The sequence below is a fragment of the Haliotis cracherodii genome, unplaced genomic scaffold, assembly GCF_022045235.1.
Source record: "Haliotis cracherodii isolate W230 unplaced genomic scaffold, xgHalCrac1.p SCAF_18, whole genome shotgun sequence".
Taxonomy (NCBI): domain Eukaryota; kingdom Metazoa; phylum Mollusca; class Gastropoda; order Lepetellida; family Haliotidae; genus Haliotis; species Haliotis cracherodii.
This window is the reverse complement of record NW_027266273.1, coordinates 23487695-23614731: the sequence shown is the minus strand read 5'-3', so window position 1 is coordinate 23614731 and position 127037 is coordinate 23487695. Positions and strand designations below refer to the sequence as shown.

General features: G+C 43.8%; 2 protein-coding genes and 2 long non-coding RNA genes across 4 annotated transcripts in view; 3 read left to right on the top strand and 1 right to left on the bottom strand.

The window, feature by feature from the left end:
• LOC139465925 (uncharacterized) overlaps positions 1-3999 on the top strand; it is a 6243-nt gene extending 2244 nt beyond the window's left edge. The window contains exons 2-3 of the long non-coding RNA XR_011653181.1: positions 892-1046; positions 3914-3999. This is a non-coding gene — a long non-coding RNA (uncharacterized lncRNA). The remainder of the gene's footprint in view (positions 1-891; positions 1047-3913) is intronic.
• Positions 4000-5416: 1417 nt separating this feature from the next.
• On the top strand, positions 5417-10327 carry LOC139465422 (uncharacterized). The gene is made up of 3 exons (XR_011653168.1): positions 5417-5517; positions 8109-8263; positions 10240-10327. It is a non-coding gene; the product is annotated as an uncharacterized lncRNA (long non-coding RNA).
• Positions 10328-14072: 3745 nt separating this feature from the next.
• On the bottom strand, positions 14073-105768 carry LOC139465910 (unconventional myosin-Ib-like). Its single transcript, XM_071247900.1, has 33 exons — positions 105607-105768; positions 79503-79662; positions 70498-70613; positions 52355-52449; positions 51121-51225; positions 50563-50609; positions 49433-49496; positions 48568-48581; positions 47568-47652; positions 47333-47439; positions 45808-45955; positions 44984-45102; positions 44515-44601; positions 43263-43328; positions 42923-43027; positions 41908-41970; positions 40822-41016; positions 40355-40469; positions 39977-40032; positions 38564-38629; positions 38038-38105; positions 37283-37499; positions 36360-36509; positions 33162-33230; positions 32691-32777; positions 30599-30685; positions 28126-28287; positions 27552-27683; positions 23505-23611; positions 21958-22093; positions 21150-21308; positions 20018-20157; positions 14073-19132 (listed from the first exon to the last, which is right to left on the bottom strand). The coding sequence occupies exons 2-33, from the start codon at positions 79635-79637 to the stop codon at positions 19009-19011; spliced, it is 3426 nt and encodes a 1141-aa protein (XP_071104001.1). The 5' UTR covers positions 79638-79662; positions 105607-105768; the 3' UTR covers positions 14073-19008.
• On the top strand, positions 85596-86324 carry LOC139465566 (octapeptide-repeat protein T2-like). Its single transcript, XM_071247281.1, has one exon. It carries the CDS (start codon positions 85596-85598, stop codon positions 86322-86324), a length of 729 nt encoding a protein of 242 aa, XP_071103382.1.
• Positions 105769-127037: the final 21269 nt, after the last annotated feature.

Genomic DNA, 127037 nt, shown 5'->3' with positions numbered 1-127037 from the left:
ATAACGAACCCGGTGCTGGTTTGTTTTTCGTTATTCAAAAGTACTGAATAACTAAACAGCTTTTGGATGATGATGTAAGACGAACCTGCTGTCATATATTAAATGAGTTTCAGTGTATTAGACAACATTACCGTAGTTTAATATACAGCCTTTGCATAACGAACCCGGTGCTGGCTTGTTTTTCGTTATTCGAAAAACGAATAACGAATAACGAATAACGAACCCGCTGCTAACTTCAGGCCCCTCCTGCATTGACGTAGTGCCATGAAAAGTTACCAGAGATATATATGTTATAAGGATTATACATTTTTGTATTTAACACTTGCATGTCATGGACACCAAGAAGAGACTGAAACGGCTCGACTAGGTTGATTAAAGAGGCTTTTAGGAATCGTTTTTTATAGTATTTGAACATGGAAATCTTTGACCCAAGTTGATTTTCTGAAGATTTTTTCTCTTCAAATTTAAATAACATCGGCCGTTTTCAATTATTTTTGCCATTCTTTTACATCGTTTATCATCCCAGAAGAAAGTATAGTCCATTTGTACGTTTGAGTACCACTATTTCAAAGATTTCTGTAAATAATCAAGTATGACGTTTTCAGTTGAAAAAGAGGAGACCTTATTACCTACTTGTCCTTTGCTTAGCAGGATTGTTGAGCATGCTCTAGAACAGTCAAAGTTGAGTTATTTGTCTTTGAAAGCATGCGAACAAGGGATCTTCTGGTTTACGAACGAATGTTTCCGTATGATTTAATTAGTTTCATATTGAAATAGAAACATTATCTGTCACAACAGGGACAGTAGGTAGACGGGGCTGGGATCCGTGGAGGTTTGATCAGTTGTGTGCCTTCTTACGTTGATGTTAAATGAGATCCCTACCGGTTTCAGAAGCCCAGACTGGGTGTGGCATCATTACTCTGTGTGTCGAGGACAGGATCTGCTCTCTTGAATGCGCCGGATGTAGTGGCACCCCACGCTGCGTCCACACAGGCCTCGTCGGCCAATGCCAATGTGACAGCACCTAGGACCGCTGGGTAGCCTGGGTAGGTGTCCGACTGACTTCTCACTACAGCTGTCTCAGGCAAGACACTCACTACCACTGTCTCAGACAAAACACTCCACACAGCTGTCTCAGACAAAACACTCACAACAGCTGTCTCAGACAAAACACTCAACACAGCTGTCTCAGACAAAACACTCCACACAGCTGTCTCAGACAAAACACTCACTACAGCTGCCTCAGGTGAGGTGAAATGGGGTTTAACGTGGCGTCCAAGATTATTGCACTTTTATAGCGACGTGCATGCACGCGTGTGTGTGTGTGTGGCTGCTTGTACTAGTCCAGACTGATGCCGATTTATAGTGCTAGCACACTGAGATACCATGCCGCAGTTTAACATGAATACGGCTGTCTCAGGCAAAACACTCACAACAGCTGTCTCAGACAAAACACTCAACACAGCTGTCTCAGACAAAACACTCCACACAGTTGTCTCAGACAAAACACTCAACACAGCTGTCTCAAAGAAACAACTCCACACACTTTTCTCAGACAAAACACTCCCAACAGCTGTCTCAGACAAAACACTCCCAACAGCTGTCTCAAACAAAACATTCAACACAGCTGTCTCAGACAAAACACTCAACACAGCTGTCTCAAAGACAACGTTAACAACAGCTGTCTCAAACAAAACACTGACAACAGCTGTCTAAAAAAAAACACTCCACACAGTTGTCTCAGACAAAACACTCACAACAGCTGTCTCAGACAAAACACTCACAACAGTTGTCTCAGACAAAACACTCAACACAGCTGTCTCAAAGAAAACACCCACAACAGTTGTCTCAGACAAAAAACTCCACACAGCTATCTCAAAGAAAACACTCAACACAGCTGTCTCAGACAAATCACTCACAACAGCTGTCTCAGGCAAAACACTCACAACAGCTGTCTCAGACAAAACACTCATGACGGCTGTTGTGAGTGAAAACACTCCACACAGCTGTCTCAGACAAAACACTCAACACAGCTGTCTCAAAGAAAACACTCAACACAGCTGTCTCAGACAAATCACTCACAACAGCAGTCTCAGACAAAACACTCAACACAGCTGTCTCAGACAAAACACTCACAACAGCTGTCTCAGACAAAACACTCACAACAGCTGTCTCAGACAAAACACTCACAATAGCTGTCTCAGACAAAACACTCAAGACGGCTGTTGTGAGTGAAAACACTCCACACAGCTGTCTCAAAGAAACAACTCCACACACTTTTCTCAGACAAAACACTCCCAAAAGCTGTCTCAGACAAAACACTCACAACAGCTGTCTCAAACAAAACATTCAACACAGCTGTCTCAGACAAAACACTCCACACAGCTGTCTCAAAGACAACGTTAACAACAGCTGTCTGAAACAAAACACTGACAACAGCTGTCTAAAAAAAAACACTCCACACAGTTGTCTCAGACAAAACACTCACAACAGCTGTCTCAAACAAAACACTCACAACAGCTGTCTCAGACAAAACACTCCACACAGTTGTCTCAGACAAAACACTCCACACAGTTGTCTCAGACAAAACACTCACAACAGCTGTCTCAAAAAAAACACCCACAACAGCTGTCTCAAAAAAAACACTCCACACAGTTGTCGCAGACAAAACACTCACAACAGCTGTCTCAGACAAAACACTCACAACAGCTGTCTCAGACAAAACACCCAACACAGTTGTCTCAGACAAAACACTCCACACAGTTGTCTAAGACAAAAAACTCCACACAGCTATCTCAAAGAAAACACTCAACACAGCTGTCTCAAACAAAACACTCACAACAGCTGTCTCAGACAAAACACTCACAACAGCTGTCTCAGACAAAACACCCAACACAGCTGTCTCAAACAAAACACTCACAACAGCTGTCTCAGACAAAACACTCAACACAGCTGTCTCAGACAAAACACTCAACACAGCTGTCTCAGACAAAACACTCACAACAGCTGTCTCAGACAAAATACTCCCACGGTGGTCACAGACAAAACACTCTCGTTGTACAGTCAAACCATCAGACTAGAACTATGTATCGTCACACCATCAGACTAGAACTATGCATCGACATACCATAAGACTAGAACTATGTATCGTCACACCATCAGACTAGAACTATGTATCGTCACACCATCAGACTAGAACTATGTATCGTCACACCATCAGACTAGAACTATGTATCGTCACACCATCAGGCTGGAACTATGTATTGTCACACCATCAGACTAGAACTATGTATCGTCACACCATCAGACTAGAACTATGTATCGTCACACCATCAGACTAGAACTATGTATCGTCACACCATCAGACTAGAACTATGTATCGTCACACCATCAGGCTAGAACTATGTATCGTCACACCATCAGACTAGAACTATGTATTGTCACACCATCAGATTAGAACTATGTATCGTCACACCATCAGGCTAGAACTATGTATTGTCATACCATCAGACTAGAACTATGTATTGTCATACCATCAGACTAGGACTTTGTATCGTAGCACCATCAGGCTAGAACTATGTATCGTCATACCATCAGACTAGAACTATGTATCGTTACACCATCAGGCTAGAACTATGTATCGTCACACCATCAGACTAGAACTTTGTATCGTAACACCATCAGGCTAGAACTATGTATCGTCACACCATCAGACTAGAACTATGTATCGTTACACCATCAGACTAGAACTATGTATCGTCACACCATCAGAGAAGAACTATGTATCGTCATACCATCAGATTAGAACTATGTATTGTCATACCATCGGACTAGAACGTTGTACAATCAGGCAAGAGTTGTGTATCGTCAAGCTATCGCGCTTGAGTTATCATAAACTGTTCTCTATTTTCAGGTACTTTTTCTCTGATGGTGCCGGCAGACAAAGTGAATATTTGATGTACGAATGTACACAGAATAAATCAACGTCTCTGATGTAAATATGTGTAGTTTTGCTTCTGTGACAATTTTCATCAGGGCGACACGTTCAGTGTACCTAGTGTCTTAATGGTTAAGAGTGCACGTGCATCAAGTGTCGATTGGTTACTCATGCAGTAAATCACGTACAGATGGGTGACACGTGCAGTGCACCAAGCACAAATGTGTTACACGTGCAGTGCACCAATTGTAGGTTGGTTACACGTGCAGTAAATCACGTACAGATGGATGACACGTGCAGTGCACTGCGAATAATTGGGTTTCCCTTGTAGTGCACCAAGTTCAGATGGGTTTCATGTGCAGTGCACTTAGTTCAGATGAGTTACACGTGCAGTACATCAGGTACAGATGGGTTTCAGGTGCAGTACATCAAATACAGATGGGTTACACGTGCAGTGCAGTGAGTGTAGGTAGCTTTCACTTGAAGTACACCAAGTCGATTGGGTTTCATGTGCAGTGCACCAAGTTCAGATGGGTTACATGTACAGTGCACCAAGTACAAATGAGTAACACGTGCAGTGCATCAAATACAGATGGGTTACATGTGCAGTGCACTGAGTGTAGGTGGGTTACACGTGCTCGTGCATCAAGTACAGATGGGTTACACGGACAGTGCACTGAATGTAGGTGGGTTACACACGTAGTGCACCATGTGTAGTCTCAATATCTGCCGAAAAATGCAAAATAGTGATGAATATAATATGAATGAATCCCTGAAAATCAATTTGACACCAGGTGTTCGCAAAAAGGGTTAGCGTGTCCAGTTGTACCGGTAGCACCCGCCACTCAAGTATTTTTTGTCTGTTGGCTCGTGCCGCACTCAGCAATACTCCAGCCACACGACGGCGGCCTGTACACAACTGAATCTCAACCAGACAATCCAGTGTCGGAGTACGCCGCCGCGCTCCCAATCAAGTCACCGAGTCCGAACACCCGGGTACCGTTGTTCAAAACATCCTTAGCGCTACGACTGTCGTAATTCTATGTTAAGGTACGGGAGTTACGATCACCTAAGCGCTGAGATTGCTTTCTAAAACGGCACCCCGGTAAACTGAATAAGCGCCGAGAGTAAGCGCTACATATTATGGCGATCTGTACCTGATTGTGTCTGGGACAGTCAGTCGTGTGAGATATTAGCATCTGCAAAAAGAAAAGAACGAAATATTTCAATCCTCGAAAACATTGATGTTGTAATTTGTAGAAAGTCGATTTGAATTTAAAACAAATAATTCATCTTTGTGTGGCCTTTAATCGTTAAATGATAATCTCTTCCATCGAGAGATCATGTCGGTGAATGTTACCTTCAAAGATGTTTTCCTAAGATACTACAGTTAAAAATTGTAGAGTACGCAATTTAGACTTATGTGTTAATTGGACGACCTGGGATAGGCTGACATTCTGAGATACCACGCTGCAACCATATAAAGGTGTCTCCGTGGGATCTGCACAGCACTGCAGATTTCGACATGAAGGCTATCTTTTTCCTCGCTCTGGCGTCCCTCTTTGTCCTTGGTGCCGTTGGTGAGTCCGTGTCTCCTTCTATTTAGACAATAAGAGAATTATGTATCTATGCTCGTTTAATGTGTTTTCTGCACAGTTGTTGTATACATTGTTCATATGTACTGATACAATGTATAACAATGACGAATACCTTATTCTGTAGTACTTATGGGATGGCTACAGACAGCGAACATGTAACAACGGTATTTGAAAGGCTAATCCATCATACAAGATGTTATAAGGGTCTTTTTACGATTTGAATTATTGAAATAATGAGCAAATCTTTGGAATCAGAATTTGTTATGAAGTGAAAGGAAATAGGTTTTAACGTCGCTGCTGTAGTAGGGGCCTGAAGTTAGCAGCGGGTTCGTTATTCGTTATTCGTTTTTCGAATAACGAAAAACAAACCAGCACCGGGTTCGTTATTCAAAGGCTGTATATTAAACAACTACAGTAATGTGGTCAAATACACTGAAACTCATTTAATATATGACAGCAGATTCGTCTTACATCGTCTAAAAGCTGTTAAGTTTTTCAGTACTTTTGAATAACGAAAAATTAAACTGCAGCATTTAGTTTCAGTTCATATCCAACAAATTGACGAATGTGAGGTAGTCTAATTTTTGTTCAAGCAGTTTTTAGCTACTAAGGGCTGTCCACCAACTGGAATCTAAACAGCACCACTCATCTTTTGTCAAAAACACTATTCAGTCGGATTCTTTCCGGCAGTTTAAGGATGAATAATAACGAACTAAAAGGGGATAGATCAAACTGTATTCACTTTATTTGTAGGAAAGGGTTATAATACTACTTACACTCTTGTATGATAATTTTCATTACAGTTAAATGTAGTGAGTTACCCAGACAGTATTTTCTATAAAATGTCGTTCGTAAGATTGCAGTTATGTTCATTCTATAGTTAAATGTGTTATAAAGTTATATACGTCACAATGCAAAACTGATCTATCTGACTGCTATAATACTTAATAGCAATGTATCTAAACAGACAATGTACAGTTATGTTTACTGAAGTCTTGAACTCTACTGAACTATAATCTAAGTTTACTGCACTATGCAAGTAATTGTCTAGAACTGTGCAAACAAACGTGAGGTTAACGTGGCACCTATATGATGCATACAATCATGGGATCCATTCCAGGTTGTAGTCAACGATCAAAGTTACAAACCCAAACAAATCTAATGTCATAGTATCAGACATTCGGAGAGTAGTAAGACATCTTACTGCAGTTGTGTGATATGTCATCACCATTTACTGACCAGTCATGTAATAATGAAAACATGGATACATTGTAAGACTCTGTTCTATAGTGGGTGATGATGGACACTGACCAGAAGCGTTTTTTTTCTGTGGGAACGGATATAGGTGGTGTGGTTGAAGATACAGTGGCAGGGTCTACGGACAGAGGCCACACTCATTATACAATTAAATTTTCCTATATTTGTTATTTTGACCTTAAATACAGTCAATATTTAATCAGGGCTACTTCTGCTAAGGTTTTCCCACAATTCAAGTCTTTATTGTAAATACGTTCATAAATAAAAACAATAGCAGATTCTTTATTCCATTTATTTATATATTTTCTTGGACATGAACTGAATAACGAACCCGGTGCTGGCTTGTTTTTCGTTATTCGAAAAACTAATAACGAACCCACTGGAAATACGGTATCTTATACAATGCATTTGTTATACCGAGTCTGAATAACGAACCCGGTGCTGGTTTGTTTTTCGTTATTCAAAAGTACTGAATAACTAAACAGCTTTTGGATGATGATGTAAGACGAACCTGCTGTCATATATTAAATGAGTTTCAGTGTATTAGACAACATTACCGTAGTTTAATATACAGCCTTTGCATAACGAACCCGGTGCTGGCTTGTTTTTCGTTATTCGAAAAACGAATAACGAATAACGAATAACGAACCCGCTGCTAACCTCAGGCCCCTTCTGTATTGACGTAGTGCCATGAAAACTTACCAGAGATATATATGTTATAAGGATTATACATTTTTGTATTTAACACTTGCATGTCATGGACACCAAGAAGAGACTGAAACGGCTCGACTAGGTTGATTAAAGAGGCTTTTAGGAATCGTTTTTTATAGTATTTGAACATGGAAATCTTTGACCCAAGTTGATTTTCTGAAGATTTTTTCTCTTCAAATTTAAATAACATCGGCCGTTTTCAATTATTTTTGCCATTCTTTTATATCGTTTATCATCCCAGAAGAAAGTATAGTCCATTTGTACGTTTTAGTACCACTATTTCAAAGATTTCTGTAAATAATCGAGTATGACGTTTTCAGTTGAAAAAGAGGAGACCTTATCCCTACTTGTCCTTTGCTTAGCAGGATTGTTGAGCATGCTCCAGAACAGTCAAAGTTGAGTTATTTGTCTTTGAAAGCATGCGAACAAGGGATCTTATGGTTTACGAACGAATGTTTCCGTATGATTTAATTAGTTTCATATTGAAATAGAAACATTATCTGTCACAACAGGGACAGTAGGTAGACGGGGCTGGGATCCGTGGAGGTTTGATCAGTTGTGTGTCTTCTTACGTTGATGTTAAATGAGCTCCCTACCGGTTTCAGAAGCCCAGACTGGGTGTGGCATCATTACTGTGTGTGTCGAGGACAGGATCTGCTCTCTTGAATGCGCCGGATGTAGTGGCACCCCACGCTGCGTCATAACAGTCCTCATCGGCCAATGCCAATGTGACAGCACCTAGGACCGCTGGGTAGCCTGGGTAGGTGTCCGACTGACTTCTCACTACAGCTGTCTCAGACAAGACACTCCACACAGTTGTCTCAGACAAAACAATCACAACAGCTGTCTCAGACAAAACACTCACAACAGCTGTCTCAGACAAAACACTGACAACAGCTGTCTCAGACAAAACACTCCCTAAACCTGTCTCAGACAAAACACTCACAACAGCTGTCTCAGACAAAACACTCACAACAGCTGTCTCAGACAATACACTCACAACAGCTGTCTCAGACAAAACACTCAAGACGGCTGTTGTGAGTGAAAACACTCCACACAGCTGTCTCAAAGAAACAACTCCACACACTTTTCTCAGACAAAACACTCCCAACAGCTGTCTCAGACAAAACACTCACAACAGCTGTCTCAAACAAAACATTCAACACAGCTGTCTCAGACAAAACACTCAACACAGCTGTCTCAAAGAAAACACTAACAACAGCTGTCTCAGACAAAACACTGACAACAGCTGTCTCAAAAAAAACACTCCACACAGTTGTCTCAGACAAACGCTCACAACAGCTGTCTCAGACAAAACACTCCACACAGCTGTCTCAGACAAAATACTCCCAACAGCTGTCTCAAAGAAAACACCCACAACAGCTGTCTTAGACAAAAAACTCCACACAGCTATCTCAAAGAAAACACTCAACACAGCTGTCTCAGACAAATCACTCACAACAGCTGTCTCAGGCAAAACACTCACAACAGCTGTCTCAGACAAAACACTCATGACGGCTGTTGTAAGTGAAAACACTCGACACAGCTGTCTCAGACAAAACACTCAACACAGCTGTCTCAAAGAAAACACTCAACACAGCTGTCTCAGAGAAATCACTCACAACAGCTGTCTCAGGCAATACACTCACAACAGCTGTCTCAGACAAAACACTCAAGACGGCTGGTGTGAGTGAAAACACTCCACACAGCTGTCTCAAAGAAACAACTCCACACACTTTTCTCAGACAAAACACTCCCAACAGCTGTCTCAGACAAAACACTCTTAACAGCTGTCTCAAACAAAACATTCAACACAGCTGTCTCAGACAAAATACTCAACACAGCTGTCTCAAAGAAAACACTAACAACAGCTGTCTCAGACAAAACACTGACAACAGCTGTCTCAAAAAAACCACTCCACACAGTTGTCTCAGACAAAACACTCACAACAGCTGTCTCAGACAAAACACTCCACACAGCTATCTCAGACAAAACACTCCCAACAGCTGTCTCAGACAAAACACTCACAACAGCTGTCTCAGACAAAACACTCAACACAGTTGTCTCAGACAAAACACTCAACACAGCTGTCTCAGACAAAACACTCACAACAGCTGTCTCAGACAAAACACTCACAACAGCTGTCTCAGACAAAACACCCAACACAGCTGTCTCAGACAAAACACTCACAACAGCTGTCTCAAACAAAACACTCACAACAGCTGTCTCAGACCAAACACATCCACACAGCTGTCTCAGACAAAACACTCAACAAAGCTGTCTCAAAGAAGACACTCATAACAGCTGTCTCAGACAAAACACTCAACACAGCTGTCTCAGACAAAACACTCCACACAGTTGTCTCAGACAAAACACTGACAACAGCTGTCTCAAACAAAATACTCCCACGGTGGCCACAGACAAAACACTCACGTTGTACAGTCAAACCATCAAGTTAGAACTATGTATCGTCACACCATCAGACTAGAACTATGTATCGTCACACCATCAGGCTAGAACTATGTATCGTCACACCATCAGACTAGAACTATGTATCGACATACCATCAGACTAGAACTATGTATCGTCACACCATCAGACTAGAACAATGTATCGTCACACCATCAGACTAGAACTATTATCGTCACACCATCAGACTAGAACTATGTATCGTCACACCATCAGACTAGGACTATATCACGCTTGAGTTTATCATAAATTGTTCTCTATTTTCAGGTACGTTTTCTCTGATAGTGCCGGCAGACAAAGTGAATATTTGATCTACGAAAATGTACACAGAATAAATCCATGTCTCTGATGTAAATATGTGTAGTGTTGCTTCTGTGACAAATTTCATCAGGGCGACACGTTCAGTGCACCTAGGGTCTTAATGGTTAATAGTGCCCGTGCATCAAGTATAGATGGGTTACACGTGCAGTAAATCAAGTACAGATGGATGACACGTGCAGTGCACCAATTGTAGGTTGGTTTCACTAGTAGTGCAGATGGGTTTCATGTGCAGTGCACTTAGTTCAGATGAATTACACGTGCAGTACATCAGGTACAGATGGATTTCAGGTGCAGTACATCAAGTACAGATGGATTTCAGGTGCAGTACATCAAGTACAGATGGGTTACACGTGCAGTGCAGTGAGTGTAGGTAGCTTTCACTTGAAGTACATCAAGTCAATTGGGTTTCATGTGCAGTGCACCAAGTTCAGATGAGTTACACGTGCAGTGCATCAAGTACAGATTTGTAGATGGGTTTTATGTGCAGTGCACCAAACTCAGATAGGTTACATGTGCAGTTCATCAAGTACACATGGGTTACACGGGCAGTGCATCAAGTACACATGGGTTACACGGGCAGTGCATCAAGTACACATGGGTTACACGGGCAGTTCATCAAGTACAGATGAGTTACACGTGCAGTTCATCAAGTACACATGGGTTACACGGGCAGTTCATTAAGTACAGATGGGTTACACGTGTAGACACTAAGTATAGATAACTTCCATTTGTATTTCACCAAGCATAGTTGGGTTTCTTGTGCGGTGCACCAAGTACAGATGGTTTACACGTGCAGGGCACCAAGTACAGATTGGTTTGACGTACAGTGCACCAAGTACAGATGGGTTACGCGTGCAGTGAACCAATTGTAGATTGGTTTCACATGCAGTCCACCAAGTACAGATTTGTCTCACGTGCAGTGCCCTAAGTGAATGTGAGTGCATTTAGTGTCTTAATGGTTTTACGTGCACATGCATCAAGTGTAGATTGGTTACACACGTGCGCGCGCACACACGTCACGGATATCCCTCGGCCTTGGAAATATGTACATAAAATCACAAAGATGGCTGTTTCATATTTCGCTGTTTACCTGAAAAACTACATCAATATAGTGTACGTATTGTCAATAGGGAATTGAGTCGAACATTATTTTGATCACTGTTGCGTCAAATGTGGAAATGTACCAGTAAGTCTACAGTAGGATAGGTCTACCAGGATGTCTACAGTAGGATAGGTCTACCAGGATGTCTACAGTGGGATAGGTCTACCAGGATGTCTACAGTAGGATAGGTCTCCCATTAAGATAGACCTGAGATCAATATCCTAGTGGAGATACCCTACAACGAACTGAGACACAATGCTTAGCAGAACATTGCGACGTCATCAGTTACCATGACGTCACAAGCAAATGACAATACTCATCGCTCAGCCAGGGAAGCTGGTGAGCTGCACGTCTAACACTCAAGGTTGGTTGGTTTGTTGTTTAACGCTGCACTCAGCAATATTCCAGCTATATGATGGCGGTCTGTAAATAATCGAGTCTGACAATCCAGTGATTAATGTCATGAACATCGATCCAAGCAATTGGGATCGATGACATGCATCAATAAAGTCAGCGAGCCAGGGACCGGTTATATCCTGGTTATTTTGGGGGATTGGCTGTCCCAGTGGTTAAAGGAGCCACAGAGATGCCCTACCTCAGCCATGGAAAGGATCAACTGGTCTTCAGATCGAATATCAGATTCGCCCTGTTCATAATCCTTGGGTCTTCCAAAGACCTAATCTGACACATCGTAATTAAGCTGATTGAGTGAGTGAGTTGGGCTTAACGCCGCTTTTAACGGTACTCAGTTATATCACGGTGTGTCAACTTCATGTGGGAGGAAAGCCCGAAGTGATGCAGATCTCAGACGTTTACCACTTCGGTGAAACCCAAGAGCACGGTTATAGTGCTTACAAACCTAGAAACATAATCGGGGTGAACCGGGATTGGAACCCACAATCATAGGTTTCTGGCGTGCCCAAGGGACGCAACTCTGCCCAGCGAATTGCGGTGCCTTAGACGACTGGGCCACCCGTGTCCCCCTGAAATCCACGACCACGGGTATGTTGCCGACATATAATTACAGGGAATCTGGGATTCGAACCCATGATCATACTTTTCTGGCACGCATAACCGATGCAACTTTCCATAGCGAATTTCTTCCATAGTAGCTGTGCTATACATGAAATACCCTTTAAAGCGACGTTAAACCAAACCTGTCTGGTCGTCTCGGGTGTGAAGGTAAAGGGGAGACAACTCACCGACAGCCCTGACAAGAGACGTGACAAGGAGGATGATTGCCGCCTTTATGGTGACGGCGGATGTGTGCGCTTGAAAGGGGATCTGGGATTTATAGCGGTGAATGCGTGACATCACAGTCAAGATACACTGGGTACGGGACAGACCCTAAATTCAGCCAAAAACATGTTTACACAACGTCCATTCTGTCTTTTTTCCATTGAATTCCAGAAAGGTATGATTTGACATTTTTATGTGAGTAGGTTTTATACATCTGTCAGAGAAAGAATCAAGTGAATAACCATGTCGATTGGTGATGTTGAAAGAAAAATTGCTCCAACTTCAACGGAGAAAAGAATAAAGTTATATATTTGTATTACTGATGTGCAATGAGATCCCACTCTGACCTGCATCTCCCATGCGTAATGAGATCTCACTTTGACCCACGTGACCGATGTTATGAAATCTCACTTTGAGCTTAATGACCAGCATGAAATGAGATCTCACTTAGACCTACACGACTAATATGTAAACAAATCTCACTTTGACCTACATGACTGGTGTGTAATACGATCTTCTTGACCCACAAGACTAATGTGTCATGAGATCTCACTTTGACCTACATGACTGGTGTGTAATACGATCTTCTTGACCCACAAGACTAATGTGTCATGAGATCTCACTTTGACCTACATGACTGGTGTGTAATACGATCTTCTTGACCCACAAGACTTGTGTCATGAGATCTCACTTTGACCTACATGACTGGTGTGTGATACGATCTCCTTGACCCACAAGACTAATTAGTCATGAGATCTCACTTTGACCTACATGACTGGTGTGTGATACGATCTCCTTGACCCACAAGACTAATTAGTCAAGAGATCTCACTTTGACCTACATGACTGGTGTGTGATACGATCTCCTTGACCCACAAGACTAATTAGTCATGAGATCTCACTTTGACCTACATGACTGGTGTGTGATACGATCTCCTTGACCCACAAGACTAATTAGTCATGAGATCTCACTTTGACCTACATGACTGGTGTGTGATACGATCTCCTTGACCCACAAGACTAATTAGTCATGAGATCTCACTTTGACCTACATGACTGGTGTGTGATACGATCTCCTTGACCCACAAGACTAATTAGTCAAGAGATCTCACTTTGACCTACATGACTGGTGTGTAATAAGATTTATCATCCAAAAGTGGCTCAGTGACTGGTTTGCATGAGATCTCACTTAGACCCACATGACTATTGTGTAATGAGATCTCACTTAGATCTTCATGACTGGTGTGCAATGAGATCTCACTTAGACCTACATGACTGGTTTGCAATGAGATCTAACTTAGACCCACATGACTATTGTGTAATGATATCTCACTTAGACCTACATGACTGGTGTGCAATGAGATCTCACATAGACCTGCATGGCTGCAAGAAATGCTATGAGAATGACGAGAAAACAACTGATATCTGTATTTGTCCAGCATGTTTATTCTGGTTAACTAAAATGTTTCCTGGTATATATTATATAGCCACAACATTCAGCTAGTATAAAATATACAACATATTGGTCAAAGTAGATGAAAAATCAAAATAACAAGATTGATAGATTAACCAAATCTGTGTCGACGGCATGCAGCTCAGAACCGACTGATCAGTGGCACTCACTGCTTGAGACAGTTTGTGTGAAGATCAAGAATAATAATCTTAATAATAATAGCAATATTTATCATTTACCAAATGATTTCACTCACTCTCAGAATCACACAATATACACATTATACAGTATATGCCTTCACATGGATATACTGTCTGAATAGCACAGCGGAACATGCAGCGTGAGATACGTCACAAACAAAACCGGGCAGGAACAGACCGATGCAGAGGAGGAGGTGAGGGGATGACAGAGTAGCTTCCCTTTATACATTTCAGAGAAAGTAACAAAAACAAGGTTGATATGATAGAAGCTGAAATGTTTACAAGTAAATAAGTGCACCCCACACCATATTTTGAAAACACTGCATCCAAGCCTTAGCATATGTTACTTTGTCACATCATACAATTTATTGCATCAACATATTGGAATCTATCTACAGTGACAATAAATTTTACTATGGAGCTTCACATACAACAGATTAGAAATGCAACATATTGTTTCAGCAATGATGTTTGATTACTCTCACATGGTAAAGAATAACCAAGATAATAAAAAAAAGTATTGGTGGTATAAAAAGTATTCTGCAATGTAAAATGTTGGCTTTGATAGTAAATGCAGCTTCAGAAACAAGCTGCTGCACTCTGGTTTGGCAAAATGAATGTCAAGTACTGCTCCAAGAACAAGCCCATTCATTTGATGATAGTTATGTGACTGCTTCAACTGCCACACCGAAGTGCATTGACAATGCATAACTGTCACAATGGAGGTGATGGAACAATGCATTAACTGCAACACCGAGTTGGAGCAAATGCATTAACTGCCAAACTGTAGCTGATGGAATAATGCATTAACTGTCACAATGCAGCTGATGGAACAATGCATTAATTACCACAATGCAGCTGATGGAAAAGTGCATTAACTGCCACAATGCAGCTGATGGACACTGCAATAACTGCCACAATGCAGCTGATGGACACTGCAATAACTGCCACAATGCAGCTGATGGAACAATGCATTAACTGTCACACTGTAGCTGATGGAACAATGCATTACATGCCACACTGTAGCTGATGGAACAATGCATTATTAGCTGATGGAACAATGCATTAAATGCCACTGAGCTGATGGAACAATGCATTAACTGCCACACTGTAGCTGATGGAACAATGCATTAAATGCCACACTGTAGCTGATGGAACAATGCACTGAATTGTCACCTTGTAGATAATGAAACCACCTGGAAGTTTAACCATATGTACATTAATGGACTACAATGACAGTGAAAGGCTAACATACAGCATCTGTGTTGAAGCTATATACATAGTATTCTCCTCATATCATCAATATTGAGTCTAAAAAGGGCTGAAATTATTCGTAGGTTAATAAGCAATTTTGTGTTCGTACTTATTCAGATGTTGTAACAGCTTATAGATATTCCCCTAGCAGCAAAGACAATGGTACAATGAAGGGTCTGTGTGTATATATGCATGCAAGAAGAAACTACACCATGTACACCAGTCATCAACATGGTAACACTGTGACAAAAATAAATATCTCACTAACTATAACAAGCAACATATATATAGAAGATATATGCATAGTTAAATAATAATGGCCAGAGATGCCAACCCAATCATCTGCCACTCGCAGCAGCATCTTGTCACAGGAGGGCCAAAATGTAGGAATTATACAGCCTTTTCATACAAACAAATCACATTGTTTTATTTTCAAAATTCAACATAATTCTGGTGATAGCGAGTCTGTACTGTGCAAGTTTAAGATGACTGGGGTAACATGAAAGGAGTTTATTTATATTCATGGGCGACGCTGTGTCCTCTTGCCAATTGTGTCTTGGGTACAGCTGCACCTGTCAGCAGGCATGTATCACTAACATGCCCCAATCACACTCCGTGGATCTGGTAACCATGGCATCTTTGTGTGAACCATTTCTCTAGAAACCAAATGAAATTGAAAATGTATCTCATTTATTAATGCAGGTTAGTGCTGCCAATAGAACTATCAACACTGGCAGTCCTGCATGAAAAGACTGGCAATAGTGGCATCTCTGCCTGAGAGGAAAGATTATGGGCAACATTCAAGGGTCCTAAATAATCTACTCTTATCAGATATATATATATGTGTATATTCAGAGCTATATATTGACTGGAACATCTTGAGAAGTATCACCTGAAATGTCATACAACACATGCAGGAAACATGTCATGGCACATAACACATGTGGATAGCCTACCAAGGCCCACCATGACAGAAGCACTCCTACACATGCATCCTGGTGATAAACCTAAACAAATTCCTTTAGAAAGTGGTGACTAGTTTTAAACACTCTGCATCTCAGCTGCAACACACAGCTCTTGGTGGCTCTCTGACAGAAACTCTGCTATGACATGACTGCCTGAACAGGTGTTTGTACCTTCTGGTGTGAATCCATGCTCACACTACCAACCACCGGTTGGCCTGTTCGATTGTCAAGTTCCACAAAGTGATCGTAGCACCACAACTATCGTAAGCCTATGTTAAAATATGGGGGTTACGATCATCATACTGCTAAGATCGCTTTGTGGAACAGTCCACTGAATTACTGTCTACCTGCCCTGAATTTTGTACAGCACAATCTGATAATATGAAATAATTATTCAATGATAGACAGTAAAGACTGATGTGGCTCTTCCCATCTGTACTGCTGCTAACACATGACATTATAGCCCCAGTCACAGATCCGTGTCCATCCTGATTCCATGCTCAGCTATTTGGGAGTATAAATCACAACACAAACAGTTTTGTTACTCCATACATTAATTATGTAATGGTCATGAACTACACAAGACGATCTCCCTTCTCCATCAGAGTTAAAAGTTGTGCTTATTTAGCCTGGAGTGACGGCCAGGCATGGAAAACAGGCGTCATAACAGGCACAAGACAATAGCGTCATTCTTGTCCCTGGGAATGGAATGGATTTGTAGTGTATTAGTGCCCATTCTGCAGTGACCAGCTGACCAAGCAAGTACCATATTTTCTTGTGTACAGTCCACCATCCTTGGGTACTAGCTTCTGGAAAACTGCTATATTGTGTAGTGTGCAATACTACATCATATCGCTTCAGGTGAATGACAAGGAGATAACAAACTTGGTCAATGAATATGTGAATTTGCGATAAAATATCACGAGACCTGATGATATACAATTTACCAGAAAATCTGGTACAGGTATCTGACCATGTGTTATGTATTGGGAGTTAGCGCCTACATTCACATGTAACAGTGCAACATTGTATGATATGGAAACTGTGTCATATCATATATCACTGAATCAAACATATTGCATATTGGTATTGACATCAATGAAATGTATACAAAGTATAACAAGATGACAACATGTGTAGAAAGTCTGTTCAACAACTTGTTCACTGCATGGAGCCATGCTTAAAGCTACAATAACATCACCGTTTGGAAGATTCTCAGACAAAGGCAAACTTACTGGTTTTGTCAAACATGGAACTAACAGAAATGTAAAAAATATCTGTATTTGGTATGTACGGTCTGATACTCTAAATATCATTTTTGGTCCCCTACAAACATTACCGATGAAATCTTTAACATTTTCTCAATTGTTCTCTCATGGTCAGTCACACTTGCAATAGCCCCCTACAGTTTAACATTCGGGAAATACTTTCCCACTACTTGGCTCCTGCTTCTACATGTGTCCTTACTACCAACACACACAAGGGAGACAAGGACCATCAGACTGTCTTCTACATGGATTCTACATGAAACTGCCAACCCGATCTGACTCTGGAGAAACAAGCCTCCCTTCCCACATTGTGAAACAAGCATAGCTTCCCACATTGTTACAAACCTCCCCTCCCATATGGTGAAACAAGCCTCCCTTCCCACATTGTTACAAGCCTCCCCTCCCATATGGTGAAACAAGCCTCCCTTCCCACATTGTTACAAGCCTCCCCTCCCTTCCCATATTGTGTTACAAGCTTTAACTATTTCTGTGTGTCTGACCCAAACTTGTGTTGCCTCTTATTTGCACTCAGGTGCTTTATCATACCCTCAGGATTACCTGCTGAAGCACAGTTGGTGCTTGAAGCACCCTTAGCCCTGCGAAGCTCCCTTAGTCCCCACTGAAGCAAAACTGGCCCTTCAAGTCCCCCATATCAGGCATCATCAGATGACAAACATCCGTACATTCATTCTTTTCTCATGTTAGTACTTTCTGGTCCCACTTGCCTAAACATAAATTCTGTAATCTTGTATAAAAACATCTTTACGAAAAAACACTTAATGAGATGGAAAAACCAAGTGTTGAATCATATAAAATCACACAGTCTGATTATTATCCATCACAGCAGTCTGTTTCTGACACCAGATTGAATTATCTCCCTTGATTGCATATCCAACTCTCGGAATCATCCTTAATATTTCTCCCATTGCGTAGATATGGTGCTAAATCAATTTCCTTCCATTTTGACAACTGCTGTGTGTCCCCTGACCTAGCTCCATCAAGCATACACGTATGTATGTATTGTAGTTCCTTCTTAGTGTTGTTGCGACAAGGCACTCCAGACTGGTGCCAACCAATACACACTTTATCACATGAGAAAACCTGGCGCCAGCGATGGTATTGGTTCTGACGCCAGGATGGATCCTCAGGTCACGGAAATCAACACTGCCAGATCATCAGTTGTTCATTGGTGTATAAATTATGGATTAAGTGATTAAGTTGCCATAACTGCCTCATCATGCATTGAATACATCAAGTCTGTTTCCTTTGCGAGTGACTTTGAGGCCAGCACCCTGGATGCTCTGTGCGTCTTTGCTGAAGGCGACCTCAACACTGGAACCCTTGAACTCTGCTAACAACCTACAAGGAGAAAGTCAGTACAATACATTCACCCACCTGTGAAGATCCGGGTTAGAATAGGTCCTCAGCAACCCATGTTTATCATAAGAGGCGATTAACAGGATCAGGTGGATCAACCTGGTTGATGCATGTCATTGTATCCCAATTGTGTGGATCGATGCTCACATCAATCAATCATCAAATTTGATTATTTACAGACCACCGTCAAATAGCTGGAATATTGCTGAGTGCCGTGTTAAACAACAAACAAACAATACATTCACAAGTGGGTTCTATCCAGTCCTCAACCTGCCTGACATACCATAGGAAGTAATGTTCAGCACACTACCTGTCAAATCATCCATTTGCACAGAGATATATTCTAACGATTGTCACACAATGTCTAGCCCTTAATTAGAACTAGACGTGTTTGCAAACAAAAAACAGAAGCAGACCCATTAACCCCATTTTCTCAACACATCTTAATATCACCCTTTACGTTCAATTCAAAAACATCTAGACCCTGACCTTATTCAAGACGTCTTAACATCCAACATTCATCAAGTCCCAGGCTTGTACAAGTCAAACTACAACAGCATCCAGCAATGAATGATACAACCATGCTTCACAATAACCTCTAAATTGACCTTGACCTTTGATAGATATGGCGCTAACATTTCATTTGGTATGACTTATAAAGTAATGCTTTTTGAAAAAGTGTAACCAATATTTTTTCTAACTCATGACCTTCAACTTAGACCTTTTCATGACATGTACCATGGTTTTGGAATGCCTAAGGGATTCAACTCTGCACATAGATGACTGGGTCACCTGTATCCCCAACTACTGCAAACCTGATATTGTCAGTGATAATGACCCCAGTGCTAACTGACAGGGTATACATACTGTGGAGATATCTGCACCTCCGGGGGCTTCTTGGTGTGGTTCTGCACCACCAGGTACGCCTTGGCTACCAGTTCTATCACATGGGGATCACAGCTGAAGATGAAGTCTCCCTTCTTCGACAAAATATCACCGTTTTCACTCTGCAACAAATGGGTTAAAATATTTTCTTGACAATCCACAAGAAGAGAACCCAGTCTGTATGACATTTGTGTACTGAGACAGAGATATGGATTGATGTGAATTACAAAATGGTGGAGTGAGTGAGTGAGTGAGTGAGTGAGCATACTGTTTCTGCAATATTCCAGCACTACCACAGCAAGGGACACCCCGGAAAGGGGCTTCAAACATTATGCCCAATTTGGTTTGACGAGTGAACGCTTTAACCACTGGGCTACCTCACCGCCCAACAAAATGGTGGACTGGGTATCAGAAATGGAGGTCAGTTGTTTTTCTCCAGGGTTAAGGACCCATTACCAACATTAACGTTCCTTATCATTCCCCAAGCCTCACTCCCCCAAGCCACGCTCCCCAAACCACTCAACACAAGCCACGTTCCCCGAGCCATGCTGCCCAAGCCTCTCTCCCCAAGCCGTGCTACCCAAGCCGTGCTCCCAAAGCCACGCTCCCCAAGCCGCACACCCCAAACCCCACTCCCCAAAAGCCACTCTCTACAAGCCATTCTCCCCAAGCCACACTGCCCAAGCCATGCTGCCCAAGCCACGCTCCCCAAGCCATGCTCCCCAAGCCACGCTCCCCAAGCCATGCTGCCCAAGCCACGCTCCCCAAGCCATGCTCCCCAAGCCATGCTCCCCAAGCCATGCTGCCCAAGCCACGCTCCCCAAGCCACGCTCCCCAAGCCATGCTCCCCAAGCCATGCTGCCCAAGCCATGCTGCCCAAGCCACGCTCCCCAAGCCATGCTGCCCAAGCCACGCTCCCCAAGCCACGCTCCCCAAGCCATTCTCCCCAAGCCACACTGCCCAAGCCATGCTGCCCAAGCCACGCTCCCCAAGCCATGCTCCCCAAGCCACTGTCCTCAAGCCTCACTCTCCAAGCCACTCTCCTCAAGCCATGCTGCCCCCGACTCATTCCAGACCTACCCCATAAAAACCCTTCCCCATCCCCTCGACTTACTCCTGACTTCTGAATATGGAAGATGACGAGCTTGTCCTGGTATGGACTGAGAGAGATGCGGTGTATCTGGCCCAGAGGGATTCTGTACTTCAGGGCCATGGTCTTGTTGTCAATGATCAAGATGGCCTGTGTGCTCATCACAAACAGCATCTGCACCATCTGCAGAACACACAACATCATCAGTGATATACACACAATATACTGCTCTTCTTCTGATACGGATACTCCTACCCTCCAGTGGGAACTGGTTGAACATAGGAATGTACTTTGGACTGATGTATATTCATTAGGGCCGGAAAGAGTTCAAATGTACTACAAGTACCGGCCCCCTATTCCCCGACCCGACCGGGTACCTGCTGTAGGAGTTTGATATAAAATGTCTGATTTTGATTTGTCAATTCAAATCCCTGACAAAATCTATTTAGATACATGACTGTAAAAAACGATCTGATCATGTATACAAGTTGACATAAGTTATATCTTTACTCAAAGATATAAAAGTCAGAAGGAATGCAAACATTAGTGACTTAAATTATAACCATGGACTTTGGTCATTGTCACCAAACTATATATCACGTGACAGGTCTGGGTAGTCCTGTGTGTACCTGGGTCCTACTCAGGAACCACCCAAACTTTCCCAGCCCTACCTTTAAGCAGCTGTCTACTGAGTGGACATGAGGGCCATATCCCTATCATCTGTTGAGTAGTGCATGTTAAACACAAACCATGCAATGAATCAATATTTCTGACTTAAGAAGAATTTGGAACATGGACATATTTGTCCTCACCTCGTCTATGAATGTCTCACCTTCCCGTTGGCTCTGTTGATCTTCATGACCAGTGCAGCAAAGACGATCTGCTGATCTGCGGTCTGACCGGACAGCTTCTTCCACTTCTGGTTCTGTTGTAGAGACGCGTAGTCACCTCGGAACGCTTCACCCACACTGAAAGGAGGGGACACTTTAAATAATCACTGACATTCTTTAGCCAATCCATGCATTGTCAACCAGACCATAAGCTTCACACAGTCCATAGCATACCCTTTATTCTACCATGAATTTGGAAAATACTCGAATTTGAATGGTTACCTAAAGGTTATCAAATCATATTTAACACCCTCTGATTGAAACATCCGATTTGACGGCCATATCACCATCGAAGCTAATATCTTTAGAATAGTCGTTCATCTACAGACACTGTTGGTAGATATATTTAAATAATTATATGTACAATAAAAGGTTACAAAATGTTAAGTTGCAGTAACTACAACATTCGAAGGATCTGTGGCAATACATTTCGTGCAGAAAACATGATAGAAATCTACAAAGAGAATGTGTTTCAAGTTTTCAGGACAATAGACAGCTTGCTATTTGAGGCTTTACCATATATGACTATGACATATCTTTTGTCTCACAATGAGCGATATGACGTCATAATAGTGATGTGCGGTGTAGAACAAAACCTTTGCAAGGCTTGCTTAGTTTTCTTTAGGGGTGCCCACCTCATGTTAGCTTACCAAGTTGCCTTGCTTATGTGCTTTCAATGCCTGTCATAGGTTCGAGTGAAGTATTACGGTGTAAACAAACTGCTGTAGTATATACAGCGCCATATTTTGTTTAAAGGCTGTTGTCAGTGATTCCTTGATCGACATCCCACTCAAAGCACTAGATTCAACCCATGCCATTTCACTCAATGTATTCACTAACACCAAAGAATACACGTTTTATTTAGTCATGGTAGAATGGAGATAAACATACTGTGTTTTCAAAGAAAAGCTAGGTAACCATTAGATTTAACCACATTAAACTTAACATTTGAAACCTCATGCTGTGTGTTCGGTTCCATATTCAATTTAGTGCCGTTAAATCTACAGGTAGCCTACCTCTACATTGATAACACACTAGGCTCATCTCCAAACCAACCCAAAGCATATGCTTCACCAAGTACAGAGCATACATGAAGTGAGGTGGGGTTGAAAGGCTCGTTCAAGATTATTGCAGTAATATTGCACGTGTGTGTGTGGCTGCTTGTACTAGTCACATCTTGTGCCAGTTTTAAAGTGCTAGCCCACTGAGATACCATGTCGCAGCTTAACATGGATACCCCACTCACACACAGTATACTGACTCTGAGCCGACCAGTCCTTGTCCCAGCCCCTTCTACCAAGTCTTTTGGTATTACATTTCACCCATAATCGGGGGGAACTTGGGGTTCTGATCATTGGATTCTGGCATGCCTAAGGAATGCAACTCTGCAACATGCAGCCCTAGATGACTCCGCCACCTTAATGTTAGCCTACACACATTACAAATCATGTGCAGTAATTATCACTTGTAGCTAGACAGTGCTCCCCACCTGCTGGGGTAGATTTCCTTCTTGTCCTTGAAAATGTTGCTGGCCGTCACCTTTTCTTTCATTCGATATCGCGCAGCTTCATCAAATCGTGATCGATACTTGGCACACTGGAAACACAAATATGGACACTGAGTACTGGGATATAATGGAGCAGCCAGAGCTACACATTTCTGTACGGAAAGTGACACTGATATTCCCCGGGGGCTGGTGTAATAGGTGGTGGTTTGCAGCATACACCAGTATGACCTGAAACCCCATCTGTCGATGCACAGAAAGGCTATACACTTTCCTCTTACATGTCATTGTGTTAGTTTTACCAGTAGTAATTTCAGAGGATGAATTTAAGGGGCATTATATAAGGTCATTATTTCCTTTACACGGCAAAGCCAACAAATAATACATTTGGTAATACATTGGGATTATATATTCTTGTTAAAGAGATTCATTTGACACTTTGAGGAAACACTTCTTCCCCATGTGATAGAAAAACAAACAGAACAGTTTGACCTGAGGTAGAAAACAATGACATCTGACATCTCAATGACATCTGACATCACGACATCTGACATCACAAAGACATCTGACATCATGACATCTGACATCACAACATCCAACATTATAAAGACATCGGACATCACGACATCTGACATCACAATGACATCGGACATCACGACATCCGACATTATAAAGACATCTGACATCATGACATCTGACATCACAAAGACATCTGACATCACAACATCCAACATTATACAGACATCGGACATCACGACATCTGACATCACAAAGACATCTGACATCACAACATCCAACATTATAAAGACATCGGACATCACGACATCTGACATCACAATGACATCTGACATCACAACAACATCTGACATCACAAAGACATCTGACATCACGACATCCGACATTATAAAGACATCTGACATCACGACATCTGACATCACAAAAACATCTGACATCACAACATCTGACATCACAAAGATATATGACATCACCATGACATCTGACATCACAATGACATCTGACATCACAATGAGGCTCTAGCTTTTCTTCTCAACTTCCTTCTTCCCTATCACTCACCTCACCTATTGCTACCTCCCCTACAGGTCTTTCACACACAGTCACTTCCACCACCACCGTCACTCACTTCCACCACCACCGTCACTCACTTCCACCACCCTCACTCACTTCCACCACCACCCTCACTCACTTCCACCACCACCCTCACTCACTTCCACCACCACCCTCACTCACTTCCACCACCACCCTCACTCACTTCCACCACCACCCTCACTCACTTCCACCACCACCGTCACTCACTTCCACCACCACCCTGACTCACTTCCACCACCACCCTCACTCACTTCCACCACCACCCTCACTCACTTCCACCACCACCCTCACTCACTTCCACCACCACCCTCACTCACTTCCACCACCACCGTCACTCACTTCCACCACCACCCTCACTCACTTCCACCACCACCCTCACTCACTTCCACCACCACCCTCACTCACTTCCACCACCACCGTCACTCACTTCCACCACCACCCTCGCTCACTTCCACCACCACCCTCACTCACTTCCACCACCCTCACTCACTTCCACCACCCTCACTCACTTCCACCACTCACTTCCACCACCCTCACTCACTTCCACCACTCACTTCCACCACCCTCACTCACTTCCACCACCACCCTCACTCACTTCCACCACCACCGTCACTCACTTCCACCACCACCCTCACTCACTTCCACCACCACCCTCACTCACTTCCACCACCACCCTCACTCACTTCCACCACCACCGTCACTCACTTCCACCACCACCCTGACTCACTTCCACCACCACCCTTACTCACTTCCACCACCACCCTCACTCACTTCCACCACCACCCTCACTCACTTCCACCACCACCCTCACTCACTTCCACCACCACCCTCACTCACTTCCACCACCACCCTCACTCACTTCCACCACCACCCTCACTAACTCACTTCCACCACCACCCTGACTCACTTCCACCACCACCCTGACTCACTTCCACCACCACCCTTACTCACTTCCACCACCACCCTCACTCACTTCCACCACCCTCACTCACTTCCACCACCACCGTCACTCACTTCCACCACCCTCACTCACTTCCACCACCACCCTCACTCACTTCCACCATCACCCTTACTCACTTCCACCACCACCCTCACTCACTTCCACCATCACCCTTACTCACTTCCACCACCACCCTCACTCACTTCCACCATCACCCTTACTCACTTCCACCACCACCCTCACTCACTTCCACCATCACCCTTACTCACTTCCACCACCACCCTCACTCACTTCCACCACCACCCTTACTCACTTCCACCACCACCCTTACTCACTTCCACCACCACCCTTACTCACTTCCACCACCACCCTCACTCACTTCCACCACCACCCTCACTCACTTCCACCACCACCCTTACTCACTTCCACCACCACCCTTACTCACTTCCACCACCACCCTTACTCACTTCCACCACCACCCTTACTCACTTCCACCACCACCCTCACTCACTTCCACCACCCTCTCTCACTTCCACCACCACCCTCACTCACTTCCACCACCCTCACTCACTTCCACCACCACCCTCACTCACTTCCACCACCCTCACTCACTTCCACCACCACCCTCACTCACTTCCACCACCACCCTCACTCACTTCCACCACCACCCTCACTCACTTCCACCACCACCCTGACTCACTTCCACCACCACCCTCACTCACTTCCACCACCACCCTCACTCACTTCCACCACCACCCTCACTCACTTCCACCACCACCCTTACTCACTTCCACCACCACCCTTACTCACTTCCACCATCACCCTCACTTCCACCACCACCGTCACTCACTTCCACCACCACCGTCACTCACTTCCACCACCACCCTCACTCACTTCCACCACCACCCTCACTCACTTCCACCACCACCCTCACTCACTTCCACCACCACCCTCACTCACTTCCACCACCCTCACTCACTTCCACCACCCTCACTCACTTCCACCACTCACTTCCACCACCCTCACTCACTTCCACCACTCACTTCCACCACCCTCACTCACTTCCACCACTCACTTCCACCACCCTCACTCACTTCCACCACCACCCTGACTCACTTCCACCACCACCCTCACTCACTTCCACCACCCTCACTCACTTCCACCACCACCCTCACTCACTTCCTCCACCACCCTCGCTCACTTCCACCACCACCCTTACTTCCATCACCACCCTCACTCACTTCCACCACCACCCTCACTCACTTCCACCACCACCCTCACTCACTTCCACCACCACCCTCACTCACTTCCACCACCACCCTCACTCACTTCCACCACCACCCTCACTCACTTCCACCACCACCCTCACTCACTTCCACCACCACCCTCACTCACTTCCACCACCACCCTCGCTCACTTCCTCCACCACCCTCGCTCACTTCCACCACCACCCTCACTCACTTCCACCACCACCCTCACTCACTTCCACCACCACCCTCACTCACTTCCATCACCACCCTCACTCACTTCCACAACCACCCTCACTCACTTCCACCACCACCCTCACTCACTTCCACCACCACCCTCACTCACTTCCACCACCACCGTCACTCACTTCCACCACCACCCTCGCTCACTTCCACCACCACCCTCACTCACTTCCACCACCACCCTCACTCACTTCCACCACCACCCTCACTCACTTCCACCACCACCCTCACTCACTTCCACCACCACCCTGACTCACTTCCACCACCACCCTGACTCACTTCCACCACCACCCTCACTCACTTCCACCACCACCCTCACTCACTTCCACCACCACCCTCACTCACTTCCACCACCACCCTTACTCACTTCCACCACCACCCTCACTCACTTCCACCACCACCCTCAATCACTTTCACCACCACCACCCTCACTCACTTCCACCACCACCCTCACTTCACAACCCCCTACACACATTTTCAGGTCCTATTACTCACCCTCCATTTGTGGAAGATTTTCTTCAGTTCTTCAGATGACTGCTTGAATCGTGTCGGTGCTTTTGGCCAGTCAGGGCTGATGGGGGACTTGGAGGGGAGGTTGTCACGCAGCTTCAGCAAATACTGCTTTTTCTGAATATTGGAGAACAATTGTCAGTATAGTAACATGCTTGAGTCAGCATTATCTGGCAGTTGAATAGTGAGCTGAATGCTGCTTACTCAGCAACATTCAAAGTACATTTCATCAGGGCCTGTAAATAATGAAGTCTTGACCCGAGGAACAAGGGATTGAAAACAAGAGCACCAATCCACACTACAGCGACATGAAATCGGCCATGTCCCAAAACTTGATAACCTAGTCCCAAAGCTTGACGACCTGGTCCCAAAGCGTGGCGATCTGGTCCCAATGATTGTGGGCCTATAGACAAGCATAGTACTGGTACCTATTTTGCCTTGTGGTGGCAACTTAAGCTAGTCCACTGATACTACACACAGATGGAGACATGAATACACCTAAATGCAGAATCAATGACATATTCTCTGCTCAGATTCGGATTCCAGATTCAGATCATACCAATGCTATTTTGAAGAATCTTGCAATCTTCGGTCCTGCAATCTTCCTGAACTTGGCACTGTACTCCTTCCGGACCTTCCAACCAAGGAAGAACTTGTGTATCACTGTGACAGACCATAGGACTCGCTTCTCATGCTTCAGTTTAGCCAGCAGCTTCCGAGCCTGAAGATATTAACATATATCTCTTATCTCCATGGCAACAATAAATGGTATACAACAATTTATAACATTCAGTATAGTGTCAGCGACACATATTCAACAGCAATCTGTAGCAACGCTTACAATACATATAATGAACCAATCAGGACACAGCATTAGATGTCGTCACATCTTGTAGCAAAACATGTATTGCACTAACACATATATCAAGGCAAAGCATCAATATATCCATGGAACATATATCACATGACATTACGAACAGCAACACATAACGAACCACTTACCAACCTAAAGAGGGATATACGATCTATATCTATGTATATTCTCATATTTACAATATGTAAGAAACAGTTGAGACAAAAGGTAAAAGATAATAGAGTTAGACCAGGATAGAGACAGTATCTGATAGAGATAGTATGTTCGATATGTTCTCATTAACCTGGATATTTTTTACATTAAACAGAGCTTCTGCAAAAGTGATATCGGACATTAAACAGCAGCTGCAACATGGATGTCTGACATTAAATGAACAGCTGCAACATTGATATCTTTGACATTAAATAGAGCAGCTGCACTGAAACACTGTAGCCATAACAAACATAAATCAAACCGAGAACAAACACAGAACATGCCCCTTGCCAAACATCTGCATGCACATTGATTCACGCTGCACATTGATTCACATTGATTCACATTGCACGATGATTCACATTACATTTTAGTTGCATCAGCCTCTACTAGTAACACAATCAGCTATCTTGTTATGTTACATAATACTCTAATGCTTATCAGTCCCTTTGTTTCTTATATTTCATTTCTCGCTACTCAACTGCATTATACAAATAATAGATCCCTGTCAAATAGTCATCAGAAATATTACTACTTTAGCGCATATTGAAATTAGATTAAAAAAACATAATTATGACACAAATATTGAGAATGATCTATGTATTAACCAATTAATAATAGTATTAAGTGAACATAAGTTATTATTAGAAATGTTACATTAATTAAACCATGGTAGCCGATGATAAATGTTTACATGACCATGACCAACAACAACATGCATTTGCCACGAAACAACATCTGAACAACACAAACATTCTCTATCTCCACGGAAACTGAGAGTGAGAGGAATGTCAATCGGTATGTCAATTGGAATGTTCTACAAACATTTTCTGTACATCTTAAGCTTGGGGAACTGACAAACAACTTGTGTTTGAGAGATACCTCTCCTATCACCTGGAGATAGCAAATGTTGGTGTATTGATGATAACAACGCTACTCTCATAAAGCCCCTGGCTCACTCTCTGAAATGTGAGTCTGCATACCAGAGAAGTCGTTGTTAAATGTTATAGAACAATGCACCATATCAACTACAGTTTAATTAGTTAAATAGTTCTATGACTGCAAGATCTACTGTGAGTTAGAAGCCTTAATCAAAGTTATCGGCAATTTCTGCGTGAACTCATGCTGTGTTAACATGAACAACGTTGCATTCCCTCTACATTGTACTAGTCAACTAGCCAGCACTGTGTTAACATGAACAACGTTGCATTCCCTCTACATTGTACTAGTCAACTAGCCAGCACTATGTTAACATGAACAACGTTGCATTCCCTCTACATTGTACTAGTCAACTAGCTAATGCTGTGTTAACATGAACGTTGCATTTCCTCTACATTGTACTAGTCAACTAGCCAGTGCTGTGTTAACATGAACAATGTTGCATTCCCTCTACATTGTACTAGTCAACTAGCCAGCACTGTGTTAACATGAACAACATTGCATTCCCTCTACATTGTACTAGTCAACTAGCCAGCACTGTGTTAACATGAACAACATTGCATTCCCTCTACATTGTACTAGTCAACTAGCCAGTGCTGTGTTAACACGAACAACTCTGCATTCCCTCTACATTGTACTAATCAACTAGCCAGCGCTGTGTTAACCTGAACAACGCTGCATTGCCTCAACATTGTACTAGTCAACTAGCCAGTGCTGTGTTAACCTGAACAACACTGCATTGCCTCTACATTGTACTAGTCAACTAGCTAGTGCTGTGTTAACCTGAACAACGCTGCATTGCCTCTACATTGTACTAGTCAACTAGCCAGTGCTGTGTTAACATGAACAACACTGCATTGCCTCTACATTGTACTAGTCAACTAGCTAGTGCTGTGTTAACATGAACAATGCTGCATTCCCTCTACATTGTACTAGTCAACTAGCTAGTGCTGTGTTAACATGAACAACGCTGCATTCCCTCTACATTGTACTAGTCAACTAGCTAGTTGCATGCTATGTTTCACACCTGCCATCCTCTATATGTCTTTTGGATCACAATTGACGACAACAAACATTTCCGTTCATGTTTGAGTTTCGCCAATAACCGTCGAGCCTGTAAAATGAAGAATATAAACCATAATTCTAAGTGCAAACAAAACTATTACAATTCACTACATCTCTACCATAAGAGGTTAATTGTAAGATAATAAAATGTCTTTACATGTTCTTAAAGTAATTCCATCCCATGCCATGTAGGCTCCAAAAAAGATACTTGAGACTTCACTTCAAATGTCCCAACTCCAGTGTATACAGCTTCATATTGCCACCCTCATGTACTATCCATGTCCCAGCTGTGGTGTATACAGCTTCATATTGCCACCCTCATGTACTATCCATGTCCCAGCTGTGGTGTATACAGCTTCATATCACCACCCTCATGTACTATCCATGTCCCAGCTGTGGTGTATACAGCTTCATATCACCACCCTCATGTACTATCCATGTCCCAGCTGTGGTGTATACAGCTTCATATTGCCACCCTCATGTACTATCCATGTCCCAGCTGTGGTGTATACAGCTTCATATCACCACCTTCATGTACTATCCATGTCCCAGCTGTGGTGTATACAGCTTCATATCACCACCCTCATGTACTATCCATGTCCCAGCTGTGGTGTATACAGCTTCATATCACCACCCTCATGTACTATCCATGTCCCAGCTGTGGTGTATACAGCTTCATATCACCACCCTCATGTACTATCCATGTCCCAGCTGTGGTGTATACAGCTTCATATCACCACCCTCATGTACTATCCATGTCCCAGCTGTGGTGTATACAGCTTCATATTGCCACCCTCATGTACTATCCATGCCATGTCCCAGCTGTGGTGTATACAGCTTCATATCACCACCTTCATGTACTATCCATGTCCCAGCTGTGGTGTATACAGCTTCATATCACCACCCTCATGTACTATCCATGTCCCAGCTGTGGTGTATACAGCTTCATATCACCACCCTCATGTACTATCCATGTCCCAGCTGTGGTGTATACAGCTTCATATTGCCACCCTCATGTACTATCCATGCCATATCCCAGCTGTGGTGTATACAGCTTCATATCACCACCTTCATGTACTATCCATGTCCCAGCTGTGGTGTATACAGCTTCATATCACCACCCTCATGTACTATCCATGTCCCAGCTGTGGTGTATACAGCTTCATATCACCACCCTCATGTACTATCCATGTCCCAGCTGTGGTGTATACAGCTTCATATCACCACCCTCATGTACTATCCATGTCCCAGCTGTGGTGTATACAGCTTCATATCACCACCCTCATGTACTATCCATGTCCCAGCTGTGGTGTATACAGCTTCATATTGCCACCCTCATGTACTATCCATGCCATGTCCCAGCTGTGGTGTATACAGCTTCATATCACCACCTTCATGTACTATCCATGTCCCAGCTGTGGTGTATACAGCTTCATATCACCACCCTCATGCACTATCCATATCCCAGCTGTGGTGTATACAGCTTCATATTGCCACCCTCATGCACTATCCATGTCCCAGCTGTGGTGTATACAGCTTAATATCACAACCCTCATGTACTATCCATGTCCCAGCTGTGGTGTATACAGCTTAATATTGCCATCCTCATGTACTATCCATGTCCCAGCTGTGGTGTATACAGCTTCATATCACAACCCTCACGCACTATCCATGTCCCAGCTGTGGTGTATACAGCTTTATATCACCACCCTCACGCACTATCCATGTCCCAGCTGTGGTGTATACAGCTTAATATCACAACCCTCATGTACTATCCATGTCCCAGCTGTGGTGTATACAGCTTAATATTGCCATCCTCATGTACTATCGATGTCCCAGCTCTAGTGCATACAGCTTCATCTCAAAAGCTTTGTGACTAAGCCATGCAAAAAGATATGCTCAATCTTACAATTAACCTATTATGGTTGTCAGATTTACACCAGTGCTTCAAACAAAGAAATGAATGTTGAAATGAGGGAATGACAGGTTGCAGTTGATGAGGAGGAGGTTGTTAACTAGGAACAAAACACATGCTTGACAACAGCGAATCACACCTGCCAGCCTTTGAAAGTCTTTTGGATGACGATTGACGCTAACAAGCGTCGGCGCTCATGTTTGAGCTTCCGCAATAATCTTCGGGCCTGGAAGCAAGAACATGAAGACAAAAGTGTTATATGGAAATTCATCAAGTTCACCCCTAGGTGGAGAAAGCACTTTAGCACAAGAAGCTCCTTTTGTCATCCAGTAAAGAGAGCAGCAATGACCCAGCAACCCTTAGCACATCAGGAGAGATGCACAACATGCTTACTTTAACCTGAGAAAGATATCGTTGAGGCCCTATCAGTCGAAGACTAGCCACATACAGTTCGTAAGTCTACACATCAAGTGAGTGTTCTGTGGAGAGAGCCTGAGGCTCAGTACAGACAACAGGTGCTTGATAGATCAGGAAGTGTATGCCAATATCAGGTACATGACAGCATATTGTCTGCCGGCATGTGGTATTCAGGGATCAGTTCCAGACTCACCTTCCAGCCACGGGAGTAGCACTGGATGATCAAGGCGCTTCTCTTCTTCCTCCTGTAGCACTTCTTGGCCTGGACACAGACAATAAAACTCAGTTCATTATGCAACATCTCATAGCACAAATGTATTTATTGCCTACAAGGGCAAACATATCAGTCATAAAAATCATATGTGCCCTAGGGTCATATCACGTCACGAGACAATAGTATATTGTTTCCGTCATACGGACGGCATTGTTGACGTCATTCTTATTGTGACGTGAGGTCGGAATGACGTCACACTGGAAACGACATCATAGCCGAAGATTGTTGACGTCATTCGACAAATTGTGGTTCCGCTGTTGCGACTTGCTGTTCTTATAGGTAAACACTAAAATTCATCTCTGTATGTAGACATCTTCTTCGGTAATAAATAGAACATTATTTTCGTGTCCATGACATACTATGTTTACGATACTCATGTCATAAACATAGTTTGAGATGAACACAAAATAATATCCTCCATACACTGCCCACATACATGTAGTGAATGAATGTTGCTTTACACTCCAACAGTTTGAACCAACAGTTTTGAAGACACGCACAAAAAAGAATGTTTTGTTCGTTTTGTTTGTTGTTAAAGGCGCATTCAGCATTATTCCAGCTATATGACAGCCGACAGTAAATAATCAAGTCTGGACCAGACAATCCAGTGAGTGATACCGTGAACAAGGATCCATGTCATCGTGGTACGACCTTACACAAACAACTGACAGCAACTGACAAATCACAGATCCTGACCACAACAACCATTCGGTTGCCAACCAGCCACACACTCAACCAGCCACACAATCAACCCGCCACACAATCAACCAGCCACACACTTAACCAACCACACAATCAACCAACCACACAATCAACCAGCCACACAATCAACAAGCCACACAATCAACCAGCCACACAATCAACCAGCCACACAATCAACCAGCCACACAATCAACAAGCCACACAATCAACCAGCCACACAATCAACCAGCCACACACTCAACCAGGCACACAATCAACCAGCCACACACTCAACCAGGCACACAATCAACCAGCCACACACTCAACCAGCCACACACTCAACCAGCCACACACTCAACCAACCACACAATCAACCAACCACACAATCAACCAGCCACACACTCAACAAGCCACACAATCAACCAGCCACACAATCAACCAACCACACAATCAACCAACCACACACTTAACCAACCACACAATCAACCAACCACACAATCAGCCAGCCACACATTCAACCAGCCACACAATCAACCAGCCACACAATCAACCAGCCACACAATCAACCAGCCACAAAATCAACCAACCACACAATCAGCCAGCCACACAATCAACCAACCACACAATCAACCAGCCACACAATCAACCAGCTACACACTCAACAAGCCACACAATCAACCAACCACACAATCAACCAGCCACACACTCAACCAACCACACAATCAACCAGCCACACAATCAACCAGCCACACAATCAGCCAGCCACACAATAACCAACCACACAATCAACCAACCACACAATCAACCAGCCACACAATCAGCCAGCCACACAATAACCAACCACACAATCAGCCAGCCACACAATCAGCCAGCCACACAATAACCAACCACACAATCAACCAACCACACAATCAACCAGCCACACAATCAGCCAGCCACACAATCAACCAGCCACACACTCAACCAGCCACACAATCAACCCGCCACACAATCAGCCAGCCACACAATAACCAGCCACACAATCAACCAGCCACACAATCAGCCAGCCACACAATAACCAACCACACAATCAACCAGCCACACAATCAGCCAGCCACACAATAACCAACCACACAATCAACCAACCACACAATCAACCAGCCACACAATCAGCCAGCCACACAATAACCAGCCACACAATCAACCAGCCACACAATCAACCAGCCACACAATAACCAACCACACAATAACCAACCACACAATCAACCAGCCACACAATCAACCAGCCACACAATCAACCAGCCACACACTCAACCAGCCACACAATCAACCAGCCACACACTCAACCAACCACACAATCAACCAGCCACACAATCAACCAGCCACACAATAACCAACCACACAATCAACCAGCCACACAATCAGCCAGCCACACAATAACCAACCACACAATCAACCAACCACACAATCAACCAGCCACACAATCAGCCAGCCACACAATAACCAGCCACACAATCAACCAGCCACACAATCAACCAGCCACACAATAACCAACCACACAATAACCAACCACACAATCAACCAGCCACACAATAACCAGCCACACAATAACCAACCACACAATCAACCAGCCACACAATCAACCAGCCACACACTCAACCAGCCACACAATCAACCAGCCACACAATCAACCAGCCACACAATCAACCAGCCACACACTCAACCAGCCACACAATCAACCAGCCACACACTCAAGCAGCCACACAATCAACCAGCCACACAATCAACCAGCCACACAATCAACCAGCCACACAATCAACCAGCCACACACTCAAGCAGCCACACAATCAACCAGCCACACTATCAGCCAGCCACACACTCAAGCAGCCACACAATCAACCAGCCACACACTCAAGCAGCCACACACTCAAGCAGCCACACAATCAACCAGCCACACACTCAAGCAGCCACACAATCAACCAGCCACACTATCAGCCAGCCACACAATCAACCAGCCACACAATCAACCAGCCACACAATCAACCAGCCACACAATCAACCAGCCACACACTCAACCAGCCACACAATCAACCAGCTACACAATCAACCAGCCACACAATCAACCAGCCACACAATCAACCAGCCACACACTCAACCAACCACACAATCAACCAGCCACACACTCAACCAACCACACACTCAACCAGCCACACAATCAACCAGCCACAAAATCAACCAGCCACACAATCAACCAGCCACACAATCAACCAGCCACACACTCAACCAACCACACAATCAACCAGCCACACAATCAACCAGCCACACAATCAACCAGCCACACAATCAACCAACCACACAATCAACCAACCACACAATCAACCAGCCACACAGGTGAAATGAAGAAGGGTTAACATCGACCTATGGGTATCCACGGGGTAGATACAGTTGCACACATACCCAGAATGCCCTCCAGTTGGCAGACAGGACAATCTGACTGCGCTTCATGCGTCGGTACAGCACCTTCTGACGCCAGCCCTTCCATATCTTCTGTATCAGAGTGGCCAGGTAGTGCATCCTCTCCCGACGGCGCTCCTCCATGTCGAACAGCTGAGAACATCATGCACCGTGTAAACCTTACTTGTCCTTGTTACTGCTCCCTACACACAACTTTACCTCATGCTACACTGTGGAGACAGCTGACACGGAATGTACAAACCCATGCAAGGACACTACCAAACGTATAGGAGCGTAGGACTCTGTATTGATCTTTGAGTGGTACGTGAGAAGTTGTAGGTCACAGTCCTACAATATCTTATCATTTTCAAAATGGAAATCTATCATTAGTTTTCATAAAATCCACTTAGATTACCAGTTAGCATCTTGTAAAATTATCATCGAACATGATGTGACATCACTTACTTCCGTTATCAAGACTTACTCTAAGTGTTCAAAATTTACTCTCAAGTGCTCATATGATACATTTTCATAATGAGTTAATAGAGGTATGTACGGAACTTTACAAGCTTGTCTTCCTCACTTCGAACACTGCCTGGTAATTATACACAGTTAAGCAATCAATTTCAAAAACTGCCTGGTAATTATACACAGTTAAGCAATCAATTTCAAACACTGCCTGGTAATTATACACAGTTAAGCAATCAATTTCAAACACTGCCTGGTAATTATACACAGTTAAGCAATCAATTTCAAACACTGCCTGGTAATTATACACAGTTAAGCAATCAATTTCAAACACTGCCTGGTAATTATACACAGTTAAGCAATCAATTTCAAACACTGCCTGGTAATTATACACAGTTAAGCACTCAATTTCAAACACTGCCTGGTAATTATACACAATTAAGCAATCAATGACTCACAGTTTTGGGGTTCCTGATGAAGATCTTGGTCTTGCCGACGGCGTATTCCTCGTCCTGGATGCCCTGGGTCTGGAGGATGGTCTCCACCCCCTTGCTGTTCAGCCCCGCCCAGTGCGGCCACGTCTCAGAGGCCAGCATCTTGTAGCGGTACAGGAATGCATCATAGTTTTGGCGAAACGCGTACCCTGCACGCCGCACTCTCACGTTCTCCATCAACCTGTACAACACAGACCAACATGGCTGCTGTCACATGTCTGTGGAGGTTCCCATTTCAAACACAATGTGTCTACTAATTACATGATCTGGAGTAAAATGCAGGCAGCTTTTCACGAGTCTTTAAAACATTCTTTCAATTCTTTCCTTGATGCAACTTTCATACACACAACACCATCATGTCTTACAATGATTCACCAAAGTACATTGAACATTGAGCATTGAATATATCCCGTATTAACATCTTGTGAATTTACACAAGGTGCACACCTGTTTTCACCTAAATACCCTTCAAAAAGACAACAGGTATTGAAGTCAGTTCTAAAATACACTGAACTTACCCTATATCGACAACATCACAACCATACATCGACAACATCACAACCCTACATCGACAACATCACAACCCTACATCGACAACATCACAACCCTACATCGACAACATCACAACCCTGAAGCACTTGTACCCTGTCTTGACATTGTTAGAGCCCTGAGTTGAATGTGCAGCCTGTGTAGGCAACATAGGCTGTGTGGCTACGTACCCGAGATATCGAACCTGGTGTCTCACGATGGACAGATCAAATGCCCCGGCCTTCTTGTCATCATTGGGCTGCAAGTGATATGAAAATACAGTACACTACGGGCATAACAAACTCAAAGGGACCGCTAATTTCTGTTTGTTAAAACCATAGTTCATTATAAGTGTGTTCGTTATAAATGTAGTTTACCGTATCTTGCAAAAATATTTAAAAGTCCAGGTTTGCAATGACCTTCATACAATCATACAAACATCATACAATGTTCATCCTTCAGTGATGCAGAACATATGTTACCATCTTAAAATGGAGGAATACAAAGGTTTTGAGTGAGTGAGAAAGTATGGTTTTAAGCTGCTTTTAGCAATATACTATTAATGTCACAGCAGGGGACACCAAAAATGGGCTTCAATATTGTACCCATTTTGGGAATTGAACCCGGACCTTCATCATGACGAGGGAACGCTTTAACCACTAGGCAACCCCTCCATCCCCCACCCAGGTGAAGAGGTGGTGGGTGACCAAGTCCTACCTTCACACAGCGGATGTAGTTGGGGTTCTTGGACAGCAGGTTCTTCATCAGCTCCGTCACCGATATCTACAACAGAAACATCACTGTAGGACATGCCTGGCATGTAGGGAGGGCTGTTACACCACCATGTGTGACGAGCAAACGCTTTAACCACAAGGCTATAGCTCTGGTGGAAGACATGAGTGACAGGGAGTTGAAGACACTGAACAGATTTATGAAATGGATACTAGAGCTGGGAAACTACTATTACCTGAAACTACCTGGGTATGCGACCCCCATTACCTGACCCTCCCTTGGTACCCGATCCTACCTTGGTACCCGACACCCCTATTACCTGACCCTACCTGGGTACAAGAACCCTATTACCTGACCCTACCAGGGGTATCCGACCCTCAATTATCTGACCCTACCTGGGTATCCGACCCATATTACCTGACCCTACTGGGGTATCCGACCCCCATTATCTGACCCTACCAGGGTATCCGACCCCCATTACCTGACCCTACCCGGGTACCCAATCCCCTATTACCTGACCCTACCTGGGTACCCCACCCCCCTATTACCTGACCCTACTGGGGTATCCGACCCCCATTATCTGACCCTACCAGGGTATCCGACCCCCATTACCTGACCCTACCCGGGTACCCAATCCCCTATTACCTGACCCTACCTGGGTACCCCACCCCCCTATTACCTGACCCTACTGGGGTATCCGACCCCCATTATCTGACCCTACCAGGGTATCCGACCCCTATTACCTGACCCTACCTGGGTACCCCACCCCCCTATTTCCTGCCCCTTCCTGGGTACAAGACCCCCTATTACCTGACCCTACCTGGGGTATCCAACCCTCTATTATCTGACCCTACCTGGGTATCCAACCCCTATTACCTGACCCTACCTGGGTATCTGACCTCCCATTACCTGACCCTACCTGGGTACCAAACCCCCTATTACCTGACCCTACCTGGGTACCAAACCCCCTATTACCTGACCCCACCTTGGTACCAAACCCCCTATTACCTGACCCTTCCTTGGTACCAAACCCCCTATTATCTGACCCTACCTGGGTTTCCGACCCCCATAACAGGACCGTACCTGGATACCTACTATTAGTCTCAAGAGTTGTGTATAAAATGTCTAATTGGTAATTGTTTTATCGGTTCCCTGGGAAGAACTACCTAGACAGATGTATCAAACGATCTGATCATGTGTACATTGAATTTGATTGAAGCTGTATCTCTGCTCAAACATATAAAAGGCAGAAGGAATGCATGCAGAAAGTTATGTGAACATTAGGGACTTGTAGTGTAACTTGGCCATTGTATTGTTATTGTACTCGAACAATATATCACGTGACATTCAAGAGGAATAGCTTTCTTGTTCCTGTCATTACATATTGGAGTTATCTACCTTGAACTGTGATCCTGCAGTAGCCGGCCGCTTCAGGGACTTCTGGGAAGGATTTCCTGGAGAAAGGCAACACATACAACACATGCTTACTCTGTCATGTACTTGTAAGTAGTCTTCTTTGAAATATTCAAACTGGCATTTATTTTTCAAATTATTTCAGTCATGTGATCATGAATAATGGATGCACCTTAACTTCTGGTGAGCACAGCTTAATAGGCATTCCTTGAGACGACGAGTGTCTCACGTTAGATGCACCTGTCAGGCATGGCTCTTGCCTAAAGTCTGCTAAGTCAGTAATGTTTTCATAATGTTTTCTAGATTACAAGATTGCTGACAAAAGCGATGTGATCCTGTCTCTACTGCCACCAGCGGACTGACCTTCAGGGAAGAGTGTCTTCAGGAGCAAGTTCGAGCAGGAGTACATGGACTGAGACAGGTCACGGAACAGCAAGTCGTTGTTCTTGTCCAAGAAGCCTTCTACTTTGTACACAACCTGACCGGTGGGGCACGCAGATGAGAGAGAGTTAGTATTGTGTTACGCTGATGTAGATATAATCAAGCCAAAACTTATCATTGCATGAAATTCAAACACTTTAACCACTAGGCTACCCCGCCGTTCCCCCCAGGATACCGTGACATGTGAACCACGTCGCCGGGTGCTGACCACCTCATGAATTGATTTGCCTCTTAGGACAAGAAATGGTTCCTGGGTGTCTAAACCCGGGCTCCCATGGGCTGTGGTAATGACTGACACAATTAAACACTTACATTAAACAAATAAACAATTACCTCAGGGTAAATAACTCTTGATTATAACAAAACTGTGAACGAGAGAGTGAACCTACATTCCCAGCGTAGTGCTTAAGTCTGAAGGCATCATGGGGCAGGGACTTGTCAGACTGGGTCTTCTTGCAGTTGCGGCTCTCGTAGTGGAGGTGTTCGGAACAGCGAGAGTCCAGCTTCTGCAGGAAAGTCTTGTCAGACACAGTTCCTGGTCGCAGGCACTCCTCGTCCAGGAGGGCAAGGATGCCAATGTTGTTCTGCAACATGCAAAGGACATGTTTACGTACCGAACAGGACTGTAAGAGTGTGGTGGCAGTTGCTGCAGAGGTTGTGGAAAGACAATGAAATTTCTGCAGGGGTGGTGGAAAGTGGATGGAATTGCTGCAGGGGTGGTGGAAAGTGGATGGAACTACTGCAGGGGTGGTGGAAAGTGGATGGAATCGCTGCAGGGGTGGTGGAAAGTGGATGGAATCGCTGCAGGGGTGGTGGAAAGTGGATGGAATTGCTGCAGGGGTGGTGGAAAGTGGATGGAATCGTTGCAGGGGTGGTGGAAAGTGGATGGAATTACTGCAGGGGTGGTGGAAAGTGGATGGAACTACTGCAGGGGTGGTGGAAAGTGGATGGAACTACTGCAGGGGTGGTGGAAAGTGGATGGAACTACTGCAGGGGTGGTGGAAAGTGGATGGAACTACTGCAGGGGTGGTGGAAAGTGGATGGAACTACAGCAGGGGTGGGGGAAAGTGGATGGAACTACTGCAGGGGTGGTGGAAAGTGGAGGTAATTACTGCAAGGTGGTGGAAAGTGGATGGAACTACTGCAGGGGTGGGGGAAAGTGGATGGAACTACTGCAGGGGTGGGGGAAAGTGGATGGAATTGCAGCAGGGGTGGTGGACAGTGGATGGAACTACTGCAGGGGTGGTGGACAGTGGATGGAACTACTGCAGGGTGGTGGAAAGTGGATGGAACTACTGCAGGCGTGGGGGAAAGTGGATGAAATTACTGCAGGGGTGGGGTGAAGTGGATGGAACTACTGCAGGGGTGGGGGAAAGTGGATGGAACTACTGCAGGGGTGGGGGAAAGTGGATGAAATTGGTGGTGTGAGGAGGATAGAATATCATTTGGATCAGATAAATTAATGTTGTACCCACCTTCTCAATAAGGTCACAGATAACAGCGTTGTTGAAGTAGTCAACATTGATCCATTCAATACCCTGCAATGAACAAGAACTGGCCAGTTACAGATGGTCATACAGACACAGAAACACATGTAGCAACACCTTCCTGTGGACATTAATACTACTCCCGACATGGTCTGGGGGCACAGACGGCCGGCCATGAAACTAGCTTTGCAGAGTTGTGTCCCTTAGACATGCGAGAATCCTAGATTGTGGTTTCAAATCCCATATTCGGCGTTTTCATGATTCCAGGTTTGTCAGTACCATAGCCACGGTTTAGGAAAGGGGAAACCACCAGACTTGGATTTTCCCCACCTTCAGCTGATGAGCCATGATATGGTGATGTTAAATCCCACTCACTCACATGCGCTGTGACCTTGTGGGTTTCATTTTAGTGGTAAATGTCAACAACTTGTGTCACATTAGGCTTTCCTCTAACATTAAGCCGACATGCTGTGATATAGTATGTGTTAATGGCTCTAAGATGCTTTTAGCAATATTCCAGCAATAAAACGTTTGGCACTACAGTAACGAGCTTCACACATTGTACCCATGTGGTGAGTGAGTGAGTGAGTGCGTGAGTGAGTGAAACACCGCTTTAAACAGTATTCCAGTTATATCATGGAGGAAAGTGATGTAGGTCTTAGACATTTACCGCTTCGGTGAAACCCATGACCACGGGTATGGTGCTGACAAACCTAGAAACATAATAGTGGCGACCAGGATTCGAACCCACAATCATAGGTTTCTGGTGTGACCAAGGGATGCAACTCTGCACAGTGAATCACGGCGCCTTAGAAGATTGGGGCACCCATGGCTCTTTTACCCAAGTGGGGAACGAACTTGGGCCAAAGGTGTGACAAGTGACTGGGCTATCAATAGGCTACCAGCACTGATATAACTGAATACTACTGCTCACTCATCCCAACCGTCTTTCATTCACTCCACAGTGAGAGCAGTAGCCTTCACACAGGGGAGATAACCCTACCTCCTTGATGTACTCCTCCTGCTCCTCCTTGAGGGTCAGCTCTATGAAGATCTGCTGCAGCTTCTCGTTGCAGTAGTTGATGATGAACTGCTCAAAGCTGTTGTGCTGGGAACAGACAGACAAAGCTTGATGTGAAGGTCAGAAATATTGATGTTACATAACAGTGGTCTGCTAAATAGAACATATGATGAACAACCCTGTAGATACAACGATAGATATCACCCCCACCCCTCTAACAGATTCTATTATCTGCCTTGGAATTCCTTGAACATTTTGATCTTAAAGGAAACACCTCACACTCAAAACTACCCAGCATTCCCATACAAGTCTCTCATCTCACCTGGAAGACCTCGAAGCCGTAGATATCCAGCACTCCCATCACCTTGGTCTTCACTTTCTTCTTCACCTGTACATACAACGTCAGTCCGTTAACCAAGTGGAGAGCACAAGATGTACCATCACCTTCACCGTCACCCTCCCCCCACTATCACCGTACCCCCCACTATCACCGTACCCCCCACCATCACCATCACCGTCACCCTCCCCCCAACATCACAGTCACCTTCATCACCCTCCCCCCAGCATCACCGTCACCTTCATCACCCTCCCCCCAGCATCACCGTACCCCCCACCATCACCATCACCGTCCCCCCAGCATCACCGTCACCTTCATCACCCTCCCCCCAGCATCACCGTACCCCCCAGCATCACCGTCAGCCTCCCCCCCAGCATCACCGTCACCTTCACCACCATCACCCTCCCCCCACCATCACCTTCACCATCATCACCCTCCCCCCACCATCACCATACCCCCCAACATCACCGTCACCCTCCCCCCACCATCACCTTCACCATTATCACCCTCCCCCCACCATCACCATACCCCCCACCATCACCCTCCCCCCACCATCACCATACCCCCCAACATCACCGTCACCCTCCCCCCACCATCACCTTCACCATTATCACCCTCCCCCCACCATCACCATACCCCCCAACATCACCGTCACCCTCCCCCCACCATCACCTTCACCATCATCACCCTCCCCCCACCATCACCGTACCCCCCACCATCACCCTCCCCCCCACCATCACTGTCACCTTCACTACCATCACCCTCACCATTATCACCGTACCCCCCACCATCACCATCACCATCACCCTCACCTTCATCATCATCACCATATCCCCGACCATCACCCTCACCTTCATCATCACCCTCCCCCCACCCTCCCCAGCACCATCAGCACCGTCACCTTCCCCCTCATCCAGATCGTCACCATGACCTTCACCATCACACTCCTCCCCGACCGTCACCCTCGCCATCGTAACCATCACCATTACCTTCATTATCATCATCACCACCACCATCAACATCACCATCATCGTCATCATCCCCATCACTACCACCTTCACCATCACCACCATCATCACCTTCAGTTAGGCCACCATTGAGACAAAGAAAAAGCTGTCAACTATTACTTGACATGGACAACAACAGAATTACCTCCCTTTGATAATATACTTAACTCCGCTAAATAATCCTCTAAAATGATTTTAAAAAATTGCTTAATGCTCGTTGGGTACATCACCTTGATACTGTCGTTGATCCTCTGGACCAGCCAGCTAAACATCCTACTGTACAGAGCCTTGCACAGGGCATCTCGGGCGTAGAATGCCTGCAACAGCACCACAACATGGATTAACAACCATAGTCTGCAATATAATAATCTAGCTGGACAACTGGTTTACAGCAGCAGCAACAAAGTGAAACATTGTACAAACGAGATGCAATACTGGGGACCTATTCACTCATGGAAACCATATGGGGTCCATACAAGTAGCCTGTCCTACCATCCCACTTTCCTTCATGACTCTTCCCCTGGGCAATCAAACCAGTCACCAATTGTCATTTAAATGTCAATAAAATACACAACCGTAGAACCTGTGGAATGTCGCCTGTTGTCAATGATGTAGCAATATTAGCATAAATTTAACAGGACACTTCGACAACAGGAACTCCCACATGCAGCAATGTCATGTGATTGGCATGATGCTTACGTCCCCTGTGTTGAGATCAGTTTTGACTTTGTCTCCACGAACTTCCACTGTACGCTGAGTCAAGGCTGCTGATAAGGTCTGGGCAGAGCACTCTAGCAGTTCACACACTTCCGACACCTCTGTTGACAGACAAGACAGGGATATAACACAGAGCATTCACGTTGCTGGGGGATAACAGTGATATTGCCAGGATCTACATATATGCTAACAATAAGGACCAGGTGCCCTTGTACAGAGCGATCTCAGCACTAAGGTGATCGTAACTCCCATATCTTAACATAGACTTGCTACAGTCATAGCGCTAAGGTTATTTTGTACAATGGCACCCAGGTCTGAGGAAAATTGGACAGTCATAGCTTGAGTTGAATCATTCAGACACACCTTGAAGTTTCTACTGTTGATTAATCTAAAAGTTAAAAGCCAAATTACATGGAGACAATGTCTCACAAATGGCACTCATTACAGTTTCAAGACCTGAACAAAAAATGGGCAAAGCACAGTGAATCAAAGTGCCCTATTAACTATTACTCTCAGAAAGCTGACACTTGCAGTGTGTATGCCAGGGCATTGTGTCACATTCGGCACAGGGCATTGTGTCACATCCAGCACAGTGCATTGTTTCACATCCGACACAGGGCATTTTGTCACACCTGGGAAAGGGCATTGTGTCACATCTGGCCAAGTGCATTGTGTCACATCTGGCTCAGGGCATTGTGTCACATTCTGCCCAGGGTATTATGTCACATCCGGCCTAGGGCATTGTGTCACATTCAGAACAGGGCATTGTGTCACATCCTGCCCATCCACATCCAACATTAACAAACCTTGTGTGCTGCCGATATCGCATCCGTCGGTGCCGTCGTCGTTGCCCTTGTGGTGGAAGGTGATGTTCCCCAGCTTGAGGATCGTGGCCACCAGCTGCAGCACACCCATCACTTCCTTCTCCTGGAAGCCGATTACCTTCATCCCATTCTGTGGACATCAACAGTCAGCGTGACATCTCAACAAACACAAAAGCAGTTTACTGGCAAATTGTATCAAGAAGAGTCTACTGAGTCAAGGACAGGCCTTGGACACAAGCATGAGGTACTGGGGGATGGACCTTGGACACAAGCGTGGGGTACTGGGGGATGGACCTTGGACACAAGTGTGGGGTACTGGGGGATGGACACAAGCATGAGGTACTGGGGGATGGACCTTGGACACAAGTGTGGGGTACTGGGGGATGGACACAAGCATGAGGTACTGGGGGATGGACCTTGGACACAAGTGTGGGGTACTGGGGGATGGACCTTGGACACAAGTGTGGGGTACTGGGGGATGGACACAAGCATGAGGTACTGGGGGATGGACCTTGGACACAAGTGTGGGGTACTGGGAGATGGACCTTGGACACAAGCGTGGGGTACTGGGGGATGGACCTTGGACACAAGTGTGGGGTACTTGGGGATGGACACAAGCATGAGGTACTGGGGGATGGACCTTGGACACAAGCATGAGGTACTGGGGGATGGACCTTGGACACAAGCGTGGGGTACTGGGGGATGGACCTTGGACACCAGTGTGGGGTACTTGGGAATGGACACAAGCATGAGGTACTGGGGGATGGACCTTGGACACAAGCATGAGGTACTGGGGGATGGACCTGGGACACAAGCGTGGGGTACTGGGGGATGGACCTTGGACACAAGTGTGGGGTACTGGGGGATGGACACAAGCATGAGGTACTGGGGGATGGACCTTGGACACAAGTGTGGGGTACTGGGAGATGGACCTTGGACACAAGCGTGGGGTACTGGGGGATGGACCTTGGACACCAGTGTGGGGTACTTGGGGATGGACACAAGCATGAGGTACTGGGGGATGGACCTTGGACACAAGCATGAGGTACTGGGGAATGGACCTGGGACACAAGTGTGGGGTACTGGGGGATGGACACAAGCATGAGGTACTGGGGGATGGACCTTGGACACAAGTGTGGGGTACTTGGGGATGGACACAAGCATGAGGTACTGGGGGATGGACCTTGAACACAAGCGTGGGGTACTGGGGGATGGACCTTGGACACAAGTGTGGGGTACTGGGGGATGGACACAAGCATGAGGTACTGGGGGATGGACCTTGGACACAAGTGTGGGGTACTGGGGGATGGACACAAGCATGAGGTACTGGGGGATGGACCTTGGACACAAGCGTGGGGTACTGGGGGATTGCAACAAGCATGAGGTACTGGGGGACAGGCCTTGGACACAAGCATGGGGTACTGGGGGATGGACCTTGGACACAAGCGTGGGATACTGCTCTGCTCTACTGTTGACTGGTCAAATCAGTTGAAACAGATAGACATACCCTGATTGAATGGAAGTTCTCACTGTCATTTATTGCAGGGACGTTAAAACATCCGCTCTTGTTGAGAAACTCATAGCTGTTGTGGTCACTTGTCAGCTTCAAGCTCTCTGAAACAGGAAATACATGGTCAATGTGGGTGGACATGGACACTAGTAATTGTCATACACAAGTTATACACCAAAAAGGCCTGAGGGAGTCAAGATTGTTGTCAAAATAACGTAAGAGATTGATTTACCTAGCAGTGCGGGTTCTGCTCCACTCAGCAGCTGGTAGAAGATGTGGAAACTGCGCTCCCCTGGTCCTTGGGCGGCCACTCTCGACTGAAAACATCATGAGAACAGTTACACACTGTTCAAACCATTGAGGGTTCCAACAAATAAATCTGTTCCAACAAGGAGCTGCTTAATGGCTGAATACACATCAAGTCATAGTTCAAGTCATCCATCATACAAACAAATGCCTTATCATATTAAAGATATTTCTTTACAGTATTACTTGTGAAAGCCCAAGGTGATGCAGGTCTCAGACGTTTACCACTTCAGTGAAACCCACGAGCACGGGTATGGTGCTGACGAACCTAGAAACATAATCGGGGCAAACCTGGATTCGAACCCACAATCATAGGTTTCTGGCATGCCTAAGGTACGCAACTCTGCACAGCGAATCGCGGCGCCTTAGACGACTGGGCCACCCGTGCCCCCGGGAAGCATCTGAAGTTAAACCTATAGTACCAACTGATGCATTAAAGAGACATCTAGCAAGCACCATAGCGAAACCTATAGTACCAACTGATGCATTAAAGAGACATCTAGCAAGCACCATAGTGAAACCTATAGTACCAACTGATGCATTAAAGAGACATCTAGCAAGCACCATAGCGAAACCTATAGTACCAACTGATGCATTAAAGAGACATCTAGCAAGCACCATAGTGAAACCTATAGTACCAACTGATGCATTAAAGAGACATCTAGCAAGCACCATAATGAAACTTATAGTACAAACTGGTGCATTAAAGAGACATCTAGCAAGCACCATAGTGAAACTTATAGTACAAACTGGTGCATTAAAGAGACATCTAGCAAGCACCATAGTGAAACTTATATTACAAACTGGTGCATTAACGAGACATCTAGCAAGCACCTGAAGTAAAATCCATAGTATCAACTTTTGCATTAACGAGACATCTAGCAAGCACCTGCTATTGCAGTGTCTCTCAAGTGGCTTTAACTTACCTTTTCAAGCAAGTCTGTTGTGTTCCAAGGTCATGAAACAAAGAAAAGTTCAACAGTGCATTAGGCGAGGTAAGCATCAGTATCAGATTCCAATACTTCACCTAGTGTTACAGCTATGTAACAGCGGCCTGTAAATCAAGTCTGGACAGTCAGTGCATGATGATGCACTATAAACTAAGTCAGCGAGCCTGATCTATTGAGTTGCCTTGTACAACAAGCAGTTCTTGCTGGGGACCAATTCTAACACAGATTCCCCATGTGGAACTACTCATTTTTAGTTGATCTAATCACATCATGTTAGGGCTGGGACGGGTAACTCGGGTACCCTGGTCGAGTGGGTACTGGGAGGGTACTGGGTAGGACCTGAGTACCCGCAGGACTACCCGGACCCATGGTTAGTCATGTGATATATTGTTTAATGACAAAAATTATCTAGAACTCTATGGTTACACAACTAGTCACTAATGTTCAAATTTCTTTCTGACTATGCCCCCATTCCTTCTGACTTTTCATATGGTTGAATAAAGATATAACTTAAGTCAACTTCAGTGTATGCATCACCAGATTGTTTTGCCAGGGCTATCGAACATTTTGTACCCATCTCTTGAGACCTAAAGTGTGTACCCGGGTTGGGTCTGGTAATAGAGGGGTGGGTACCCGTGTAGTACATTTGGACTTGTCCCAGCCCTACATCATGTCATTTCACCTACTTTTGATACTTCAAGATTGCAATTTTTCTGTTTTGTAAAATCAGTATGACACACTGGCAAGTATAATAATCTCTATATATTACACCAGTTATATCTCAGCACATCAACATCACTGCATAATGCCCCAAAGACACTGACTCTAAGTGCATACTTACAGTTTGTTATGACTCCACCGATGGGGTCCCCCTTAAAGTCAAACTCTATGTCCATGTACTTCCCCTGGCAAACACAAACAAACCTCCATCATGGGGGTGTGGCAATCAGCTGACAGGTAAGCTACATACAACTCTGCTGTCAGCACTATTCCAGCTATGTCACAGAAACCTGTAACTATTGGAGTCTGAAAGTGACTGCAATCATAAGTCGTGACCCCCACCATAAGGGCATGATTTGCTGGTTTGTTTGTTTGTTTATTTGATTTTTGTTAAACACTGCACTCAGCAATATGCCAGCTATATGATGGCGGTCTGTAAAGAATCGAGTCTCGACCAGACAATCCTGTGATTGACATCATGAGCATCGATCTACGCAATTGGGATACGATGACATGTATCAATAAAGTCAGCGAGCATGACCACCCAATCCTGTAGGTCGCCTCTTATGACAAGCATAGTCACCAGTTACAGCAAGCATGGGTTGCTGAAGACTTATTCTCTTCCCAGATTATCACGGGTCCAGCAGGGCATGATGACAGTAACAGCCACATCACACTCCCACCCCATCACTTGCATCAACAAGCTTGGGGTACTGGGGAATCCCTGAGGGTGTCTGTATTAGTTGTCATACAACCATACTCTCCGAGTGGTGAGGAGAAATAGGATTTAACATTAAAACAAGAATGTTCGAACCCCGGACCTTCCGCTCTCTTGGCGGATGCTCCACCACCAGACCACGGAGAGTGAGTGAGTTAATGGTGATCATCATGTCCTAGATATATCATCAGAGGTAACTGATCAATGAGAAGCTGTATTAATACACCGATTAATGATATATTGGCAGAATGACAGTGTCAATCTTCCGTGGAGATCACTTGCACATCTGCCTGTTATTACTGTAACACACAAGAAATCTGAAGTTCTATCAGATCATGGTCCATGTGGACTTCGTCACAATGTCAAATTGCTGACAAGAGTAATGGCAAACAGGGCACAATGTTACATCTTCACTGTGCTCTCTCCATGAGTTACTTCCCTTGATTAGTAGATACTTTGCAGAGCTTGACACTGAGGCATACAGTCAGCGTAAATGGAACAATATAATCCCCTGACCCTTCCTGTGTACTTACAAATCTGGAGGAGTTGTCATTCCTGGTAGTCTTGGCGTTACCAAAAGCTGTAAGTCAAATGTTGAAAATGTACTTCGGAATACTTTTACTCTACAGCTGACAGATTGTACAAATATCAAGAATACACTTTGATAGATGTAAGTTTGATTGCTACAATTCTTAAAGCATATACTAGTCAAAAGATGGCATTAATAGAGTAATTAAAATACATAATATTATCAGAACAAATATGAAGAAGATAATTGACTGTTGCTAACAAGCATGATGTTATTTCATTAACGGAAGTATTCATCATTAATATGTCTAAAAGTGGAAGTATCAGTTATAACCTACAAGGACAGGACAAGTCTTCCTCTGCTTACCTTCAAGGACAGGCGTGTCTACCTCTGCTTACCTTCAAGGACAGGCGTGTCTACCTCTGCTTACCTTCAAGGACAGGACAAGTCTACCTCTGCTTACCTACAAGGACAGGACAAGTCTACCTCTGCTTACCTTCAAGGACAGGACAAGTCTACCTCTGCTTACCTTCAAGGACAGGACAAGTCTACCTCTGCTTACCTTCAAGGACTGGGTTTGACTGCAGCAGCTGTTCCTTGACTCGGTCAATGTCCTGTCCCTTCCCAGACACCTCCGCAACATACTGCATGATCACCTTGCTGGCCTCTGCAACACCACATGCAATGTATTCATTACTCAGGTGTTCAGTACACACACAGCCATTAATACACATTGCATAATAACATCACTATACTATCACTGTACTATTTTTGGTCATCATCTGGTCATTATAAACAGAGCATCGATAGCACTGTGCAACTGTTTTCACTCTACAGTGTCTGCCCACTATAATGTCAACTCACTCTTACCTCAACTGTATCTACCCACTCATTTGTCAACTGTGTCTACCCACTTATGTCTCTACAATGACTACTCACTCAACCCTCAAAGATGTCTCCCCACTTATCTCTCTATGATGTCTACCCGCTCATGCCTCTACTATGTCTACCCACTCATGCCTCTACAATGTCTACCCACTCATCCCTCTAAGATGTCTACCCTTTCATCCCTCTATGATGTCTACCCTCTCATCCCTCTATGATGTCTACCCACTCATCCCTCTACGATGTCTACCCTCTCATCCCTTTACGATGTCTACCCACTCATCTCTCTAAGATGTCTACCCTCTCGTCCCTCTACGATGTCTACCCACTCATCCCTCTACGATGTCTACTCAGTCATCCCTCTACCCTCTCATTCTTCTATGATGCCTCCTAACTCATCCCTCTATGATGCCTCCTAACTCATCCCTCTAAGATGTCTACCCTTTCATCCCTCTATGATGTCTACCCTCTCATCCCTCTATGATGTCTACCCACTCATCCCTCTACGATGTCTACCCTCTCGTCCCTTTACGATGTCTACCCACTCATCTCTCTAAGATGTCTACCCTCTCGTCCCTCTACAATGTCTTCCCACTCATCCCTCTATGATGTCTACCCTCTCATCCTTCTACCCTCTCATTCTTCTATGATGCCTTCCCACTCATTCCTCTATGATGCCTCCTAACTCATTCCTCTATGATGCCTCCTAACTCATTCCTCTATGATGCCTCCTAACTCATCCCTCTAAGATGTCTACCCTCTCATCTCTCTACGATGTCTACCCTCTCATCCCTTTACAATGTCTACCCACTCATCTCTCTAAGATGTCTACCCACTCATTCCCCTACAATGACTACCCACTCGTCCCTCTGAGATGTCTACCCACTCCTCCTTCTAAGATGTCTACCCACCAGTTTTGCCGGAGCCGCTCTCCCCGGAGATGATGATACACTGATCCAGGTTTCTGTCCCGCATCGACCGGTAGGCGTCATCAGCAATGGCATATCTGGGGAAACAAAAGATAAATCTAAAAACAATTCTGACAAAGGAATCATCACGGTGTGCATACCTTGATGGGTTATATATCCTTGTATCCATGGTATAAGTGTGTGCATACAGGGATGGGTTATATATCCTTGTATCCATGGTATAAGTGTGTGCATACAGGGATGGGTTATATATCCTTGTATCCATGGTATAGTGTGTGCATACAGGGATGGGTTATATATCCTTGTATCCATGGTATAGTCTGTGCATACAGGGATGGGTTATATATCCTTGTATCCATGGTATAGTGTGTGCATACAGGGATGGGTTATATATCCTTGTATCCATGGTATAGTCTGTGCATACAGGGATGGGTTATATATCCTTGTATCCATGGTATAAGTGTGTGCATACAGGGATGGGTTATATATCCTTGTATCCATGGTATAGTGTGTGCATACAGGGATGGGTTATATATCCTTGTATCCATGGTATAGTGTGTGCATACAGGGATGGGTTATATATCCTTGTATCCATGGTATAGTCTGTGCATACAGGGATGGGTTATATATCCTTGTATCCATGGTATAAGTGTGTGCATACAGGGATGGGTTATATATCCTTGTATCCATGGTATAGTGTGTGCATACAGGGATGGGTTATATATCCTTGTATCCATGGTATAGTGTGTGCATACAGGGATGGGTTATATATCCTTGTATCCATGGTATAGTCTGTGCATACAGGGATGGGTTATATATCCTTGTATCCATGGTATAAGTGTGTGCATACAGGGATGGGTTATATATCCTTGTATCCATGGTATAGTGTGTGCATACAGGGATGGGTTATATATCCTTGTATCCATGGTATAGTGTGTGCATACAGGGATGGGTTATATATCCTTGTATCCATGGTATAGTGTGTGCATACAGGGATGGGTTATATATCCTTGTATTCATGGTATAGTCTGTGCATACAGGGATGGGTTATATATCCTTGTATCCATGGTATAGTTTGTGCATACAGGGATGGGTTATATATCCTTGTATCCATGGTATAGTGTGTGCATACAGGGATGGGTTATATATCCTTGTATTCATGGTATAGTGTGTGCATACAGAGATGGGTTATATATCCTTGTATCCATGGTATAGGCGTGTACATACATGGACTGGTTATTTATCATCCCAAACTCATCTCAAACTGGCTCCCACAGGAGATATCGCTTGGGTGAGATCAAACAATATCTACATGAGGGATGATCACAGGGATGGGTTATATATCCTTGTATTCATGGTATAAGTGTGTGAATACAGGGACCGGTTATATTAGCATACATACAAGGTGTGTATATCAGGCGTTTACTGAACGCAAAATATTACATCCAGTTGGCATACAAATTGGGAACAGACAAAAACATTTTATATTGTGGGTAATATATTCTCTAATGGATGATTATATATTTTAATGGTTATGTGAATAAATGAAAGGTGAAACAATTAAGTGACACCAAATGGTAGGTGTGGCAGAAAACCAGTCAAATACATGGGAGGTAGACCAAACACGAACTCCAAATCATGGTAGAAGGGCAGACGCTTAGTTCTGCATCAGGGCTGTCAGGGCAGATACTTAGTTCTACATCAGGGCTGACAGGGCGGATGCTTAGTTCTATATCAGGGCTGTCAGGACAGATACTTAGTTCTACATCAGGGTAGAAGGGCACTGCTGTTGGGCTCAGGATTATCTACCTCCTTCATTCCCTTAAACCCATAAACAATTATCTGCTAAATATACCCACAGGGCTATAAATGGCTATTAATGGCTTGACTTGGATTCCTCTAGATAAGGTGGCATACCTCCGGGCACTGCTTGCTACAGCATGAACACCCTGCCTCAACAGAAACTCTATCCATCCAACTTACTACACACTGTCCTGGCTCCCAGGCCCGGCTGTCTAGTTAACCTGAGTGCCTGACTGATACAGCGCTACTGCTTGGTAGTATGATCCCAACAAAACAACACTTAATAACATGTATTTTCCTATTAAAAGACGTGGCACTTGTCCTTCCATCGATTTCCAATCCAACCTACCCCCCCTCCATTTTCCTAAACTCTCTCCCCCCTCACTCTCCCAACCCAATTTCTCCCACCCCAGCTCATCACTGCCCCTACCCTGACCTGCCACTATCCACCACCCTGACCTGCCTCTATCCATCACTGCCCCTCCCTCCCTCCACCACCCTGACCTGCCTCTATCCATCACTGCCCCTCCCTCCCTCCACCACCCTGACCTGCCTCTATCCATCACTGACCCTCTCTCCTTCCACCACCCTGACCTGCCTCTATCCATCACTGCCCCTCCCTCCCTCCACCACCCTGACCTGCCTCTGTCCATCACCCCCCTCCCTCCACCACCCTGACCTGCCTCTATCCATCACTGCCCCTCCCTCCCTCCACCACCCAGACCTGCCTCTATCCATCACTGCCGCTCCCTCCACCACCCTGACCTGCCTCTATCCATCACTGCCGCTCCCTCCACCACCCTGACCTGCCTCTGTCCATCACCCCCCTCCCTCCACCACCCTGACCTGCCTCTATCCATCACTGCCGCTCCCTCCACCACCCTGACCTGCCTCAGTCCATCTCTGACCCACCCTCCCTCCACCACCCTGACCTGGCCCTATCCATCTCTGACCCTCCCTCCACCACCCTGACCTGCCTCTATCCATCACTGCCCCTCCCTCCTTCCACCACCCTGACCTGCTTCTGTCCATCACTGCCCCTCCCTCCACCACCCTTACCTGCGTCTATCCATCACTGCCCCTCCCTCCACCACCCTGACCTGCCTCTGTCCATCACTGCCCCTCCCTCCACCACCCTTTCCTGCGTCTATCCATCACTGCCCCTCCCTCCACCACCCTGACCTGCCCCTATCCATCTCTGACCCACCTCCCTCCCTCCACCACCCTGACCTGCCCCTATCCATCACCTTCACCACCAGCCCAGTTTGTATACTCTTCTCTTATCTGGGAGTACACAGATCAACATCAATATTTAGCCTGACCCCTCAGCTAACCTCCAACACAACAAGGCCTGGACAGCATTACTACTCTGTCTCACACATTCTTCACATACACCTCCCTCTACTAGCCAGGAAGGGAACACACGGGGCACCTGTCAGAGCTGGGTGGGTGTGTGTCCTGCTGTCCCCACACCCCTGTCTTAGCATGAAAGATGACACTAATCAGTGAAGATACTCAGCTGGAATATCTGCATGAAAAATGGTAACTTGAAGATTTATCAACTGAAAAAAGATATCCTTTCATTCATGATGTTCACAATGCCGTCTTTATTGAAAAGTTCTTGTTACTACTCAAATATTATCAGCTTCGACATATAGCCCTAAGCACCCTATCTATACCCCAGAGTCATGTTTGCACCCACCCCTTCCAACTTTCAATCCCTGCCCCAACTGCCTACCCGGACCCAGGATATGTCCCCTGCCCCAATCCAGCTCCTGTTCTGCACATGTTGAGTCTGTAGTCTGGGGACCTGAGACCATATTTTCCTCATCCCAACCCATTCAGTGCTTGGCAAGATGACATTGTGACCACAATGGCCTTGTTCCCTCAACAAACACACATTGTGTATGCTGCTGGGATTGACAAGGATATAAATCAGGCTCTCAACATCATTTGGTTGCCATAGTGAAGTGAAAAATTAAAGCCAGACCTTTCCTCTGGGCTGCTGACGGGTAGGTAGGGGTAGGAGTAAGACAAAGTCTTCAAACCCAACAGCCCCATGTGTAGCTAAGGAGGGATGTGTAAAGGAAACACAGAATGGGGAGGGGTTGGGTGGGGATGGAAGGTCAGGAGGAGTAAGGCAGGCTTTTCAGACATGGGGTGAGTTTCGGGAGCTCCACTAGTGAGTCTCCCAGACCATAGAGAACAAATACACAAATGAATCCATCTCAAGTCTAGAATAATTTGGCCAGTCTAGATTGCCTCAGTTCTAGTCTGATATAAAGCATTGTTCTGGACTCCATCTGGATAATATTTTTCATTCGGTAGATATGTAGTTTTAAATAAGATAATTCTATTTCTGTGAGTAAATGCCAGGCAGGGCCCAAGATGTTGATAACGAAGACGGTGTAGAGAGGCTAGGCCAGCACAAGAGGTAAGGTCAGGGGGATGTGCGGAGCCCTATGCGGTGAGGAAGGTGCAAGGGAGGTACAGGGGAGGGGTTTGATGGGGGGGGGGGGGGTGTCAAGTGGAGGGGGTGGCAGTGTGAACTGAGCCAGTTACACACGTGGCTCAGTTTATGGGACCAACTGTATCTATTCTGGACCTTGAGACAGGAATAGACCAGGCGCATCTCAACTCTTTGAAGCAGGACAATGATATCAAACTATCTACAAAACTAATCTGAAGCCATGCCATGTTTTTTATCACTGACAGATAGCTTGCAGCTTCCAGGACACTCATCACTGATAGTGCACGTGTTACACAAGCAACACTCTCAAGCTGCAGCTAGGAAGAACACACAGTCTTGTGGAGGAAACTTTCACAGAGTGAGGTGATTAATAGATTCATCAGGAAGCTGTATACTGTGGGGAACATCACATCTGTCAACGCTGGCTACTGTCTTACTCTTTCTGGCTAACTTTCTTCTAACCCATCAAACACTGCCACTCAAACTCTATCAAGGACAACCTTGAACACTTGCAGGAGATAATCAATAATGCTGGTACACTCTACCAAATAGTCATCGGCTAATGGTACGCATGTTTATGTCTCTATATATGTTTATATGCAAGCACCTGGCAGTGGGTGGGTGGGTGAGTGAGTGAGTGAGTGAGTGAGTGAGTGAGTGAGTGAGTGAGTGAGTAGATAAGTGAGTGGAGAAGTGAGTGAGTGGTTGGTTGGTTGAGGGAGCAAGTGAAGACTGTTTAATGCTCAGTCAGCAATATATGCCAGCCATTTCAAGACTATAGGGCTCGAGTCTGGTTGAGGCCCACCAGTGGCATGACCCACCCCTCCGGTCATGTATACCCTAGTAACATAGTAACTGACCGACCCTCATCTTGTCAGGCTTATGTCACCAGCAAGGGGCATTGGGAACCTATTCTTCACCCAAACACATTCTCCTTCAAATAGCACTGGCTGCCGTTGTACAAAGCGATCTTTGCACTAAGGTGATCCTAACTCCCATACTTTAACATAGACTTACGACAGTCGTAGTACTAAGGTTGTTACATACAACAGGCCCCTGGTCTCTGGACTTGCAGACAAGAGCGGCCATGTCTTACATCCCCTGGCCTGGTGAGTGTTCTTGTGCAGCAATACTCTGGTGAAATCAATTCCAGCTGCACCAAGAACAAGTCCAGCAGTGGTCTGTATTCCTGATCAACAGAGCTCCAGAGAACTTTTTCAGCAATTGAGTTTTTACTCTAGGGTTTCTATTTTATTGGGTTATTACATTTTGTCAATGGGTAACCAATATTTTCTTACTCATCTATTCATAACTTTATTGGGTTTTTCCCAAATTTAGTGAACATTTTAAGATTTAAAAAAAATGAAATAATGTTTTAGATGTATATAACTGTTTTAAATATATAGGCTTGACTCAGAAAGTAAATTAGCCCCTAATTATGTTGATGAAATTAGCTCCCTTGAACGCATGCTGAAAAAGCTTCATTGGGTATTTACGGGTGCTGTTTTTATACATTTGAGTTTTTCATTTAATGCATGCATTTCTGTACGTTAGTAAATTAAAAGTAATTGGGTTTTGAATAATGGGGGGCGGGGGGGTATTTTACGTAAATACGCTGCTTATCTGCAGCTCTAGATTAATAAAGTCAGTCCCACTTCCCCCCTCCACATTACTACCCGAGTTTAGTACTTCATGTTACTTCACTCGTTTACTTGATTCCACTGCTAGCCAGAACATCAATAAACAGATACAGCCAGAACATCAATAAACAGATACAGCCAGGACATCAATAAACAGATACAGCCAGAACATCAATAAACAGATACAGCCAGAACATCAATAAACAGATACAGCCAGAACATCAATTAACAGATATAGCCAGGACATTAATAAACAGATACAGCCAGGACATCAATAAACAGATACAGCCATTGCCTCCACCACCAGCCAGGATACAGTTGTCCATGTCTCTGTACACACTAGGTGAGACGATGAGAAGCTTGCACAACTAATGACTTTCTGTTCGTGAGCCAGATCAGTCTTAACTGGGTAAAAAATGAAAACAAATATATAGAGGATATTTGTCTTTTCTTGTCAAACAACATGTTTATCTCATCGAGTGACCTGCTCCATTGATGAGAGGCGCAGCCAAGAGTGAAAATGTCAACTTCTAGAGGTCATGAGATGCAATAAACATGCTATTTGTCAAGAAAAAACAAATATTTCTATATTTATTATGTATTTTCTTGATTGATTTTAATGATCTTCTTCTGAAAAACATAGTGTCACTGAGGTACACTGAAAGTAGTTCCGGCATTATAAGGGTAACACTATTTTTCAGGGCATCCTTCGTAGGGCAGTTAATGATAATGCCCTGAAAAATGTGTTACCGTCATTATAGCTAAAATGGATGAAATTTGTTATCAAATAAAAAGAAACAACAATATCAGCTTTGAAACATTTACTGCAATCAACACTAATGTCACTGACCCGCTTTTACAAATATGTCATAGAACAAACCAGATGACCTCACTATTAAATGTTACGTCACCTATCCCTACCCTATGACGTCACCTAACAACGGGCGTGATAATGGCCCGTCGTCAAGCAATATGAGGGCATTATCAAGTGACAGTGGCTCGCTGATTTCTGATAACATGCGGGCGGTTTAATGACAATTCAATCCATTTTAGCCATAATAAGTGATATTCCACTTAAGTGACATAACATTTTATTTCATGCAAATGTAAAATCCATTTTATACTTGGAGAATAATTCACTCCCTGAGCACCTTAATACACCTTCCTCCTGGTCACCATCGGGGTGCAAGATACAGCACACTCAGAAACCAAAGAATGCTGCTCTCTCTTCAGATTTGTTATCAGCAATTATACCTAGGTCAGATGGGTTCGAGTTTGTTGGAATACAAAACAGCCAGCAGCACTAACACAGTCTCAGTTGGACGTTCACATGCCTGGCTCCCAAATCCAAGTGTCAACATTTGTAATACTTATTACGATTAGAGTACTTCAAGGATGATACTACGTAAACATTTACAACTGTTTGTTAGTCGGCTGTTAGTTTGACAGCGCTGATACACCAACAGCTTAGTTCGGCCTGCTGGGATTCAAACAAGTGACAATATTGAACATGAACAAACCTCATCTTACACCACATAATTCACACGCCACTCAGACTACACTATACACACAATACACACTATACACACGACCCACACCATACACACACTTCACAGCCTACACCATACAGCCTACACTACACACACTACACACACCATACAGCCTACACTACACACACAATAAAGCCTACACCATACAACCCACACACAATACAGCCTACACCATACAACCCACACACAATACAGCCTACACCATACAACCCACACACAATACAGCCTACACCATACAACCCACACACAATACAGCCTACACCATACAGCCTACACTATACAACCCACACACCATACAGCCTACACTACACACACTACACACACAATAAAGCCTACACCATACAACCCACACACAATACAGCCTACACCATACAACCCACACACAATACATCCTACACCATACAGCCTACACCATACAACCCACACACAATACAGCCTTCACTACACACACCATACAGCCTATACCATACAACCCACACACAATACAGCCTACACCATACAACCCACACAATACAGCCTACACCATACAGCCTACACACAATACAGCCTACACCATACAACCCACACAATACAGCCTACACCATACAACCCACACACCATACAGCCTACACCATACAACCCACACACCATACAGCCTACACCATACAACCCACACACAATACAGCCTACACCATACAACCCACACAATACAGCCTACACCATACAACCCACACACCATACAGCCTATACCATACAACCCACACACAATACAGCCTACACCATACAACCCACACACCATACAGCCTACACTACACACACTACACACACCATACAGCCTACACCGTACAACCCACACACAATACAGCCTACACTACACACACTACACACACAATAAAGCCTACACCATACAACCCACACACAATACAGCCTACACTACACACACAATAAAGCCTACACCATACAACCCACACACAATACAGCCTACACCATACAACCCACACACAATACAGCCTACACCATACAACCCACACACAATACAGCCTACACTACACACACAATAAAGCCTACACCATACAACCCCCACACAATACAGCCTACACCATACAACCCACACACAATAAAGCCTACACCATACAACCCACACACAATACAGCCTACACCATACAACCCACACACAATACAGCCTACACCATACAACCCCCACACAATAAAGCCTACACCATACAACCCACACACCATACAGCCTACACTACACACACTACACACACAATACAGCCTACACCATACAACCCACACACAATACAGCCTACACCATACAACCCACACACCATACAGCCTACACCATACAGCCTACACCATACAACCCACACACAATACAGCCTACACCATACAGCCTACACCATACAACCCACACACAATACAGCCTACACCATACAACCCACACACAATACAGCCTACACCATACAACCCACACACCATACAGCATACACTACACACACTACACACACAATACAGCCTACACCATACAGCCTACACTACACACACCTTCCACACCATACAGCCTACACCATGCAACCCCCACACCACTCAGCCTACAACACACTAGACCAACACTTAGTCCGTCTCACAATCCCTGAACCATATTGTTCTTCCCTTTCACCGAGCCCTTACTGGTATTCTATAGTCCTTAATAAAGCAGGCCTAGATTTTTATCCAGGTTCTGAATCTCCCATTTCACTGGTGCTCCTTTCCAACTTAAAAGGAGTTAATGTTCTATCAAAATTATATACGTCCAGAGACTAAGCGTTAGTCTAACACTTAGTCTCAGAAAATGTTTCTTTAAAATAATTGCAATTTACTTTTGTTAACAAAACCTTTCTTTATCCACTGTATTCATAATCAAGGAAACCAGACTTGGTTTAGTTAGATCTAGACTTGCCAAGGTTTTTAGTAAAAAATAATTAACAAACAAATTTCACAGTGATGGCACAGGATTAAGTCTACATCATGCAACCCCCACACAACTTAGACTACCTACACCACAGCCAATTAAAAGCCTTACTCAAACATACGATTATTAATAAGCTCATGACTATTCATGTTAGCATTCCACTGATAAACAAACAGCACCATGAAGAATTATAAGCTGCTCAGATTTTACAAGACCTCTTCTTTTGAACACTAGCTGAACTCTAGTATTGTCAGTAGATTGGGGATGAGACTCTTCTCCATGGTATGAACTCAAATCACAAAAGGTACAATGCATAAAAAAGGCATAAAATATCATGATACAGCAGCATTCAACACATCCAACTCACAGCTCCCAACTTTTAATGTTTTGATGAGTCAGAGGAGGCTGTATACAGGACATTGTAAATACTGCCCCCCCCCCCCCCCCCCCCCCCCCCCCCCCCCCCCTCCTCATTGTGATCTCTGCTCTAATAAAACAAATTGGAAGGCATCCTAAACCCTGAAAATCCATGAACCACTTGACCCCGAGGACAAGGAATATGCTCTGATCAATGAGCATCAATCACAGGAGATAGATGACTGATCCTCACATTGTGTACAGGACATGTCCAGAGGCAGGCTGGCCACTGCACCACGGATACAAGTGCACTCTTTATACAACAAGGCTATATCACTCTTTATACAACATCGATATTGCAGTCTTCATACAAGGCTATATCACTCTTTATACAACATTGATATTTTAGTCTTTATGCAATATGACTATAATCATATAACAAGGATATTGCAGTCTTTCTACAAGGAAATTGCACTCTTCATACAACAAGGTAGATTTGCACAAGTCTAGAGGGCAATAATTATTAGTTGAAACTATAAATTCTAGATAATGTAAAGTTGTCCCTATAAGAGGCTGGAGTCCTTTGTACTGTCCACATATCTAGACTTGCCTATTAGGAGGATAGAATTACTACATATCCATGGACTTTTCTTTCAGTACAGCCTTGAAACAAGGCTAGCAACAAGGCTATATAACTCTTATACAACAAGGATATTGTACTCTTTTTACAACCAGGATATTGCAGCCTCTTTATACAACAATGCAATATTTCTCTTTATACAACAATGCTATATCTCTCTTTATACGAAAAGGCTATCTCATTCTTCATACAACAATGCCATATCACTCTTCATACAACAATTCTATATCACTCCTAATACAACAAGGCTATACCACTCTTTATACAACAATACTATATCACTCCTTTTACAAGGCTATATCACTCTTTATACAACAAGGCTATATCACTCTTTATACAACAAGGCTATGTCACTCCTTATACAACAAGGCTATATCACTATTCATACAACAAGGCTATATCACTCTATGTACAACAAGGATATGTCACTATGTACAACAAGGCTATATCACTCTTTATGGCTATTGCCTTGCTGAATATAATACCAGTTCTATCCAACATCCCACTTTGAGGACTGATTGACAATCTCCGTCTTCAAGGTTAAGAAAACAAGATAATTCCTGTACAACCCAAGGAGCAATCAAGCAGCATTCTGTTAAACTTTCAGAATTGATTTTACACAACAGTCCAGTGCATGGAAAGACATTATTTTCTTCTCGCTGTGCTGCCAGAATGGTTTCTATCAATATTTTGACTAATATAGTTCCACAAGCTCAAATCATATGCACCAATGTGATGCAATATGAAGTACATCACAGGAAACTGGTTGTAGAGGATTTAAACCCTGACCAAAACACATCATTATGAAGTAGCTCGGCCATTGGTATCGTCAGATTCAGGCTTGACCGACACAGTCTAAAAGTCACTTGCTTCATAATTGAATTTTGACGTAAGTATGGGAATTGCAGAATTAAGTCAGAGTTTATTTCATGGAAAATGAGATCACATTTCAGAGAGCAGTTTCATGGTTTCTGTTCACACCAACAATGAATCCAATCTTATACACTCTGTAAATCATTCATGAATAATTGGAGTTTTGTATTAAACAAAGCCTATATTCGGTTGTGTTCATGACTGGCTGTCAAGCTCTGAGGTTCTGTGCAAAACTCCCATCACTAAATCAACCCTCACCAATTCGAGCATAATGGCTGATTCCACAGAGATCTGAATATGCATTGGCAAATTTAAACCATCTTTTGGGAACAGTACGGGAACTTTGTCATACTCCATGGGGAGAGATTGATTCACGACTCGGACAGATTAAAGCTAATTTCCCTGTCGCTTGGGACCTCCTGTACTATTGAACATAACACAGAGGACCACTAGTGCTGGCAACAAGACTAATATTCAACAACTGATATCGACACTAGTCATTAGAACAGCTGCCTGTTCTCAGAGTATCGAACCAAGTTTCACATAGTATGTTGTCTAATAGACCCAAGTTTTACATGGTATCTAGTCTTATCATGCTTATAGACAGTCTTCTTGAGGTCTGTGTCAAATAGACCAAAGCCTTACGAGGTCTGTGTCTGATAGACTAAAGCCTTACTGGGTTTGTGTTCGATAGACCAAAGTCTTATGAGGTCTGTGTCCGAAAGACCCTAATCTTACGAGGTCTGTGTCTGATAGACCAGTCTTATTAGGCCTGTGTCTGATATACTCAAGTCTTACTAGATCTGTGTCCGATAGACCAGTCTTACGAAGTCTGTGTCTGATATACTCAAGTCTTACTAGATCTGTGTCCGATAGACCCAAGTCTTACAAGGTCTGTGTCTGATATACTCAAGTCTTACGAAGTCCATGTCTGATCGACAAGTCTTACTAGGTTTGTGTCCCATAGACCAAAGTCTTACGAGGTCTGTGTCTGAAAGACCCAAGTCTCACGAGGTCTGTGTCTGATATACTCAAGTCTTACTAGATCTGTGTCCAATAGACCAGTCTTATTAGGCCTGTGTCTGAAATACTCAAGTCTTACGAGGTCTGTGTCTGATAGACTAAAGCCTTACGAAGTTCGTGTCTGATCGACCAGTCTTACTAGGTTTGTGTCCGATAGACCAAAGTCTTACTAGGTCTGTGTCTGATCGACCCAAGTCTTACTAGGTCTGTGTCTGATCGACCAGTCTTACTAGATCTGTGTCTGATAGACCAAAGTCTTACTAGATCTGTGTCTGACAGACCCAAGTCTTACTAGATCTGTGTCTGATCGACCCAAGTCTTACGAGGTCTGTGTCCAATAGACCCAAGCCTATCATGTTTTCAGTTTGATATATACAAGATTTGATTTCATGGTGATGCATACTTGCTCACAAACTTGACCAGCTTGAGCATAAAAATCACCATGCATTGCTTTGCAAGATCTTGTGCAACAATCAGTTCACCCCTTGTGTCCAGTGTCGGCACCTTTCAATGTGGCTGTTGTCACGGGAGATACAGGGAGATAGTGATGCCTAACATATCATGGTGGTCGACACCAGACATGACACATTCAGGAACTAACCAACACGATATGTACAATCTCCAGTACCTTCCGCACCAAAACAAAGACAAGTACTACCGGTAGTTTTTCCAAACTAATGAATCAAGTTTCATGTTCCTGACAGTAATTTTGACAGATGCATGCCACAACATCAGACACAGCCCATTAAAACATCCAGGTGGTGTCAGATGGACGGGTCCAGACATTTCCCCACATGGACCATTATTATTTCCCAACAGGTCAATTCCACAGTGGACATTTCCCATCTCCCGCTGTTCTTTAGGGTACTTTTTTTAGAATCTGTGTTTATCTAGCTGTTGACATTTTAGTGGACTTGAAAATGATGACGAATTTTAATATTCATATTATCGTAAGTCAAATTGTAAACAAAACTCTGACATGAAATATTTGTTGTCGATCTTAAATCATTTTTATATAGAATGGAGGAAAAGTCCATGTGGGGAAATGTTAGTGTTGGCGACTGTCTCAGCTGGGAGTTGTCCTGTGGCAAAATGTCAGATGGACACACGACTGATACAGATGGGAAAACTTCATCAACTCTTTGATGATAAACCAACTGATGGCGGTTCACCCGCTTCACCCAGGGACAGGTGGATGGTTTGTTACACTTGGAAGAAATTGCAGCTGGTCGTGGCAGCCCTCCTGGATCACTGTGGCCCCCACGCTCCCCCATGGGTGATGATGAGGCAGATTAAACAGATTACAGGAGATCCCAGCCAGCCCTCCTCAAAGCAGGGAGTGTACAAACCAGCAGCATCAGGAACAGGCTGATCCGAGTGATGATAATATTTACAGGACCCACAACTGGGTAGTTGGCCACACAAACATCTGTGACATATATGCAGGAGGACCAAGCCATATTAACTTCTGTAAATACTCTCTACATGTATGTTTATGTCAACTGATTATATGTGTTGACACAATTGCCTCTAAACTGGAATGTTTCTTGCAATAAATATATCTTATCTCATGTTACAGTAGAAGGTAACAGTTTCATAGCAATGATCATGTGAAAACTGGCTCTCTTTTATTCTTTTTTCTTCTCCCCCAACTATAAGGCTCCCCCTTCCCCGTTGTACATCATCACCTACCCCCACCCTATCTTGTGCTTCTACCCACCTCACTTGCCTCACCCTAGGAAAAGCCTGCTATCACCTCCTCTCCCCTATGCTTGCTTCACCCAAACGGTCCTCCTCACTACCAGTCACTCCAGTCTGCCAGAGAGCAGCTGGTTACATTATCAAGTTGACAAGATAACAATCTTACTGCTACAAGTCTGAGCTAATTTCAAAACTGAAACCCAAACTTTTTCCATTCCTGCACTTGACTAATATGTCACTCATTTTTTTTTGGCAATGGCCGACATGGTTGGTATGTGTCCGACAGAGAAATACAGAATGGTTCTGATGGGGAGTGAATGATCACAAGGAATAAGTAAAGTATTCTTAGAGTCATTCACAACAATGTCTTCCCAGGAAACTTGACGGCACATGGTGGGGCAGCTATCACAATTAGTAAAACTTTGATAGATCAAAACAAATGCAAACGGTACTTCATGAAACCAGACAAAGTAGCCATTGCTAGTCCCTCCTCAGAACCTCCTCCACTTAGCAAAGTGTGTGTCGAATCATGAGTCAAGAACAGAACACCCTTATTGGTCAGGGTCCACACTAGCTACATCTGGGAGTAAATATGATTACAAACATTAAAGATAAATATACATATTACTGACACTATGCATAAAGATATTATTATAAACGATACACAAAGGTTCATATATATCACAAGCAAGGGCAGATCCAGCATTTTTAAAAGGGAGGTTTCCAACAAAAAGATCCTGTCTCAGGAAGGGGATGTGTGTGTGTGTGTGTGTGTGTGTGTGTGTGTGTGTGTGTGTGTGTGTGTGTGTGTGTGTGTGTGTGTGTGTGTGTGTGTGTGTGTGTGTGTGTGTGTGTGTGTTGGGGGGAGGGGGGTTGTTTGTCTAAAACATACTACATTTGTTTTTTCAAAGGATGGGGTGGACCCAATGGACACACACACACACACACACACACACACACACACACACACACACACACACACACACACACACTGACACACATCCACCACCACCCCCAGCCCCACCCCAACACCAGCGCTGGATCCACAGATGACCAGATGATTGATAGCCTACATGTGATGAAATACAGAAGTGGCAAGACTCAACAGTTTTATTTACTAAAGTCCTGTCTAAGCACAGTGTGGTGTGGAGCTGGTAGATGGTATTCTCTCTCGTGTTGTCAAACAACGACTGCGCCAGATCAGAGATCACCAACAGCACCCACATGCCAGCAGATGGGGAAGTAGTGCCAGGTGGGGATGGTCTACTGATGTTTCTGTACTCAGTGTGGGAGCGGAGGGGAACCCGACACCCCACTTCCTGGTTGTACAGAGGATGTCTATCTGTCTGTCAACTTGTGGCTTACAACTACCTCATCTGGAGGGGCCTGGGCAACAGCATAGAAGCAGGCTCAGTTTGTTGGTCTGGAGGACAGTAGGGCCAGACTCAGTTTGATGTCTGGTGGACAATAGGGGCTAGGCTCAGCTTGATGTCTGGTGGACAATAGGGCTAGGCTCAGTGTGTTGGTCTGTTGGACAGTAAGGGCTAGGCTCAGTTTTTTGGTCTGGAGGACAGTAGGGGCTAGGCTCAGTTTAGTCTGATGGACAGAAGGGCTAGACTCAGTTTGATGTCTGGTGGACAATAGGGGCTAGGCTCAGTTTGTTGGTTTGTTGGACAGTAGGGGCTAGGTTCAGTTTGATGTCTGGCGGACAATAGGGGCTAGGCTCAGTTTGTTGGTCTGATGGACAATAGGGGCTAGACTCAGTTTGATGTCTGGCGGACAATAGGGGCTATGCTCAGTTTGTTGGTCTGATGGACAGAAGGGGCTAGACTCAGTATGATGTCTGGCGGACAATAGGGGCTAGACTCAGTTTGATGGTCTGGAGGACAGTAGGGCCAGACTCAGTTTGATGTCTGATGGACAATAGGGGCTAGACTCAGTTTGATGTCTGTTGGACAGTAGGGGCTAGGCTCAGTTTGTTGGTCTGATGGACAGTAGGGGCTAGGCTCAGTTGGGTCCAGTGGACAGTAGGGGCTAGGCTCAGTTAGGTCTGGTGGACAATAGGGGCTAGGCTCGGTTGGGTCTGGTGGACTGTAGGGGCTAGGGTCAGTTAGCTGGTCTGGAGGACAGTAGGGGCTAGGCTCAGTTAGGTCTGGTAAACAGTAGGGGCTAGGCTCAGTTGGGTCCAGTGGACAGTAGGGGCTAGGCTCAGTTAGGTCTGGTGGACAGTAGGGGCTAGGCTCAGTTTGATGTCTGGTGGACAATAGGGGCTAGGCTCAGTTTGTTGGTCTGATGGACAGTAGGGGCTAGACTCAGTTTGATGTCTGGTAGACAAAAGGGGCTAGGCTCAGTTTGTTGGTCTGATGGACAGTAGGGGCTAGGCTCAGTTTGTTGGTCTGATGGACAGTAGGGGCTAGGCTCAGTTTGATGTCTGGTGGACAGTAGGGGCTAGGCTCAGTTTGCTGGTCTGATGGACAGTAGGGGCTAGACTCAGTTTGATGTCTGGTAGACAATAGGGGCTAGGCTCAGTTAGGTCTGGTGGACAGTAGGGGCTAGGCTCAGTTAGGTCTGGTGGACAGTAGGGGTAGGCTCAGTTGGGTCCAGTAGACAATAGGGGCTAGGCTCAGTTAGGTCTGGTGGACAGTAGGGGCTAGGCTCAGTTAGGTCTGGTGGACAGTAGGGGCTAGGCTCAGTTAGGTCTGGTAGACAGTAGGGGCTAGGCTTAGTTGGATATGGTGGACAGTAGGGGCTAGGCTTAGTTGGGTCTGGTAGACAGTAGGGGCTAGGCTTTGTTGGATATGGTGGACAGTAGGGGCTAGGCTTAGTTGGGTCTGGTGGACAGTAGGGGCTAGGCTCAGTTAGGTCTGGTGGACAGCAGGGGCTAGGCATACAGCAATCATAATCTCAGGTACTTTTCCATGAAGCTTGATCAAAGGCCCTGACATACAACAGCCATATTCACAGGAAGATAAAAGTACAGCTATAAATCTCCAGCAATTGTACTGTATACCACTTCCTTCAAACGTTCAGCCATAATAATCCTATCAAAGAAATAGGTACTCTAGAATTCACATTCCTTGGATCCAAAACAGTCTCAACACACGTTCCTCCCATCAGGAGGTACATGAGTTCTATTCAAATAACCCATATCCCCTTATACATAGCAGATTTCTGTCATATGACGTCAATATTCCACATGTCATATATTTCACACCGATGAGGAGAGGTCTACAAATACATTCCTGTGTGCTATCAGCACTGAGAGTCAGCTGTGATAAGCCCTGGTGCCACACTCCTGGATTTACAGCTGCTCTTAAAACAGTAGTGGCAGTCCAGGGCCTCTCCGGAGTTCCTCCTGCTAGCTGGCTGTCAAGTCAATCACACCGCTAAACCCTTTATATGTCTCACTGAGATATCCCGCTCAACACAAGAGCTACAATACACCTGTGTGATACTACTGACCAACTTCTAGTAGTACCGATGAAAGCACTGTTTGACACATTGATGGTAGTACTGTGTTCTATATGGGTGATATTACTGTGTTATATATTGGTGATATCACTGTAATATATGGACGATATCACATGCAATATTCTGATGTTATTGTGTACTATATAGGTGATAACACACATTGTACCCATGTGGGGAAATCAAACCCAGGTGTTCGGCATCACAAGCGAATGCTTTAACCACTAGGCTACCCTACCACCCAATCAAATAGTGAAGATATCAGTGACAAATAGTGATGCTCTGACAGAGTAGCAAATTGATGAAATCCCTGTAACATATTGATGTCATCCCTGTAACATATTGATGAAATCCCTGTAACAAATTGATGAAATCCCTGTAACATATTGATGAAATCTCTGTAACAAAATGATGAAATCCCTGTAACATACTGATGAAATCCCTGTAACATATTGATGTCATCCCTGTAACATATTGATGAAATCTCTGTAACAAATTGATGAAATCCCTGTAACATACTGATGAAATCCCTGTAACAAATTGATGACATCCTTGTAACATAGTGATGATATCACTGTAACATAGTGATGAAATCCCTGTAACATATTGATGTCATCCCTGTAACAGATTGATGACATCCCTGAAACAATGGCCAAGCTGCTAGACTTACATGTGTGGCGGCAGCTCGTAGATGTTCCTGCTGCGGTACTCCTCGATGACGCTGGATGTGTACAGCTGGAGGCGTGTGTAGGGGTTCATAGACACAACCACATTCCCAATGTAGGTCTGAAACAACACAATTACTTTGACAACATACCACCCTGGAAGTGTGAGCATGGGGTGGGGTTCTACACGGATGACTGCAGCCATGACAGTACCGTTGTGATAAGTTTCTGATTTGTTATCATTTCCAGGAAATACAGAGCAGTTTTGAAAATTTAAAAAAAAATTAAACTTTCAGTTTAGTACTACCACTAATGAATGAAAAACAAACATGTTTTAACATGTCAAGTTACTGAAACATAACTGAATGGTTTTATTGGGGGTAGAAAATGATTCTTGAAATTGTCACGATATCTTACGAACAGTGGTGATAAAATCTTGTGGTTTTTTTCATTTCACCTGTTGTAAAAAACAAATTGTCAAAAGTTGTCATATTTTTTTCCTAATTTTAGATTCATTCTGTAGGTTGGTCTCATAAACCAACCAAAAAAATATATGCGGCCGAACAAGACAAATCTGTTATCAGGCTATAAAACAAATTTTAAAAAAACAATATACTCATGATAGACATAAATGACAATCAAACAAATGCTATTGATACTAAATCTTCTAGTGACGTATAAATAACACTACCCAGGTAATGAGGTTGCATGCCTGTTCAAAGCCATCATCCAAGAGTGTGTTGGTCTACAGCAGTGATCAAATGTGTGGGCATACTGGTGCTGTGATCTGAGCTGCATAAACCGATCTTAGCATTATGAGCTTAAGAACAGCTACAAAATACAACTAGAGAAAAACATCACTTCTAATCGTTATCAGCGGTTTACCAAGGGAAACTTTTTTTATTCTGTCCAAAAGCACTATGTTTATGAGCATGTTGAAAATACATTATACCAGCCTCATTAAGTCTACAAATCCTTATCAGTGTGATGTACGGGAGGAAGATACAAGGCTCCTCACTGGGCACTGGGAGATGTCAGTCGTAGACACCAGTGAAAACACCTTGTATCACCCCTTACCTCGTATCACCCACCGTTACCTAGTTACCTCCCCTGACCGAGAGTTCCTCCTCACCAGGCAGAGTAATCCTGTACAAACAAGATAACCCCACATATCTCGGGGTAGCCGCAGTTTGGGCGATGTTTACGTTGAACATATTTATTATGGAGAAAGTTCAGATAGGACGTATACACATACTCTTGTTCAACATTCAAGAGCATCCACATTGTGTGCTTGATATTCTTACATTTATTTCATGTTCAAATTCTTGATTTCATCAATGATTTACATTTCAAAGAACAAACCTCTTAGGGAAAAACATCTGACAAAAAAATAGTTTAGTGGATGTATTCAAAAAACCCTGATATTGTAGAGATGTGAACAGACCTAATAAGGTCATGGAAGGGTTACTGGTGATTAAGTGAGTGAGTGAGCTTTTAACATTATTCCAGTTATATCGCGGCGTGTCAGCTTAATGTGGGAGGAAAGCACGAAGAGATGCAGGTCTCAGACGTTTACCACTTCGGTGAAACCCACCAAGACGGGTATGGTGCTGACAAACCTAGAAACATAATCAGGGCGAACCGGGATTCAAACATACAATCATAGGTTTAGGGACGAAACTCTGCACAGCAAATCACGGCGCCACCCGGCATTAAAGGGTGATCACAAACAAGAGTTCCACTAAACATAAGGAAATGCACTGAGTGTCAAGAGGAACCCTTAGGTGAAGCTGGTTCAAAGGCTGTACCATAATCCCCATCACCTGTGTACATGACGTGGGGTACATACGTACCTGGGTATGTGTACCATCAAACATTTATTGAGTTGGGAGTTGGAGCAGTATCACTCGGGGTAAACGGGCTATATGTGGTTTTGTGGTTGTATGCGCCTTTTTTTATACCAGAAGCCGGAACTACAACACATTTATCTTGGTATATAGGTATCACTCACAGGAGAGATATGTAGTATTTTATCAAGACACACCGAATGCATGTCGTGTCTTGCACTGCTGATCAAATCTCACATTACTAATCTGATTAATGCCCATATCTTTCCACCAAACCTCCACTCCACCTACCAATCTCTACAGCAAATAAGACTTTATAGCAAACAATTGCGCAATCTCAGAGTTGACATTGGCAGTGCAGTGTACCGGGTTTGTAATCTATGTTCCAGGTGTGAGGTGATGGGTCATTTAACGTGCTGAATTCAGACAGACACATAGTTCACCAGAAAGTGCCATAGTAGAGCATCCATAACAAACCAGTGTTCAACTCCGTGCACCAACCATAAGACACGGAGCACACAAACCAGTATTCAACTCCGTGCACCAACCATAAGACACGGAGCACACAAACCAGTATTCAACTCCGTGCACCAAACATAAGACACGGAGCACACAAACCAGTATTCAACTCCGTGTACCAAACATAAGACACGGAGCACACAAACCAGTATTCAACTCCGTGCACCAAACATAAGACACGGAGCACACAAACCAGTATTCAACTCCGTGCACCAACCATAAGACACGGAGCACACAAACCAGTATTCAACTCCGTGCACCAACCATAAGACATGGAGCACACAAACCAGTATTCAACTCCGTGCACCAAACATAAGACACGGAGCACACAAACCAGTATTCAACTCCGTGCACCAACCATAAGATACGGAGCACACAAACCAGTATTCAACTCCGTGCACCAACCATAAGACACGGAGCACACAAACCAGTATTCAACTCCGTGCACCAACCATAAGACATGGAGCACACAAACCAGTATTCAACTCCATGTACCAACCATAAGACACGGAGCACACAAACCAGTATTCAACTCCGTGCACCAACCATAAGACACGGAGCACACAATCCAGTATTCAACTCCGTGCACCAACCATAAGACACGGAGCACACAAACCAGTATTCAACTCCATGTACCAACCATAAGACACGGAGCACACAAACCAGTATTCAACTCCATGTACCAACCATAAGACACAGAGCACACAAACCAGTATTCAACTCCATGTACCAAACATAAGACACGGAGCACACAAACCAGTATTCAACTCTGTGCACCAACCATAAGACACGGAGCACACAAACCAGTATTCAACTCCATGTACCAACCATAAGACACGGAGCACACAAACCAGTATTCAACTCCGTGCACCAACCATAAGACACGGAGCACACAAACCAGTATTCAACTCCGTGCACCAACCATAAGACACGGAGCACACAAACCAGTATTCAACTCCGTGCACCAACCATAAGACACGGAGCACACAAACCAGTATTCAACTCCATGTACCAACCATAAGACACGGAGCACACAAACCAGTATTCAACTCCATGTACCAACCATAAGACACAGAGCACACAAACCAGTATTCAACTCCATGTACCAAACATAAGACACGGAGCACACAAACCAGTATTCAACTCTGTGCACCAACCATAAGACACGGAGCACACAAACCAGTATTCAACTCCATGTACCAACCATAAGACACGGAGCACACAAACCAGTATTCAACTCCGTGCACCAACCATAAGACACGGAGCACACAAACCAGTATTCAACTCCGTGCACCAACCATAAGACACGGAGCACACAAACCAGTATTCAACTCCGTGCACCAACCATAAGACACGGAGCACACAAACCAGTATTCAACTCCGTGCACCAACCATAAGACACGGAGCACACAAACCAGTATTCAACTCCGTGCACCAACCATAAGACACGGAGCACACAAACCAGTATTCAACTCCGTGCACCAACCATAAGACACGGAGCACACAAACCAGTATTCAACTCCATGTACCAACCATAAGACACGGAGCACACAAACCAGTATTCAACTCTGTGCACCAACCATTAGACACGGAGCACACAAACCAGTATTCAACTCCGTGCACCAACCATAAGACACGGAGCACACAAACCAGTATTCAACTCCGTGCACCAACCATAAGACACGGAGCACACAAACCAGTATTCAACTCCGTGCACCAACCATAAGACACGGAGCACACAAACCAGTATTCAACTCCGTGCACCAACCATAAGACACGGAGCACACAAACCAGTATTCAACTCCGTGCACCAACCATAAGACACAGAGCACACAAACCAGTATTCAACTCTGTGCACCAACCATAAGACACGGAGCACACAAACCAGTATTCAACTCCGTGCACCAACCATAAGACACGGAGCACACAAACCAGTATTCAACTCCATGTACCAACCATAAGACACGGAGCACACAAACCAGTATTCAACTCTGTGCACCAACCATAAGACACGGAGCACACAAACCAGTATTCAACTCCGTGCACCAACCATAAGACACGGAGCACACAAACCAGTATTCAACTCTGTGCACCAACCATAAGACACGGAGCACACAAACCAGTATTCAACTCCGTGCACCAACCATAAGACACGGAGCACACAAACCAGTATTCAACTCCGTGCACCAACCATAAGACACGGAGCACACAAACCAGTATTCAACTCCGTGCACCAACCATAAGACACGGAGCACACAAACCAGTATTCAACTCCGTGCACCAACCATAAGACACGGAGCACACAAACCAGTATTCAACTCCGTGCACCAACCATAAGACACGGAGCACACAAACCAGTATTCAACTCTGTGCACCAACCATAAGACACGGAGCACACAAACCAGTATTCAACTCCGTGCACCAACCATAAGACACGGAGCACACAAACCAGTATTCAACTCCGTGCACCAACCATAAGACACGGAGCACACAAACCAGTATTCAACTCTGTGCACCAACCATAAGACACGGAGCACACAAACCAGTATTCAACTCCGTGCACCAACCATAAGACACGGAGCACACAAACCAGTATTCAACTCCATGTACCAACCATAAGACACGGAGCACACAAACCAGTATTCAACTCCGTGCACCAACCATAAGACACGGAGCACACAAACCAGTATTCAACTCCGTGCACCAACCATAAGACACGGAGCACACAAACCAGTATTCAACTCTGTGCACCAACCATAAGACACGGAGCACACAAACCAGTATTCAACTCTGTGCACCAACCATAAGACACAGAGCACACAAACCAGTATTCAACTCCGTGCACCAACCATAAGACACGGAGCACACAAACCAGTATTCAACTCCGTGCACCAACCATAAGATACGGAGCACACAAACCAGTATTCAACTCTGTGCACCAACCATAAGACACGGAGCACACAAACCAGTATTCAACTCCGTGCACCAACCATAAGACACGGAGCACACAAACCAGTATTCAACTCCGTGCACCAACCATTAGACACGGAGCACACAAACCAGTATTCAACTCCGTGCACCAACCATTAGACACGGAGCACACAAACCAGTATTCAACTCCGTGCACCAACCATAAGACACGGAGCACACAAACCAGTATTCAACTCCATGTACCAACCATAAGACACGGAGCACACAAACCAGTATTCAACTCCATGTACCAACCATAAGACACGGAGCACACAAACCAGTATTCAACTCCGTGCACCAACCATAAGACACGGAGCACACAAACCAGTATTCAACTCCGTGCACCAACCATAAGACACGGAGCACACAAACCAGTATTCAACTCCGTGCACCAACCATAAGACACGGAGCACACAAACCAGTATTCAACTCCATGTACCAACCATAAGACACGGAGCACACAAACCAGTATTCAACTCCGTGCACCAACCATAAGACACGGAGCACACAAACCAGTATTCAACTCCGTGCACCAACCATAAGACACGGAGCACACAAACCAGTATTCAACTCCGTGCACCAACCATAAGACACAGAGCACACAAACCAGTATTCAACTCCGTGCACCAACCATAAGACACGGAGCACACAAACCAGTATTCAACTCTGTGCACCAACCATAAGACACGGAGCACACAAACCAGTATTCAACTCCGTGCACCAACCATAAGACACGGAGCACACAAACCAGTATTCAACTCCGTGCACCAACCATAAGACACGGAGCACACAAACCAGTATTCAACTCCGTGCACCAACCATAAGACACGGAGCACACAAACCAGTATTCAACTCCGTGCACCAACCATAAGACACGGAGCACACAAACCAGTATTCAACTCCATGCACCAACCATAAGACACGGAGCACACAAACCAGTATTCAACTCCGTGCACCAACCATAAGACACGGAGCACACAAACCAGTATTCAACTCCGTGCACCAACCATAAGACACGGAGCACACAAACCAGTATTCAACTCCGTGCACCAACCATAAGACACGGAGCACACAAACCAGTATTTAACTCTGTGCACCAACCATTAGACACGGAGCACACAAACCAGTATTCAACTCTGTGCACCAACCATAAGACACGGAGCACACAAACCAGTATTCAACTCCGTGTACCAACCATAAGACACGGAGCACACAAACCAGTATTCAACTCCGTGCACCAACCATAAGATACGGAGCACACAAACCAGTATTCAACTCCATGTACCAACCATAAGACACGGAGCACACAAACCAGTATTCAACTCTGTGCACCAAACATAAGATACGGAGCACACAAACCAGTATTCAACTCCGTGCACCAACCATAAGACACGGAGCACACAAACCAGTATTCAACTCCGTGCACCAACCATAAGACACGGAGCACACAAACCAGTATTCAACTCCGTGCACCAACCATAAGACACGGAGCACACAAACCAGTATTCAACTCCGTGCACCAACCATAAGACACGGAGCACACAAACCAGTATTCAACTCCGTGCACCAACCATAAGACACGGAGCACACAAACCAGTATTCAACTCTGTGCACCAACCATAAGACACGGAGCACACAAACCAGTATTCAACTCTGTGCACCAACCATAAGACACGGAGCACACAAACCAGTATTCAACTCTGTGCACCAACCATAAGACACGGAGCACACAAACCAGTATTCAACTCCGTGCACCAACCATAAGACACGGAGCACACAAACCAGTATTCAACTCCATGTACCAAACATAAGACATGGAGCACACAAACCAGTATTCAACTCCATGTACCAACCATAAGACACGGAGCACACAAACCAGTATTCAACTCCGTGCACCAACCATAAGACACGGAGCACACAAACCAGTATTCAACTCCGTGCACCAACCATAAGACACGGAGCACACAAACCAGTATTCAACTCCGTGCACCAACCATAAGACACGGAGCACACAAACCAGTATTCAACTCCGTGCACCAACCATAAGACACGGAGCACACAAACCAGTATTCAACTCCGTGCACCAACCATAAGACACAGAGCACACAAACCAGTATTCAACTCCATGTACCAAACATAAGACACGGAGCACACAAACCAGTATTCAACTCCATGTACCAAACATAAGACACGGAGCACACAAACCAGTATTCAACTCCGTGCACCAACCATAAGACACGGAGCACACAAACCAGTATTCAACTCTGTGCACCAACCATAAGACACGGAGCACACAAACCAGTATTCAACTCCATGTACCAAACATAAGACACGGAGCACACAAACCAGTATTCAACTCCGTGCACCAACCATAAGACATGGAGCACACAAACCAGTATTCAACTCCATGTACCAACCATAAGACACGGAGCACACAAACCAGTATTCAACTCCGTGCACCAACCATAAGACACGGAGCACACAAACCAGTATTCAACTCCATGTACCAAACATAAGACACGGAGCACACAAACCAGTATTCAACTCTGTGCACCAACCATAAGACACGGAGCACACAAACCAGTATTCAACTCCGTGCACCAACCATAAGACACGGAGCACACAAACCAGTATTCAACTCCGTGCACCAACCATAAGACACGGAGCACACAAACCAGTATTCAACTCCGTGCACCAACCATAAGACACGGAGCACACAAACCAGTATTCAACTCCGTGCACCAACCATAAGACACGGAGCACACAAACCAGTATTCAACTCTGACACAACATATTTGTTAACGTAAATTTGTCAAAAAGATATCAACTTTGTCAGTGTTGAGGCCATCTGGTAGTGTTTAGTTACTACTATATAAAAAAAAAATTAAAATCACTGTTTCGTATATAATATGCAGTCAAAATATATTCTAACCCCTTGTCAATTGTTGCTACTTTTACTATACATATTTAAAACAAAAATAATCATAAGGTTTGCATATTGGCATATTATCTGTAATTGGTTTTACGATCGTGAAAACATTTTGCTAACAAACAACAAATATGACTGTAAACAAGTCAATGTAATGCACTTATCATACATGTATGCATCCATACTTTGACAACTAAGGTTTTGAGGCCCCAACAGAAGTAATGTTATCATAGATGCTGCAAGTATCAGTGAGTTGGTGTGACACCCAATTTCAACAAAATTAATGGGAACAATATTGAATAATATTATGAATAAAATTAATTAAGTAGATTTAAAAAACAATTAAACAGACAGACAATGAATACTTTTAATGGGAATTGTTTAGGAAATAATAGTCAATGTGATATTGCTACATTTTGTTATATTGAGTTATGATGACTTCCAAAGTAGAATGCCTCAAGGAAACTGTCTATTGCCACAAGATACTCTTTCACCATATCATTTAGCACAGTTTCACTTTCACAAAGTCTGACCCTAGACTTGCACAAGTATTGAAGGCAATTATTATTATATGAAATCATAAGGTCTAGGTTAAGTAAATAATAAGAACAAGTTGTCCCTGTAAGAGACTGGAGTAGTGTCCACATATCTAGACTTGCTTATTAGTATGACAGAATTACTACACATCCATGGACTTTTCTTTCAGTACAGCCTTGGAGCAAGGCTAAGTCTGATCCATACTTACATATATCTGATCATGTTTGAATCGTTCTTTAAGATTCTCTATAAAAGCGTCCTCTGTCATGGGGTCAAGAAGCACAGCATCGCTGACACCTACGTTGTTCTCAAACACCGACAGCGCCCCCTGGTGTAGCGCCATGATTTACTTCTGTTCACACGCAGGGCTGAAAGTAAAAACAAAAACATTAATGTCCATGATCATAGATAACAAGTTAGTTGGTCTCCCTCTACCAGTCAGATCTAGAGTAGCAACCTTCGTGACCATGGTAACTTAGTAGCCATAGTTACCAAGTCACCTGAGTGAGTGAGTGAGTGAGTGAGTGAGTGAGTGAGTGAGTGAGTGAGTGAGTAGGGTTTTACTCTGATTTAATCAATATTCCAGCAATATTACTGTTGGTAACCTCAAGAATGGACTTGTGTACCCTTGAAGGTCTTAAGTCTACTAAACACTTCAACCCTTAGTTGTAAGGCACCCATACACAAGTATTGCAGCCTGCTTCACAGGTCTTGAAGAGATGAGGCACATGACGATGACATCTCCCTGCTGACGCACTGGAGTAGATCTAAGTGTGACTCGTCTCCAGCTGATATAAACCCCTCTACCTCTGTTGAGATAAGGGAATCCTCAAGCTACCATTAATCACTATGTCACCAATTACCATCCCCGCTAAGACACAGAGATTGACCTCAGAAGCCAACACCTCGATGGCTAACCCTATCCCCGGACTTTGACCTTTTTTGGGCAAACCTTTGCTAAGTTAGTGAGTTTAGGGTGCGACTCGTACCACTTAAAAAATATTACAGTTTTACCACAAAGGGTGACTCCAAGAAAAAGCCTCCAATCAAATCAGCGTTGGGAATTGCTGCCAGTTTGTGTGTTAAGCCAGAAATTCCTCTTTAACTTGATATCAAAAGACATGGTGGAACTATACAAAAAACAAATCTTTCCTTCGACAGCATGCGTGATGTTTGACATTATTCCCGGGTATGTGACAATTTTAGCATGAATTAAATATCTTGTTGTCAGGTCATTCACAACATTTTTTGCATGATGAACAGTTCTGGAAAAATCATTTTATCTTCATTTCTGAATAATCCAGGGACAGGATCCATCAACCATTTCAAGTTAATAACGGCCATTCAAAGAGAACTTCTGTTATGTCCAGGAAGTTACAAGTATTTCACAAGTCAATGTATGACAGTTCATTATGTATTCTGTAACACTTCAACATCTTCAACACACATATACATTCAAAGTTGAAAATAAGACATGGAATGGTCTTTGATGGTATTACCATGGTTACTGCCAGAAGGATTTGGAGACTCAGCATGGACATTCAAGGAATTATGGCTAATACAGTAATGTTTTTTCCACAAGGGATACATGATATTTAGTAGTAGTCAATTATGCCCAGTCTTTCAAACTGAATAATGTGAAACAATTTATGAAACGTTGCCCTCCACAATGCGATTTAATATAAAGGTCATGAATGCTTTAATAATCTAACTTTTAAAATTATGAAATTTTACAAGAGTCAGTTTTTAACTGTAAAGTGTCCATAACATACTGAAACTTTACACAAGTCAATAATTGATTAAACAACCACATTTTTAAACAATGTTAACTTTCCTTGACCCAATGAAGAGTGCTGTCTTCTTGTGCTATAGTTTCCACAGATCAACAACACGTTTCTGTAAAATCAGTGCTAATTGCACTGACGAACCCTGCCTTGATATCCTAGGTAATGAGCACTGTCAGTCTCACACTAATCAACATAGACATCCAGCTGAACAAGGAAAAGCCTGATAAAGAACTGCAGCGCTGTCAAGGGACCTGAGCACTTAAGGAAAGGGTATGCAAGGAGTGGAAAATAATTGACTGCACAGCCATCTAAACTGTATACGTCATGGAACCAACACCATATGGCTCATCAGGTGCTTTAAAGGCCACAACAGTGATGTATTTTGATGTGATGGTAAAACCAGACTTCCTCAGCCATGCTGTATACATGTCTAGCACTAGCAGCTCACCTGCACACACCAGCACATAGGCAGTGCATCCCTGACAGGAGCACTCAGATCACAGTCTTCAACTTTGATATTTCGGGATGATCTCCTCCATGGGCCAATCTACAAATTGCAACCACAAGTTGCATCCCTTAGCAGTGCCAGGATCTCCTGAATTTTGAGTCACCCTATTTTATTGGTTTGCAGTTGAGGGTTAACTTTACAACATTCTTACAATACCTTAGGGCTACAGTAGTTTCGAAGATTGGCTAGGACAGTCTATGATAAGAACTTAGGGCTAAGATCGCTTCAAACATCTAGGTCAAGCCGTGAAGGAACAGAGTCACTTTATTCCATCCCCAAAATAATGCTTTACATGCTTTGTCATTACAGTCTACAGTCTTCGATGTCATGTGTATAGCCATATCTGAACCCTACTATACAGGAAAGGCTGACCATGTGGCATGTTTACATGACATGCTGATAAAGCAGTGAGTGAGTGAGTGAGTGAGTGAGTGAGTGAGTGAGTGGCTGAGTGAGTGAGTGAGTATGGTTTTACTGTATCGACAACAGAAATAGGCTTCACACATTGTACCCATGTGGGGAATCGAACCTGGGCCTTCAGCATAACGAGCGAAGGCTTTAACCACTAGGCTACCCTACCGCCCCAGCACACACTGAAAGAAGACTAAGTCACAAAGATATTTATGACAGATGATGTGCATAAATCAATATCAGCCTGTGCTTGGGTGCATCATGTCACACTCAGCTAGGATTAGCCCCGTCACACGAGTCCAACACACCAGGCACCACGCTCTCGGTCATGTGCTTTACACAAGGCACTAGATCATGCATTCCTATGGCAGGTGCAGGGATTCTATCATTTAGATTAGATATAATCTCTGTGACAGGTGTCGCAGCCATCTAAACGAAGGCAAGAATACAGTTCCAGCAATTAAATACTTATTGTTTAGATGAACACCTTAATATTTGTGCAAATTAACCAACAAAACTTAAAGCACTTTGATAAGGGGACAAGAAACAATCATCCAGCCTCCCTTGTGTAAACCCTGACCCTGAGTCTCAGAATCACCCCTGCCAAGGTCTTCAAGTATCACCCCTGCCAAGGCCTTCATGTATCACCCCTGCCAAGGCCTTCATGTATCACCCCTGCCAAGGTCTTCAAGTATCACCCCTGCCAAGGTCTTCAAGTATCACCCCTGCCAAGGCCTGCAAGTATCACCCCTGCCAAGGCCTTCAAGTATCACCCCTGCCAAGGTCTTCAAGTATCACCCCTGCCAAGGTCTTCAAGTATCACCCCTGCCAAAGTCTTCAAGGGTCACCCCTGCCAAGGCCTGCAAGTATCACCCCTGCCAAGGTCTTCAAGTATCACCCCTGCCAAGGCCTTCATGTATCACCCCTGCCAAGGCCTTCAAGTATCACCCCTGCCAAGGCCTTCAAGTATCACCCCTGCCAAGGCCTCCAAGTATCACCCCTGCCAAGGCCTTCAAGTATCACCCCTGCCAAGGCCTCCAAGTATCACCCCTGCCAAGGCCTTCAAGTATCACCCCTGCCAAGGCCTTCAAGTATCACCCCTGCCAAGGCCTTCAAGTATCACCCCTGCCAAGGCCTTCAAGTATCACCCCTGCCAAGGCCTTCAAGTATCACCCCTGCCAAAGTCTTCAAGGGTCACCCCTACCAAGGCCTCCAAGTATCACCCCTGCCAAGGCCTTCAAGTATCACCCCTGCCAAGGTCTTCAGGAATCACCCCTGCCAAGGCTTTCAAATATCGTCTCTGCAAACCAGAAATGTCTGTTTCATTCTTGATCCAGCCATTCTTGTCTCCTGGGAGTGCTAGCTAGGGCGATTGACAGATCAATGACACAACTAGAGCAAAGACCTTGGCTGACACTGTTACTACTTAAGTAATCACAGAAGTGGATGCTGGTGACGTCTGTACAGCAGACACAGTTGTGGATGCTGGTGACGTCGGCGAAGCAGACACAGTAGTGGATGTTGGTGACGTCGGAGAAGCAGACACAGTAGTGGATGTTGGTGACGTCGAAGAAACAGAAACAGTAGTGGATGTTGGTGACGTCGGAGAAGCAGACACAGTAGTGGATGTTGGTGACGTCGGAGAGGCAGACACAGTAGTGGATGTTGGTGTCGTCGGAGAAACAAACACAGTAGTGGATGTTGGTGACGTCGGAGAAGCAGACACAGTAGTGGATGCTGGTGACGTCTGTACAGCAGACAATGTAATGGTTGTGTGGGACGTGGAAGCAGGCATGAAGCGAGATTGCTGAAACCTCTAGTCTATATTTATGCCCATACACAATGTAATTACGACAACCACGATTTTGCTTAACACTTCACTGGTAGAACTACATGTTATTATCACATTCCTGGTGAATATACAAATAGCTTACAATGATTTAACAAGCAGGTAGATAACAGTCAATAACTCTCAGATCTGTAATTGAGTGATAACAAAATATCCATTCAACATGGATTCGAAATCCATAAATCAAACAGAGATTACATTCATCTGGTGACGATCAAATCTGGATGCAGCCCAACACAGTGGGTGTCAGGGTGGGTGTCAGGGTGGGTGTTTTATTCCACGTTCAGCAATATCCAGCTGCTGATCAGGGTGGGCCTTTACAGACATGGGAAACTGAACCTTGTCTTCAGCAAAACAAGCAAATGCTGGGCTACCCCACTGCCCCACATCCAGGAGAAGGTCAAGAAATATTTTATTTATAATGAAAGAGTGAGCTAGCATTTTACGCAGAGTAAGTAATTTCTCAGTCACTGAGGTTGACATAACTTTGTGTCAGTCAGTGAGAGAGAGATAGGCTAAACACAAGGGTTTAACACAAGAGTTTAACTTGTTTAACACAAGACATAAGTGACACAAGTCATGTATGTTTACCATTTTGGCAGAACCCACAAGCACAAAGCAAAGATAATAATCAGGGTGTTTCAAGATTCTGGAGATCCTGGCACTGCTAAGGGAAGCAACTTGTGGCTGCATGGGTCGATAGTTACCATGAATGAAGCATTTTATGTGAGGTAGGATTTTAAGGTGATGTATACCATAAAGAGGTTCAGAATAATGTGTTGCACAATTCCCTTGCCTAATCAGGTGCCAGGGGGTAGGGGGACTGACGGATCCTCACAGGTCTCTTGTGCCATTAGGTTCGTGGAAGCGGGTCCAAGGGGTCCGGGGCGCCCTTTTAAAAACCAAATGTAGTATACTGTAGGCAGTAGAATTATTCAGAGAGAGGATTTTGATACTTTGGTGATACCATAAAGAGGCCCAGAATAATGTGCTGACTCTGCACAATTCCCTTGAACACCTCACCTAATCCTTATAAGTGATACTAGGAGCAAGTAGGACTGACACAAGAATCCGCTGCCCTCTCCCAACGCCAATTAAAGTCGAAGACTTCTTCAGCAGCTAAATGATTTTGATAATGCTATTGCTAGAACTTGGAATCCAACTGTGGGACACCATCATCCTCTCATAAAATGCTACAGGAAAATGTAGAGGGGTTCGGTGACGCTCTCTTATGAGGGAAGGGACCGTCTCATCAACTGTTTGTCATATTTATGGGAGACTGTCTATTCTAGTGCTGAAAGCTGAAGCTCATATTCAATTCCCCACAATCTGTTCAATTGTTGAGAGGATGAGTGAATGAGTTAGATATATTACACCAGTGTAGCTGAAGGAAAGACTTAATTTACCTGAGACTAAGATAGTCCTACACTACCAAGGATGGTTCACATCCAGTGATGATTTAATCGTAACTTTACCCTGTCATCTTTGAACAATATCATGACATAGACAACCGCTAGGCTATTCCATTACATGGGGAACAGTCTCTAAAGACTGTAAGTTCAATAAAACATGGAGAAACTGTGCCCTGAAACTGGTGACATGGCTACTGATGGGGGAGATTGACTTTAGATGATCCTCACTTGATCTGCCATCTTCACCAGAGGGCCAAATGCACACAATAGATCCATTTATCTTCCCTCAAATAAGCCTGGATGGCAAACACAAATCTTTAAGCAGACAGCAGCAATGTCACTTCACACCGTCTGCTTCTGCACACAGGGCAAACTACATACACAGGGCAGACGACAGAGCAGACGACGCAGAGGGCAGAAGACAAGGCAGAGGACAGGGAAGACGATGCAGAGGGCAGAAGACAGGGAAGGCGTAGTAGAAGGTAGACGACAGAGCAGACGACGCAGATGGCAGAAGACAAGGCAGAGGACAGGGAAGACGATGCAGAGGGCAGAAGACAGGGAAGGCGTAGCAGAAGGTAGACGACAGAGCAGACGACGCAGATGGCAGAAGACAAGGCAGAGGACAGGGAAGACGATGCAGAGGGCAGAAGACAGGGAAGGCGTAGCAGAGGGCAGACGACAGAGCAGACGACGCAGAGGGCAGAAGACAAGGCAGAGGACAGGGAAGACGATGCAGAGGGCAGAAGACAGGGAAGGCGTAGCAGAAGGTAGACGACAGAGCAGACGACGCAGAGGGCAGAAGACAAGACAGAGGACAGGGCAGAAGACAGGGAAGACAATGCAGAGGGCAGAGGGCAGAAGACAGGGAAGGCGTAGCAGAGGGCAGAAGACAGAGCAGAGGGCAGGGAAGAGGAAAGGGCAGACGATGCAGAGGGCAAGGGACAGGGCTGGGGACAGGGCAGATGATGGCAAGGGACAGGGCAAAGGACAAGGCAGAAGACAGGACAGAGCAGACAACTCAGAGGGCAGAGGACAGGGCAGACACACTGGGGGTAGATGATGGGGCAGACGGGACAGAGGACAGAGCAGAGGACAGGGCAGAGGACAGAGCAGAGGACAGGGCAGATGATGGCAAGGGACAGGGCAAGGGACAGGGAAAGGACAAGGCAGAAGACAGGACAGAGCAGACAACTCAGAGGGCAGAGGACAGGGCAGACACACTGGGGGTAGATGATGGGGCAGACGGGACAGAGGACATGAGCAGGGTCTAACACAGGGCAAACATTATGTCGTCTGACCTGTGCATGTCATCTGCCTCATGAATGTCATAACCCAGATGACACACACAGGCAGGTTACATGCACAGGAAGACAACATATGACTGTGTGGCAAACAAAAAGTTGAGTTGTTGACACAAGCTTATATTTACACAGAAAGAGTATCAGGAAAGTTTGTCCATCACTCATGGACTTGATCAACCACAATACCAACACATGCAACCCTGACGGATACATAGTTTATCAGGAAGCAAAGCATCTGTCAAAACCATTCATTGACATGGTTCAGGCTACATACACCAGGGCACGCACACAACATCACATGTTTCAGGCAACTACCAATAGGGCCAACCGATGGGATGACACCACAACTACTACTGGGGCCAACCAATGGGATGACACCACACCTACCAGTAGGGCCAACCAATAGGGATGACACCACACCTACCAATAGGGCCAACTGATGGGATGACACCACGCCTACCAATAGGACCAACCAATGGGATGACACCACACCTACCAATAGGGCCAACTGATGGGATGACACCACACCTACCAATAGGGCCAACCAATGGGATGACACCACACCTACCAATAGGGCCAACTGATGGGATGACACCACACCTACCAATAGGGCCAACCAATCGGATGACACCACACCTACCAGTAGGCCAACTGATGGGATGACACAAGACCTACCAGTAGCCCAACTGATGGGATGACACCACACCTACCAATAGAGCCAACCGATGGGATGACGCCACACCTACCAATAGAGCCAACTGATGGGATGACACCACACCTGCCAATAGAGCCAACCGATGGGATGACGCCACACCTACCAATAGAGCCAACTGATGGGATGACACCACACCTGCCAATAGAGCCAACCGATGGGATGACGCCACACCTACCAATAGAGCCAACCGATGGGATGACACCACACCTGCCAATAGAGCCAACCGATGGGATGACGCCACACCTACCAATAGAGCCAACCGATGGGATGACGCCACACCTACCAATAGAGCCAACTGATGGGATGACACCACACCTACCAATAGGTACCAATAACCCTCAAAACCGATTCTTTCATATACCTCTCAAAACCAATTCTTTCATATACCCCTCAAAACCAGTTCTTTATATGACTCTCAAAACCGATTCTTTCATATACCCCTCAAAACCGATTCTTTCATATACACCACAAAACCAATTCTTTCATATATCCCTCAAAACCGATTCTTTCATATACCCCTCAAAAGAAGTTAAAGAAAACACACCTGTTTCAAATACTACTCAAAATAACATGTGACCACCCGATTCCTTCATGTACAAGGCATGACAACAGTAACATGAAAGGATCAGGTGTTCATTAACTTCTTGGAGTAGTATACATGGTAGGCGGTTCTATACGAAAGTGTCTCAGTTTGTTTTTGTACATACTCTTCATAATCTTCATTTGGTTTATACTGACAGTCGCCAGTAGTTTATACAGACAGTAGCCAGTAGTTTATACAGACAGTAGCCAGTAGTTTATACAGACAGTCGCCAGTAGTTTATACAGACAGTAGCCAGTAGTTTATACAGACAGTCGCCAGTAGTTTATACAGACAGTCGCCAGTAGTTTATACAGACAGTCGCCAGTAGTTTATACAGATCGCTGCCAGTAGTTTATACAGACAGTCGCCAGTAGTTTATACAGACAGTCGCCAGTAGTTTATACAGACAGTCGCCTGTAGTTTATACAGACAGTAGCCAGTAGTTTATACAGACAGTCGCCAGTAGTTTATACAGACAGTCGCCAGTAGTTTATACAGACAGTCGCCAGTAGTTTATACAGACAGTCGCCAGTAGTTTATACAGACAGTAGCCAGTAGTTTATACAGACAGTCGCCAGTAGTTTATACAGACCGTCGCCAGTAGTTTATACAGACAGTCGCCAGTATAACATGTGATCTTCACACAGGGAAATGATTGCGAACACCGAGATATTGCAGGCAGTAAATAACTGATTGAAGAGCAAACAAACCATCATTTACAAAACATTGTGAAACTGACGGTAGTCGCGCGCATCTGTGTAACCATGGTAACTAGTCTAACTTGTTGATGATGGCAAAACATGTCATCAGTGGGGCTGAACTGAGGACACAAAGCTTGCAAAGCTTGTTCATATATGAAAAGTAAAGATGAACAAAACGTCAGCAATGTCAGTTGTTGTTCAACTCCAGGGTCAGCGCCTTGTAGCAGAACAATGTGTAACATAGTGAGGATTACTAAACAAATTTATCCACGTTAAGCGAACATTCTTACAAACACAGCAGCCCATTATGGGAGCTGTCTCTCTAATCTGAGCTAATCGCAGGACTCATTTGCCTGTCTGTCTGTCAAGAGCTGCAAGTTGTCTCTCTCATTGCAACACACACGTTACATCACAACAATGACAAGATATGATGGATCTGGACATGAAGCTTCAGAGACACGACTGACAACGCCTCAATGTAGCACATGGGTTCAATACGCTCTTCACAGTAAGAAGTACGAGTGATTGAGAGTTTGTTTATTTGTTTGTTTGCTTGTTGTTTAACACACACAGAGAAATATTACAGCTATCAGATGGTGGTCTGTAAGTAATCGAGTCTGGACCAGACAATCCAGTGATTGACATCATGAGCATAGATCTATGCAATTGAGGTATGATGACATGCATCAACCAAGTCAGCGAGCCTGAACCACCCGATCCCGTTAGTTGCCTCTTACATTTTACAAGCATAGTCGCCTATATGGCAAGTATGGGTTGCTGAAGACCTATTCTACCCAGGAGCTTGAAGGTTAGAGTGAGTGAGTGAGTGAGTGAGTGAGTGAGTGAGTGAACTCAGGTAATTTGTCACAAGGGTATTCAGGTAATTGTGTCCCATACAGTCAGTCTATTCAGTAACTGTGGTAATGTGTCAGAGACACAAAATCTCAACAGAACAAGAAGTCTAATGAGAGACACAGAACTCCCCCCTACATCACATGTTAGGCGTGTCTGGCATCTATGGAGTGTGGGGCGAGATCCTGCTTCCCAGGCCTGACACAGGGGACACCCTCCTATCACTGACAGGTGCCCCTTGGTGTGATACCCCTCCTCCCAGCTCACATGAGCATCCAGCCCCAGGATCCATGCTGCCTTCCAACACACCAGTCAGCAGCTCATTCCTGACCATGTGGTATCACAAGGGCTGAGACTAGACACGGCAGTCCACATGGTTTGAATGTCAGCAGGCGGAAGACATTACCTTTGAACACAGCTTCTCACACAGACCTTCAACCAAAAATATCCGAAAACTCCAAAGCAACTCCACAATTCTTTGGCAGGTCTAAATTTCTCTTTCACTCTGGTCCTTCCTATTACATATCAAAAGACAATTGTAAAATGAAAATAATAAAATATTCTGATTTGGTCAACTTGTCTGATAATGATTTTGATTTTGTCAAATTTGTCATGATAAAACATGAGAAAGGAGCCAAGACAGAGTCATCATTTTGTGTCCGAAATCTAGACTTGCAAAACCATCATAGACTTGCATTGGATTTTGGAATATTCTTTTTTCAGTATCTGTATGTGAGGCCATGTACTGACATACACCGTCACCAATCAAATTGTGGATGCAGTGAAACTGCTATGAATCAGAGGGTACCATTCCCATGAAGTCCTAGTCCTGCACCATGACCGTGGAATATATTTATTTTATGAAAAAAAATCATCTAGAAATGCATACAAAAGCAAGTCTAGCCAGCTCAAGCTGAAATCAGCATAGGGAATTTTTTTATATTTTTAGAGTCAAGAAGGATATTGTGTAATATAAGATTTCAGAGACTAAATGTTAGTCTAATGAAGTCCCAATGTCCCAAATATACTGATGGAAACAAATAAGGGAACTATGAAAGATAGAGGGAAATAAGCTTTACTGTCACTACATTTAAAATAGCGCGCATACAATTCAAAACATATCTTAGTCAAATGTTGAGATGTGTTTGTGTGCATTGTTTCCATCGCGTATTTGGAAGAAAGGAGATCATGTTACTGTCTAAAACTAAGTGCTCCCTCACTCATTCCCATCAGTATATCTTGAAAACCAGACCTAAGAAACACAGCGCTGTACATACACTGACATTCAAATAGCAAGTATCCAGAGAGCAAAGTTTCTCAAGAGCAGACAAATGAGGTTTCAATATTTGGAAATATGTACAAACATTTTCAGATATTTTTTGCATCGTTTATTGTTGCCTACTCAGAGTGTTCAAGCTACAAATGTCAGATGTGTCAGACTTCCCTTGTTCCTTATCAACATAGCTAGCACTTGTGGTACAGTGTGACACTGTACAGGAAAACCTGGCTATGATCTACGACTGCCGCCATCAGAGATACATCTAATGATATATTGTATAAGTCATATCATTATGGTACAGGAAATCAAATCACAGATAACAAAATACAATAACCGAATCAGTTTTCTCTAGTTTCACACATTTCTCTCCAAGTTTAACTGTTTTAACCGTTCTTTTCACTTTTATTTCATGTGATACAATTACTGCATCTTATCTTGTATAAGTATTTTGATAAATAACACTTTTAGAGAAGTTGTTGAGCTACATGGAGAAACATGTGGTCCATTGAGGGGCAGTCATGCGTGCCTACAAATAGTTACTTGTCGGTGTAGCTGGCAACCGTCATATGTACACATTACATCCTCTACTGATAATAACCCAGACCAACTTAACATACAGCCGTCATAGCTGTACATGGAACCAACTAATTCCAAACATCATCCACACATCACATATACATGGCAAGAAAAGGATGCTTCAGGTGCTATGAGATGAAATCATTAATCACCCTTTGCGATAAGAGTGATAGGTAGCCTAATAGTTCAAATTTCGTTTTTCAAGCTGAAGGTCCGAGTTCTATTCCCCACATGGGTACAATGTGATGCTGGTGTCACCCACCATAATATTGCTGGAATCACGCTTCCAATGGTGTGAAGCCATACCCTCTCACTCATACCTTGGTTTTCACAACTGCATCTTACCTGTGAAGATCCGTGTTAGAATTGGTCTTCAGCAACCCATGCTTGTCATAAGAGATGACTAACGGGATCGGGTGGTCAGGCACGCTGACTTGGTTGATGCTTGCCATTGTATCCCAATTGCGTGAATCAGTGCTCATGATATCAATCAATGGATTGTCTGGTCCAAACTCGATTATTTATAGACCCCGTCATATAGCTGGAATAATGCTGAATGGGGCGTTAAACAACAAACAAATAAAAGAGCATGGTATGTGGGACGCAGTGGTGATGAAGGACTGTGCAAAGACTCTGAAGTGATGTTATCTTCAGCATCTTAATAATATATGGCTAGGCACAAAGTTCAACATTCTTCTACCGACACATCTTCACAAACTGTGGAAGTTGCTAATTCACATTGTTCATAACAATGCAGCAATATGACGTCATGCTGTCTTAGCTGACAAATCAGCTATGTCTTGTGGAAATGCTAAATGCACATGTGCAAATATTCAAAAGCAATTTCACAACATCTCTCAACCCTTTCGGGCATAAAACAAGGAGTTGAAGTTTGACACAACAAGGTTACACATCACATCTCTCAATCAACTGATCATTACAGCACAATGGGAGTGAAAACGAACAATATCTTCCACAATTTCATCCAATCTCGAGTGGCATGATTGGGATATCAGCTAACACATATATCATACCGGCATGACACATGCATTGCTGTCAATGCATCATAGGATAGCGTTTGAAAACATTATTAAAAACATAGTCGCCAGATATTCTCTGAAACTGATATGTACCATATTGACAGTAGGGCATCAAGACAAGATATCATTCCAAATAAACTTCATGTCAACATCTGTTATGCAAGGTCGTCAGTCATGTTACGGACACTACAGACGTTAATCCCAATATGACAAAGTATTCCCCTTTACCTGGCTGTTCCCGGCAGGTATATAGACCAGTGTACAGTGAGTGGGCTCTCCTAGAATCACCCCATCCTGATGAGTTAGATACCTTACTCCCTAGGCTACGCTAGGCCCTGGTCCTATTTACATAACATCAAGAAGGGTACAACAATATCCTGTTGTCAACTGTCCAACAACATCGGATCACTTTTTCCTTGACGACTTCAGGACAGCGGTTACGCACAGGGGGATTAAGCGGAGTGGTCGAGAAATCTTGTTCAAATTATTTCCACAAAAATATATTTATTTAATTTACAGGTTTATAGGGTTAGGTCTATCTGTATTTACGAAGCCTTCTCAAATGACTATCACGCTATATATACTTATATGTACAGCTAGAGAAATTACCTGATTATTAAATATAGACTTAAATCACAGGTGACAATGAACATATTACAGGTAACAATGCAAGCTAATTACATGACAGGTGACAAAACACACTGACTTGTGGTGCAACTGTCGAGACAGGTAGGGCAACCGAGACAGGTAACAGCCAACAGGTGTATGTCTCGATGTGAGGGTGCAGCGCGTGCCCAGCAGGGAGACCAGACACAAAGGTTGAGGCAATTGTTGGATGTGCATCAGTGATTTCCCTCCATGCAGTGAGTGTGGGTGGCTGCAGTATGCTCAGCCAACTGTGAAGTTGCTAACAATGAGCAACACAGTACAAGACAGTCAAACACTGTATTACACAGACAGCAACATGTCCTGATCTTTGTATCACAAAATAGAACATAATTGTACAGTGTGGCATGTACGGTTGGGAATAACACTATTATAGCATAGAACATAATACTGACATTTACATCATGGCCATCAACTTGAAAAAACGGACAGTGTCAGTGGGTTCATCAAGTGGATATTCAAGTAGCTGGCTATAATGTTTTTTTACCTGCATGCCCATTAGAGTATCGAAAATCAGGCCAAATATGGCCTTTACAGAAACTATTTTTAACAAGAGTCATCAGAAAGATGCCATATCCCCCCGGCAGCTGTCTGTAAAGTAACCACTAGTAAATGTGCAATTCTGTATGTAAAGAGTCAACAGTTGAATGTTCTTTAAGAAGCATACATTGTTTACCCACTGAATGGTTTTCGAATTCTGGCCCGGAAACGAACCTGTTCCCGAATGGAGTCTAGGTCCAACTTCTTTCCATAAAAATTGTAAAAAATAAGAATTAGAAAAATCCCAAAATATCAAAAGGCACCACTTCAGTATTGTGCCTGATAGATTTGCCAAGTTTCGATCAAATACACTGAATGGTTTTGGAATTCTGCCCCGGAAAAGGAAATGATTACGGACAGACGGACGAACGGACAGACTGGCTAATCGCTATATCCCCCCGCATTATATGCCGGGGGGATAAAAAAATCTTTTGTCCCGCAATTTATGTTCTTACACATCATTGTACACTGAACTGTTGGTATTGAGAATGTAGGTCACCAAAAACTTATGTTTGTCATATGAGGCGATTAAATGGACCAGCAGTCAGTGACTTGGCTGTTTGAATGTTTGAATAACCCAAATGCATGGCTCGATGATCATGATGTCAATCACTGGATTGTCTGGTCCAGACTTGATTATATACTGGTCGTCATGATTGATACCTAAAGTTTGGAACATGAGTGCAGGAAGACGTAGCAAACAGTGGACACCAGGTGATACAGCTGAAACTGTAGACAAACATTTTGTCCCAGAAATGTTATCTTCAAAATATATTTCCAGAAAACAAATTATACAATCCAAAAGGAGCCCAGAACAAAGCTTAAGTTCCTTGAGCTTCAGCAATCTAGACTTGCCAAATCATGCAAGTCTAGTATCATTCCATGATTTATTCTCTAGGGTCTGGGAGACAGACGACTGAACCCAACAAATACTTCTTTGGTTTCAAAAACATGTTGTCACTTGTCGTTGGTTGGTTGGTTTGTTGTTTTTACGCCACACTCAGAAATATTACAGCTATATGACGCCGGTCTGTAAATAATCAAGTCTGGACCAGACAATCCAGTGATTGATATCATGAGCATCGATCCATGCAATTGGGATTGATGACATGTATCAACCAAGTCAGCAAGCCTGACCACCCGATCTCTTACCGCCAGCATGGGTTGCTGAAGAGCTATTCTACCCTGGGTCATCACAGGTCTCACCTCTTGTCACTCACTAGTGATCCTATAGGGCACTGCAGTTCCAGATTACACAAGTCACATCAATACTGCAAAATATTTACAAGTCAATGACATATGATATTTGTTTACACTGAGAATTATTAGTGAATTAACAGTGAAGGGTCGAGATACTTGTATTCAGCAAGACTTGAGTCACTGGTCACACAGGAGTAATGATGTCATTCATTGTGTTCTTTAGTACGTTTATACAGGATGTGTACCAGTGTCTCTTAATCACAGATCTATTCATCATAGGCTAAAGCACCTGGCTGGCATCTAGCTGGACATAGAGGAAGGGTACTTGCCACTGTCACCGCACAGTATCAAATGGATTGTTATAGGCCTGTCCATTTCTCTCAGCCATGGCAGAACTCATCATAGGACAAGGAGGTACATTATCTCAACTTGTGCCATGACAGACAAGTCTACACAGTTGACAAGCGGAATTCATCAACTTAGATATTGTAACAGTGAGCAGGTGAGTAATACTAGAATCTTGCATTGGCAAGATTTCAGCCATATAGGGACAAGCACACATGTTTTCTATAAAAAAAGTAGAGAATGTATGTGGTCCAGTCGGGTAGGAGTAAGGAATGTTGAAGTGGGGTTGACTAGAGAGTGTGTGTGGTCCGGTCGGGTAAGAGTAAGGAATGTTGAAGTGGGGTTGACTAGAGAGTGTGTGTGGTCCAGTCGGGTACGAGTAAAGAATGTTGAAGTGGGGTGGGGTAGAGAGTGTGTGTGGTCCGGTCGGGTAAGAGTAAGGAATGTTGAAGTGGGGTGGGGCAGAGAGTGTGTGTGGTCCAGTCGGGTAGGAGTAAGGAATGTTGGAGTGGGGTGGGGTAGAGAGTGTGTGTGGTCCAGTCGGGTAGGAGTAAGGAATGTTGGAGTGGGGTGGGGTAGAGAGTGTGTGTGGTCCAGTCGGGTAGGAGTAAAGAATGTTGAAGTGGGGTGGGGTAGAGAGTGTGTGTGGTCCAGTCGGGTAGGAGTAAGGAATGTTGGAGTGGGGTGGGGTAGAGAGTGTATGTGGTGTGGTCAGGGAGGAGTAAGGAATGTTGAAGTAGGGTGGGGTAGAGAGTGTATGTGGTGTGGTCAGGGAGGAGTAAGGAATGTTGAAGTGGGGTGGGGTAGAGAGTGTATGTGGTGTGGTCAGGGAGGAGTAAGGAATGTTGAAGTAGGGTGGGGTAGAGAGTGTATGTGGTGTGGTCAGGGAGGAGTAAGAAATGTTGAAGTGGGGTTGACTAGAGAGTGTATGTGGTCCGGTCGGGTAGGAGTAAGGAATGTTGAAGTGGGGTGGGGTAGAGAGTGTATGTGGTGTGGTCAGGGAGGAGTAAGGAATGTTGAAGTGGGGTGGGGTAGAGAGTGTGTGTGGTCCAGGCGGGTAGGAGTAAGGAATGTTGAAGTGGGGTGGGGTAGAGAGTGTGTGTGGTCCAGTCGGGTAGGAGTAAGGAATGTTGAAGTGGGGTGGGGTAGAGAGTGTGTGTGGTCCAGTCAGGTAAGAGTAAGGAATGTTGGAGTGGGGTGGGGTAGAGAGTGTATGTGGTCCGGTCGGGTAAGAGTAAGGAATGTTGAAGTAGGGTGGGGTAGAGAGTGTACGTGGTCTGGTTGGGCAGGAGTAAGGAATGTTGAAGTGGGGTTGACTAGAGAGTGTATGTGGTCCGGTCGGGTAGGAGTAAGAAATGTTGAAGTGGGGTGGGGTAGAGAGTGTATGTGGTGTGGTTGGGTAGGAGTAAGGAATGTTGAAGTGGGGTGGGGTAGAGAGTGTATGTGGTCCAGTCGGGTAGGAGTAAGGAATGTTGAAGTGGGGTGGGGTAGAGAGTGTGTTTGGTCTGGTCGGGTAGGAGTAAGAAATGTTGAAGTGGGGTGGGGTAGAGAGTGTATGTGGTGTGGTTGGGTAGGAGTAAGGAAAGTTGAAGTAGGGTGGGGTAGAGAGTGTGTGTGGTCCAGTCGGGTAGGAGTAAGAAATGTTGAAGTGGGGTGGGGTAGAGAGTGTGTGTGGTCTGGTCGGGTAGGAGTAAGAAATGTTGAAGTGGGGTGGGGTAGAGAGTGTATGTGGTCCGGTCGGGTAAGAGTAAGGAATGTTGGAGTTGGGTGGGGTAGAGTGTGTGTGGTCCAGTCGGGTAAGAGTAAGGAATGTTGAAGTGGGGTGGGGTAGAGAGTGTGTGTGGTCCAGTCGGGTAGGAGTAAGGAATGTTGAAGTGGGGTGGGGTAGAGAGTGTGTGTGGTCCGGTCGGGTAGGAGTAAGGAATGTTGAAGTGGGGTGGGGTAGAGAGTGTATGTGGTGTGGTCAGGGAGGAGTAAGGAATGTTGAAGTAGGGTGGGGTAGAGAGTGTGTGTGGTCCAGTCGGGTAGGAGTAAGGAATGTTGAAGTGGGGTGGGGCAGAGAGTGTGTGTGGTGTGGTTGGGTAGGAGTAAGGAATGTTGAAGTAGGGTGGGGTAGAGAGTGTACGTGGTCTGGTTGGGCAGGAGTAAGGAATGTTGAAGTGGGGTTGACTAGAGAGTGTATGTGGTCCGGTCGGGTAGGAGTAAGGAATGTTGAAGTGGGGTGGGGTAGAGAGTGTGTGTGGTCTGGTCGGGTAGGAGTAAGAAATGTTGAAGTGGGGTGGGGTAGAGAGTGTGTGATGCTGGGGGATGGGGGATGGGGGATGGGGCGGTGGACGAGGAGGGCTAACTTGTGCAGGGCATATGAAGCAAGATTAAGTTGGGGTTGGGTGTAGATGAAGAAAATTGTTGCCATTGGTTCAGATAGGGGTTGAGTGATGCACCATGTTTGAGGTTGAGATTGCAAATATGACACATGTTTGAATTTCAACATGAACAAAGTTAGGTAGAAATCTCTAAGTGGACTATCAACGGCTACCTATCAGCCCAACAGCCCTGCTAAATGAGAGGAAGTTCTGCCCTCTACCCAAACGACACTCCTCCGACTTCCGACTTCTCCGACTGCTAGACGTAGATGGAATTAGCTGAACAAACAGCCAGGTTTCTTATCAAGCAAGGCCGTGAGTCCTCCATGCCATTGTCGCACGACACCCAACAGTGTCCATCAAATGGTTCAAACACTTGGTACACCTGACATCCACAGCATACTGAAGTATCAGTGCCACAGCACTGTAGCTGGATCTGGATATGTAGTCAGAGATATCAACAAGACAAAGAAAGATGCTGTCAGCATTGATAATCAAAACATGTCTTCATAAATACTGTGGTGTAAAAACTTTCACTACAATCTAACGATTTGAAAACAACAATATCATCATGAGGAGAAACATGCATGCCAAACTTCAGCTCTCTAGTGCTGGCAATTTTATGGGAGGAGTTTCTAGAGCCATATATGTCTTTTGAGATAATTTAAGTGTATGGTCAAAACAAGGACAAACTGTATAATATTGTGTTGAAATAAAAGAAATAACAAATTTCAATACATTTAACAAATATGCCTGAGAAATGGCCATATAAAGATTTTTCAATTAGCTGCTATGGCAGATCGGTGAGAATACTGTGAATTTTCAGCTTTGCTGGCCCAGTGGTTTCTGAGGAGGTGATGTTTACACAGTGAGGACATACATTTTGAGAGAACTGGAGTGAGTGAGTGATGTTTGGATTAAAGCTGCTTTTAACAGTATTGAAGTTATATCACGGCGTGTCAGTTTCATGTTTGAGGAAAGCCTAAAGTGATTCGGGTCTCAGACGTTTACCACTTTGGTGAAACCCACAAGCATGGGTATTGTGCTGACAAACCTAGAAACATAATCGGAGAGAACTGGGATTCGAACCCACAATCATAGGTTTCTGGCATGCCCTAGGGATGCAACTCTGCACAGCAAATTGCGGCGCCTTAGACGACTGGGCCATCCGTGCCCCCGAGAAAACTAGAGGATAAATAATGGTCTATATCTAAAATATCATGAAAAACAGAATATATGTATTGAGATTCACTACTGACTTTGTATATACGAACTGTTATTACATTTGGAACAAAAATATGCTGAGTGATTGCAGAAGGTGAGGTGAAATTGGGTTTAACATTGCACTTATATAGGGACATGCATCAGTGTTAGAAATTGGCACTCGTCCTGTAGTCCTTGCCATACTTCCCAATAGTTAAGGTATCAGAAAGACTAGTAGAAATTTGCCATTCATAAGGGCTTTGCTATATGTTATCAGTATTAGGACTAGTGGACTAAAAATGTTATTTTCTACCGCTGTGCATGCACATGTGCGCACATGTACTAGTCCAGACTAATGCCAATGTTATAGTGCTAGTCCACTGAGATACCATGTAGCCCACTTAGATCCAGTATACAGACTGAGAACCGACCAGTTTTTGTTTCAGTCCTTTTTATCAATGACAAGTGCCAGACTGGATAACAGCAAGTACCATCTTTTAACGTCTTTTGGTATTACGCGGCCAGGATCGAACTCCAGACCTTCCGCTCTCCGGGCGGACGCTCTACCACTAGACCACATAGGCAGTCAGTGATGGCCATAAGTGGTTTCAGCTTGCAGTATGGACAAAGGTCAAAGGGTAAAGCAAGAACAAAATGTCATTAAAAAACAGTACCGGTACATATCATATTCGACTTAATAAGCACCCTGCTCTAATAAGCACCCATGGCGATATTTGCTTATATATTGGCTAGTGAACAATCCCAAATAGCACCCCTTCAGATCGATCAATGTACACAAGAATTATTTACTCGTGTATAATACACACTCGTGTTTTATATGCACCCTTAATTATGGGCAATTAAATTCTGGAAAATATATCTGTCGTGTATAATACGCATCCACTTTTCTTTTGTATCATTTCCGGCTGTCAGCATAAAGCATGAAATTTACAATATTTCAACTCTGTCTGTTTTTCTCACCAAAACTATATTCTAATAAGAGCCCCTATTTCTAATTTTGAGAGCGCCCTGGCCGCTTAATACGTCGAATACGGTATATCTTGTCCTACTACCTATAAAATTGCTGAGTTATGGCCATAAATCGCTTGTTCAATATGGCTGCCGTGGTGGTCAACGGTGACAGATCAAATTGTTCAATAAAAATATCCTGCAATAGTGATCAGCTGTTCCAAAGTGCTACTCTTATGGTTATTATCATTTTAAACATACATGGTAAAAGCTGCAACTAAAATAACAAGATATTGGAATATATTATGCCTGAGAAATTAATAGTTTCAAATACATTTCTTTGAATCATTGCATCAAAATTCTTTGAGGTTATATAAGTGTGTATTTTTTAATCAAATCACTGTTAGATTGGTAGAAAATGTTTGTACAAGTGATTGCTATTTCCGGCTTATATTACAAGAAAATTTCAATTTCTGCATATAGTACATTGTCAAGCAGAATAGGAAATACAATTTAATTTGTAAATCATCATCATGTCTACTGATATCATATCTCAAATTTCAGATTTTTATTTACCAATATAGTTTGTTAACATGGTTAACACCTAATTCCTTGAAGGGATACAATGTAGTTTTTTACCGTGCACGATATGATGGTGACCAAAAGCACTCGGTCACCCTTGCAAGTCTTGTACACACTAATCAACAACACGGCATGTGTCAGTCTGGCTGCACCTCTTCATCTTATGTCCTTTGTTATGATATCCAGTCTCAGGTTATTAGGTCCGGCAAGAACTATCTAAAAAACATCAGGTTAGCAAACTTTAAAATGTCTGGTTTGCACTTTTTCAAATCAGACATTTTGCAGTCACAACCAGACAAATCCCGCACACAGACCAGTTTCCTGATAACTGAATTAGAGTGATAAATAATATGAAATAGCAAAAGATCAACAATTACAGTAATATTTTAGAAATGGGTCGATGTTGTGTAATTCTCAAGCCATGTTAACTGGGTAAATAAACCCAATTTAAAAAGGTCAGAAGGCGTGACATCCCTCAACAAGAGATGTCCTATGCATCTGGGAAATTACAACATCAAACAATCAGGAGAGGGTAATCAGCAATTGGGAGTTATTCTCTAAATCTGAAGGATCTGACAGTATCCAGGGAAACGGAGTCACAGGGGTTGTAATGTTGACTGTGTGTCTCCACAATTCCATTCAATGCACTGAACAAAACATGAGCCATACAATACAACTGCAGAACCAAAGGCTTTATCAGATAAAAGCAATGAGCTATACAAGTCACTTATTGCCTGCGGCAAGCCTGGAGGAAACAGTGATAAGCCTGCCTCAAACTGTATATGTCCTCTCTCCTTCACAACTAGCGATGGTATACACAATATAATGTGTCCTCACATCTTAACACAGGGTTATACACCAACTAGAGATGGTATACACAATATAATGTGTCCTCACATGTCAACACTGGGTTATACACCAACTAGAGATGGTATACACAATATAATGTGTCCTCACATGTCAACACTGGGTTATACACCAACTAGAGATGGTATACACAATATAATGTGTCCTCACATCTTAACACAGGGTTATACACCAACTAGAGATGGTATACACAATATAATGTGTCCTCACATGTCAACACTGGGTTATACACCAACTAGAGATGGCATACACAATATAATGTGTCCTCACATGTCAACACTGGGTTATCCACCAACTAGAGATGGTATACACAATATAATGTGTCCACACATCTCAACACTGGGTTATCCACCAACTAGAGACGGAACACAATTTATTGTGTGCAAGAAAGTATGTTGGGGGTGAGGGTTAGGGGGTGGGGGTTACGGGCAGGGGGTGGGGGTGGGGGTGGGGGTGATACACAATGTATGAAGATGTATGAGCCTCATCTCCTCAGCATGGTTTTGCAATTTTTACAAGTTTTATTCAACTTCAAATGAAGAAGGCATAGAAAGCACACTATACTCTCCACACAACCAAATACACCTAATTACGCCTCTTTCACACACGAGGAGAAATTATCTTTAAGTTCAGTTGCTTAACTTGAATTTATGAAATCTGTGTATTTGTTTGAGTGGGTGGGTAAGCATTAAAATGGACCAATACTGATTCGACTGAATGTTTAATGAGGAAAAACTATGGTATTACTGAAAACAGGTGAAGTTATTTACTTTGCTGTTTTGTGATGAAACATGATTTCCATAGTATCTATACAGCATCCTGTTTGATAAATCTATAATTGTATATCCTTTATCTGCAAGGGTGGAAGAGGAAAGACATATATATACACTATGTCCTGTATCTGGGGGGGAGGGGGGATATATACAGTATGTCCTGTATCTGGGAGATGTATACAGTATGTCCTCTATCTGGAGGGATATATACAGTGTGTCCTCTACCTGGGGGAAATATACAGTATGTCCTCTATCTGGAGGGATATATACATTATGTCCTGTATCGGGGGGGATATATACAGAATGTCCTCTATCTGGGGGATATATACAGTATGTCCTGTATCTGGGGGATATATGCAGTATGTCCTGTATCTGGGGTATATATACAGTATGTCCTCTGTCTGGAGGGATATATACAGTATGTCCTCTTCTATCTGGGGGATATATGCAGTATGTCCCCTATCTGGGGGATATATACAGTATGTCCTCTATCTGGGGGATATATACAGTATGTCCTCTACCTGGGGGAAATATACAGTATGTCCTTTATCTGGAGGGATATATACAGTATGTCCTCTATCTGGGGGGATATATACAGTATGTCCTCTATCTGGAGGGATATATACAGTATGTCCTCTACCTGGGGGAAATATACAGTATGTCCTTTATCTGGAGGGATATATACATTATGTCCTGTATCGGGGGGGATATATACAGTATGTCCTGTATCTGGGGGGATATATACAGTATGTCCTCTATCTGGGGGATATATACAGTATGTCCTCTACCTGGGGGAAATATACAGTATGTCCTCTATCTGGAGGGATATTTACATTATGTCCTGTATCGGGGGGGATATATACAGTATGTCCTGTATCGGGGGGGATATATACAGTATGTCCTCTATCTGGGGGATATATACAGTATGTCCTCTATCTGGGGGATATATACAGTATGTCCTGTATCGGGGGGGATATATACAGTATGTCCTCTATCTGGGGGATATATACAGTATGTCCTCTATCTGGGGGATATATGCAGTATGTCCCCTATCTGAAGGATATATACAGTATGTCCTCTATCTGGGGGATATATACAGTATGTCCTGTATCTGGGGGATATATACAGTATGACCTCTATCTGGGGGATATATACAGTATGTCCTCTACCTGGGGGAAATATACAGTATGTCCTGTATCGGGGGGGGGATATATACATTATGTCCTGTATCGGGGGGGGGATATATACAGTATGTCCTCTATCTGGGGGATATATACAGTATGTCCTCTATCTGGGGGATATATACAGTATGTCCCCTATCTGGGGGATATATACAGTATGTCCTGTATCGGGGGGGATAAATACAGTATGTCCTGTATCTGGGGGGATATATACAGTATGTCCTCTACCTGGGGGAAATATACAGTATGTCCTGTATCTGGGGGGATATATACAGTATGTCCTGTATCTGGGGGGATATATACAGTATGTCCTCTGTCTGGGGGATATATACAGTATGTCCTCTATCTGGAGGGATATATACAGTATGTCCTCTACCTGGGGGAAATATACAGTATGTCCTCTATCTGGAGGGATATATACATTATGTCCTGTATCGGGGGGGATATATACAGAATGTCCTCTATCTGGGGGATATATACAGTATGTCCTCTATCTGGGGGATATATGCAGTATGTCCCCTATCTGGGGGATATATGCAGTATGTCCTCTATCTGGGGGATATACAGGATGTCATGTATCCTGGGGTATATACCGTCATGAACCAGGTTGGTAAATATTTCATCCTGCACCTGAAACGGGTCTACCTGTCACCTGACTACAGTGCATCAGTGCAGAAACAGCTTGAGGGCAGATAAAACACAGTCCCTACTCACCCCGCTACTTGGAGGACACAGTGTCATTCTACCCATGTCCGACAGAAACTTCCAGAGACCTCTCCCTATTTGCTCCTTATAAAACTGTCACCACACTGGAGGGTGGGGGTGGAGGGGGAGGAGGTTCTCAAGTCAGCTGGAGAAGGACACTGCTCACTACCAAGGCAAACATCCTTGTATGCTACTCAGTATACAGACGAAACTGTAAATGTACTTTTTTCTTTTGGCAGTGAAAACCTAGACTGGTTAAAGTACTAAAATGTAATCCAAGACTGCGGAGAACAGGAACTGACAGCTCTCAGTTTAGAAACAAAGTGGATCACCATTACTTACAGAGGACTCTGGGGTCTGCAGTGGTCTATTCAGGTTTCTAAACTAAACGCCCTTTCCAGGCAAAATGGGAAGAGAACATTGTCTTGCTCTAAATTGAAATCATTTTATTTTCTAAAAGAGGTATTGTATTGCATTTGTTGCATTGCATTCAATAATCTAAAACTACGCCGTAGACCCTTTTCCTCTTGATCACGTTTAGTAGTTATGACTATAAGATCGTGATTTGGGAAGATTTTTCATTTCAATTTGGAAGTTTTACTGACATTTGCAGCAGGGAATATTAGCCTCTGGACAGGCATAGATAACCCCAGGATATATCTATCTACCTATCTATGTCTCGACCATACCCCTGCTCCGTCCCTCTTCCCTAATTAATGGCCCCCTTCCATGCCACTGCTATTCAACAACTGTTATTTACATGACTTAGTTCTCCAGCTGACTGTAACATCGTTCACTATCTTGGCAGCCCAGCTCGACAGCCTTGCTGCTGCCAGATAACGAAGTTGTCAATGCCAGCTTAATGTGTGTGTGTCATGGCCTGCCTCAGGCTGCACTTCTCAATATTATTATACAGTGAATAACGAAATGCTTCAGTGACTGTTGACTGACTGTGAACCATCTTTCATCAAAGTGTAAATATACCAACATACATAAAGAGCTACTGAGGCTCCGGCATGTGTTCTATAGAGCAGGACAGAAGGATATACAGGGTCCCCACCGCTGATTTTGAAAATTAAACATACCCCTATCAATTATTTTCTTCACCAAAAATGAAAATGGGTACTTTATATACGTACATAAAATTGTAATACTTTCAGCACGTTCAACACAACTAGATCGCGTCCTTATGGAAGTCTAAAACAGATGACTGAATCACCGTCTTGGGTTGACAGGCGGTCGACCGTGATGTCGCAACTAACATTTGTTTCCACCGGTCTTCAAGCTCTGATGTAGGTTTTAGTTCAACCTATATAAATAATAAATATACTATCTACATGCGAAAGATTTAAAAACAATAAGTCTCCTTAGCCATGCTTCTCACATAAATAGCAAAATACGGCGCGGTGTATCCATGAGGTATTCTTTGATGTTGAACATGCTGGAGAAACAATGAAACATCGGGGACGCAACAGACAAAGACCCCGAACAGAATTGTGTGTGTAATGAATCGTAATTTGATAGCAGTATTTATTGATCGTAGGGAAACACGAAAATTGGAACAAAGGAGATTTTCGTCATAACGCCGACACGGGCCTTTATTATAGCACGGAGACCCACTGACAGCGTACTATAAATTTACCAAAATATTCAGCACCGATTGCGGACGCTCGCAATCGCGAGAGAATAAAGAACTGACAGCATGCGATCCCCAGACATCCAAAAGTTGGCTGCTAATTGCAAATGACAATAAATACACAGAAGCTGCAAGGAAACTATTCAACCAGAACACTTCGGCTTCAACACAAATTCATGTGACATGCCGGCTTGCACGGCTGGAATATAATGGGCTATCTCACATTGCCAAAACATACGGTGCACCCTCTGTGGATTCTTCCTACCTTTTCTGTCACGACGGGTAATCCAGACAGCGACGTATTTCTGCAGACGCTAAAGATCCAGCAAATTATTTCCCATTTAATTCCTCGGTATGATTTCCTTCTCACAAAGAAATTCCTCCAAATTTATCCATTTTCGACTCCGCGAATCTATTCTGACTCAAACCATGAGTTCAGCATGCTATAGGTTTCGCGCATGCGTCTTTTCCCACAGAGCAGGAAGTTTCATCACCTCATTATAAGGCTTGACCCTACGCATGTCAAACTTGTATTTTTATTCACAAAAAATATTATCTTCCTCATAGGTTTAAACAAGAATTGCGTACATATGGTATTAAAATTTAGCCGTAAATTCTCACAGTTGACAAACATCAACGTTATATCAGAATCTTAGTCGGCGAAGACTTCTGAATGACAGATGTGATATTGAAATGTTGATAGGATTCACGATAGAAAAAAACGTCTTGGTGAGGGTCCATTTAGTTATGTCAACATTATCATATACAAATGGAAACTTTATTTGCGTGTATTCTTTGCAATTTGTAGTATCTTGACTTTTAATTGGGCTATCTTAAACAGACAACGCTTGTGTGTAGTTCGTCTCCTGGCAGGAGAGCGTTAACGCGGTTTTAAAGGTCTGGTGCAGACAGGAGTCGTCTGCTGTTGTCTGTTACCTAATACGTTAGCAATATACCTGGGAGTAATTAGCTTGCCGACCACACCACCTTTCCTCCGCGCACACACACTGCCATGTGCACGCACGTGTATTTTGATACACGTGGTCGACTGAGAGATTTGGAACCGTTATAGACAATTCTCTTCATAAAGATTCTCGCAAATCACCGAACTATTAAACACAAGATAAAGACACAGGTCACAATGGTAAGCGATAACGTTATCTGTAAGTATTTTGAAAATTCGTTTTTTTCATCTGTTAAATCCGCTAAGCCTACCTGCTGGTCTGAAAGCTGGTTCTATCCACTCTATACCCCCGAACCGTCACCGAAGTCACTTGTCGCCCTTCACGCCCGGATCATGTGATGTCGGCAGCGTTATAGGGCCACGAACATTATATGGCCACCTTATACAATTACATGGCTTCCAATAACAGGGAAGTCATTTCAACTCTATTTACTGTGACTGCGCCCCGTGCGATTAAGTCTGCGTTAAAAACGAACGATACTATCCTAGCACACTCGATAATCCCGACAACCTTCGCTTCCGCGCAGAACGGCACCACTGTCTACTCGTGTGTATATGCATTCTGTAGTTATCGTTTAATATAGACTTCAAAGTTGAAATCCATTAAACTATCTTCATTCGATTAAGTGGTTGAGGTGTATCGAAAAGAGCTATATCGAGCGTTAATATATACCCCTTGACCTCGTCCCTGTATAATCCCTGATCTATCTCAGCGCGGGGTGGTCGACCTCGTCAATAAAACATGCCGCACGAACCGCACACTATAGGTCGTGTGTAGAGGGGTGTAAACATACCGAACAATTCACTGCCTTGTAGTTTAGACTTCAGCAGTAAGTATACTTACCTATCTCTCTACACTGAAACCCTGTCAGTACGGATCCCGTTATTCCCCAAATACCCCTCCTGCCCCTGTGGTTCCCCTTTAGAACGTCTGCATTCAGTAAAGACCGCCTCCGTGGTCTAGTAGTAGAGCGTCTGCCCGGAGAGGGGAAGATCGGGGTTGGATTCCAGCCGCGTCATACCAAAAGTCGTTAAAAGATGGTACTTGTTTTTACCCTGCCTGGCGCTCGGTATTAAGAGGCTAAACGACGACTGGTCAGCTCGAAGTCAGTTTACATATTTCTGTACTCTAGGCTTTAACTTACAGTACTGAACGGGCTCTAACTGTACTGCAGTGTGGTAGGTTCAGCTTAAACTGTACGGGTCTTAGTTACCGGCATGCATTTGTATTAAATCAAACCTAACAAAAACACGCATGCAACGGTGACCAACATCGGTTATCTGAACTACCAATATAAGAGGACGGTGGGGCCTTGTGGTTCAAGCGTTCGCTCGTCACGCTGAAGGCCTGGGTTCGATTCCCGACATGGGTACAATGTGTGAAGCCCATTTCTTGTGTCCCCCGCCGTGATATTGCTGGAATATTGCTAAAAGCGTCGTAAAATCCAACTCACTCACCAATATAAGTTGTCTCTAGTGAGCCTGAGCTGGGCCACACCAAGAGAGGTCTCTCCCCAACCTACGGGCGACAATATCGATCTGAGAAAAAAGTGTGTCGTCACTCTCCGCCAAACTTATGTTATACATTTTAACATCTAGCTTCATTTTTTATTCACTAGTATGTACTCTAGTTGCGACAGCGTGTGTAGCAACCACGTCCACGGTATCTCGGTTGTGTTCAGGGCAGCTCTCGGGTGAGCTCACTGTTGTGCAGGTAGCCTAGTGATATTGTTCTGTATCTTTTATCCTGTATTTGTATTTCCCTCTCTTGAGGATACTCCGTCAAAATGCCTGTGTTCGCCGGAACAGTTGACCGACTGCGGTGTAAAACAGCATTCACGTCCTCGTAAGAGTCGACTAAAATGAAAGAGGAGTTTTATGATATTACAGACGGGATTGTTGCTGGAAGCTGGGATATAGTTGGGTTATGCGGGAATATATTGTTGGGATATGCTAGTAGCTAAATATATTCCTGGGATATAGCAAGGATATATTGCTGACATATGGCTAGGATATATTGCTGGGATAGAGCTAGGATATATTGCTGGGATAGAGCTAGGATATATTGCTGGCATATAGCTAGGATATATTACTGGGATAGAGCTAGGATATATTGCTGGGATATAGCTAAGATATATTGCTGGCATATGGCTAGGATATATTGCTGGGATATAGCTAGGATATATTGTTGGGATAGAGCTAGGATATATTGCTGGGATAGAGCTAGGATATATTGCTGGCATATAGCTAGGATATATTACTGGGATAGAGCTAGGATATATTGCTGGGAGAGAGCTAGGATATATTGCTGGCATATAGCTAGGATATATTACTGGGATAGAGCTAGGATATATTGCTGGGGGAGAGCTAGGATATATTGCTGGGATAGAGCTAGGATATATTGCTGGGATATAGTTAGGGTATACTGGGGATATTGCTGGGATATAACTAGGGTACTGGTGGGATATGGCGGGGATATTGCTGGGATAATGACGTCTGTGTCATGAGACAATGGAGAAGATCTATCAGTTACACTGACAGCAGTTATATCCTCAGCCTCTCCGCGTACAGGGTTTGAGATTCCAACTTGATGTCAATATGTGAAGCCCTCTTCTGGTGCCCCGCTCGCTCGCTCCCTCACTCCCTCACTCACTCACTCACCCTCACTCACTCACTCACTCATGCTAGTAGACGTAAACAGTTAATGTCTGCATCGCGTGCGTTCTCCTACGACTAGTCTGGCCCCCGGACTGCCGAGTATATATATTAAAAACAAATTCAACTCAAGCCTGGAATGATTTGGTCTAGATTGCCTCAGCTCCAGGAAATTAAGAATGATTCTGGGCTCCATTTTATTGCATTTTTTGGTTTGTAGATATACTTTAAATATAAGATTCGTCGACTAAATGTTACCCATTCATCGCCGTAAGGTCGCAGAAACCTCACCTGCTTCAAACCATGCGTCACAATATGAAGATTTATTTGTTGCATTGCGTCTCTCAATTATCATGTTAATATTATTAAACAGTTGTATTATTCATAGAAATTGCAAATTTGACATTCATCAGCACTGTGTGCAATCTGTCGGTGCCATGTCGGTCCCAATGCTCTTCAACTCTCCCCCCCCCCCCCCCCCCCTCGAGGCAATGTGTGGACATGATGTACCCTGACACTGTCCAGGGCATAGGCGGTTTTACCGTTACTACTTATGTGTTTCTGGCAGCCGTGCAACTCAGTGCTACCCAGAATGTTTACAGTGTTATGATCAGGTGAATAATATCAAATTATCGTGATATTAGCTCTTCCTTTTTTCAAATTACAAATTTAATTAAGTATTGTTAATGTAAAGTATGTTAAATTGTAATTTCAAATAGCTGACTGGTTCAATGCATACGTGTCCAGACATTAGATAAACGTGTTTATTTCAAGACATGCATTTCCAGACATTAGATAAGTGTATTTATTTCAACACATACGTGTCAAGACATTAGATAAGTGTATTCATTTCAACATATACGTGTTAAGACATTAGATAAGTGTATTCATTTCAACATATACGTGTCCAGACATTAGATAAGTGTATTTATTTCAACACATACGTGTCAAGACATTAGATAAGTGTATTCATTTCAACATATACGTGTTAAGACATTAGATAAGTGTATTCATTTCAACATATACGTGTCCAGACATTAGATAAATGTATTTATTTCAACATATACGTGTCCAGACATTAGATAAGTGTATTTATTTCAATATATATACGTGTCCGGGCATTAGATAGGTGTATGTATTTCAACACATACGTATCCAGGCATTAGATAAGTGTATTCATTTCAACATATACGTGTCAAGACATTAGATAAGTGTATCTATTTCAACACATACGTGTCCAGGCATTAGATAGGTGTATTTATTTCAACATATACGTGTCCAGACCTTAGATAAGTGTATTCATTTCAATATATACGTGTCAAGACATTAGATAAGTGTATCTATTTCATTAGATACGTGTCCAGACATTAGATAAGTGTATTCATTTCAACACATACGTGTTTGGGTGTCTAGACATTAGATAAGCGTATTTATTTCAACGCATACGTGTTTGAGTGTCCAGACATTAGATAAACGTATTTATTTCAACACATACGTGTTTGACTGTTCAGATAGCGTAGAGTGTTTGTGAAATTCAGCATACGTGTCTGTCTCAGGCCAGGGTGGACTAGTATTCAATTCAGCATATACATGTACATGTTCGAAGATTGCATTATGGCTGTCAGTACAAGGTGCCTCCGTGTTAGGGGTTAAGGAAAGGCATGAAGGGCCGCAGGTCTAGGGTTCGAGTGAGTGAGTGAGTTGGGTTTAACGCCGCTTTGAACAGTATTCCAGTTATATCACGGCGTGTCAGCTTAATGTGGGAGGAATGCCCGAACTAATGCAAGTCTCATGCGTTTACGACTTTAGTGAAACCCACGAGTACGGGTATGGTTTCGTGGGTTCGAATCCTCGCCCCTATTGCCGTCATTGAACTGTCAGTACCATACCCGTGCTTGTGGGTTGTGTGACATTATGAGAAACATCACCTGCATCTCTTCCGGGTGCCGATGATATTACCAACACACCGTTCTAAGCGGCGGCGTCTTCAGCAACTCATGCTTGCCGTAACAGGCGACTCTGCTTGTCGTAAGAGGCGACTAAGTGGATCGGGTGGTCGGGCTCTCTGACTTGGCTGATGAATGTCATCGTATTCCAATTGCGTGGATCGATGCTCATGACATCAACCACTGGATTGTCTGGTCCATATTGTCCGGAACATTGCTGAGTGCGGCATCAAACAACAAACAAACAAACAAACAAAAGATATCATGAGGATACAAAATGATACATGTGATACATGTACATCACTGGATTGTCTGGTCCAGACTCGATTATTTACAGACCGCCGTCATGTAGCTGGAATATTGCTGAGTGCGGCGATAAACAACAAAGAAACAAACAAATCAAAGCGTCGTCAAATCAGCTCACACACTCTGTCAGACCGAAGGAGTGCATGTCCCAGGGAGGCCTTCCCAGTCCGCATGGTGCTGTGTGCCTTCCAACATCTATTCGTCAAGCCAAGTTTCGAAAATCCATATTTATAGCATTTCCCTCTCTGATTATTGATTTTCTTATAAAAGCTAAGGATTCAGTAAGGATTTCTGAAAGATTGAGTATACTGAGATATCAATTCTGATATAGTAGCAGAGCTTCACTTCTGTACACGTATCGAATAGGTCAAATGGCTGGTTTGTATGACGGGTGTGGCGGGCGGCGGTGTTACTAATGTCCCACTGTCACACATTGAGTAGGGTCATAATAAGCTAATATTGCCGCTTCATAAACAATGGCGGGTATTGCCCTTGTCCGTATAGCGGCTTTGCTGCTTTGTTGCCCCTGTTCACGGATCAATCTAAGCGACACGCATTGGTATCCGTCACCATGGCAACTGAACAGTAGACATTCTGTTGATGTCAACATTTGTTTGGAGAACCTCCGGGTTACATCCATACCAGTGGAATAGGCGTACAATGTACACGGTACAACCTGCATAAGTCACTCCTGCTACAATCACACCATTATCGCTACCGGGGCCATATCTCGTATGCAAACTTTTGTTTGTTTGTTTGTTGTTTAACGCCGCACCCAGTAATATTCCAGCTATATGACAGCGGTCTGTAAGTAATCGAGTCTGGACCAGACAATCCAGTGATTGATATCATGAGCATTGATCCACGTTATGGGGATATGATGACATGCATCAAGTCATGATGACAAGTCAGTGCGCCTGACCACCTGATCCCGTTGTTGTCTCTTCCGACAAGCATGGGTTGCTGAAGACCAATTATAACCCGGATCTTCACAGGTACCATGTAGTTGTGAAAACCAAGGTATGAGTGAGAGAGTATGGCTTCACACCATTGGAAGTGTGATTCCAGCAATACTATGGTGGGTGACAAGCATAGTCGCCTCTTAAGGCAAGCATGGGTTGCTGAAGACCTATTCTACCCCGGATCTATACAGGTCTCACACCCTCAACACCGACTACTGACACACTCTCTTCACAGCAAGTAATGATAGACACCCCTATGGCCCTGACATCAGGTGGGGCTTCGTCACACTCTCATTGGAAATAACTGTTCTACCAAAATGCAATCATTGCGTCAAGCTGGAACCCTGTAAAGATCCAGGTTAGAACTGGTCTTCAGCAACCAATGCCGGTCGTAAGAGGTGACTAACGGGATCTAGTGGGCTGACTTGGTTAGTGCTTGTAATCGTTTCCCAATTGCGTAGCGATGTTCGTGATGTCAGTCCCTGGATTGTCTGGTTTAGACTCGATCATTTAAACACCGCCGTGATATAGATGGAATATGGCTGAGTGTGACGTCAAACAAACAAACAAATAAGACAAAACAAAACACGCAAAGCTGGTGGGATTTGTAGGAACCGTTGAATCATGCACCCTACATGTGGATATTTTACGAGTGACTCATTCAATATATATTTTGAGCTCCTCGTACTCAGATTCCGACTGCAGGCAAACTTCATAAGCCCTTTGTGATTTATTTATCTATTTCAAATATATTTTTCAAACAATAAAGCAGTCAGTTCAGTTTCATTTCTCTGTCCTCGGGGCGGTGGTCAAAGTGTTGCCTCTTCACGTCGAAGACCCAGGTTCAATTCCCCACATGGCTACAATTTGTGATTATTGATTGAATATTGCTAAAAGCGGCGTAATAACTCACTCACTCACTCCGACCGCCATCACAACTCGCGACGTTCAGGCTGCTGCACGGCTCTAACGACGTCCATGAACGTCCCAAACCACGTGCAGGAGAAACAATGGGATAACTACAACCTATCCGTGTGTAACATGCTATCAAACAAATCTAAATACGTCATTACATCATGTGGTTGTTAAAACCACTTTACCGATCGATAGCGATTCGTATTAACATGTGGTTATTTTACGACCTGGATTAAAGCTTTGTTCATGCTGCGACACACACATCTCCCAATTAACTGAAATATATTAACTGAGCGCAGTTGTGTTATTCGATACGGCTTGCATCGATTTAGACAAATCACATCTTATTTTCAATACCAGACAATCGTTTAAATACATACATAAAACAAATAGTAATACTCTCATGTTACTATCTAAATCGAGATTCCCGTTATCAGACGAATGTGTCGGGCAGGACCAGTCTGAAGATAATTTTCGTCTGAAAAGGTAATTTTGCGTATCTTACGTTCCAAACCAAACGTATCCGGTCGATAAAACGGAACATTTTATCAATTGAGAAAAAAGCGTGCCATTTGCCCAAATGACGTTCCGTTCCGTAACACGAAATGCACGTGCATATCTTCTGTATAAAACAGCTGACCCGACACGTTGGGATCACAGCAACAAAAAGCACACAAAAGAAATGCCACGTTTGACAGCGATTGAGAGAGAGAGAGCCGTAGGAATGCTCCAACTTGGAGCTTCGAACCGCGACGTCGCAAGAAGGTTAGGATGCGCGCGCATAACCGTCACCAGGTTAATGCAGCGGTTGCGTCAAACAGGTCGGACAGCAGAAAGGCCGAGAACCGGGTGACCACGCCTATTGAAGACCGCCACATCCGGGTTTCACCTTCGGAACCGCTTCGTAACGGCGACGTTAACGGCACGGACGACACTGGGACACGTGAGACTGCGGGCACATGGTATCCGAGCACGTCGCCCCTACCGCGGAGCGTTCCTGACACCTCAACACCGACTCAACAGACGGACATGGGCCAGGCGACTTCGACGGTGGCAATGGTGGAACTTGGCCCGTGTCATGTTTTCTGACGAAAGCAGATTTTGCATCTTCAGGAACGACGGCCGGCAGCGTGTGTTCCGAAGAGTAGGTGAACGTTTGGCACCGAACTGCATCCATCAAGTCAGGCCATATGGAGGCGGAGGTTTAATGGTTTGGGGTGGAATCTGCGGTGACGTCAAAACGAGACTCGTTATTCGAGGAAACCTGAATGCGCAGCGTTATCGTGATGACATCTTACAACCAGTTGTGGTGCCATTCATCCAACAACAGCCTAATGGTATCATTTTCCAGCACGATAATGCGAGGCCTCACACGGCAAGGCTGACCCAGAACTTCCTAGCAAAGGCCAACATTCACATTTTACCATGGCCGGCATGTTCACCGGACATGAACCCAATCGAACACATGTGGGACATTCTCGGCCGCAAAGTCAGGAATCGCCCTGTGCCTCCAGTTAACCTCCAGGAATTGGAACAAAGCCTCCTCCATGAATGGCAACGCATCCCCCCCAACGTCATCAGAAGTCTGACGTCATCAGCCCGTAGACGTGTACTAGCGTGTATTGACGTTCACGGTGGACATACCCGGTACTAACGTGACTTTGAGACGTGTGTTGTGACATTTTCCACATTTGACTCATCAACTGTGTTCAAATGAAATTTTCATTTTGGACCCCCCGCGTCTTTACATGTCTGTCCATGATTGTAAAGGATTGATTACAATGAATTTTTGTACACATACTCACAAGTCATATACCATTTTGAAATGTCTGTATCGTTTAGTTTTTTTGTAATGTCCCTTCAAACACGTCGTATCGTTTCTTTTGGACAATATATATATATATATATATATATATATATACTGAACCAAATTAAAAAACTTCACAATCCTAACATTTTAACATTTTGACCAGTTATCATTGTGGGCCCTTATTGTGTTTTTAAACAGTAATGGCCACGTATTGTCTTCAGATAACACCCGTTTTTGTGCACTTGAATCGATCAAAATCATGTGCACAGCTCTATAGTGGCAAAAGTGTTTTTTCACGTGCAGCTGGTCACGTGACCATAATACCGCACGTGTTTTCACCCATACTTGTTAGAAGTCATTAACAAAAAAAAGAAAAACACAAGAAAACAAAAGTCTCTACGGCCATTTGTCATGCCATTTGTCAAATGAGCAACGTGAACGTGCCATCGGCATGTTGCAGACGGGAACGTCCGTAGCTGAAGTCGCAAGGACGATGGGTTGTAGTCGACGGACTGTTTATGATTTACAGACGCGTCTACAGCAAATGGGTAACACCGCTGATCGCCCTCGGCCAGGTCGACCACGTGTGACGTCACATGCAGAGGATCGTCAGATTGTCGTACGTCACCTCCGTAACCGATTTTTGACGGCTACATCAACCAGAAATGAACTGTTTAGGGGTAGACTGAGTGCGCAAACTGTTAGAAACCGTCTGAGAACTGCTCACATTAAAGCACGACGGCCATACTGCGGGCCGATTCTGACTCAATTACACAGACGTCAACGTTAATTGTGGGCACAGCGATACTTACGATGGACTCAGAGGAACTGGAATCAAGTCGTCTTCAGTGATGAATCCCGATTTAATCTTCGATTTGCTGATGGTAGGGTGTGGAGGCGCCGTCATGAACTTTACGTCCAGTGTTGTGTACAGGACGTTGACAGATTTCGAGGCGGAAGTACCATGGTGTGGGGTGCTTTCTGTGGCAATGCACGTTCCAGGCTTCTTGTCATCCGTGGCAACCTCAATGCTGCTGCTTACCGCGACCAGGTACTGGCACCAGAACTTCTGCCTTTTATGGCAGCACATGGACCCGGTTTGATCTTCCAACACGACAATGCCAGACCCCACACAGCAATTTTGACAAGGAATTTCCTTCAGAATGCGGGAGTCAACGTCATGGACTGGCCGTCAAGGTCACCCGACCTCAATCCCATCGAACACGTCTGGGGTGCTCTTGGCAGAAGTCTGCGCTCTCTCCAAAACCAACCACAGAATTTGCAAGATCTTGGCACCATTTTGCATCAATGGCGTCGTCTTCCCAATCATGTGTTCACAAGCATCACAAGGTCAGTGCGGAGGCGTTGTGTGGCAGTTGTCAACGCACATGGTGGCCATACACGCTACTGAACTTGTGTGCCATCAGATTCTCGTGCTTGGGACTTATGATTTAAATTGTTGATGTTATTACCAAATACCGTAGGTGCTTGGAACAAATTATGGTTACCACCGTTAATTAAAATCCTTCTTTGGACATTAATGATTAAAAATTACCTTCTCATATATATATCATATATTGGATTACTTTTAAAAATGTGAAGTTTTTATTTTGACTCATATATATATATATATATATATATATATATATATATACTGAACAGCATTGAAAACGCACCAGCAATAAATCTTGAAATATTACAAAAAACAACTTGAGCAATGACCGATTTTGATTAGAACAGACATAGACGGATTATTAAGAAAGACGACAAAGGAAACAGGAATACCACACAGTAATTACAATTACGTCATCAGTGTAAGGAAGACCCATAGGGTTAAAATGAAAAGTCAATTTCCCACTGGGGCATTCCACTCTTGACGTAGTGTATCTTCAAGTTCTCTCAGGTTCTGTACTTGCGGACGACGTGAGAGGCGTTGATCCAGGTAATCCTAGATGTTCAATTGGCGATAGATCGGGTGACAGGGCTGGCCATGGAAGCAGAGGCACATTATTGTTCGCTAGTTACTATGTTGAAACACGTGCAGTGTGCGCTCTTGCATTATCTTGCTGGAAGATGTGCATATCCTGGTGCTGATGAAAGAATGGGATGACGTGATTTGCCAATATGTTTTCCTGAAGTAAAACTCTTCCACGACAAACATGGAGCTCTGTTGGATGGTTATGACTGATGCCGCCCCACACCATGACACTCCCCTCCCCCCCCTGTCTGTACAACGCTGTCATTGTGGTAACGTTCTCCACATCGACGCCACACTCGCAGTCGACCGTCAGCATTCTGTAAATGAAAACGGGACTCATCAGAGAACAGCACAATATGCCACTGCCGCAATCTCCAATGACGATGCCTTTTGGCCCAACGCAGACGTTCATTTCGATGTCGATCAGTGAGTATGGGTCCAACATATGGACGTCGAGTACGTCGCCCTGCTGAGCGGAGACGTCGACGTACGGTGTCAGCACTGATCAATTCCGTCGGCCTTGTACGGTTGCTGCAGTCCTGGTAGCCGGAAGTGTACGATCACGAAGATGCCGACGAACAATATGGCGATCCTGACGTGGTGTAGTTACACGACGTTGATCCGGACGTGGTCGATCTCTGGTGGTTCTTCTCTGCTGGTATCTGCCCAGTAGCCTGAGGACTGTTGAATGATGGCCGTTGTGCAACGACTCTACTTGACGTACCAATTGAAGCATGCCCAAGGCACGTTCACGTTCCTCTGCTGTTAATCTTGGCATTTCTTGTGCCAGTACCCTTTACGTCTGCAGCAACAAGTGATGTGGCTTTTAAAAGTTTGTCTTTTATAGCCCTATTCTGCATGCTTCCCGTGAAACAAAACACGTTTTCCATGATGTGCACGCAATGTGTTGCGTTTTGGCGATTTCGCTCGCAAAAAATTTAGGAAAGGTTTTGACGAGCTGTTCTTCATGCTTCGTCCAGAACGTCGTATATTACTCATTCACTTATATATTTTCATGTGACTTAGCCCTGATAAAAATACATTCATTTTCATGGTGGTGCGTTTTCAATTCTGTTCAGTATATATATATATATATATATATATATATATATATATATATATATATATATATGTATGTATGTGTGTGTGTGTGTGTGTGTGTGTGTGCGTGCGTGCGTGCGTGCGTGTATGTATGTATAAATATATACATGGACAGATAGATAGATAGATAGATAGATAGATAGATAGATAGATGACAGTGGAGCCGACATCCTGCATGCATTAGGATTGACTTTTGTGGAAAGAATGTGGCACTGCAGAGATTTCGTGAAAAAATGGAAAACACAACCACGTGAGAGCCTGGCGCCGAAACATTTCAACATGACTTGCACGTGCAACATCACTTGTTGGGCCATAAGGAAACGTTGGGCTTTCATTTGCATGCAATCAGAATCATACACAAGTGAAAACATGCCACGACTGATGGAAGCCAACGCAACGACGCCATCGGCCGACTGCAAACAAGAGAATCATCTTTAGCTATACCCAGGTTTTTTCAACGTAGCACAAACCTCCATTTTCAGACACACGGGACAACACGTGACCTTACCAGATCCGGTCGACCACGTATCACTACTAGAGCACAGGACAGATACATACGGCTACCTCACTTACATGTAAGCTCCACCACGACCACCTCTACAACTACGGCAATTCAAGGAATGGGTATCATTCCAGACAGTGAGGAACCGTTTACTCGTTTAATGGTATTCGCGCAAGACAACCAGCTCGAGGTGTCATTTTGACGGACCTGCATCGTCGGCTGCGACGTCAATGGTATGAAGGTCACAGAGGATGGAGACAAGTTTGCTCTAGTGACTGGTCCAGTTTTATGCTTCGCCGTGCGGATGGTAGACGACCTGTTTACAGGCGTCACGTGGAACGTACTGCGTACCGGAAGTGGATTGGTGTGGTGGCTACGATTTAACTACTTTGCGTTTCTTTTTTTGCAGGGTATACACGTGTGCGTGTGCGTGTGTGTCTTGAGGTGGGACACTTAAGGTTATGTACTTGCAAGTTATCAGGGTCTTTGAGAAGAGATAAAACTCCCCAAGAATCACCTAAGGAAATGGTTCTAAACGCACTCCTCCCCATTGTGACTACCTCTCATTATGACTACTGCTCATTGTGACTACTTCTCATCATGACTGCTACCCAGTGTGACTACTTCTCATTATGACTAGTACCCACTGTGACTACCTCTCATAATGACTAGTACCCATTGTGACTACTTCTCATTATGACTTGTACCCATTGTGACTACTTCTCATTATGACTAGTACCCATTGTTCCATCGATGTTCATGATTGTCTGGTCTAGACTCAATTTTTTACAGACCGCCGTCATATAGCTGCAATATTGCTGAGTGCGGCGTTAAACAACAAACAAACAAAACAAACAAACTACACATTGTGACTACTTCTCATTATGACTACTACCCATTGTGACTCTCCAGTTGCGTCTACCACGCATTATGACTACTTACCTTTCTCACAAATACCGTCTCACAACTTCTCATTATGACTACTGTTTAAATGGACATCCTTCATGGATCAGTGACTGCTGATTACTTTCTACCTATCGGCCCTGTACTTCCAGGTGAGGTTGACTGAATCACTGTTGAGCTTTCCGTTGTCCGAGTAGTCAAAATGAGAAGGGACCAAACAGTACTATATACGCATTTATTCTTTTAAATTCTTTCATGATTCCATTTGCTGGGCTAACATTCAGTTCTTTTCACATTTTACATGATCAATGGGACCGCCCCCGTGCAAGCTGAAACCGCTTATGGCCATCACTGACCGCCTCCGTGGACTAGAGGTAGAGCGTCCGCCAAGAGAGCGGAATGTCTGGGTTTGATCCCCGGCCGCGTCATACAAAAAGACATTACAAGATGGTACTTGTTGTTACCCTGTCTGGCGCTCGGCATTAAGGGGCTAAACAAGGACTGGTCGGTTCGGAGTCAGTATGCTGTGTCTGGGTGGGGTATTCATGTTAAACTGCGGCATGATATCCCGGTGTTCTTAGCACTATAGATCGACATCAGTCCAGACTAGTACAAGCAGCCACACACACACACGTCGCTATATAAGTGCAATAATCTTTCACGCGCCGTTAAACCCCATTTCACCTCACCTCCCCATGATCCATGGTCGTCTCTGTGGGTATTTCCATACATCCTTCTACATTTATAGATAGTCCATTACGTATTTCACGGGAGCCATGGTAGTCTCTGTGGGTATATATCCATACATCCTTCTACATTTATAGATAGTCCATTACTTATTTCACGGGATCCATGGTAGTCTCTGTGGGTATTCCTATACATCCTTCTACATTTATAGATTGTCTGTTACGTATTTCATGGGGTCCATGGTAGTCTCTGTGAGTAATCCTATACATCCTTCTGCATTTATAGATTGTCCATTACGTATTTCACGGGATCCATGGTAGTCTCTGTGGGTATTCCTATACATCGTTCTGCATTTATAGATTGTCCATTACGTATTTCACGGGGTCCATGGTAGTCTCTGTGAGTAATCCTATACATACTTCTACATTTAAAGATAGTCCATTACGTATTTCACGGGATCCATGGTAGTCTCTGTGGGTATTTCCATACATCCTTCTACATTTATAGATAGTCCATTACGTATTTCACGGGATCCATGGTAGTCTCTGTGGGTATTTCTATACATCCTTCTACATTTATAGATTGTCCATTCCATTCCGTATATCTGTTAGTGAATCTATGTATTCCATTCCCTTTTCATCCATTGTTCCTGACATTTCCATTTACAAATCGTGCACTTACCAGTTATGCATTTATCTCTGAAATTTAATTTGAATAAATATATTGCATTATATTCCATATCAAACAAGAAAAAAACGTTATCACTTTCCTCCGCCATGGGTCACATTATTATTTTGGTTGCTGGTATAGTAGTGAACATAAACTTGAAAAAAGGGTCCTATAAAGCACTTGGACCGCTTTATGGCATCAGAAAAAAAAAATAAATGTGAAATTAATACACACCAGAAGCATCTTCTCTGTACGTTTCTGAGAAAACTGATCCCCATTGCAAACAAGCTGTACCAAGTAAAATAACATGGATCAAGGGCAGTCACTTTGTACAAAACGCACGCAGGCACGCACACACACAGATAGAGAGCGAGAGCACAAAAGAAAAAGAGACAAAATAACAAGTGAAAAGTGTTTATTTAATCTCTTTGGTAGACAGACACACAATGGAGGAGACCACACTGGCATAAGATCCCATTAACATGCTGAGACTAGACATAGTGGAGACCACACTGGTAGCATATCCCATAACATGGTGAGACTAGACATAGTGGAGACCACACTGGCATAAGATCCCATTAACATGCTGAGACTAGACATAGTGGAGACCACACTGGTATCATATCCCATACCATGGTGAGACTAGACATAGAGGAGACCACACTGGTATTATATCCCATAACATGGTGAGACTAGACACATTGGAGGAGACCACATTGGTATTATATCTCATAACACGGTGAGACTAGACACAGTGGAGACCACACTGGCATCTTATCTCATAACATGGTGAGACTAGACACAGTGGAGACCACACTGGCATCATATCCCATAACATGGTGAGACTAGACACAGTGGAGACCACAATGGTATTATATCTCATAACATGGTGAGACTAGACACACAGTGGAGGAGACCACACTGGTATTATATCCCATAACATGGTGAGACTAGACACAGTGGAGACCACACTGGTATTATATCCCATAACCTGGTGAGACTAGACACAGTGGAGACCACACTGGTATTATATCCCATAACATGGTGAGACTAGACACAGTGGAGACCACACTGGTATTATATCCCATAACATGGTGAGACTAGACACAGTGGAGACCACACTGGTATTATATTCCATAACATGGTGAGACTAGACACAGTGGAGAGACCACACTGGTATTATATCTCATAACATGGTGAGACTAGACACAGTGGATACCACACTGGTATTATATCCCATAACATGGTGAGACTAGACACAGTGGAGACCACACTGGTATTATATCTCATAACATGGTGAGACTAGACACAGGGGTGACCACACTGGTATTATATCCCATAACATGGTGAGATTAGACACAGTGGTGACCACACTGGTATTATATCCCATAACATGGTGAGACTAGACACAGTGGAGACCACACTGGTATTATATCTCATAACATGGTGAGACTAGACACAGTGGTGACCACACTGGTATTATATCCCATAACATGGTGAGACTAGACACAGTGGAGGAGACCACACTGGTATTATATCTCATAACATGGTGAGACTAGACACAGTGGATACCACACTGGTATTATATCCCTTAACATGGTGAGACTAGACACAGTGGAGACCACACTGGTATCATATGCCATAACATGGTGAGACTAGACACAGTGGAGGAGACCACACTGGTATGATATCCCATAACATGGTGAGACTAGACACAGTGGAGACCACACTGGTATCATATGCCATAACATGGTGAGACTAGACACAGTGGAGGAGACCACACTGGTATCATAGCCCATAACATGGTGAGACTAGACACAGTGGAGACCACAATGGTATTATATCCCATAATATGGTGAGACTAGACACAGTGCAGTCCACAGTGGTATTATATCCCATAACATGATGAGACTAGACACAGTGGAGGAGTCCACGGTGGTATTATATCCCATGCTGAGACTCAGTGTTCTCAGTTCACCAATCATTTCCAGTACAGGTGATAACTGCTGTATTACATACATGTGATAATGAAACAAACGTCCACACTGGTATAGTGACGTATTAACAGTACCTCACACATCATATATGTAAATAAATGCCATGTACTATCACTTGATATTCATCATCTGTCACTGATACATCCAATCATTTCAGTGACTAAGCTCAGCCAATCAGATCAAGGAAAGCCTCTTTAACACACATATTCATAGACGGTTTCATTAGTCGGATGACCCAGACATTAAACATCTGATCCTAGTTCATCTGTAAAAAAGGCACTAGTGTCATATTAATGTTAGCCAATCAGATCACAGATAACATGTAATAAATATGCAGTGAATTTGAACTACATTTGAAGCTTTGAAGTTTGAAGCTTATTCTTTTGCCTCGTAGCAGCATGAGGCAAGGATTGCAATATTTCTTTTAAACTTATCATGCGGCATACATATATATACACACATACAGTTTGACATATATGACACATGTATATATAGTAGGAACACAGTGAAACAAAAATAACAGTACATACAGTGTCATACACTCCATGAAGCCAAAGAATGCTTCCCCTAATCTCAGAGGCAAGTATGTAAATCAATAAATACACAAAAATATCAAAGCTAAATATTTCTGAGAAGTTAAACATCCATGTGAATCTCTCATGACAAATGACAGATAGAAGCAGGTGCTCACATTCCATCACCAATTCTGTGCATGTAAACTCTCTCCAATTACACATGTGAGCATTTTAAAGGCTTTAAATACACATGGTCAATTGACAAAACATTGATGTCATGATATTTGTACATGACCGCTAGCTGACTTTTGGATTTTTTTACAAGACGTTTCGAATGACCAATCAAACAAGTAGATTCTTTAATGAATAATATAAAGATAAATAAAAATCTCAGTGCTCACAGCTGAAAAGCAACTGTACACAACATATCACAACGACATATAAGTATGATCAATTACGCTCCAAAGTAAAAAGTGACAAGGAAATATCAACAATACACAGAAATGCCTTGTGTAATTACACATTCTATAAACAACTACGAGGTATTCACTAAGAACAAGCAACAATACTGCAACAACACTGATAAAACATGGAACACAATGGATGGAATACTATCAATATGACCATAGTACAGCTGACAACATATTATGCTGGACCACATACACTCTACAATGTAGTTTGACCATACAGAGTATAGCTGGGCCATATAGAGTATAGCTGGACCATCTACAGTATAGTTGGACTATATACAGTATAGCTGAACCATATATAGTATAGCTGGCCCTTATACAGTATAGCTGGATCACATACAGTATAGCTGGACCATATACAGTATAGCTGGGCCATATACAGTATAGCTGGGCCATATACAGTATAGCTGGACCATATACAGTATAGCTGGACCATATACAGTATAGCTGGGCCATGTAGAGTAAAGATGGACCATATACAGTATAGCTGGGCCATATAGATTAAAGCTGGGCCATATAATACAGTATAGCTGGGCCATATACAGTATAGCTGGGCCATATACAGTATAGCTGGGCCATATACAGTATAGCTGGACCATATACAGTATAGCTGGGCCTTATACAGTATAGCTGGGCAATGTAGAGTATAGCTGGGCCATATACAGTATAGCTGGACCATATAGAGTATAGCTGGGCCATATACAGTATAGCTGGGCCATATACAGTATAGCTGGGCCATGTAGAGTAAAGTTGGGCCATATACAGTATAGCTGATGATGTGATCACTGTCACTGAGAGTAGCACTATTTGATGTTTTCACTGTTAACACTAATGGGATATGTGGCAGCACTACAATGTATGAGATATGTTGAACCTTGTCAGGGAACTGACATCAAGGCCACCATCTAGCAAGGTGACACAACAGGACTGCCTTAGACATAGTAGACACATGTGGATATGACAGGCACTAAAGTGCTACTGCTAGTTGAGCACAAGAATAATTAAATACAAGGTACAGTAAGCACAACATGGTGAAACAAAAAAACAGCCATACAGCGTCACACACTCATGAGGCAAAAGAATGCTCCAAGTAATCTCAGAGGCAAGTATGTAAATAAATAAATACATAAAAATATGATAACTAAAGCTAAATATTTCTGAGAAGTTATACATCCATGTGAATCATCACAGTGAGATGCAGGTGCTCACATTCCATCACCAATTATGTGCATATAAAATGTTTCAAATTACATATGTGAGCATTTTAAAGGCTCTAAATACTGTGATTCACAAGGTCAAGAGTTTGACCAGTGATTAAAATGCTGCATAGACATGGTCCTAGCTGATGTAGTAGACAAAGACCATGTGACATGTTTAATGCAACTGTTTTTTACTGTTACCATGGTTACGTTATGCATAACAGATTCCCTGTGAATGTTACACCAGTATCTAGTATATAACGTGTGTTTTATATTGCTGATTATAATGTATAACAGATTCCTTATGAATGTTGCTGTTTTGATGTGTTGTTACATCACACTCTGTTATTCCATATGATGTAACAAGGATATTCTGCAAAGTGATATACAATGCGCAATACATGCGATATAACACTGATTTATACCATGGTGATTCATATGTGTTAAAACACTGGTTTATATTAGTGACCCCCAGGAGAAAAGGGACCTTTTGGGTGCTAGGATACAATTGTGCTGTGATGTCATAAAGACGTTTGATGTCACTTACTTCAGTGACGATCTCCATGTGTGATGTCATGTATCTCTGTAATTATAACGACTTGAAGACTTGAATTGTATTTCTGTGTTAAGAAGAGGCTGAAGTTTAAAATATAATGAAAAGTCCCTTATCTCATGGTTGGTCACATTTATCCCAATCTCAGTAAAATCAGATCTTAGTTCTCGCTACTGCTAAACAAAGCTTTGTTTAGCGGTAGCGAGAGCTAAGATCTGATTTTAATGAGATTGCATTTATCCTAAGCCCATTCACAAGTTTTTACTATTCTAACTCATATTCCAAGCACAACATTCGCCCAGCGATGTCCCCCTCCAGATATTCTCACATCATCCAGAAACACTCCACCATTGTCCTCAGTGATCATTACTAAGCTTTTGTAGTCATACACTAAAATGTTGTACAAATCGGTAACAAACATAAATATGTACCTGAGTAATAATTTCACAAATTTGATTAAATGCCTCTGATATAAAACACTTCAAGAAAATTTTCCATTTGCAAAAGAACAACACATCACAAATCAGGAACTATGTTTACATGCCAGTTGTAGTGTAAAAAGTTTCAAGGTCAGATCAGAAATAATGATCACAATCCTGATATATGAATTATCAGAACAGTATCATGACATATGTGAACATTTAACAAATCAAATCAATCATTCAAAACATCCGTCAAAATTATTTCCAATCTCATTAAAATCAGACCTTAGTTCTCGCTACCGCTAAACAAAGATCTGAAGACATCCCATTAGGGGTCACGTCAGAACGACCTTTCATCCGACCAATCAGAGTGTTGCTTACAAGATTATGAAAGTGACAGTCGGAATGTGATTTCTAATCATGCAACCTCGAAAACTTTAACACAAGGTATTTTGAACGATAGTTACGGGTTTAAAGACTGAATCCTTACAATCAAGACCATCTATTAGCCATTCCAGAAAGTTTTTTTGTTCAGGTTTCAAATTTGTAATCGAGATTTTGTCAAAATATGTTTCGAATCGAAGTCGCCAATTTGAAATTTGTGCCATAAAGCACGGGAAAACTGCCTTCTGATTGGACATTTCATTCGTCGGTCAAAGTTCCCGCAAGGTCGGCCTGACGTGACCTGTAATGGGTTGCCCTAAGATGTTTGTTTAGCAGTAGCCAGAACTAAGATCTGATTTTAATGAGATTGAACTATCTATTGACATCTTATGAATCCATCCCCTCAGGCCCTTGTTTAGTAATACAAATATTGCACGTTAACATTGTGTTGTAAATATAGAAAATATAATCAGGAAATATACTTAGATGAATATTTTGTATTGCTTATTGTTTTGATCAGTTTTGTTCCCTTCCTGTACCTTGTTTATATTCCACATTCTTTTGTTAAAACATGATTTAATGTTCAGCATGTATTGTACTGGAAAAAAATTCTCCTGTATTCCAATTAACCAGTGTATCAATATATGGTACATCCCTACAAGCCACATGACTAGAAATATCTAGAATTTTTTCTCAAATCTGCCTTATCACTCATAAATATCTTCCTCTTCATCTAAGGCCATTCATATTTGTTTATG

What these genes read in the sequence shown, in the direction of transcription:
- LOC139465910 (XM_071247900.1), bottom strand. Translation starts at nt 79,637, where the DNA reads ATGGCGCTACACCAGGGGGCGCTGTCGGTGTTTGAGAACAACGTAGGT. An exon ending in AGAACTTCCATTCAATCAGG is followed by an intron (nt 45,956 to 47,332) that starts GTATGTCTATCT and finishes TGATGTCCACAG; the next exon opens with AATGGGATGAAGGTAATCGG. An exon ending in CCAACTGGAGGGCATTCTGG is followed by an intron (nt 33,231 to 36,359) that starts GTATGTGTGCAA and finishes GTCTGTGTCCAG; the next exon opens with GCCAAGAAGTGCTACAGGAG.
- LOC139465566 (XM_071247281.1), top strand. Translation starts at nt 85,596, where the DNA reads ATGTCACTTCACACCGTCTGCTTCTGCACACAGGGCAAACTACATACA.